Here is a 122,408-nt window from a genome sequence, read left to right as displayed (position 1 = left end):
TACAGAGTTCCATCGTGGACACTACAAAAGGAACAAGTTCTATCAAGCGGAGCACAAAGAGTAAAGGAAACAAAAGCTTATGTTTTTTCATCTCTATTTATCTTTCACGTTCTGTGAGCCTTGCACTTTTCTGATCCGAAGAAGTCTAATTTTGCATTATTAATGGTAAAAATAAACTTAACAAAAAAAAAAATCCCAAGCCCCACTTTTAGTGCTTTGTTTCTGTTTGTTCTTCTGTGCTGCTGCTCCTTTAAGAAAATCAAAACAAGTGAGATCATAGAGGGGGTGTTGGAGAATAGAGAGGTAGGCAGACAGCTGCATGCATTACTCCAGCTCATATTGTTAGCATGAACACTGGCATGGTTTTGCCCATAAGCTTTTGAGAACCAGGTTGAAGAACATGCAATTTTTTGCTCCTTTCTGTAATTTTATCTTGAGGATTATGCTCTGAGGGGGGTTGAAAGTAAACTAGTAATGAATCCCCCTTTTACTCTGGAGGGGTATTCATAGCTTACAGAGAAGCAGTGTGAGATAAGAGTATAACATTAATGTGTAAGAAAGAGCATTGTGCTGTGTAATGCCTCCTACAAAGCTCCAGAAGAAATCCCAGTCGTTAACAGAACTGGAAATAAATGAGAAAACAAAGTAAGATGTAATACTTGAAAAGCCACAAGCAGCAGCGAGAAAACCCATGAAATAACAAAAAGTGAGTGACTGGCAGATGCACCAGGTTCAAGATAAGTGATGTCCATGAATGATGTCCAGGGTTTTCTTTTTTAACCAATGTTACGTTTTTTAAATATCACATTCATGATCATGTAATTTTTCATTATTCAAGCAACACAAGCATACTGGGCACTGTAATACTGGGGTACAAACTGAATATTGATCTGGGGTGTCATCATTTTTTAAGCACATGGCACTCAGCAGAATAAAACAAAGAGACAGGCCCCTGCTTCCACGAGGCTGTAGTCTAATTCAGACAGGATTATATTACCTCACCAGTGAATTCTCAAATGAATGAGCTTTAATTTCTATTTCTTTCACTTATTACTTTGAAAAGTACCAGTCTCCCCCATAGAGGGTGAAATCCTGGCCCAACTGAGGTCAATGGTAGTAGTCACGTTGATTTCAAAGAGACCAGATTTCATGTAAAATAATACCTGGGACACTGTACGAAAAAAAAAATTAAGGGGTGGTGGGAAGAATTAAGCCCAAATGCAGATGCAGCTAGTCAGCAAGTGCACAAGGAAAAAAGAGTGAAAGAAAAGGGGGCCAAGATGTACAAGTATACCAAATACAACCTTACACTTGGCTCTGGAGACAGCGGCCTAGGGATTCTGGCCAACATGGTAAGGGAGGCCTTAGATGGGACTCCAGAACCTAGACGATCCCCCACCCCAATGCAGACCGAACCTCAGGACAATGAGCCAAGACAACCGAAGCTATCCCAGTTGCTTTGGACAGACAGGTGGAGAGACGTCCCTTAGGCAGATCTCAGGTCCGTTAGGCTGGTTCAGGGAACTTTTCTGTTACTGCCGAGCTCCACTATAATCTTCCAAAAGTCTTGCCATGTGGACACAAGCCCCAAAGGCCAACAAAATAGCCACACTCCGGAGTCTGAGCACCTCTGGCTACCCATGGCTGTTGGGACGGCTCCTGAGGCTGGCTGAACTGGTGCCAGGGCTAAACTTTGCTAGCCCTGGAATCTGGGAGCAAAGGTGACAGCTCTGTTGGACCCGTGGTCTCGCCCATGCACAGAGTGCACGCCAGCCTCCACGAAAAGCAATTCTATTTCGGTGAGATTGTGTCTCAGGATGCAGTTTACATAGATGAACAATTAATGTGGTTAAATAAACCAGTAAGGGCCCTATTCTGTCCTTGGTTGGGCTCAAGCATTAACCCCAAAGCAAGTATTACATGAATAAAGGCCGAATGTAGTCCTGACAGGATTATTGCTTCAGCTACACTGATGCCTGATAGGCCACGGACTGTTAGGGATTATAAGAGACCCAGTGGAGGGTCAAACTCCAGCTTCCCCAGTGACCCAGCGGAAGGGAAATGACTGTGGCTTTTTCACTCCTGTTAGCGCTGCCGGGGAACAGCTCTGAACAGCGGCAGAGGCACAGGTACGAGCCTGGGGGGAGCAGGGAGAAAAGCCAGCACGGACTGGTTTGTGCAGTGGCGACTGTGAAGAGGTCACACCAGATAGGAGGAGGAAAGGGGAAGCTGGGGCTTTAGTTAAAATGGGAAGTGTAGCTGGTTCAGTTCATTTCCCCAACCAGCTGCCAGCAATTAGTGAAAGGTTTGCCCTGTCGCACAGTCGGGGGGCGTTCTGAGGCGCCAGGAGCCCTTTGGACCCGCTTCACACCACCTCAGCTAATGGTACATCTACACAGGAGCTGGAAGGGGTCATTTTCAGCTTGGGGCGACATCTGGGTGCCAGCCGCCCGAGTACGTACCTGGGATCTCAGATGGGCTGGTACTCGGATGGTGAGCCTGAGTCACCATGGTAAGACTGCTATTTTTAGTGCACTAGCTAGAGCAGAACTGGCGCATATGTGTCTACTGGGGCTCCAAGCTGCAGTGTAGACGTACCCCAATAGCTCGTATTTCTGGGCACTCTGGGCCACGTCTACACTACAAGAGGCACAGTGCTGCAGCTACGCCCCCATAGCCCCGTGGCCCAGACACTTACTAGCGTGACGGAAAGGGGTCTCCTGAGAGTGTCATTTTAGCAGTGTCTACCCCAGGGCTTATGTCAACTTAACTCTGCCCCTCGGGGGGTGAATTTTTCACAGCCCCGAGTGACCTAGATAGGTGTAGACCAGGCCTGAGTAAAAATGAGATGAATGGGAGGAGAAACAGGGCTGCACTACAGAAAAGCCCAGCCAATGGAGAGGTTTGACTCAATGTGATTTTGGCTTAGCGTCTCTCCCCTCAGAAACGTTGCTAAGCACGAAGGGCCCGGATTCCCTCAGCGCACGTTTTACATGCAATGCTTCTCTGCTCAGAGAAGGCCAGTCTTGATTAAGAGTAACATTGTCAAAAGCAACTTTCAACAGGACTTTAAACTCCCAACCCACTTCGGTGCTTTTGAACATTTTCCCCTAAATGAAATGCATCATTTGGGGCCCAAAATGGGGAGAAATCGAAGTGGCAGATACCAACACAGACATCAGATACCAACCTCTTCCTCTCAGCTGTGCTGATGTGGCCAAAACGTTCTCTTCTGGCCAAAGTCACCAATGAGTTAGTAGCGTTTAATGTATTGCACCATGTGAGGCAGTGAAGGCAAAAAAATATATTTAGTCGGGTTCATACAGCTAAACAACAGCTATGTTACAGCGACATTGTACATCTCCCAAGAGCATTATGGGATACCTTGCAATAATTCTTCTGCAAGAGAAGAATAAATAATGGCTTTCATTAAAAATATCTTCTCCTGTATTGGGCATGTCAAGCCAGTTAATAGTGTTAGTGGTCCAGATTCAGGAAAAGGAGGAGTCTAAAGATATTCCAAAGAACAGGCATCCCACCTGGAGATTCTGGTCTTCTATTTTTCCCCCCACAAGTTTTTTAGCCAAAGACCCTGCAGTTTCACCCCAAGTCTCACTGCAGCATTGTTAATGTCTGCAACGCCCGTGTCAATAGCAAGATGAGCAGAGAGTGAACAGGCACGTGGGCCCTGCTGGTTTCTGTGTGGAGGTGACTGGATCGCCCGTGTCCCCGGGGCTGAGGTTCTACTGTGATGTAGCCGTTAATGATGCGAATCCGGGGAGGTGGGTCAGTGGTACTGCAAGGCAAACAGAGAAGAATCTTGGTCAGCAGTTAGTCACAAGGGTCAATGATCACCACGGACCAGGAGTCAAATTGTCACAGAAATGCCCACAGGAGGGTCCACGGGCAACTTGTGGAGTTGCCTGCAGATCTTGTGGGTTCCTGAATGAGGCCGTGAGTTTGGATCCACAAAGAAAGGGAGCCCTTCACTCTCCCCACGCTGAACCTCTCTAGCCCCACTGACAGCTGTTACTCCTGTCCCTGAGCTGGGATCTGTCTGATTAGACTCCCCTTCACTCACAGACGGGACAGTCAATCCCAGGGGAGCAGAGAGGTATTAGCAACATTCCCGAGCCCCTGCAGCCAGCTTTTCGGCTGATCAGCAACCATAGCAGATAAGCAAATCTCGCCTTGCCACAGAGAAGGCTTTGCCGACCAGCATTATTGCCACACACGTGGCACCAATTTATAGGGTTGATGCATCTGCTTTCAACGGCTGAGCCTGAGAACCCATCCAGGTTCTCCCCGGTTTGCACGTGCATGTTAGCATGAACCAAGCCTCTCTGCAGCCTCCATATAAATGATGCTCCACGTGAAAGGGCACCACTGGCAGGTGGAGAAAGCGCATAGGCCATACCTGGGACAGCGGGAGTGAGGAAAATCTAGGCATCTATTAGAAATGCTTCTCAGTCTAGAGACCGAGAAGCAAAGGCCCAAGTGAAAAGCCTGTCCCAAAGAAGAGTGTGAGCTGTGGGCACTGCTCTCTGGATAACAGGTTGGAGCCAGATTTGACCCTGAGGCTATAGGTGGACACAGCTCAAATCCCCTGGCCCAGGATTGTTAGGTGGAAACTAAAATAAATTCCAGCAAGCACACCTGCCCAACAGCACAAGCGTATTCATTTCACTTGCACCAGCGAGCTCCAGCTGCTGTGCGCTATTCCTGCTTTACGCTGGCCAAATGCATTAAGCAAAAACGCTTGGGGAATTTGAAGGCAATTAGTCTGCTTTTTGAAAACACTTACCACTCCATATCCAACAGCCCCCGCAGGCGGCTCCTACAGTAACTGGACAGAAGCCAGCTGGCAGTGCAACAAAGCAGACAGCAGATACATACAGGGGCACAGACCAGAGCAATTCAGGCCAAGCCCACTACAAGACTGTATGAAATCACTTGAGTTAGGCCTTTCATGTTTATGTGCTCACAGGAGTTAAGTTATGAATGACCCAGACCCAAGCACAACAGATTTACCCCCGGACAGAGATGGATATACAGGAGTAAGGGCTGTGACTTCCGAGATGGACTGAGTGTTTATGTCTGAAGAGCTCCTGTGAATGACTGAATTTCATCAGTGACGTGAAACAGCACCACTAGGTGGGGTAGTTAGCACAACACAAGCATGCAAAGGGGTTTGTTTGCTCTTTTCGGGAACTGTCCATCACCCAGAGATAATGTAGGATTATCTAGGGCGTAAAGTTAGTATTAATTCGCCACACATTCAAACACAGGGCAGAGACCCCTGCAATGGAAAGAATCGAACCTGAAGGGCAATGATGGGCAGATTAGTGACAGTATGGTGCATATACAGTGGCGTCCTACAGTTCTCCCTAGCTGGAAGGCACCGGGCAGATAACCAAGAAGAAATAAACATCACTCCACTTGTTTTCCCCCAGTACAGAAGGTGTTTGGGAGGCTCATCCTCTAGCCATTTACTCCCTCTGCTGCTAGGGTCACTACTAAAAATCAGACTTTGTTTCTGGTTCAAGTGATGCATTTCATGGGTGGAAAGAAAACTGCAAAGGAGCAAAAAACGAGAGATCTGGTCTCTGCCAGTCCCGAGGCCCTAAAGGCACATACAGCTGGAGTCAGGAGGGGTTGCTGACAGTAGCCACCAACAGAACTTTCTCCCTGGAGGTCTGACTAGCGCATTCCTGAAGTGGAAATTGGAGAAACAGCCCTTACCCCCCGGTTACGCTCAACTGACACTTCCTCCCATTTTACCTCAGCTGATCCTGCAAACACAGAGGAGTAGGCTTAGCACGAGTAGTTCCATTGCCTTTGGCAGGAATAGCGCATGCCTAAAGTTTAATGTGTGTGGGTGTATGAAGGGTCAGGGCCTACACTGGTAAAGGCTCTGCGTTAGCCTTTAGGACTGTCTGCCGAAGGTCAAGCTAATACCAGCTATAGCAATAAAAACCACCACCAACTATAACCAACATCAACTTTATTACCTGCAGTAAACGAAAATTAGAGCAACCTATGCAACCATATGTCATAAATAGTAGAATGATCATCTCTGCATTTAAACTCAGACAAGAACAGCCATTGCAGTTCTCCCCCAACCTGTCCCCGTAATATATCACTCAGAGGGATGGAAAAGCCAGGATATATTGATGTAATTTATCAAAGTGGTGCAGGTGCTCTGAAGTGTTCTCTACCTTGAGGCTGATGAAAAATAATGATTATGAATAATGATTCAGGGAGTCCCACTGAATTGAATTGAGAAACTTGTTCAAAATTCGTAGGGGCCGATTCTCCATTGCCCTGCCCCTTCGGCAGTCTTTTAAACAGCACACAGTGGGAGTGGAACGCTCCCAGTCCGAATGAGCACATTGCACAGGGGGATGGAGGATCAGAGCTGCATTTTATCAGATGGAAAGGAAATAAGTAAATCTACAGATGCACATTTGGGTCAGTGGCAGATGGAAGGTGCTTGAGGAACGACACACAGTTCAAAAGGCGGCTATGTGGTTATATCTTGTGGTTATATCTTGTGGTTCTTGTGGTTATATCTGTCCTAGGAGGGTCAGCTCTCTGGGTCGGGAAAACCACCTTAGTCGCCTCTTCCCCACCCCAACCTCGCCTTATTTTTGATACTAACCCAATTATGCAGACAGAACCAATTGCATTGTTAATGGTGTGTTAGGGCACTAGAGACATGAACAGGTGCCTTTTTATTATTATTTAAATCTAAATGCATAAATAAGAATTGCAGGAGATAAGAGGCCGAATTCTGCTCTTTGGATTTGCCCCAGAGGAAGTGAGCAGAGTTTAAAACACAGGGTTTGTGGTATGTTAATGAGCCGCGATAAACAGCCAATCTTAATGTAGCGGAGTGCCCTCCCTCCCCCACCGGTTGGTACCTTTCTTCAATGCGAACCCAGAGGTCGTTAAACTGGCGCAGCCTTTGCTTCTTCTGTTGCTTCTTCTTCTTCTTCTTGTATTTCCTGTCCACTTTCTCCAGCAGGTCGACACTCTCGGGCAGCAGCAGGTGGGGCAGAAGCTCCTCTTCCTCTTTCTGAGGATGCGGCGGGCGGTGCAGCTCCTGGGCGATCACATAGGGGGTGTACGCCGGTGAGGATGACGAGAAGGTTGACCAGGTTTTTTGATTCTTCCCGCTGGGAGGAAAGAAAACCAGAATGTTTGGAACGCCCTTGAGTGGAGGTCTTGGTCCAGCCCCATGGCAACCGAGATGCCATGCGGCCTCCTGATCCCCTACGTCAACAAGTATTTCCCCCTGGAAGTTCTGCTGGTTTAAATCTTATCATCTACCCATCCTCTGTTTCCCCCCCAGGTCACACCTCGGGTCAAGCAGTCTCTTCAGTTCAGAGGGCCTAAGGAAAGAGCGTCTCCGACACTGAGCAATGCCCAGGCGGAGCTCAGGAGGAAAAGATCATTCAAGGATAACATAATGCACTTGGCTGACGACACTGCCAAAACACCGCTGCTGAGAGGCGCTGAGTGCCTGCTGAAGTCAGACTGGCAGATACTCACCGTTTCTCAGAAACGGGCCAAAAAATAAGAGATTCTAAGGCCAGAAGGGACCATGATGCTCATCTGGTCTGACCTCCTCCATAGCACAGCCCTGTTATTCTTGCATCCGGCCCAGCTTGAGGTGGAATGATCGGTTAGAAAGGCAGCCGGTCTGGGGGCAGGTCGGCACTTCAAACACCGCAGCGGCACGGCTGCACTGCTGTAGTTCTTAAGGGAAAACGCTCCTACGCCAATGGGAGAGTTTCTACCCTTGGTGTAGTTAATCCACCTCCTCGAGAGGAGGGAGCTCTGTCTCCTATCGACACAGCGCTGTCTACACACTGGGTTAGGTTGGTATAACTGCATTGGTCAGAGATTTTTCACACCCCGAGCTATGTGGTCATACCGATATAGGTCCGTAGTGTAGACCTGGCCTAGGTTTAAAGGCTCCAAAGGACGGACAATTTACCACATCCCTTGGGGTAAGCTGAATTACCCTCACCGTTCCAAATCTGCATCTTGTAAACAAGCGATCTAGCGACGAAAGGCTCTATATGTCATTAGCAATCCCTGGAGCCATGCAGGTCCTCAGAAATGGGACAAACAGAAGCAGAGAATGCATTTGAGATGGTCTATAACTGGCCTTTTAATGAAGAGTTTGATACAGCTTCTGATAGAATCTTAGTTACAGGGTTAATTCACTCACGGCCATGCTGCCATTTCCACTGGGGAATCTAAACACCAGTTCTGAAGTACTCACTGGCAGCTAGGAAAGATGGTCCAGTGGTTAGGGCACGGGCTTGAGAGCTGGAAGACCAGCGTGCAGTTCCTTGCTCTCCCGGTGACCTTGGCAAGTCACTTAGTCTCTCGTTGCTCTGCTCTCCATCTGTCAAAAGAGAGACCTGCCCTGCCCTACCTCGTAGGTGTGTGCTGATGAGAAATACATGGAAGCCTGTGAGATATTCAGGCACTACAGTAAGGGGCCCCTATGGGATGGAGAGTTTTAATGGGAGATGTGGGTCAGGTCAGCCTGCCGCTTGGTAGCAGCAGATCCCATCGATTCAGGGGGGATCTAGGCCAGTGCTAGAGGCTGGAGGCCCCTAGGATAGCAAAGCTGAAACATGCTGCAGAGAGGAGACACTTGCGGGTAGGCCATGTGCTGGGGCAAGGAAGGTTCTTTCCCCTACAAGGCTGGCTCTGGGGAGCACAGGGACCACTCCCTCCTCCAAAAAGCAGTTATGGGCCTGCTGCTCTTCCTCTGAGCCTGGCTGCCATAGGCGGTGGCTATAATAGGCCAGGGCAAGCTAAGCCTCCCCGGTGTACTGCAGCCGCTGGGCACTGGTTGTGCGGTTTGCACGGGAAGTTTTTGCTTATCATTATGCCCCATGCAGGTTCCGGGGCGGCTGAGAAGGCAATATGTGCTACTCAGCTTCTCGGGTTCCTCCCTGGACTCAGGTTCTTCAAGAAGAGACAAGTTTTTCCCCACAGGGCGGCTTGGGGTCTCAGGAGGGGAGGTGCAGCGTTGGCTGGCCCAGGGGTCCTCCGGGCGGGGTTCTCCAGCCACGAGGGGACGAGGGTGACCTCGGGCAGAACAGGTGGGGCCGGGGGGCTCCACCCGCCACCCATGCTGGCGGTGGAGTAGGAGCTGGTGCAACCAGGGAAGCAATCTGCCTCATCTTCAAGCAGACACTATCTGCCTGGTGCCCCTTTTGGGGCACTGCAGCTCTGCACCATGCCTGATGCAGGGAAGTAGCTTTAAAGCTACAACCCAGTCCTTGGTGTCTATAAGAAAGGGTATTTTCCCTCAAGTGGAGCCCAAGCAAATTCCTCTTAAGCACCTGGACGATCTATCTTTTTAATGGCATTCCATTCAAAGCTGGAGCACAGCCTGAATACCTGAGTGATCTGGAGGTTAACTTATAGCATGAGGAGAAGCAGCAGACAGGCTGGAGACTGTCTTTGGCTGAAATTATTCAAGATAGTTTAAGTCCAAAGCAGACTGCGAAGAGTTACAAAACTGGGTGACTGGGCAAGGAAATGGCAGATGAAATTCAATATTTATAAACGCACAGTAATGCACATTGGAAAACACAATCCCAAGTATACATATGCAGTGATGGGGTTTACACTAGTTGTTACCACTCAAGAAAGAGATCTTGGAGTCATTCTGGACAGTTCTCTGAAAACATCTGCTCAATGTTCAGCGGCAGTCGAAAAAAGCGAACAGAACGTTGGGAACCATTAGGAAAGCGATAGATAATACGACAGATAATACAATGCCACTATATAAATCCATGATACGCCCACACCTTGAACACTGCATGCAGTTTTGGTTGCCTCATCTCAAAAAAGCGCTATTGGAATTGGAAAAAGTAGAAGGAATAGCAACAAAAATCTCCTAGAATAGGAGGAGAGATTTAAAAGCCTGGCACTGTTCCTCTTGGAAAAGAGACAACTGAAGGAGGATATGATAGAGATCAATAAAACCATGAATGGTGTGGAGAAAGTGACTAAGGAAGTTTTATTTACCCCTTCACATAACACATGAATCAGAGGTCACCCAATGAAATTAACAGGCAGCAGGTTTAAAGCAAACATAAGAATGTACTTTGTCACACAATGCACAGTCAACCTGTGGAACTCATTGCCAGGGGATGCTGTGAAGGCCAAAACTGTAACTGGGTTCAAAAAAGAACTAGATAAGTTAATGGAGGATCAGTCCATCAATGGTTATTAGCCAGGACAGTCAGGAATGCAACCCCATGCCTTGAGTGTTCCTAAACCTCTGACTGCTAGAAGCTGCGACTAGAGGAGAAGGGATGGATCACTTAATAATTGCCCTGTTTTGTTCACTCCCTCTGAAACATATGGCACTGGCCACTGTCAGAAGACAGGATACTAGGCTAGAAGGACCATTGGTCTGACCCACGATGGCTGTTCTTGTGTTCTTAAATATAAAAGGAAGAGAGTGAACAAAAAAATGTTGCTTTCACCCGCTGACCATTCCCTGGGAGTACAATGAGCATTTCCCTTCTCCTGCTGCAACGGCAGAGTCAGGCTCCCAGAGAGGAGATGGGCTGATTTCAGTGAGAGTTTGGAGTTTCCAGACTGGTCTGGTCACTGAACCTGAACTTTGTGATGGAATTTAAAGCAAGTTTCAAACAAACAGATCAAAGGCGAGAGGACGTTGAATGGAATGCGAGTCCCTGTTGGAAGGGGAGAATGAAATTAGGAGTGAATTTGCAATCATTTCCCGAAGAAAACTGAGAACTGAACTCTGAGCCAGGATGACTGAGAGGACAGAGGCAGTGCCAAGAAATGAGAAGGAGAAGGCCCTCTGAAGAAAGATCTCAGATAGAGACACTTAATACAGGGCTGGGTTTGGAATGCAAACAGATTCTGAGCTATTCTTCCCTTTTCAAGCACTACAGTGCCCTGGTTCCCTCCACCAGTCTTGTCTACCCTTCTCTCAACTTCTTATAGCATCACCGCTGGGTCCTGGGCATGCTACAAACTTGCTGAGCTCCTCCACATTTAATTCCCTCTTAAAGACCCACTGCTACTGTGCTGCCTACAGCAACCTGAGTGGACCTCTTTTGTTGTCCTTCCCCCAACCTCTGTCATCCCATCTGCCCTGAAACTGTGAGCAAGGACCGCCCCTTTGTGAGAGTTTGGAAAGCACCTAGCATTTCATGGGCACTGCCACAAACACATCACAGTGAGATTTAGGAATCCAATCCTTTGGTGAGTATAGGAGGCGCCTATTCAAATAGCACAGGGCACCTGTTCTATTCACTGTTCACACACATCATCCTCGAATTTTTAGAGTGACCCGGTTATTACAGGTTCAGATCTCAGGCCTTTGAATGGTAGCAGATCCCAGACCCAAAGGGACCCAGGGATAGTCAGAGGCCTGGAGACATGGCGCATCCCCCTCCCCTGGGGCCAGGTCGCCCCGGCAGAACTCTCCTTGAGCGCGGCAGCTGCAGAGGGGAGCGGGAGTCGCACTCATCACGGCTGTGATTGTATGATGAATATTTTATGAAATACATATTCAGCCTAAAATCAGGAATAACATTTAAAAGCTTAAAATAGAGACACCGGGAGCTTAATTAAATTCAGGGCACTATATATATATATAACTATCCTCAGTGCTCTCTGCTGTGGGGCTGGAGCAGTGTCTCTCTCCTCCTCGCCCTTTGCTAGGGCAGGAGCCCTGCCTCCCCCTCCATGCTCAAGCTCCTGCCCTTTCAACATCCTAGCCCCTCTCAGAGGTGCCCTTGCCGCAGCTGGCTCTGCCGGTTCCTCCCAGAGCTGTGAGCTCAACTCACTCGGTCTCCTGTCTGGTTCCCCATGCACAGAAAAGCGTGCACATGCACACAGAGAGCGAGCGTGCAAGTCAGGGCAATGGCCCCTGTATGTTCCCTTTGCACGACGGTGGCTCAAAGGGGACCTCAGGTTGACCTAAGAGGGAAGTTGAGGATGCTGCCACTACACAATATCACACCTCTGGAGGGCAGGCTGTTTACGTGCAGCTCTATTTATGCCCCCCCCCCTCACCTGACAGCCCTTCACTCTGCTCTGTTCCCTGAGCGGGAGATTGGCTTCCTGTCTGTTTCACTCTGAAGCGTTTGCTTCAGCCACTTGCTGTTCTTCCCCTCGTCTCTTATGTTCATCTTCCCATTTTACAATAATGTTACAAGTGACTTCAGGGCCAATGAACAGTGCCAGACTGAGATGCCAAGATACTGCCCCATACGTCTCCCCTGACCTGGGGGGATAGGACATAAAGCTAAAGGGACATTTTACTTCCCATATTCATGCAGGTCTTTTACGGTGAGACAGCCTCCTAGGATAGCGGGCATGGGAATGTGCTTACATGTCCACTGGGGCTGGGCTGAGATCATATGTCATAGATTGCCATCATCTGGGAAGGACTTTTGACCATTTACTGACCTACAGGCCTGTTAGTTTGACCTCAATTGTATGCAAGGATTCAGAACAAATTTTGAAAGAGAAAGTAGTTAAGGACGTAGAGGTTAATGGTACTTGGGATAAAATACAACATCGTTTTACAAAAGGTAGATTGTGCCAGCCCAATCTTTGAGAAGATACCTGATTTTTTTAGGCAAAGGAAATGCAGTAGATCTAATCTACCTGGACTTTAGTAAGGCATTTGATACAGGTCCACATGGGAAATTATTAAATTGGAGAAGATGGGGATTAATAGAGAACTGAAAGGTGGATAAGGAATTGGTTGAAGGGGAGACTACAACGGGACATGCTGAAAGGTGACCTGTCAGGCTGGAAGGAGATTATTGGTGGAGTTCCTCAGGGATTGGTCTTGGGACCAATCTTATTTAACGTTTTCATTAAATGCCCTTGGCACAAGAAGTGGGAGTGTGCTTATAAAATGTGCAGAGGACACAAAGTTGGGAGAGATTGCCAATATGGAGGAGGACCGGAATACAGACGCTCCCCGACCTACGCAAGCGTTCCGTTACGGAACACCTTGCGTAACTCAAATTTTGCTAAGTCAGAAACGTATACCTGACCCTTATGCAAAACAACAACAAAATAAACCCCAAAACAAACAAGAAAACCCTCCTATTTCTAGCTTACAGCATTTTTTCCGTAAGTGTGGATTTGCATAAATCGGGTTTGCATAACCCGGGGGGACATGTATCATACAAGAAGCTATGGATGACCCTGTAAACTGGAGTAATAGAAAAGGGATGAAATTTAATAGTGCACAGTGCAAGGTCATGCATTTAGGGACTAACAACAAGAGTTTTTGCTATAAGCTGGGGATGTATCAGTTGGAAGTGACAGAGCAGAGGAAAGTCCTGACTGTATTGGTTGATCACAGGATGACTGAGCCACCAATATGATGCGGCCATGAAAAAAGGCTAATGCAATCCTAGGATGCATCAGGCAAGGTATTCCCAGTAGAGACAGGGAAGTGTTAGTACCAGGATACAAGGCACTGGTGAGACCTCATCTGGAATAGTCTGTGAAGTTCTGGTCTTCCATGTTTAAAGAGAGATGAATTCCAACTGGAACAGGTTCAGAGAAAGGCTGCTCGGATGATCCGAGAAATAAAACCTACCTTATGAGAGGAGACTCAAAGAGCTTGGCTTGTTTAGCCTAACCAATAGAAGGCTGAAGGGAGATAGGATTGCTGTCTATAAATACCTCAGAGGGAGAAATACCAGGGAGAAAGAAGTTATTTAAGTTAAGCACCAATGTGGACACAAGAACAAATGGAAATAAAGTGTCCATCAACAAGTTTAGCCTTGAAATTAGACAAAGGTTTCTAACCATCAGAGGAGTGAAGTTTGGGAACAGCCTCCCAAAGGGGAGCAGTGGGGGCAAAAAACCCCAAAAAACCACCCCACTGGCTTCAAGACTGAGCTTGATACGTTTATGGAGGGGATGGTATGATGACAGTACCTACAATGGCATGTAGCCGATCTGCGACTGCTCGCAGCAAATATCTCCAATGGCCGGGGATGGGACACTAGATGGGGAGGGCTCTGAGTAACTACAGAGAATTCTTTCACAGGTGTCTGCCTGGTGGGACTTGCCCACTTGCTCAGAGTCTAAAGTCTATTTGGGGTCGGGAAGGAATTTCCCCCCAGCTCAGATTGGCAGAGACCCGGGGGGGTTTCACCTTCCTTTGCAGCATGTGGCACGGGTCATTTGCAGGTTTAAACTAGTGTAAATAGTTGCTTCTCTGCAACTTGAAGTCTTTAGATCATGATGTGAGGACGTCAGTAACTAAGCCTGAGGTCTATTACAGGAGTGGTTGGTGAGGTTCTGTGGCCTGCAATGTGCTGGAGGTCAGACTGATGGTCACTTCTGACCTTAAAGTCTATGAGTCTAAGCAGGTTCAAGCCAGTGACCGAGAGGTGAAAGCCTCTGTATCCCATTACCAGGCCTCTGAGCTATCCTGTCATGAGCCTCAAAATCATCCCAAGAGGGATTTTCCTTCCTTTGTTTTTCATTCTGTTCTAAACTCATTTCCCATCTTAACCCTGCTTTGAAATAGTCCGAGATGACCAGGGCCGGCTCCAGGGTTTTGGCCGCCCCAAGCAGCCAAAACAAAACAAAACAAAACAAACAAACAAAAAAAAGGCCGCGATCGCGATCTGCGGCGGCAATTCGGCAGGAGGTCCTTCACTCCCAGGCGGAGTAAGGGACCATCCACTGAATTGCTGCCGAATACCTGGACATGCCGCCCCTCTCCGGAGCGGCCCCCCAAGCACCTGCTTGAGAAGCTGGTGCCTGGAGCCGGCCCTGGAGATGACTATTCCGAACATTTTAACAGAGCCATTTATCTTCATTTTTTTCTCTGAATACAGGATTAATCTCTGTCTCCCTGATCACCTTCCTCGTTCAGCAGGTTTCAGCCACAGCCCCACCAAGGGCTTCATTCTCGGCTCTCTCGCTACATGATAAAATGCAGCAAGTTCTGATTTCGGGGGGAGGTTTTCGAAGGCACAAATGGCAGTTAATTAGGCACTGAACTTTCCCTGACTGTCAGTGGGAGTTAGGGGCCTGTTTCTTTGACACCCTTGCCTCCTTCGATGTATAAAATAGTATGGGCAAAACCCCGGCCCGGTTCCAAGCAAGGGGAGTTTTGCCATTGATTTCAATGGGGTCAAGATTTTACTCTGTGACTTTTCTTCAGCCTTTGTTTTTATCCCCATCTCGAGGCCACGTGAAGTGGGATTTAGGACGGCATGAGCTCTCTTTTTCTGGAGCGTAAGAAGTTGCCACGGCAGTTGTAAAGAATGATTGGCCGAAAGGCTCTCCTCAAACAGAAACCTTATTTCCCCAGGCTTTTCATCCTTCTAGGAAACGTTTTTAAACCATGCACTTTTTCTTTGAAAAAAGAAGCGATTCAAGTATTAGACGCTGATTGGCTATTATGGACGAGCATAGAGGGCTTGCCTACACAGGGAGCTACCCAGTGGTGTTCAGATACTACAGTGATGAGTGCAGGACAAGAACCTCTAGAGAACAGAATACTGCTGACAATAGGGCTATGGCAAGGCATGAAGCTGAAACCCATGCTGAGGCTGGTTTAAGGGCAAGTATAGACCATGACAAAGCATCCTCAGCACGATGTGAGAAGCCAAGGTTAAAATGTAGCCCGACAAGGAGCTTGCATCCCTTGTGGTAATAGTCGACACCAGTGAAAGGATTCAAAGAGGAAGGTGACGTGGTCAGGAGGAAAGGAAGTGACTTCATTAATATTATTTGACGTAACGTGGTGCCTAGGAGTTCCTACATTAGACCACAATAAAAAGATGGTCCCAGTCCCAGTGAGCCCCTTTAGTAGAGGTGTTTGGGAAGGAGGTATGGTGACTGTGGTGCTCAGAGAAGGAACTATGACAATAATCAAGGAAGAGGTATGTGGGGGAAGGAGATATAAAGGGAAATATTACAGTAGTCAAGGTGAAAGACGGCCAAAATGCGAACAAAGGTTTTAGCAGTGAGAATACAAGGGAACGGGCTTATTTTAGATACCAGGCCAGAACATGGGATTTAGCGAGTACCCGTATGTGCAGCAGGGCAGAGAGCAATGGAAGATGGGGGCCAAGATGGCAAGGCAAGCAGGGAGAATAATGAAATGATCAGTTGTGATGGAGAAAGGAGGCAGAGCAGGGAGATCAGAGATTTGGAGTCTGAAATATTGGCAGGAAGTCCAGAAGGAGATGGCTGAGACAGAGGGAGAGGCAAGGCTAGACTGAGGGGGAGATGGAGCAGTTCTCTGGTAACTGAAACCATGGCAGAACACCTGAGAGAGAGCACAGAGGGAGACCAAGGTGAGTTGAAAAGCAAACCTTGAAGGCTATCCATAGGTAGGAGTGAAGGCAGGATGAGGCGCCACCAGACAGGATGAGGAACGAGCACTCAGCAAGGAGAAGCAGAATAAAAAAAAGTGTCCTCGTCTAAAAAGAAGGATAAAATGGAGGAAGAGAGAGTGATCAATGGTAGTGGTGGCAGCAGACAGATTGGGAACAAGAATACAGCTTAGTAGAAAGAGGGTCATGGAGGATGCTGGTGAGGCCAGCTCCAGAGTGGAGAGGCTGGAAGTCAGATTGGAAAGGTCAAGGAGAGCGTTGCACAAGGAGTCAAGGCAGAGCAGACTCAGGGGGTTTGGAGAGAGTACAGGGGATGGGGTGACAGGTGAGACCAAGGGAAGACTTTTCAGGATAAGTGATATGTCACTGTACTTGTGTACAAGGGGAAAAGAGACAAAGGGGAGGGACTGGTTAAACACACAAGAGAGGGAAGGAATGGGAGGAGGGTCCCAGGAGCACAGGACGTGGGGGAAGATGTGCCAAGCTGGGGTTGGGGTGGGGAAAAGGGGCTATAAAACAGAAAAACCAGCAGCCCTTCCCTTTTTGTGTTGGGGCTTGCCAGCTTGCCCGCCCAAACAAGCCAGCTTGCCCGCCCAAACAGATTTAACTTGCCGTTCATAACTACCTGCTAACTCAAGCCTTTAGAAGTGATGGGAAAAACATGTCCAAGTCAATGTGAAAAAGCAACCTGGGAAGTGTCATGCAGACCACATTTCCAAATGAGCTCCCAGAAGATAAACAGAGCAAAGGAATTGTACTGGGAAATAGCAAAGAAGAGCAGTCTATGTGTAATGATCTCTATCTATTTCCACAGTATCTCTATGGTCGTCTACAGCTTATCTATCTCAATGGCTATTCAAATATGATAAAAACATGAATATATTACTTGTTGATGGGTTGTCCAGCAGGAGTGTGTTCTACCTCATACCCTTCTCTTCCCAAAACATCAATCACTGTGTTGTTGCCCATGAAATGACCTGCAGTTAAGAAAAAATATTAGAAACTTTGGAGCAAAGCAAACAAGAATAGCAGTAACCATCCTCACCCCTCCCAAAGAAAAACGCCCCTCGACAATCCACCATAGCCGCACTTCTAGGAGCAGAAGATCTGTCAGAGCAACTGGTTTCCATTTCTCTTCTATGAGGTCTTGAAAAAGTACATCATACACCAAATGATTGGAGAAGTGTCAATACCGGTGATCTGGCTGGTGCCAGAATGTTCTCATTGGGTCATTCTGAAGTTCCCTGCTGCTAATCACCACCAATATGCCACTGTGGTAAATAAATGATTCTGTCCTCCTTACATTTCTCCTGTAGATTCAACTGGATAAAGTACCCTTCACTTCCTATCCCAAACTGTTCCCAAGTGTTCCTGCACATTGGCACACAGGCAGGGATGCTGGAACAGTTTGTACAGTGCGGGTGCAGAGAGCCATTGAACCAAACTGTAAACCCTGTATATGATGGAAACCACTTCAAGCATCAGCACGTGTGTGAACAGGTACTGCCCTCTGACCTCATAACAGATGAGGTCATTCAGAGATATAACGTTACACTGGTATCAACAGGGAGCAACAGCATTTACTTCAGTGCACATAACCAAAGTGCTCTGCAAACAGAAAGGCCCTAAATAGCATATCATAAACTTTTTGTTGTGATTATTAAATTAAGAGGCACCCAACCGTGGTGAATTAAAAAGAGCTCTGGACTTGGGTCAGACACTGCTCTGGCCTGGCTAGAATTCAATCTCTCACTTCCTTTAAAATAAGCAATTAGAGACGGATATTCACCTATAACTTCAGTAAAATCCACTAAACTTTGGAGAGGATTTAGCTGGCTTTGGCGTAATTCTGCAGTGATTTATAAGTCCACTCCATTTTCAGCCAGATGTGTATGCTGCTTTGCCTGTGGACTGACATCAGAATGAATTAATTCTGACAGTCTATTATAATAAACGCTGACCAGCATGGGAAAAGAAATTCCTCCCCAGGACCTTTCTTCCTGCATGCAGACTGATTGTGACTTCAGGTTTGTTTTCATACCTCATCAGAGAGAGATTCTGGGAAGGAGACCGAGACACAGGAAGTACAGCACAGACTTTCAAAGCTCTATCCTGTTCTCTCATTTGCCGCCTGCTATTAAATAAAATTATAATTTGTAGCGAACTCCCTTCCTCCTGCAGAAGCACTTGGTATTAAAATTGTCACAAGCAGTTAAAAAAAGCATGCCAATCAAAAACACCCTCCTATATGCATAGGAATAAAACTAACCAACAGGGTCAGATTAAAAATCATGTATGGAAAAATGAGGTTTAAGGTATATCCCCCAAAATGGGGATGGGGTACTGAGACAGATGTCCAGGAGCAGGAAAGTCCCACACCCGCAGGCTCACTATGGCAGTTTACCTCCCCGCTGGGGAGAAATGGTGATATCTGTAAAGGATGGTGTGGTCTGAGCTCCGATACTTGACAGGCTGGGGTCTGAAGAGAAGTCACCAAAAGGACTTTAGGAACCAAACAGTGCGGCAAGCGGGCAAGGCGGGCCTAACGAGTGAACAAACACGAGGATGTGTTCTGACCAAGTTGCAAGCTGCCCTGCTAGATCGGGAGTGACTATAATCAAGCCTATGATCACTAAAGCACGAGTTGCTGTTGCAAGGTCAGACTGGGAAACGTAAGGCCACAGCCTGCGCGAAGTGCTCATCTGGAATAAAACAAGACCCCACATTTGTGAAGTACTCTGTCGGACACACGACTTTCCATGGAAACAGAGTGATCAAAAACCATACCAAGGTTCTTAAGTTTTATTTCATTATCAGCCATCTATGTTTTTAAAACAGTAGCACTTACCTTAGGTGTTAAAAATCTCAGGTTCTCTAGGGTTACCATATTTCAGCAAGCAAAAAAGAGGACGGGAGGAGCCCCGCCCCATCCTGCCCTAGCCCCGCCCCTGTCCCTCCCACTTCCCCCCCCTCAGAACCCCCAACCCTCCCCCCGTTCCTTGTCCCCTGACTGCCCCCTCCTGGGACCCCTGCCCCTGACTGCCCCCTCCTGGGACCCCTGCCCCTACCTAAGCCTCCCTGCCTCTTGTCCCCTGACTACCCCCTCCTGAAACCCTCCCCCCATCCTAACTGGCCCCCTAGGACTCTACCCCCTACCTGTACCCTGACTGTCCCAACCCTATCCACACCCCCACCCCCAGACAGACCCCTGGGACTCCCACGCCCCATCCAACCACTCCCCACCCCCTGACAGCCCCCCCCCAGAACTCCCGACCCATCTAAACCCCCTTGCTCCCTCTCCCCACTCCTGCCCCCTGACACACACCCCCTCCTTGTCCCCTGACTGCCCCCTCCTGGGACCCCTGCTCCTAACTGCCCTCCAGAACCCCACCCCCTACCTAAGCCTCCCTGTTCCTTGTCCCCTAACTACCCCCCCAAATGCCCCCCAGCACCCTACCCCCTACCTGTACCCTGACTGCCCAAAACCTTATCCACACCCCCATCCCCAGAAAGCCCCCCCCCGAACTCCCGACCTCTCCCCCCCCCATCTCTTGACTGCCTCCTCCAGAACCTCCCTGCCCCTTCTCCGACCCCCTGGCCCCCTTTTTGTTGGCCTTCGCCTAATGTCTCAGTGAGCTTGCTCAAGAACGGCCTGAGCCGTTCGTCCCGGCATGCTGGGCGGCAGTGGGGGAGGAGCTCCAGACTGCCGGAGGCGCTCTGCGAATGCAGGGAGGGAGGAAAGGAGGGAGGGAGGGAGAGATCTCTGCTGCAGGGAAAGCGGAGGAGGGGCTGTCTCTGGCTGTCGGAGTCCCATGTAAGTGACACCATCCGGCCGGCTGCCCTGTTAGCCGCGCGCGCTCTGCATGGGGGGGGGGAGTCCGGACATTTACAAATTCCCACCAGACGCTATTTTTAGCTCAAAAAGCCGGACATGTCCGGGGGAATCCGGACAAATGGTAACCCTAAGGTTCTCAGACATTTCAATAATAAGCTGTATTTTCTGTGTCCTAATCTATATCACATTGTCAAAATGGCAACTCCCTATCTGAGTTTTAATTATTCTTTTTCCTAACAGCAATTTAGGTTCATTGGCGCGGCAGTAAAGAAAAGGGGACCCTGATGCATATACTATGGGACCCTTTTCCCAGCCAGGCAGCTGTGGAAAGAGGTGGACACAAGAGTGAAAACAGCCCTTGGCTTCAGCAACCAATCCTCATCTGAAAATTATATCATAGGTTATGGACCGACCATGCTGGGTTTCACTCCACCACAAAGACTTTGGTTCTTGAGGGCCGCAATGATTACCAAGTGCGTGATTTGACAAAAGTGGAGGAGTAGGCTTATGCCCAGAATAGAGCAGTGGTATTCGGACCTGTCTGCGTTTGAAGCTAAAGAAAGATTAGCTTATCCACGTAGAGAGCAAGTATAGGAATTCAAAGAAATCTGATACATGATAGGTTTCATGATACATTTGACTTAAGAATGCTGAGATAGCTCAAATAATGCCAGACTTCCATTCAATTTCACCTCTCTGCTTTTTTCCCCTCCCTCTTCCCACCCTCCACCCCAGCCTTCTCCTTCCCTCTTTTTCCTATTTGTGTAAGTTTATGTCATTGTTACCCCCACCCGAACATGTTAGATCTGTGTAATATTGTCCGATTTTGTACTGCCTGGTCTTGAACCTTTGACAAGTTGTAAAGTTGCACAATTGCACACTTTTACTGGATAGCCGGTGAAATGTGCAGCGTTAGGTAACAGACAAGCTGTAAGTCATGTTCCTTTTTGTAATTTGTATTGTTTATGATAATTACAAAAAACAATAATAGTGATTTAGGCTGCCATTCAGGAAAGCAGTCACTGTTTAAATAAGCATGTGCTTGGCTTCAGTGGTAAGTCATTTCCTGAATCAGTCCTTACTCTTCTTTGTAATTTGATGGCGTGCTAAGAACATTTTTTATATTACACTGAAGTTTTCTTTTAAGAAAATGACTCAGGACCTGATCCAAAGTCTGAAGTCAATGGGAGCCTTTGCACGGACATCAATGAGCAAATGGACATGGCTCTACTGTCAGAGAAATCACGTGCTAATAAATCTCGGCAAAAGAGAAATGGAACAAAAAAAAATGTATGTGTGAAAACACAAGAGTACATGACAAATGCGGTGTCTGTGCTCACAAACATGCCCAGAATGTGATGAGGCCTTCAAAAACTCCTTTCACAACAGTGACAACCACCAGAAATCAACACCACTACCACCCAGGTGTTCATGTATCATGCATACGAGATAGTTATATGGTTTGTTTATGCAACATCCAAAAGCATGTCAGACGCTCTTCACTCCAAAGAGAACGAGAAGACCTGTGCCCCGAGGAGCCTACACACTCATTCTAGATGGGATATTGCGTGCGAAAGTAGCAAACAATAGGGCGGACGAAGGGGGAGAGGGGAGAGGGCCACAGCCATTGGATCTCATGGATATTCGGGATAGTGAGCCTCTCCCCTATTTAGAGCTACGTGAAGTTGTCATTACTAACTACTTTGTTTCTGTTCTGGGCACACATATAGTCCAAGCCCCCTCTAGAGTAAGAGCCCTGGTTATATATACCAGATCCATCTACTCACAGAAAGCAACTATAAACAACAAGAGAGGGGATTCACCCTCCCAAGGTTTAAGATCAAACAGTCGTGCTGTATGAGAGAATGAGTCCACAGAAGCATGACAGGGAGTAGGCCTCTTTCACCTGTTTTCTATTTTGGCCTAACACACTTGAATGCCCCCAAAAGAAAAGCCCCAGGCCCTTGTCCCATCAGAAAGCCTCCTCCTTTCTTTCTGTACACAGCTCTCCATTATCCTCATACCACTAGGTGAAGTGATGCATTTGAGAGGTCAATTTACTCTGGCAGGGGGTGGGGAGCCATGAATCTCTATTCTTCTGTGTTCAGACTCAAAAGGGAACTGAGGAGCTGTTGTGTGCACCAGCTCAGCCATACTCTCTACTGGAGAGTAAATAAAACCAAGCCTTTAATCTGTACTGAAAGGAAGTGGAGTGCAGGGATTGTGATGGGCAATATGCTCAAATAACAAAGCTGTCTGACCAACATGCGCTTACAAACCAGGCAAAGTATTGGCCCCTGAATTTCAAATCTTCCTAACATCCCTCTCAACTGTTCTGCATTATGTGATTCTATTGGGCAAGGGGTTTTGGTTGGGCCAGTTTCTTTATTTTTTTGTCGTATCCTAAGTGACAATTCTTCACAACATGCTCCGTTTCTCTGGTCTGCAGCCTTTCCTGCCTTGAACACACACAAAGGTGTTCTATTCTTTATAATTAAGTCAAGAATATCCATTTCATCAGGGGACTGCTGAACCCAAATTAAACCATTGTGAATTTGGGTATTTGTAAAATTCTAGCCAAGCAAATGAGGAAATGCCAGATAGTAGCGGTTTCACTGGTGTTCCAGAATTTGTCTCTTAATTATTATATGTCGCAAGAATGCATTTTGTAAATGATGCCGCTGTCAGACTTTCAGCAAAACATTCTCTCTGATGCTAATAGATCAATAATTTGATCGGCCCTTTCTTTAAAGTCCATGTAAAAAAGAAACCAAAACTTGAAGTCCATGTAATTTTGTGTGTATTTCTTTAGCAGAAATATCTCAGCACTTTTCCCTCCAACTCCCGCATAACCCATAACTTGCAAGTTGTCCCACAATAACAAACCAGCGGATATATATGGGTGAACAAAAATGTTTATCAGGAAATGCATTTTAGATCGATGCCCTCTGAGTAGTGGTAAGAGCAGCTGTAGCATGTGATTATGGTGATGCAACCACAGAGTGATGCAACTGGTCCTAATGGCTGGGATATCCTAAATCAGGATGTTTATTTCTCTGATCGGATTAGGAACATTCAGATGGCTTTTGTGGGCTAGTGATTTATGGATTGCTAAAACAAGCCATTATAAATGTCTTAGACAAACAGGCTTCTAATTTTTTTAGAATCATCTAGGAAAGGAGGGAGAATCTAAAATGCTCCTGAAATGTAAAACGTTTTAAAATAATAGGAAGTACATGCCATGACAGCTGCAGATATGCCCAGGACGAAACCTGGTTAACTGAATTAAGTTTACTTGTATGATCAAGCCTGACTCTCCTTTATCTACTTTCCACCTCACAGACTATGTCCTGTGAGAATGAAGGATAGCTCTTGGCTCCATTTTTCAAACAGCTGAGAGACAGGAAGAACAGCAACTCACCCTCTGCTTGCTTCCCTTTAGAGTTTCACTCACCCATCAAATCAATCATCAAGGCACTGATAGATGAAGAGTCCTTTCCTCCCAACAGCTGGTGAAGGTGCAAGGAAGGGCCCTGAACTGCCAGTAACCCAAAGGAACACAAACACAAGGAGAAATTCCAGGCAGACCAGGTCCATGGGGGAGATGTAGGAAGGCATCACACGGGTTAGTCCTGCAGATTGATCACCCAGCTCACAGAGCACAGGTTTTGGCACTTGTACCAGAGAGTTTGAATTTTTTAAATCCAGGAGGAGGGAGACCCCGCTGAATGACCTGGACAGTGCAAAATACAGCATTGTATTCTCTTGAGATTACTACACGAGGTGGAACCTGAACCTCTGGGCTGAGCTCTACCACAGGGCTCATGTTTTCCCAAATGACTTCCCTGCAGAGTGGGGTGCAGTGGGGAAGAAGTAATAAAAATGGAACCTAAGGGTACGTCTACACTTACCGGAGGGTCCGGCGGCAGGCAATCGATGTTCTGGGATTGATTTATCGCGTCTGGTTTAGACGCGATAAATCGATCCCGGATCGACTCCAGCTCGGCGAGAGGAGTATGCGGCATTGACGGGGGAGCCTCCCTGCCGCGTCTGGACCCGCGGTAAGTTCAGACTAGGGTACTTCGAATTCAGCTACGTTATTAACATAGCTGAATTTGCGTACCTTAGTCCGAAGTGGGGGGTTAGTGGGGACCAGGCCTAAGCATGGCCTCCTGGCCAACTGGAAGGGAGTAATCTCAAGATGCAGTTTCTAGGACCCAATGCGGAGAAGATATACACCAAAGCAAGGCAGAGGAGTTCTTCGCCAGGAGGGGATGTTGATTGTAGACAAGCATGCTTTCATGTACAGGGACTTCCAAAAGCAGAGGTTCTTCTGTCAATACCAATCTCTGTTTTTCCCTAAAAGGAGCTGAACTGGATGAAACATGATAACCTGGAGCAGGGGAAAGGGTTGTAGGAGTGTGTCCCCTGATAACATCTACCATTAACGATCTTGCAAAAAGATTGGCCACAAAACAGCTAACCATCTGGGAGGCAAGAGTGACCTGTGTGGGGTCACCTTCCTATTCTATATTGACAAAGCCTGACGAGGCATAACAAAGGCAGCCTATAGCAGAAACAATCCCTGATGTAATAAGTTTCATATGCCTTTTACCGAGCTTAACTTGGGTAGTGTCCAGCGCACACTTGGAAAAGATTTCCCATTTGTCTTGGCATCATCAGCCATTCTACCCAGACTGTCCTTTTAAACTACAGAGATGGAATCTTGCTACCCACTTGGCAGAGATGGAAGAATCAGCCTCACAAAACGAACAGGATGAAAGAAATGCTGCCACGTGACTGCGACCAGATCTGCGATGGAAGAGGGGTTTAAGCGAAGGATCCAATGGAGGGAGGACTAGCTCTGGTCCAGGTTGCCTCCAAACTGGCCTGAAGTATCACCCTGTTAGTGCAAGGAATCCCAGTGCACGGGCTTGCATGGGGCCACAGACCCACCGGTTTCCACCCAGGGGAGCTCACCAGGGTATGGTTGTGTAGAAGTTAGGATGTAGTGTGCAGAGTAATTTAACCCCCCAATTACTAAAATTATAGCCTGGAGAAACAAAGATCAGGAAAATTGAATTATTGTTCCCTGTGATACAAATTCAAGGATGTGTGAACCCACAGTCTATCAACACAGGCTCTTTTGGTGCCTAACGGGTGCCATAACTCAGCACTAAGTTATTAACCCTGCATGATTTAGTCTACAAAGAAAAGCAGCAAAAACTGGCAATAAAGGAGTTCGTGCCGTTACAGCTTCCTCTGCTGCACCTTTCCTGAGGCACACCTCCAGCAGAAGTTACAGCTCCTACAACCACCTCCTGTATTCTGCTCGCCAGGTGAGCGAAACTCAAAATTAATTATTCCCAAACTCAGAGGGTGGATCCTGTGCAATTAACCTACCTCCTAGCTTCTCCAAACAATGTACTGATGGCAAAGGGAAGTTTGGTAAAAGGAATAGGATTCATCTCCTTTTAAACTAAAACTGTGGGTTTTTTAAATAGAAAGGACGACCTGGCTAGGGCCAATGAACTTCAGAAACTGAAGAAGAGCTTCAATTCAGTTAAAGAAACTGCTCAAAGAGTATTCATGCCTTTTAATCCATCAACTTGCTTTGAACAGTGGTTTAAGACAGGCAAATGATTGAAAATTAATCATCTTAAAATTCAATCCCACGTCTCTTTTCCAGACATATGTTATCCAACTAGTCAGTGTTTAAACATCAGAAGCTGTTAATAAACCTTAAGTGACCACAACAGTTCAACAGCCAACCAAAGTCAATGACAGTGACAGAGTTAACCTAGCGTGTGGTGGTGGTGTGGCTGGGCGTGGGCACCAACATTTGCAAAGCCATGCTGGAGCTGAGGGATTGTTCCTGGCTCTTGAACTTGTTGCTGGTCTTTGCTTTATGCTGAAGTGTCTTCTGTTGGTGCAAGTTTCTCACGTCATTTTGCAGCTTCTGTCCTTTGTTGAGGAGCAAGATCCTTTCTCTAAGGCCTGGTCTACACTAACCCTCCAATTCGAACTAAGGTACGCAACTTCAGCTACGTGAATAACGTAGCTGAAGTCGACATACCTTAGTTCTAACTTACTGCGGTCCAGATGCGGCAGGCAGGCTCCCCCCTCGACTTCGCGTACTCCTCGCGCCGAGCAGGATTACCGGAGTCGACGGGGAGCACTTCTGGGTTCGATTTATCGCGTCCAGACAAGACGCGATAAATCGAACCCAGAAGTTCGATTGCCTGCCGCCGAACCAGCGCGTAAGTATAGACAAGCCCTAAGTTGTTTAAGGGCTTGTCCCCACACAAAAGTTGTAAAGGTTTAACTATACCTGTCTAGTTAAAGTGCACAGCCCCCTACCTAATACACCAGTTCTATCAGTATAAAGGTGCTTTATATACTATTTCTATTCAGGAAGGAAAATAAGTTGCCTTATACCGGTATAACTGCATCTACACTGGGGTTGTACTGGTATAACTATTCCAGTTTAAAAAAAAAAAAAAAAAAACCCACAACCCTCACTGAAAGTAATTCCAGGCCTCAATTTATAGGAGCGACTTTCGTTCTCACCCAATTTACTGAAAGCAGAGAACACACTTTCAGAGTCCAGCTGGACTCAGGTATCCGTGTTTGTCACTTCTCCATTGGCTCACTTCCTTATGGACAAGATTCAGTTGCTTCTTCAGTGAATACCTGTGTAGCAGGACTTGTGGACTCTTGCCAAAGTTGTTTATTAACCTCTATTCCTGGACGAGAAGTTCTCAGAATCTCTCTCTGAAGTTACTTTCAAAATATTTTCATGCATTCAGTCCATTTACTGAAATAGGGAAGTTCCATAAATTTATAAAAATGCTGCTTTTTCCAGTGACCAAAGCCACATTTTACAGTCAAGTCTTTTTGTTGCTTTGATCGAATACTTTCAGGGCCAGATTTTCAAGAAAGGTCTCAGTATCCAACAGCTCCCAGTTAGGCCCCTAAATGAAGGTACCCAGATTTTCAAAAGCTCAGCTCCCAGTGTTTTCAGTGGGGGAATTTGCTGTTATTTCCAACAGGTCCTGAGAGTTCTTGATATTCTGGCCCTTAAAGTTCATACCATTAAGATGCTCTTTTGAAATGTAGCTACTTCCATTCAACAACCTGCCTGGATTCTCCTGGCCTCCTCCTAAATTTGGGAAATTGATGTGCCAGCCAGCTGCAGATGCACAAGATGCCTTCAGGCAATTGGGTGAAAAGGGGAAAAAAGAAAAAGTGCAAGACAAATGAAATCTCACCAGGTCCCACACTCCTGATTTAGTTCAGCTGAGTTTGGGGCTGGGCTCTAGGCTCACGGGTCTTTTAGAACCAGAGAGGGCTACCTTCTCACAGACTGACCTGATTAATGTGTGGAGGGAGGAGGGAGGATGGACTGCCAGGAAGCACCATACTCTAGACTCTAATCCTGCCAGAAAGGAAAGACTTGGGAAGAATTCATCATAAGAAAAATACAAATCTGGCGTAACCAGCTGCAAGAGTTGTTTCCACCTTCTGGAGACAGGAAAACAAGGGCCCCAATCCAAAGCCCACTGAAGTCAATGGAAAGATTCTTTAGATTAGATATTAGAGCTGCATTTAAAGCCTTCCTTTTCCATGTTGTGATGCTTCTGCAGACGCAGACCAAGGTCACATGGCTTTTTTGCCACCATATTTCTTCTTCATCATCATCAAGGCAAATTCCAAAGGAATATATCCTCCTTGCAGATCGAGTGCCTCCTGGATTGATTTCCGCTAGACTGGGTAGGACTGAGCAACAGTGGTGTTGGACTCTGCTGGGGAGGTTAATTAGTTTTTGTTATACTCATGTTGTTGCAGGGTTATTTGATTTGATCTTGGGGTAAGTAACAGATCTGCTTATTGGGTGTCATTTTAACAGTGTATCAAAGGCATCCAAGGCAATGCATGGATTCTTGTTTATTGCAAAGTAATAAAAACCCTAATAAATAAATAAATAAATAGATGCATTCTTTATACTCTGACATCCCTACAGTATACACCTCCTATATACTTGTTTCACTGAAAGAGTTAAAGAAAACCCCAAATGTGTGGCCTGTGTTTCCTACTAGCAGGGTGAAAAAAAAATGACATTTTACTTCTTTTACATTTTCCCATGCAAACAACTAATGCATAGGCGATTGCTGGCATTCATATGGGCAGATCTGGCAGTCTTTCTATATTTACTTGGATTGTGGTTCACTTATTTGAATATGAATCTTTCTCGGAATTGTTGTGCTTAAGGCCTTGTACAATACAGAGGATGCAGTTACATATTATTTCCAAATTTGATTTAATAAAGCTGCAATTTCCCTAATCCAAAACACAGTCATAAATCATATCAAGCTGCCTTTCTACCCAGCAGTCTCTGTGGATAGATTTAGATCTCTTGGCCAATGTGTGGGTCACTTATTTCAGAACACGTCTTAAACGTTGAATGCCGGACAACTAAGTAAATCATGGCTTAAAGGAAGATTTTCCCAAGTAAAGACTGTATGATCAGGTCCCAAGTTTAATGCACAAAAGAAAATATTAGTGAGATCTCCAAGGTTTTATTTTAGATAGATAGATAACCTTTCCATTCTGGCAGCTTGCCTATCAATGGTGTATCTGCACTGGCATTTTGCTGGAAATCTCCTCGCTGCAACTGCGCCAGCCCTACCAGTGATGGAGGTATTAATGTAAACTAGCTGCTCATGCTTTTATCACCATGACTGCAAGACCGGCATCATTAGGAAACTCGGTGGTAAAAACGCCTACACCCTGTTTTGCATGAGTGTTCTCACGGTTGCTATCATTGGAGGGAGCTGTGTTGGTGGTAGCCCAGTGGTGGAAGATTTCCAGAGAAAGGGCTTTGGGGACATGTCTACACTAGCCTTTTTTAGAAACCATCTCCCACCACTACCACCAATGAGGGAACTCTAGCACAGACAAGGAGCTGTCAGCTGACCACCATCGAGATATGCTCTGAGGAGCTCTCTCTCTCTCTCTTCTAACTTACCTTATTTTGAAGATTTCACTGATGCCTTGGAAGGGGTATTTTTGCACAGTCATAACTTCAACTGTGTATATTTGTCATAGACTCCAGGCCGAGTGCCCTTCATGTGACCCCTGGGGCTTTGGAAATGGTTCCTGCTTCCACAGACTCACATCCCCGTTGGAGACTGTCATTACGATAATCCTACACTAGCTGTAGTCTCCAGAAGCTACTGAGTAAACAGACAGAAAAGCTGCCAAGTTGGATCGGCCACTCTTGGATCGGATCACGCACCTTCTGGGAATCCGCCCTTCTATTCCACTCATGGAGCTCAAAATGATCCCGCATCCCAGAAGCGGAGTAGCACAGGGGGGAATCAGGCCCTTCACATACAGGGAGAGGCAAAATTGACTTAATCTGGTTTATCGTGATCTCACTTGCCTGCTCCTCTTTGGGTTTGGTTTGGTTTTTTTTCCAAATCGCTCTTCTTTTTCAGGCCCAAGTGTGTTTCTTGAATGTCTTTCTACTTTGCATCTGTTGGCTTTTCCAGTAACTTACTGCGTAAGTTTAGCACCCTTTGCACAAAGTAGCTTTGGCTGCATTCCCTATTTACTCCTGGAGTCCCAATTCTGATTATTTAGATTGTAGGTGAGAATTTCAAAAGAGCCTGAGTAAGTTACTCTCCTAACTCCAGTTGACCTTCAAAGGGAATCAGGCTCCCAACTTGCCTAGGTACCTGAAAATCCTACCGTATGTTCCTTAGTGTTTTTTAAAACCTCCCTACAAGTACGGCAAACGTATCCTGGCTTTGAATTCATTCTTTTGTTTTACAAATATTTCTGCTAGCTCACGTCATCAATCTCCTCTGTCCCGCAGGCTGTAAACCCTGTCACAATTACGACTTTCCCTTTTAATTTAGATTCTTCAGGCTTCTTGGCCTAAATTGCATCTTTTTTTCAAAACAATAAACAAATCATAAGAACTGATACTAATTAACATTTCTATTGCAGTAATGCCTAGAGGTCAATCAGGGTGGGACCCCATTCCTCTAGGTGCTGGACAAATATACAGGACATGACAATTCCTGCCCCACAGGGCTGACCATCTAAAATTCCCATGGCATGGTAGAGAGTCTTTCACACCGATGGGTCTGCCAAGTCCCTTATGGTCATATTTAAAGCCCAGTGAAGTCAGTGGGAGCCTTTCCATTGACTCCAGTAGGCATTGGCTTAAACAGCAGCTGTCATTTCTCTTTCTAACCAAGTCCCTCTCCTATTACAACCTAGCACCTATTTACCAGTTGTGCACTTGGTCAGCGACAATCCCGTTTCTGTGATAACCTACAAACCTTCTCCCTGATCATGACTGCTCCTTTTAGTACATGTCTTAGATGGTGCTGGACTGTCTGTGAATTAATTTGAATTTAGAGCATATTAAGTCACTAAGCTGCTTGATTCATCAGGAAAACTAGTAAGACCTGGTGTTTCTGAGATGTTAAGTCTCTAAAGACTTGCTGAATTGTTAATTCAGACATTGGCTAATCAGGCTGTTCATGCCAATTCCCCTTTCTGGGCAGTCTGTAAAAACAAGAACAAAACAAAAACTTAGGGAAAGAAAATAGCATTCCCTGGAGATTTAATGTCATACAAATCTGAGTTATAGTAAGTAAACAGCTTCTTTATTTCCTTAAGTAATCGGTTGATTTTTGTTGGTAAAGGAAGAAATTTTGACCATAGCCCTTCTTTCTGTAGCCTTACTGACAGTTTGCCAACATTCAGTCTGTGTTAATAGTTTCAGAATAATATAGCCCTTGTTTTTTTCAGTAGGAACAGAGAGGAAACACCTCAGAGACAAAAAGGAATTGTCCCAGGGTTTAAAAAATTCAGTGGGCCAAACCTCTCACTGAGGTCAACTGTTGTGAGCACAAGGGAGCAGGCTGGGACCTTCTCCACCTTTTACTCACACAGGTCAGCCTTTAACTCTTATCAGCTGCCCCCCAGTGAAATCTTTCAACTGTATGGATGGCATGGACTGATGGGGGGAGCTCATTAACAGCTCCCAAAACACAGGCTTCCCCTTCTAAGTTCTGTCTTGGCAAGAGGCAAGACTTTCTGGAACGTTTCATCAAAATCTGCTCCACTAGTTTGTTTGGTGGTTTGGGTTTTTTTATTTTGTTTTGTTTTTACATTTATGTTTGTGTTAAAAAACTGGTTCTGTAACTGAACGATGAGTGAAAAATGTCTCACAAAAATATATAGGACAAGTGTTTGTTTCTCTAAACTCTCAATGAAATCTACAAAATAAGTCAGGTCTGAACATGGACTCTACTATACCTTAACTCAGAACGTGTGGCATAGCATAAGAAATTGGAGTTTACAGCCATGATTTTGTCTGGAGATCGGCTAATGTTGACCTGTGCAGAATCCATTGGACATCAGTGAAGCTGTGCAGGGTCCATCTTTACCCCCTACCCTCCGTCAAGGCTTATGCAATTAAAAGGTCAACATATTCTAACAAAGTTCCTCCTCTACCTTGGTGGGTCGCTTACTGGCGGATTTGCTCGCTTCACAGATTCATCCTGTGGGTCAGGAAACAGTCCAGAGACCTTCCCCTCTGGTAGAAGCTATAGTCCAGGTCAATTCCTCCTGTGTTTGATCAGGAGTTGGGAGGTTTGGGGGGAACCCGGGCCCGTCCTCTACTCTGGGTTCCAGCCCAGGGTTCTGTGGACTGCAGCTGTTTAGAGTGCTTCCTGGTACAGTTGCACGACACCTACAACTCCCTGTGCTACTTCCCCATGGCCTCCTCCCAACACCTTCTTTGTCCTCACCACTGGACCTTCCTCCTGATGTCTGATAACGCTTGTACTCCTCAGTCCTCCAGCAGCACACCTACTCACTCTCAGCTTCTTGCACACCTCTTGCTCCCAGTTCCTCTCACACACTTCCTCTCCCCTGGCTTTACTGGAGTGAGCCCTTTTATAGCATCAGAGGGGCCTTAATTAGAGTCAGGTGCTTAACTGCCTCACCTGACTCTTAGCAGGTTAAGTGGAGTCAGGTGGACTATTAGCCTGGAGCAGCCCCTACTCTGGTCACTCAGGGAACAGAAAACTACTTATCCAGTGGCCAGTATATCTCCCTTCTGCTACTCTGCTGTTCCCAACTGGTCTGGGTCTATCACAATATATTCATAATACAAGGTGAGATTATATTTTACGGCATGATACAGAGAGAAGAGCTAAAGCTAAGCTTTTCCTATTAACTCTGCATTTCCTCTCTTCTGACTGCTTTAGTCTCACCCGCAACATCGCACTAAATGCTAGTTTTTTGCACGAACTTCCATACTAATAAAGCATCAAACCGCATTTGAATCCACTGAAAGCCACACGGTCTATCAATTTTTTCTGGTTTGATGACGTTTTGATAAAAATACAAATACAAAGGAAAGATAGGTAAAAGAGGCGAGGTTAATAGCACCCCATCCATGCCCGAACTAAAGATTCGTTAGAAGAGAGTAGGAAATGAAAGTGTTTTTCAGCGGAGGGCAGTTAACACCAAAAAACAATGTTACGCTTTCCTTACAAAATTCTACACCTTTCTAAAAACCAAATGTTTTAAACCTCTGGAAATGAGCACTTACCCTACATCCCTCACTAGCACCCAATTTAGCTTAACTTTGGCCTCTTTGGAGATGTCTACACTGTAAGTGAAAGTGTGATTATAACAACACGGGCCAGCTTAACCTGCAGGGGTGACGTCGGTGTGTAGACATGATGGCGTGAGCTTTGGCACGAGCTGGCAACTTGAGGATGCACCCAGGCTCCCGGGTGACCCTTATTTTGTTTTGTAATAGAAATGTGCTGCTGGTGGCAGATTCTCTGCTGGTGTAAATACACTTATCCTTAGCAGCTGAGGATCTGGCCCCATTTTCATCATCCTGTTCTTTATCTCCCCTTTCCGCGCTCCCACTCCTGTATCTGTTTATGGCCCTGACTTGCGTATGCTCTTTCGTGCAGGGACTGTGCCTTGCCTTGGTCTATGAGGTGCCAAGCGCATTTCTGGGTACTTCAGCACAAGAACGGAGGAAAATACTCAAGTAATGCAAACGCTGAATTGCAACAGAGTGATCCTCTTCCCCAGCCTACTGTTATCCAAATAAACCTCCAGGAAGACACCATTTACTGCATAAGGCATTGTGGATGAGCCAAGCACTAAACTAAAGTGCAGGGCAATTATAAAAATCTACGCTGAATGCCAGACCTAGGGAATTTTAAACTACAAGCCAGAGTTACAGGACCCATGATCTGGAGCCTGTACTGCTTTCTGCATGATCTACAGGGGCGTTATTGAACTGATAAATGAGAAGAGCAAAGACATGCACCCAACTACAAAGATGGCTAAAGGCACTAGCATGTGACTTGGGAAACCTGCATTCAATTTCCTGCTCCGCCAGAGGTTTCCTTCATGCTCTTGAGCACGTCACTTATCCTCTCTCTGTACCGCAGTTCCCCAGGGGGTAAGAGCCCTGCCCTTCCTCGCTGGGGTGCAGTGAGAATACATACATTGAAAGAGTCAGAGTACTCAGATGGGGCCAGATAAATACCGCTAAAAGACATGACAATGGGATACTTTCCAAATTGGCCCCTGTACAATGTGTGTGCGTGCGTGCGTGTGTGTCTCTATCTACATTATGAAATTAGGTCAATTTTATAGAAGTCGATTTTTAGAAATTGATTTTATACAGTCGATTGCGTATGTCCACACTAAGCGCATTGAGTCGGCAGAGTGCATCCTCACTACCGTGGCTAGCATGGACTTACGGAGCGGTGCACTGTGGGTGCCTCCATGCATTAAGCTGTGCCCTATCAGTGCGGGAGGACTGCATGAGCTCGGAAATCATGGGTACAGCTTAATGCATGGAGGCATTCAGTGGCAGAGTCCAGGAAAGCATTAAGTAAGCGCGAAGAGCGGCGGCAGGACGCGATGCTGAAGCTAAAGGGGGAGCAAACGGACATGATGAAGCGTCTGGTGGAGCTGCAGGAAAGCCAACAAGAGCACAGACCCCTGCTGCATCCACTGTATAACCGCCTGCCCTCCTCCCCATGTTCCATATCCGCTCACCAGACGCCCAAGAACGCAGAGAGGGAGGCTCCAGGAACCCAGCCACTCCACTCCAGAGGATGGCCCAAGGAACAGAAAGCTGTCATTCAAACGGTTTAATTTTTAGTGTGGCTACAATAAGCAATGTGGCCTTGTCCTTCCCTCCCCCCCCATCCCACCTGGGCTACCTTGTCTGTTATCTCATTTTTTTTTTTAATTAATAAAGAAAGAATGCATGGTTTCAAAACAATAGTTACTTTATTTCGAAGTGGGGAGGGTGGCTGGCTTACAGGGAATTAAAATCAACAAAGGGGGTGGCTTTGTATCAAGGAGAAACACACACAACTGTCACACCGAAGCCTGGGCAGGCATGAAACTGGTTTTCAAAGCCTCTCTGATGTGCAGCGCACCTTGCTGAGCTCTTCTAATCGCCCTGGTGTTTGGCTGCTCAAAATCGGATGCCAGGCGATTTGCAACAACCTCCCACCCAGCCATAAACGTCTCCCCCTTACTCTCTCAGATATTATGGAGCACACAGCAAGCAGCAATAACAATGGGAATGTTGGTTGCGCTGTCCGACCAACAGCGCCAGCGAGCTTTTAAATGTCCAAAGGCACATTCTACCACCATTCTGCACTTGCTCAGCCTATAGTTGAACTGCTCCTTACTACTGTCCAGGCTTCATGAACGGATCCCCCGAGCTCGTCGCTGGGGAGCAAGAGAGCAGAGTTGCAGGGGAAGTGATGGAGCCGTACACCATGTCCTGGAGGTTGCTAGGAGCCGGGCAGGGAAGACGTTCCTAGAATTCCCGGCCAAGCTACATGTCAGACGAGGACGGTTACCAGTCCTACTGCACCGTCTGCTGCCAGCAGCACCCAGGAGGACCAGTACGGATCCCCTGAGCTTGTCGCTGGGGAGCAAGAGAGCAGAGTTGCAGCAGAAGCAGTGGAGGACGACTGTTAGCAGTCCTACTGCACCGTCTGCTGCGAAGGCCAGGAGCTGCTGCTGTGTAGCAATGCAGCTGCTGCAGGTGCCTCTGTGTCGAATGCTTGGAGGTCTGGGTAGGGCAAGGTACCTCGGCCAAGGCAAAAGAGCAAGAGCCCTGGAGCTGTTACATGTGTCAACCACAGAAGTGCTATGGGGTGTTACAGCGCCGACCGGACTGGAATGTATGGCTGCAAGACTTCTTCACCAGCGACAAAGGACAGGAATGTGATGCCCCTAAAATCTAAAAAGGCCCGCACATTTCCCAGAGTCACTACCCTTGATAACAGAACGTCAATGATTGCATTGGCTACTTGGATCACAGCAGCCCCCACGGTAGACTTGCCCACAACAGCAGTGTGACGGTGAGCTGAGCGGGCTCCATGCTTGCCGTGGTATGGTGTCTGCACGGGTAACCCAGGAAAAAGTCGCGAAAGGATTGTCTGTCGTTGCTTTCATGGAGGAAGGGGCGACTGACGACATGTACCCAAAACCACCCGCGACAATGTTTTTGCCCCATCAGGCATTGGGAGCTTAACCCAGAATTCCAATGGGCGGCAGAGACTGCGGGAACTGTGGGATAGCTACCCACAGTGCACCGCTCCGTAAGTCGATGCTAGCCACGGTAGTGAGGATGCACTCTGCCGACTTAATGCGCTTAGTGTGGACATATGCAATCGACTGTATAAAATCAATTTCTAAAAATTGGCTTCTATAAAATCAACCTATTTTGTAGTGCAGACATACCCTGGGATAGCTCCTGGAGGCCAATACCGTCGATTTGCATCCGCACTACCCCAAATTCGACCCAGCAAAGTCGATTTTAGCGCTACTCCCCTCGCCAGGGAGGAGCACAGAGGTCGATTTTAAGAGCCCTTTAGGTCGACGGAACGGGGTTGGTTGTGTGGACGCATTCATTTTTAAATCAACCTAACGCAGCTAAATTCAACCTAACCCCGTAGTGTAGACCAGGTCTGTGTGTGTGTCCCTGGGGAAGAGAAGAAACAATGCTAATGGCCTGGAGACTTCCAGCAGGTGGGACATAGAAAGTATGCTGGAAACACTGAGAAAGGTTTGATGGGTGTATGGAGAGCAAGAGGCAGCAGTGTACTTCCTGCAGCCTGCATGCAAAGCGTCTGTTGTCACCTGGAGCTCAACAGGCACAGGGCTGGATATTTCCCATTGCATCATTTCCTTGCAGAAGTACAAGAGCTCTTCCCGCATGGGTGGGGGAGAAGAGAAAGTGCAGGGGGCGGACTGGAGGAGGGAGCGTGGCAGTTGAGAAGAGAGAGCAAGGGGAACGGTGAAGTGAAGGAAGGAAGGAAGGAAGAAGAGGATGAATATCTTGGAATGGTTTTTAAGAATCTACGGCAGGTGCCAAAGAGGGAAGAGACAGAGAACTGAGCAAGCCAGAGAAGATTATCTGTGAAGACGACAGTGGCAAATATATTCAGGGGTGGTCTACATAATAAGTTGCTGCATGACAAGCCAGGGTGTGAAATGAATGTACAGCACGCCAGCTTGCCACACACTAACTGGTTGCGTGGACCCTGCTATCACGCACTAAAAGTTCTGTAGTGCACTTTGCTGTACTCCCGTTTCAAACAACCTGATGCACATTTATGTTGTAGATCAGGGGCAGGCAAACTTTTTAGCCTGAGGGCCGCATCGGGTTTTAAATTGTATGGAGGGCCGGGTAGGGGAGGGAGTTGTGACCCAGCCCCCACCTCCTATCTGTCTCCCTCCTGGGACTCCTGCCCCATCCAACCCCCCCTGTTCCCTGACAGCCACTCTGGGACCCCTGCCCCATCCACACACTCCCACTCCCTGTCCCCTGACTGCCCCCAGAACCCCTGCCCCTGACTGCCACCTGCTGCCCCATCCAACCCCCCCTCCTTCCTGACTGCCCCCCGGGACTCCTGACCCCATTCAACCCCCTGTTCCCTGCCCTCTGACCCCACCGCCCCCATCCACACCCCCGCCCCCTGACCACCACCCCAAAATCCCCTGCCCTCTATCCAACGCCCCCTGCTCCCTGGCCCCTTACTGCGCTGCCTGGAGCGCCAGTGGCTGGCGGCACTACAGCCACGCTGCCACCACCACCGCCACCACGCAGCACAGAGACCGGGTCAGGCCGGGCTCTGCAGCGGCGCTGCCCCAGGAGCTCACAGCCCCACAGCCCAGAGCATTGCGCCGGGGGCGGGGCGAGCTGAGGCTGCGGGGGAGGGGGAACAGCGGGAGAGGGGCTGGGGGCCAGGCAGGACGGTGTGGCGAGGGTTACCATATTTCCACAAGCAAAAAAGAGGACACTGGGGGGGGGGAGGAGCCCCGCTCTAGCCCCGCCCCTGCCCCACCCCCATCCACTCCCTCCCACTTCCCACCCCCTGGTTGCCCCCCTCAGAACCCCCAACGCCCCCCGCTCCTTGTCCCCTGACTGCCCCCTCCTGGGACCCCTGCCACTAACTGCCCCCTAGGACCCCACCGCTTATCTAAGCCGTCCTGCTTCTTGTCCCCTGACTGCCCCCTCCTGAGAACGCCCTATGACCCTACGTGTCCCCTGACTGCCCCGACCCTTATCCACACCCCCACCCCATATTCACACCCCCGCCCCCAGACAGACCCCCGGGGACTCCCATGCCCTCTCCAACTGCTCCCCGCCCCCGACAGGACCCCCAGAACTCCCGACCCATCCAACCCCCTCTGCTCCCTGCCTGCCTCGACCCCTCTCCACACCCCTGCCCCTGACAGACCCCCCAGAACTCCAGACCCATCTAATCCCCCTGCTCCCTGACTATCCCAACCCCTCTCCACACCCCTGCCTCCCTGACAGCCCCCCCCCCAGACCCCAGACCCATCTAACCCCCCCGCTCCCTGTCCCTGACTGACCCAACCCCTCTCCACACCCTTGCCCCCCTGACAGCCCCCCCCCCAACCTCCCAACCCATCCAACCCCCCCTCCCTATCCCCTGACCAGGGCCAGCTTTAAAGAGCCCAGGAATTAGGCTGCGCTCCAGCCGGGGTTGCGGGGCTTGGGGCCAGGCTGGAGGTGCTCGGCCGGCGCCGCTGGGGCCCGAGCCGGGCAAGGTCTGGGCCGGGGGTGCTGGGGCCCAAGCCGGGCCGGCGCCGCTGGGGCCCGAGCAGGGCCGGGTCCGGGCCGGGGGTGCTGGGGCCCGAGCCAGGCCGGGGGTGCTGGGGCCCGAGCCGGGCCGGGTCGAGGCTGGGGCCCGAGCCGGGCCGGCGCTGCTGGGGCAGCCGGGAGCCGCTCGGCCAAGGCCGCGCCTCCCCGGAGCTCTCCTCCTCGCGCCTCTGCCCCAGCTTACCTGCTGCTCCCTCCCGCCTGCCCCTGCTTCTTTTCAGACTTCCCGCGAAGATCTGATTCGTGGGAAGCAGAGGAGGGGGAGGAGCAGGGGGCGGAGCGTTCAGGGGAGGAGAGGAGGGGGAAGACATCTGCGGGCCGGACAGCATGGTAAGGCTGCAGGGGATGGGGGGAGCCAGGAAGGGGCTTTGGGTGCCCAGCGGCGCTTGGCCGCCGCTTTTCTATCTATAAATAGCTGACCAGGGGGAAATCCCGGACATTTTTAGATTTTTAAAAATCCCCCCCGGATGGCTATTTATAGACCGAAAAGCCGGACATGTCCGGGGAAATCCGGACATATGGTAGCCCTAGATGTGGCCCACAGGCTGTAGTTTGCCCACCCCTGCTGTAGAGTCACACCCTGGCGTGCTATATGTAAGTTGCTGTGTAGACAAATCTTGAGAGAGAGAAAAAATAAACTAACAATGGAAGATAGGGAAGAAAACTCAGGAATAGGTATCTTTAAATTTCTGGTTTATACCTGCCCATTTCATTGCGTGTGCTGCTGCTGGAAGGTCATTACTCCTTCCAGGACAGTGCTTCTAGGACAGGCTAGTTTCATGCTCACCGTTGCGTCCATGTGACCGTGTTTGTATTTGAAGTCGGCCATTCAGTGTTCAGTTATGACCCAATCCCTGGAGCATTACATGGCAGGGACTAGCTCTTCTTCTGTGGCTGGCATTTGTTTCCTATCTATGGTCTGTCATGCTCAATATGAACCCATCAGGGATTCACAAGCTGCTTTGACACCACAGTTCAGCCAGTGGTGTTGGCAGCTGATTTATCAAAGTCTGAACTTGGTCACCCCCCCGAATGCCCAAACCCAAGTAACCTGTGTCTGATTCACTTTTCTCCGGGGTGGAGAGCTGTATACAGCAGTGTATTAGTGCAGAAGGATGGTATGTATACAATCGTTATGCATGCTTGAACAGATACTATCAGCTACCTTTCATTACCACCCTACTCAGTGTGAGAGATCCTTGTTATGCTAAGCAGATAGCCTGTAACCAGAGCTACCTGGTGCATGTGTAGGGATTTCTCCTTACTGCAAATGCTGTTATTGCATTTAGATAAATATTTCCCTTTCCTTATCTAGACCTTCCACCCTCACTGAAGCAACATCCACTGATCAGATGAATGTGTCATGTGCATCTCATGCTTGACAGGATGCTGCTCTCCTTGAGTGTGGTTTTAGCTGCATTTCCCTTTTCAGTGGCCATTAAGGTTTAGAGACAAATTTCATTGGGCGGCAGTCGGTAGGGCACTAGACTGGGAATCAGGAGACCTGGGCTCTATTCTTGGCTGGTCCAAGTCATTTCCCCTTTCTGTGCTTCTGTCCCCGCTGCACTCCCCTCTGCCTGTCTTGTCTATTTAGATTGTCAGCTCTTCAGCACAAGGACCAGGGTGTATGAAAAGGAAGGTTTTTTTTTTTTATTTAGATCAGATTTGTATTTAATTTAAATACAGGTTGATTATTAAAAATAAACATTTAAAATTAAATTTGAAATTGACAACCTATGTTAAGGCCTACACCTCTATAATCTAATAACATCATTTACATTAAATGCAAAAATAATATTGCACTATATGTTTGCTGCCAAGTGTTAAAGAAAGTCCAACCACTGTCCTGGTGGAAGTCACTGGCTCAGCAACTGGAACCAGAGTTGGTTGAAGTGCTAAACCAGTTTTTGACAGCAGTAGCCTCCTCTGCAAATGCAGAGAGAATATTTCAGTTTATTCAACTAGTTCAGTTCAAGGACTAGTTCATTCAAAGTTAAGAAAAAGCAGGAAGGCTTGTTTTCCTCTTCCAGTTTATGAATAAAAACTAGGTGTGAAAGTATGGTCTAGTAGTTCTAAAATCTTGAAGGATGTGGTGAGCACAGTTAGTTCAACACATTACCTACAGAGAATACTTTGTTGCAATAAATCAGTTAATTTTAAATGCAAAATGTGTTTTGGTAAACTTACATAGAAACTAGTATCCAGCATCGTTAATGTAGTTTAATTCAAGTAATTTTAAAAATTGCAAATGCTGGTTTTGGGGCATTTTTAGTTGAATACCAATTTCAATCCCAATGCAGCTTGACACAAATCATGAGTAGAAAATCAATCATCTAGTAAATAAGAAAATTCACCATTTTCTAAGACAATAAAAATAAATGTGTCTAGATATACTGTATCCTCCTGGTTAGCAAAAAGAAGTATCAGATTTAGTGTCAGGGTTCTATTTAGTTGTAAATCAACATGTTTTTAATGGTTACAACCAATGAGAATCAACTGTTCCTTAGGAAAATAACTAGAAAGTACAAATGCAAAGCACAGCACAATGGGGCCCCAATCTCATTGGAAGTGTCTTGGCACTACTGATTGAACTAGATACCCATCAACCAACTAACTTTTCAGACTTAAGCTAGTATGAGACAGTAAACCAAGTATGCACCTTCAACAACCCTGCCTACCTACAGGGCAAGCTTCAAAGAGTTCACATTTATCTTTAATCTGAATAATTGTCTCTGTCTAAAGAACCAACTAAGGTAAGAGGGTTTGTTATGCCTTGAAGGGGCTGATCCTGCAGTGAGTTATGCCTGGGGATTCAGAACTGGGTCTGGGGCTTGAAAGCAGAGTTGGTAAAAATGCAGGAAGAAAGTAATCAAATTCAAGAGCTCGTCTAGCACGTACCGGCTCCAAATGCAAAGAAGAAACTCTTGTCGGGGTACTCCTCCAGCAGGTCCTTCACCCTCTTCCCCATCCTCTCATTGCGCTTGTAGATGAGCTCCTGGCGGAAATAGCTGTCTATCTCTTGGGCGGTAATGCGCTCGTTGGGTGGCAGGGTGGCGTTAATGAAATTTGGGACCTAGGCAAGAAAGAAAAATCTTTGTGGGAAATGACTTTATTTCACGGGTGTATTCCAAGGAGACGAAGATTGTCAAGGTGAGGCATTGAGGAGCCTGGCATTCCCCCTTGTCCCCCACAAAAAGCACGTATAGCAGGACAAAAACCACTCTCAGTGGCTTTTTAATAATGCTCCATTTCTCCAAGTATGTGATTTTACAACCTGTGCAACTGAATTTGTTTTAGCTTGATACAAAGAAAACAGACTTTCTGGGTTTGTCAGATGGTAGCTCTTGAATCCTGCTTGTGCGGCTAGAGGAAATCTGTATTTGTCACTGGCTATCTTTAGCTTCATAGCTTTTCCTTAAACCCCCCTTCCCGCCCCCCGAAGTGTTACAAGATTAAGATCATAGGGACAGTGTCACATGAGCCATTTGCCTGCTGTCCTGCAAGTCGCTCTGGCTGGGGGAGAATAATAACCAAGCAACTAGAGTCGGTCAAAAAAATTCAAGATTTTTCCAAAAAAGGGACAATTTTTTCATTAAAAATGTTCCCATTTTTCAACCAGCTCCATGTGCATCATTTACAAGGTGGTCCCCAGTCCCCTCACACTAGCCCCAAATCCATCTGTGGTTGCCTGCTGCAACCCACCCCCAATCCTTTGCCATCCTTTGGGACCAAGGTGCACCAGTGCCCCTGCAATGGCAGAGAAATGATGAAACGAGACATACCCAGATAACGCACCTGCACGCTGCAGAGGACGTTGAAAAACCCCTGACCTGGGGGGAAATTCCTTCCTGACCCCACCCCATATATGGTGATCAGTTTGACCCTGAGCATGCGAGCAAGAACCAGCCAGTCAAGCACTTGAGAGAGAGAATGCCACCTCAGAGCCCTGGCCCGCCCCATCCAAGTCCCATCTCCGGCTGAGGCCATCCCTGATGCTTCAGAGGAAGGAGATTAAAAAACAAAATCTCAGAGATTCAAGGGGGTAAGTGCTGTAAGAGTGAGGAGTTCCAGGAGGAAGACAATGTCTTGCTCTTTCCTCCCCATCGTTGGCTCCCACTTGGTCCCACAGAATTTGGCAGGATTTGTTTTTTGTTTGTCATTTCTCCGCCAATGGGGTGTGAGCACTTCCCAGATCATGTCCAACTCGTTGGGAATTGCTGTTTTAACAGATTTAGACTATTGGGGCCGCAGGGAGGTCACTCTTTGACCTAGCTCACATAGAATCCGTCTCTGATGGCAAGCTTTATGTGGTGGAGAAAAAGGACTCTGATGTAGGTGAAGGGCAACTTGTCCCTCAGACATGTGGCATAGTATCAACAGGGCAGTTCTCGCCTTGGGACAGGAAGCAAGGTTAATCGTCTGTAGTAATCTTATAAAATAATCGTGTCTAATCTGTATGGTCATCTGTGAGATGGGGATAATGATGCTCACCTCCTTTGTAAAGCACTCTGAGATCTGTGGAGGAAAAATGCTACATAAGAACTAGGTGTTATTTATGATCATTGCCAACAATTCACTCAGCTGCAAATGCACCTGGGGCGATGGTGAGGCATGCACAACAACAAAGAGACAGTGATACGCACACAACGCTCAGTGCCAGGAGACTGGCACAATGGACTGAACGTGACAGTCGCTCCAGTCCCGCAGCGCCCCCCACTGAACGTGCTCCGCCACAGAGGGAAGTGTCAGATCAGCAGGGCACCCCTCCCACCACCGAGCTCTCACTCAGCTCTGGTAGGCAGAACCTCACACTTAGATGTAATCAGAGGTCTAATGTCTGAGGTTATCTAGCCACCACCCTGACAAGGCCAAATGATTCCCTACAGGGCATTTTCTTGTTGTTTATAGTATCGGAGCACTGGGGCTTCCATCGCGCTGCTTGGGAGACTGTTCCCACAACGGACTCTGCGTGGCTTCATACATTTTTCCTGATATTCACTCTAACCCAATCTTTCTTTGTTTCATCCCAGTTCTCCTACGTAGGTCTTGTCTGCACTACAAAGCCGTACAGCATTAACTCAATCCCCGGAAGGTGGAGGCAGGTACGTACACACATACATATTATACCAATATAGCTCTTCCCATATGGGAAGTGGAACGGCTATACTGCTATCAAACACTTTTATACACCCATTCTAGTTGCATGCAGGATTGCACTGGGATAATTATTAACTAACAGATTACAGATTAACTAACAGTTACACCAATACACAAACTGTACACAAATCAGGCCAGGTACACCCTTCTGCCCTCCTACGTAATCCCTCCCCCCCTTACGCTTACAACGCTTCCTCTTAGACACCTCTGTGCTGCTGCAAGGCTCCCCCAAATAACTAGGCTACGAAAGGGCAGGGTTAAATGCAAAGCATGCCCCGTCCCGAGACAGGGCTCCGATACGAACACAACAGCAATAGGAATATATATATATATAAAAACTGCAGAGAAGTGCAAACAATCCAAGGAGCAAAAAGGGCTTGACAAACATGAAGTAGCCAATCCATGAGCCACCACTGTGAGGAGGTCACTGCCCTCCCCACTGCCAAGATGGGGGAAACACAGGCATTAAAATGCTTGTGATTTGTCCAGCGCTACATAGGTGCCAAAGTGAGGCTCACACACACGTGTCACTATTCGCACAAAAACCCTGTGCCTGCGCTCCAGTGGGACTAAACTGACTCTTCCCTTATACAGCCTGATGCCAGAGGGGCCTTTAAAAAATAAAAAAAGTGACCTCTCGGAGCATTGGTGCTAAAATTAAACCGTCAGACATCCTGTTTGTCTCAAAGGAAAGGCCAGGGAAGACTCCGCTGTCTACAGGCAACAAGCCAGAGTACAGGACAGAGCATGTTCCGGTCCTGGCTGGAGAGAAAAGCAGCCACTCAAGTCAGCCTGTTAGCAATCTTTACCTACATTTGCGAAGGGGCCTGTTTAAGGAAAGACAGTGTGAGCTAGCGGTTAGAGAAGCAGACAGACTGAGAGGATCTTTGTCCTGTTCCTGACTGGCATAACCAGGATCAGCATCTGGCCCAGTGTAAACTAGCTGTAATTCGAATGACATTTCTCCGGATCTACAGCAGTGTTCTCACACGCAGAATCTGGTCCTCTGCCAATGACCTGCTGTGTCATCTTGGGCAAGTGCCACAGGGCCTGATTCTCCCAGGCGCTGAGAGCCCACAAGTGCAAATCAAATCCAGGGGCGTCGGAAGTTGCTCGGCACCTTTGAAACGCAGGCCACGAATCTCTTGCTGCCTCATTCTCCCCATCTGTAGGATGGGGGTGATAATTCTGAACTCACCACCAGGAAAGATTATGGCCGGATTCTCCTCTCCACTGCACTGGTTCCACCGCCCCACTGAGAGGGCAAGCAGACCCTGTGGTTCTAGGCTGAAGGGGGCAAAGTGTTAACAGCTAAATAATTGCAACCTGGGGGAGGGAGAACTCAGCAGAATACATGGCAGTGGAGCAGCAAAGGGGTGTTCAACCGAGGCAAAGCTTTGCAGCATAAAACAAACCACCCAAGTGACAAGTTAGCATGCTAAAATTAGCAGTGTGGACATTGCAGCTTGGGCGAGAGCTCGGGCTGTCGCGCTCACCCGAGCCCCTGGGTCTGAGCTCGGGCGGCTAGACCAAGTCTCCGCCAGAACCACACTATCCACACGGCTATCTGAAGCAGACTAGCTTGCCCGGGTCTGTCTCCCTGGGCTGGGAGGGTCACTCCCAGCTGCAGTGTAGACGTACCCTCTTAAGCCTGGTCTACACCAGGAGGTTTTGCCGGCATTGTTGTGTCAGTTAGGAGGGTGAAAGAAATCACACCCCTGACCAACACAGCTAAATCCCTACAATACGTGCAGTTATACCAGCAACAATGTCTATTTGCCAGTACAGCAAATTCTGTTTGGGGAAATGGTTTATGCTCTACTGCGTGCTTTTGCCACTATAAATTGCACCTCCACCGGGGGCGACGGGGGGGCGGACCGATATTCCTATATATCCAGCCTGGCAAACCCTGTTAAGTGTACAGCCCCTCCTCAGCACACCTATGCTAGGGAAGCCAGCGTTAACCCCTTGCATGCCGGGAGCCCAGGTGTTGCTGCTGTACCCGGTCACACTAACACTAGTTTGTATGCTTGGATTGGCTGGACGCCTGAGCAAAGCATTTAAGTCTCTCATGTTGCAAGAAAAGAAAGGTTCAAACTAAGAGGAACGGAACCCTCCCCAAATCCAAATCAGGGACAGCCTGACAAGAAGGCAGGCACAATCATTTGAAACATTCCCCCCATTTCCTCCCCTTCACGTTTCTATGACACCAAACAGAACAATAAGTGGTTCCACTTATTGGTAACAATACTCGGACCTTTTTGGAGTGGAGGCAGCGCTGTCCGTTGAAGGACACTAGCAGAATCAGGGAATTCTCTGGCCGTCGGGGACAGGTGGGAAATACGAGGGGGTGCAGCGGCAAGACTCACTTGAGAAGTGTCATGGCTGAAGATGATGGAGTTGAGGTCCCCACAGTTGTAATGCTCGATAAGGTCCTCTGTCGTATAGGGGGTCTGGAGACTGCCTGCTCGGAGGCTCTCCTGCTGCAAGAGAGTCTGATTCAAAGCAAAGATCACCTGAGGGAGGGAGGAAGGAGGAAAAGACAAAGTTCCTTATAAGCGCTTAACTCACTTGTTGTGAAGATCAATATGAACAAGAACCTTCAACTCTATGCCCACTCCCAGCGTGGTAATCCACATACTTCACCCCCCACCCTTCCTGCAGAGCCATAGCTATTTACAGATCAGAAACGACAGGTCCCCGGCCTTGTGGGGGGTGGATCTATCCTGCCTCCCCTCCTGCTCACCCAAATACAGGAGGCTGTTGGGCTTAGGAGAGGAGATGCACACTGTGGCATCTCTACACATCCCTGGGGGGTGCAATAGGACGAGTGACTCAGTATCTGAAGGAGATCAGGGTCAGGGTAAGGGCTAGCACACTGAAGTGCAACCCATGGAGATAGAGCGGTAGGCAGCAAGCAGAAGGGCCAGCACTGCAGACTGAGGGACCGTTTGTTACCCAGGTATGCAACTTGGGAGGGTGGTGTCTTTCTAGATCCTGGGCTGCTCAAACAGCAGTTGAGGCCAAGAGCACCTGGTGAGAAGAGGACTACTGGGTCTTTTGGGTGCAGACCTCGCTGCAGTTACCATCCTTTACCACCTCAAGACTAGACCACACTCTCTCTGCTTCAGGCTTCTGCTTGGAGCCATTCAGAAGCAGGAGTGAGAAGTAGTATTCTGCACCAAGCAGGGCTTCACTTAAATCCCAATTTGGGAAAGCACTGAAGAATATGGCTTGAGCCCAACCCTGTTCACTGACTTTGATGGGACAGAAACATGTGCTTAGGAGTTGTCCTTAATACGGATGTTTTCCTGAATTAGGGCTGTAGAGAGCATGTAACGACAGTGCCTACAGTCTGCATTGGCTGCCTGATTGAGTTTCAGTTGGTGGTTTGGGGCTCTAGAAGCCCTAAATGGATTTGGCACCGGACAGACGCTCTATCTCAGCAGGACGGTGCTAACTGCTCTGAACACAGTGCATACACACTGGGTCAGATAAGACATTCCTCTCGTCTGGAGGTTTGCCTTTATTGTTAATACAACCAAGAAAAGGTTATCTTCAGCCTTACCTTGCTCCCAAGCTTGGTTGTTCCCTACGGTTCCCTGGACAAGATCTCTTTATCCCAGTCCCTAAATCCCTCTGCCTCAGAGACACTCAGCCCTTTACACGCCTCTGTTGTACCCAATAGGAATGATTTGAGCTGACATAAGAGCAAGTCAGCTAAAGACAAAAAGCCAGCATCCTCAGAACCTACGACGCCCCTGTAACACCCTTCCCTTCCCTTCCCTCCCGCTTCAGGGCAGCTGCTATTAGCAGAGGTACTCAAGCTGACAGGCCCCTGGTTTAAAGGGGTGAGGCCTTCTCCCACGAGGACAAATCAACTCTGGAACTGGTCCCCTTGCGGTGAGAGGGGCTAGATTTGCTAGCCTCCAGGATATTCTGCAAAGCTCATCCTCTCTGCCTTTGGAGCAGAAGACGGGTTGAAGGATGTACCTGGCTAGATATGGAGAGAATTATTCCAGCCTGGGTGGCTTTGTGCCATGTGCTTTGTGGAATTTATTCTTGCTTGTTGTTTATTTCAGGTACTGCAAAAAAGCATCTAGAGCTACTGGTTCTTTTCAAAATGAACTAAAGATATAGATATTAATATTGGGTGTTTTTATCATTTTTATTCATTTTTTTCCCCAAATAAAACAAATGTACCAAAATACCAAATTCATCAGAATACAAAGTAAGTAAAGAGGATTAGAAGAAATATTAATATTGGTAACATCAAATCTACGGGACGTGCGAGGTGGTGACGTGTAACACCACTCAGAGAAAGAGCCGCAGCACTGGGAGGTGGAAAAGTCAAGCTATGCCAAACGCGTAGGAATCAACAGAGTCCCAATTTCGTACAGTAATTCATGGCACCAGGATCCATGCAGGGCAGGGCGGATGATGCTAGAGCTAAAAATACTCACAGCATCAGGCTGTTAAAGCTGCGTGAGGGCGTTTGTTGGAGGTAGAAGGTGGCAAGTTTATCAAAGAAGCGTATATGGTTACAATGCAGTAGCGCACAGCATGGATTGCCGAAGGAAGCTAGGGTTTCATTATCTTGTAGTAGCATGTGTGCCTTTGTAAAGGCACTCCTGCATTTAGGAACAGCACCTAAAATTCAACCCACACAATTATGTTAGCGAACGGTGTCATTTCAGCTGTTTGCGATACCAGATGCTGCTTCAAACGGTGCCTCTGTTAAAAAGTTTATCTTCAGTAAACAGTCAATGATTGATAGTCCTGGGGATTTCATAGCAAGGAGAATTCCTGAGCTCATGTGCTCAAGGTGTTTAATCGGTGTGACTGACTTGGTTCAGAGTGGATAATCTTATCTAGTGTTACTACTGAAGGGCATGGCTACACTTGCGAGTTAGAGCGCATGAAATCAGCCCCGTGTGCTCTAACTCACGACACGTCCACACTGGCAAGGCACATAGAGCTCCCGGACTCTGCGGCTACAGCGCTCCTGATAATCCACCTCCATGAGAGGTATAACACTTGGTGCACCCTGGCTGGCGCGCCGCAGTGCTAGTGTGGATGCCCTGGTCTGTTAATGCGCTCTGATCGACCTCCAGAAGTGTCCCACAATGCCTGTTCTAGCCACTCTGGTCATCACTTTGAACTCTACTGCCCTGCCCTCAGGTGACCAACCGTCAGACCCACCCTTTAAATTCTCTCGGAATTTTGAAATTCCCCTTCCTGTTTGCTCAGCCAGGCATGGAGTGCTCTCAGCGAATCTGTCCAGGTGACCATGCCTCCACGTGCCAGGCAATCCCCAGTATGGAATAATAGCAAGGTGCTGGACCTCAGTGTTTGGGGGAGGAAGCTGTCCAGTCCCAGCTGCGCTCCAGCCATAGGAATTATGATACCTTCAGGCAGGTATCAAGGGACATGATGGAAAGGGGCCATGATCGAGCACACTGCAGTGCAGGGTTAAAGTGAAGGAGCTGCAGAATGCCTACCATAAAGCACAGGAGGCAAATAGCCGCTCCAGTGCTGCCCCCACGACCTGCTGTTTCTATAAAGAGCTGGACGCGATACTGGGGGGCGACCCCACCTCCACTCCGAGTACCACCATGGACACTTCAGAGCCCAGTTCAACAAGGCAGGAGGAGGAGGAGGAGGAAAGCGGGAGTGAGGGTGCTGAGGAGGAGGAAGACATCCCTGCATCTCTAGATGCATGCAGCCAGGAGCTGTTCTCAAGCCAGGAGGAAGGTAGCCAGTGGCTGGTGCTTGGGGAAGGATAAACACCAGAGGGAGGTGCCCAGTAAGCGGTTTTTATTTTGGGAAGGAAGTTATTCGGTGCGGGCTCTTGGGGCGAGCAGGGTTAGAGCTGCATGCATGCCTAGATGCGGAATAGGGCGTTGATGTGCTCTCACATCGCGGTAATCGGCCTCAGCAATCTCTTCAAAGGTCTCAGCCAGAACTTGGGCAATGCGCTTGCGCAGGTTCCTTGGGAGAGCCACTGTGCTCCTTGTCCCAGTCAGGCTAACATGTCCACGCCACTGTGCTGTGAGGGGCGGGGGGACCATTGCTGCACGCAGGCAAGCTGTATGTGGGCCAGGGCGGAAGCCGCATTGTAGTAGAAGACCCTCCCTTACTTCCCAGGTCACCCTCAGAAGCGAGATATCTTCCAGGACCAACTCCTGTGGAAAATGTGGGGACAGTGTTCAGTATTGAGGCCCCCTGCAGCTGCTGGCTCTCCCCAAGGCACAGAAACCCGGAGGACAGTACGGCCATGAAACAATCAGTCCTCCTTGCCCCTGTGCTTACTCGACATTTTGGGGCTCCTGTGGGTTATGTGTGCTCGCTTTGGGACGGGCAATTTCTGCTATTGTGTAGACTGTGCTTGTCTTTAAGTATGGGCAAATCATTGCTCTGTCTGGTGGGAACAATGCTGCCTCTGTTAAGTGTTGCATTTTGCCTTTACAGATGCAACCTTGAAATCTCAGCCGTCCTTGTTATCAACGGCTGAGAGGCTGCAAAGAATTAGGAAGAGGCCACGTAGAAGCAAAGAGGACCTGCTGCATGAAGTAATGCAGCAGTCACTTAACGAGAATCTAAAAGTGCAGAGTGGCGGGAGCGTGAAAGGAGGATCCGCCAGCAGAATGCGGAGCTCCGGCAGCAAAGCACTGAGCGGCTGATTAGCATCATGGAGCGCCAAGCGGACTCGATCCAGGCACTTGTAGCCATGCAGGTGGAGCACTACTGCGCCCGACCCCCCTGCAGCCCTTGTCCCAAAACTCTTTCCCTTGTGCCCCCATGTCACCTCCAACCCACTTTCCCCAACATCCGGGTTCTTATCGCCACCAGCTGCCTCCAACACCTGTAGCTTCACCACCCAGCCCCGAAAACTATAACCCTTACCCTCTGCACTCAACCCCCATCACCATGTATTTTAGCCAGCCTGAAATGCAGCACTCATTGCATGGCACTCCAGACAGGAAGGCTGAGTATGATAACAGGACATACACACATCTGTGATTGAACCATTCCCCACCCCGCCCCCTTGCCCTTTCTGTTTCCCAAGCAGTCATGTTTCTTTTCAATAAATGAAAATTTTCTTTTAAATAAATGGATTTTTTGGCTTTGAAAACATTCTTTATCATTGCACTAAGTAAAAGATACCTTAGCCCAGGAAAGCAACAGGCACTGCAAGTCAGTGTAGCAAGCAGAGATTCCTACTAACATTGGAACCACTGCACTTCACTCCCGTGCAGGGCACCAAACATTACTGGTGGCTTTCAGCCTCAAATTGCTCCCTCAAGGCATCCCTAATCCTTGCTGCCCCGCGCTGGGCCCCTCAAATAGCCCTGCTCTCCGGCTGTTCAAATTCAGCCTTCAGGTGTTGAACCTTCGAGTTCTATGCCTGAGTGAATCTTTCACCCTTCCCTACACAAATGTCATGGAGGGTACAGCACGTGGATATAACCACGGGGATGTTGTCATCGGCCAGGTACAGCTTCCCATACAGACAGCGCCAGCGGCCCTTTAAATGCCCAAAAGCACACTCAACTGTCATTCTGCACCAACTCAGCCTGTTGAACTGCTCCTTGCTGCTGTCAAGGCTCCCTGTGTATGGTTTCATGAGCCATGGCATGAAAGGGTAAGTCTCTAAGGATCACAATGGTCACTTCGACTTCCCCTACGGTGATCTTCTGGTCTGGGAAAAAAGTTCCTGCTTGCAGCTTCCTGAACAGGTCAGTTTTCCGAAAGATGCGTGCGTCATGCACCTTTCCGGGCCAGCCTGCGTTAATGTCAATGAAATGCCCACGGTGATCCACAAGCGCCTGGAGAACCATACAGAAATACCCCTTCTGATTTATGTACTCGGAGGATAGGTGGCCTGGTGCCAGAATTGGAATATGCGTCCCATTTATCACCCCTCTGCAGTTAGGGAAACCTATTTGTGCAAAGCCAGCCACAATGTCATGCACGTTACCCAGAGTCATGGATCTTCTGAGTAGGATGCGATTAATGGCCCTGCAAATTTGCATCAACATGATTCCAACGGTCGACTTTCCCACTCCAAACTGGTTAGCAACTGATCGGTAGCTGTCTGGAGTTGCCAGCTTCCAGACTGCAATAGCCACCCGCTTCTCCACCGGCAGGGCAGCTCTCAATCTTGTGTCCTTGCGCCGCAGGGTGGGGGTGAGCTCAGCACACAGTCCCATGAAAGTGGCTTTCCTCATCCGAAAGTTCTGCAGCCACTGCTCATCATCCCAGACTCGCATGACGATGTGATCCCACCACTCGGTGCTTGTTTCCCGAGCCCAAAAGAGGCGTTCCACAGTGGTGAGCATGTCCGTGAATGCCACAAGCAATCTCATGTCATATGTGTTACGCAAGTCGATATCATCGTCGGACTCCTCATTGTCAGTTTATAGCTTAAGGAGTAACTCGACTGCCAAATGTGACGTGCTGGCGAGAGCCATCAGCATATTCCTCAGCACTTCGGGATCTATTCCCGCAGACCGAAAGGGAAGACAGAGCGCACAAGCGTGAAACGTTAAAAGATGGTGCCAAATGTGGACGGAAGCACAGCGATTGCTGGGATGTGAACCGATGCATCATGGGGCGTTGGGACAGGACCCAGCTCCACACCTTCTGCCCCCTTCCCACAAGCCACAGCGCCAGAATGGGAAGAGGTGCTCTGTGGGATAGCTGCCCATAATGCACCACTCCCAATGCCGCTGCAAGTGCCAGAAATGTGGCCACGCCAGTGCGCTTGCAGCTGACAGTGTGGACACACGGCAGCGCTTTCCCTACTGCGCTGTCCAAGGGCTGGTTTAACTCACAGCGCTCTACATCTGCAAGTGTAGCCATGCCCTAAGAGAACATGTTAGTCCTATGACAAAGTGCTGATCTGGGAAGCCCACAGTAATTAGTCCCATCTCACTTACCAGGTATACTAAAGCAGGAATAGTTCTGCTGAGTTACACAGGGGTCAGACAAGTAAGCAACTGGAATCGGGCACCCAGTTGATCTAGAGCCTTTGAATTGGATGTTGGCACCAAGTGAAAATCCCCCTGCAGCAAGCAGGAAACTGAGCTACTGTACACTGTTAGAAAAGGGAGACGAGAATAGCAAAGAGGGAAAAGCCCGACAGAAATTTGCAACAGTAAGTTGCAAGAGACCCTTACAATTAATTCTGCATGGCTGGGGAGTGTTTAAATTAAGCCAGCTGTTTGTGTTAAGCTTGATTTTGCAAACCAATGGTACATAAGGTAAAGTTCTGTTCTCCGAGTGTCTCTTGCGTCACACTGTATTATATTAACTCAGAAATCTTCCTTGCATTGAGATCCACAGGAAATCACTCCAAGTTTATCCTTCTTTCAGAAATATTCCTTTCCCCCCCACCCCCCGCAAACACCGCTTTCCACCGCATTCACACCAGCATCAAAGCATCTCCTGAAAAGATGTATTCCGAGAACAAAAGTAACAAGTTTATTAGAAGGTTTTTCCCCCCTCCCACCTCTCATTTCCACTGAGATCTCTCTCTCTCTTCTCTCCCCCCGTCCCCCCTCTTTTTGTACTGTGGAAAAAATCGATTAAGCTCTCTGGTATATATATTGCTGCAAGTCTCTTTCTCCTCCCTGAGATTTCTTCAGCTGTCAGGAGACACTTGTCCCCTTTGCGGGCATTGTTGGAACAGCCTGCTAGGCTAAAGGGGTGGGGAAGAGGGGGTTAGAGCCCGGCAGATGCCTTTTTTGTCAAAGACAAAAGACCCCCTGCCATCCTCTCCACTTTTCAGCACTTTCATCCAGCCCAGATCAAAGCGCTGCTCTGCATATGAAAGGAACCTGGCATTATGCGACTCAAATTAGCCTATCGCCATCCCGCTAGCCTCCAAGTCTTCGCAACAAAAGCACTCACATCTGTTCGATCATTTGCCTCATCTTCTGGGGGTTTTTCTCAGCTCTCAGTTTTGAGGGCCATTCAACCCCTTGAATTATAGTTTGGGGGAGCATCTTCCTTGCTACAGGCCCGCTCAGCCAGACAATTTGCTTTTAACTGTCTTAAGGCATTGCGGCTGCTTTGGTGTCCCTTCTCAGCAACTCACGGCATTGGTTGCCATCACCCACTCAATTGAGTCCCGCGCTCCTTTCTCTCCTCCTCTTTAAGAGCTCATTTCTCTTCTCCCTCTTCACCTGAAGGGGACTGGTCCCTCTGTGCAAGTGAGCACAGCCGCCCCAAATCAAAGCGAGCCTCGAATCAAAGGCATCGTGGCAATGAAAGTCAATAATCCTCCTTTGTCATGGTAATGGTTCAAACTGAGTGCTGAGAAGAAAGCAGGGCTCCTCGCTTAGATGCAACACACTTCTTAGATGTGCTGTGGCTGCATCTCAACTCCCATTGAAGCGAAAGGCTGGGAGGGCCCTTCTCAAAGCCTGGAACCTGAACTTTCCAGCGACAGCAAGTAACCCTGCAAAAACCACTCAAGGCATGGAGACAGCAGGAGTCTGTGTAGGAGTTTCATTTAGAGAGCTACCGGAACTCTGCAGGGGGTCTGAGGATAAGCGTGCTATTAACCATCCCCTTCCAAACCATTCCCTGGCCTTATGCTGCACCTGATGTACCATGTGGGATATCGCACCAGATGGCATACACCCCGCTGCCACCCTGACAACAAAGAGAAGAGCCAAGAGAAAAGCAACACTTTCCCTTATCCAATTTGTTTTTCAGGGTTAGAATCAGATTTATTAAAGAGAGAGAGAGAGAGAGAGAGACAGACAGACAGACACCCCTTAAGGGTCTGTCCACAATACAAAATAGACTATGCCAAAGTACTGGTAAGTGTCCTGAAGTCAATTCTAGGAGCAGGTCTACACTACGGGGTTAAGTCAATCTAAGTTACGCAACTCCAGCTACATGTATAGCTGAGGTCGACTTATTGAGGTGTCTACACCATGCTGGGTCGACAGGAGAAACTCGACTTACCATATGCTTCTCATTCTGGTGGAGTACCGGAGTCGACGGGAGAGCGATCTGCAGTCAATTTAGCAGGTCTTCACTAGACCCGGCAAATCGATCCCTGGCAGCATCGATCCACAGTAAGTGTAGACTAGCCCTAAGTACACCTCATGTTAATAATTGTAATAATAATACTACTGACTTGCACAGGGCTTTGGAGCGGAGCCTGGAGCTGGAGCGTGGAGCTGCAGGTTTTTGCCTGGAGCTGGAGCAGAGCCGGAGTACACCTCCAAAGCCCTGGTCTTGCATTCATACAGTATCTTTTGTCCCAGTATCTTACAGTGCTTTACAAGCTTTAAGCTTACAACATAACTGATGGAGAAAAGAAATGACATAATTTATTTTCTCTATCAGTAAACCTTTCTCTCGCTAAATACATCTAAACAAGCGACATTAAAAGGACATGAAGCCTGCAAAGTCAATCACTCAGAAGTAAATACCAGAATTAAAAGGTTGCCCATGTGTTCTAAGCAACTGCAAACAGAGTCTCATAATGGAAAGGATCAGGCAACTGTAACTATAAGTTTCATTGTCTGTACACACACAAACACCTGAAAGCATCTCCTACTGGCACAGCTGCTGAACTGACCACACCTTTCTCCAGGTGAATGCGTCCACAACTCACGGGACACAACACTAGGACATTTAAACTCATGAAACAACCTCCATGTCGGTATTATTACTGTGATATCTTATTCCCATTTCACTGTCCCTCTTGTCCTGACTCAGAGCAAGACAGAAAAATCCCATGCTAAGCCAAGCCTCTATAGAATTAATAAACAAAAAAATCTATGGTTAAGATGTTAAGGTGGAGAGTACATGTCATCCAGCAATTTTTGGTTAAAAAAAAAAAAAAAACCACCACAAGCTGGCATATTTATCCTAAAACCAAGTATTAGAAACCCAGGAAATTCAGAGTTAAGAAATCCCAACACATTAAGGTAAGAAATGCTCAGTTAAGTGACCCAAACAACCTTAACTCTGCTCTGTAGGGAGGCCGTGCAGTAACCCCATGACTTGGAGTGGAAGCTCTTTGGGGCAGGGACTTTTTGTGCTGTGTCTGTACAGCTCCTGGCACCATAGGTACCGACTCTGTGGATGCTTCAAGGCTGGAGCACCCACGGAAAAAAATTGGTGGGTGCTCATCACCCACTGGAAGCCAACTCCCCCCCTCTCCCCCTCCCAGCGCCTCCTTCCTGACTGCCGGTTTGTTCAACTGAAGTGGTGGGCACTGTGATGAACACTGAACATGTCCCCTCAGCTCACCTGGAGCTGCTCAACTCAGACCCACAGCCCTGCCCCCAACATTTTCCAGTTTAGTATCATTTGTGGGGGGACGGAGAAATCATCCTCGTCAATTATCACCCAGTGTGTCTGGTTTGTAGCGACACATTAATTGCCATCACAGTTGCTTTTTATTTTCAGTCTTTTGAACCCTCCCTGACTCATCCAGACTCTTCAGCAATAGTTTTCAATGGTTCAGTAGCTTCATTGGCTAATTTCCTTTAAAAATGGCTTGCAAAGGCCAAAGGCCAGTAATGTATCAGTACAGTATGTTCTGCTTAACTCCCAACCACCAGGAGAGCGGCATGTAGCCCACATCAGACCATCTGAAGAGCACACTTGGTTTCTATCTTTTCCTCTTGGCTATCTCCATCGTGAGCAGCCAGCTTCCACAGTGATAATCATATGTGCTTATTTAGCACATTTTATCGGATGATGTCAAAGCGCTTTACAAACATTACGACCTGGTCTACACAGTTTTTGTACTGGGACAACTATTCAAGTTAGGGGGTGATTTTTACCAAAATAGTTATACTGGTATAACCCCTAATGTGGACTCATTTATAGCAGAATAAAGGTGCCTTATACCAATATAGCCATAAGTTATACCAGTATGAGACACCTTGATACCAGTCTAATTGCATCCTCACTACAGGGATTGTACCACGTTGGCTATCCTGGCATAGTTAATGATCATCACATAAGGTAAGTTCAAAGGTCGGACTGGGCTGAATACCCTTTTCTTAGCTTGTGTGCTGGGGAGATCCAGCTCTCGTTGGTACTTTACCATACCTTTTAAACATTCCCTTAACAGCCCTATTCTTTTTCCAGGCAAGAATGTATTGAAAGTCTTACCGAAGGCCAAGTGGATTAAGTTCATTACATCCACTTTGCCCACAGACAATCTTTTTTTTTTTTTTTTTTAAATGAACTCACACTGCTTGCATCTCACTGAGCCATATTTGTTTCCTGGTTTAATAACATGATGGTCTACCTAAGTAGAGCTGTGCAAAGAACAGATTTTTTGGTTTGCTAGCAATTTAAAAAAACTCGGGGGAAACAATTGGTATAAGAATCAAACTGAAAAGTAATGTTTTTGAAATTTTCAGCAAATCAAAACATTGAAAAAAAAAATCAGACAGAACTAAACATTTCGTTTTGACAAAACCAAAAAGTATTCTGACTTTGACTATTTTTAAACATTTTTCATTGGGTTTTTAAAAATAAAATTAAAAGGAAAATTTGAAACAAAGTCATTTTGAATCAAAAAAATCAAAAATGTTTGTTGTTACAAAAATGCTGAAACAAAAAACATTTCAATTTTTCAGATCCTTTTACGTAGGATTTTGGTTTTTTTCAAACCAGAACAATTTGGCAAAATTGACAGGAATGCAAGAAATGTCTCAATGTTACCCATTTTTTGCCAAAAGAAGTTTTGGCTGAAAAATTTCACGCAGCTCGCTATCCAAGGGCTTACAAATTGGATCCTTCCTTTTCACGATGTTGTAACCTTCTACTGAAGTCAGACTAACTGATCAGTCACTTCCTAAAAACTGTCCTTTTTACCCTGTTAAAGATTGTTACTACATTTGCTTTCGCCAACCCTCTGGGGTCTCACCTGTTTTCCGTGAATTTTCAAAAATGATGGCTAGCAGTTCCGCTGTATCCTGTGCTAGTTCCTTTAGAAGTCTTGGACGTGTGTCCTCTGGTCCTGCTGATTTAGAAATATTTAGTTTTACCAGATATTCTTTTCTCCACGGCAATAACTTTCCCTGGCTAACCAACATCAGCTCTAACCACTGCTTGATGGTTCACGCTCACGCACTTTTTATTAAAAAGCTGTTTGCTTCATCATATATTGATCATCCTTCCCATCATCCACTCATATTTGGTCCCTTTTGCGTGCTGTTCTTGCCAGGGGGTTTCTTTTCCCCCGGATATCGTTATAACACTCTTTTCCTGTCTCTTTACAAAAAGGTGTGTCTATGTTTTAGGCGTATTATTGATATTTCCAAAGCCTTAGGTGTGTTTCACAAATAAAAAGACACCCCTTGCACACAGATTTCTTCAAGATTCTGTTGCCATGAAAAAAAAAATCAAATATTTGATTATTTCCATTGTCCCACCCTACCTGGTCAGCTCTACAGAATGGTCTGCATTAGATATATGCTCCAGGTTTAGCTATTTAAATAAATAATATATTTAAACCAGTGGAAATCATAATGCAATGGACTTATAGTGGTTTAATTCTTGCTTATATTGGGTTAGCGAAAGTGCATTTACATTAAGAGTTTGCAGTGGTTTAACTAGCAATTGTTAGATCATTTTAGTGAAACCAGTGAACTTTTCCAACACAGACAAGGAAGATTTCCAAGGCACAAATGGCAGGTAGATGCCTAGCTTCTATTGACTTTCAACTGCCATTTGTAATATCAAAAATCTGCAACAAGCCTAGACCTCATCTTCTTTTACGTGTCAGTATTATTCCCCCTCATCACAATTTTCTGTTGCAGTGGAATTTCCCTTTACCTTGCCTCCATTACAATATCACTCTATGACCTTCCATCTTTCACTTCCTCTTCCTGCCTCCCTGGGATCTTGCCCAACAGAACTCTTCTTCATTTCCAAAATCTCTATTGAAATCAAGGACCTTTGACAGAAATCTTATCACGTCCTGCAGCGAAAACACCTTCCAAGAAAACACAAACTTGGGCACACCTAGAAATTCCGGCTTAGGGTTCAAATTTACATGACCCCCTCACTCCTCCCAGTATTCAAAAGCATGCACATGGGTAAGGCCATTCAGACCACATTAACTCTGCTCCCCTTGGGCTGCCCCGAGAACAGCCTGAAACTCAGACAATCTAGGAAATGCTCCTCAGCTGGTGTAGACGGTCACAGCTCCAAATGCAGCAATGACAGTTTACACCTGTTAAGGATCTGTCCTTTCCCTTTAACCATTGCACAAGTTATGTATTGACATCTGTTGTCACTAATGAGAGGAGTAAAGAATCTAGCCACTGAGTTGTTAACACAGCCCCTCACCATGGTATCTGTGCCCTTGGATGACTGGAGAAGATTGTCTCAGAATCTGATTGTGCTCACAGTGGTATTTTTGTCCTCTCCCATTGCTAACCAACTTGCAGTAACACCATGATCAACAATATTAGACAGAGGCCCTGTTTAGGGATAAGTCTACAGCTCTATTATAGGAAAATGTGCTTGTTCAATAAACGGACGAACAATAAACATACATTAAATTGTCTGATTTGCACGACATTTTGATTGTAACAGGTCTTTGTATGAACGATTAAAATTCATGTCCAAACTTTGTAGCCTTTACATTGTTTTTAATTCTTAATAGGCTATAATAATAACCATTGCATGCTGTCTTGCCAACAAAGGCCTCTTGGAGTGCTGCACAAGCAGTAAACAGGAAATACATACGTATGATATAAACTGTATGTTTCTATTGCATTCAGGCCATGGGCATGTGAGTAACCCCATTAAAATGCCTTAAATCTAGGCAGTGTTGTAGCTGTGTCGGTCCCAGGATATTAGAGAGCCAAGGTGGCTGTCTCTCTCATCGGTCCAATAAAAGACATTACCTCACCCACCTCGTCTCTCTTAAATCTAGGCACGTGTTTAAGACCCTTACAGAATATTAACTTCAATAACAAATTTAACATGTGTGTGTGTGTGTGTCACTGGATAGTAATGAGCCCAGGTAGCTTAGCAGATAAAGTGTAAACTACAAATGCTACGAGTTCTGATCAAGGCTGGGGATGGATATATTTCTATGACAAATATTTCACCTGTTATACCTAGAGTCAAACAGATCCCTGTATTTTCTACACTTTACCTTCATCCAAAAACTATTCTGCATTGAACTAAAATAACTTATTTCTTCTGCAAAGAAGAGATTAAAGGCAATCTGAGGTATTATTGCCATGAGATGTTATGTGCCTAGCTCCGGGATAAACTAGGGATTGCATTTGGTCCAACCCTCCTAGAAGCAATCACCCCACACATGGGAGGTCTAACCAAGTCAGTTACACGTGACTTACTAGGCAGCTATTCCATCATCCCCATAAGATGAGGACTACTCCCGTCCTCACCATATGGTTTCTAGGTTTTAAAAGTCTCATATAATTGCCCTTAAACCTCCTCCTATGGGAAACTAGTCTGGTCATGAACACATCTCACCATGAGCATATTGCTCCTCATGTTCAGTCTAGATTTTCTTTTCTTAATTGGGAAAAGCACCGGGGAGGAGTATAAGATTGTAAGAGAGAATCCTTTCCCAAACATGGGCCATGAAATACCAGTGTGTTACTGTAATATAACTATAAGATAATAAAAGCCCTGTAAACACCTAACCATTTTCCATCACCTCATTATATGGATGAACACTTCTTTTTCTTGGCTTTATTCACATGTGAACTCTTAGACTCAATCTATGGAATACAAGATGGAAGAGTGCCGTATGAAGGGTTTATTGACATTGGGTTGGGACAGTTACAGTCTATTACTCCTCTTTGTGAATTGCCTCCCTCAAGGGGCCCTTGATGTTGGTTGGGCCCTAGGTATCTGCACAATACAAATAACCAAAAATAATCCCTCTAGGTTGTTATACCTCTGCCCATGACTGAGTGCCTCTTTCATAGATTCCAAGGCCAGGAGGTCTGGAAGATACAGACACAGGGAATTATGGGAATGGCACTGGAGGACTGTCTAAACACAAGGCCAGGTGCCCATGCTTTTGCTGCCTCCACACTGCTAAGTGGGCGGGTCACAGTTCAACACACGTTGTCCCACATATCCTCAACGGAGCATGCCAGCTCGGGTTCACTGTGCCCCATGACAGGCATTTAAGGGCCTTGAGTATGGATGGTTGGGGGATTTGGACAACACCGCATGGGACAGCTGGGTGCACACCTCCAATGTAGACATCTCCTTGTTACCATGTGTGTCAATTTTTGCAGGCCTCCAAGGGAGAGAGCGAAAGATACAATGAATGAATTTAACACGTATGAAAATATCCCGTCTTTCAGAGCCAAGATCCCTGGGGAGCAAGGTGTGTTCAGGTGCAAAGCAGAGGATCTAGCCCTTCCAACAGCAGCAAGGCCCCGTTTCCAGCTCTGCCCTGGGCTGGCGATTTTCCAAGCAGACAAGGCTCTTTTGCCAAACAACTCCAATAAATTCCAAGGGGAGCTGAGTGGCTAGATCCGTCAGCTGACTTTGAACATCCACCTTTATGGGGTCATGGGATTGAACAGAACCCATCCTGGTAAATTTGCTGGAAAGTTGCACATTTGGGTAGGAAGTACAAGGAGAAAATGTTTTGGTTGCCGGTTGAGTTTAAAAGGGTGGCTGTTTATAGCGGCTGAGCTGCTGGCCTGACAAAGCGCTGCACTGGGGCAGAATACAGGCAAGGTGAGCAAATGGGCATGAAAAGAGACATCTATCACACAGCTCTGCAGTTTGTTAGAGAGATCACAGTTATGTGATGTGCACCCGATTACCGGTGGAGCAGGAGTGATGTCTTGCTTAAAGGTGTTTTGGGGCCAAAATAAGGCACAGGAACAATACATACATGCTTAGAGTCCCAGAATCCGAATTTCAGCTTTCATTTTTAAAAAAAAGCCTCTAGGCCATGAAGTTGTGAAGAAAAGCTTGACAATGAAGCATTGCCAACTCTCGTCCTTCTACAGAGAGTCTCGTGACATTGTGTGTGTTTCTTACAGCCCCAACTCCTGGCGTCAAAGCAACTTTCTAGCCCGCTTGGTTGCAGAGAAAAGCTTGAAAAACGTGACCTTTAAAGGATGAAACCACAGAAGATAAATCAACAGAACCCCGCATTTATGATCTTGTAATATCTCACCAGGTTTTGGAACCTGCATGCTTGGGTCTGGCAATGCTGAAAGCATGCCCGGAGAGCAGTGAGGCAGGGACGCCTGCCAAGTCTGCAGGCAGCATCCAGCGGAGGGAGGAAAAGCTAGGAGAGCCATTGAGGGAGCCACCAGCTTCCACACCTTCCACCATAGAAGTCCAGGCCTCTGCTGCTCAGGGAGGAGGTCACCCTTCCACTGATCCTGCACCTGACAGGGGGCCACCCCCCTTTGCTGGGGTAGTGACCCTGGTAGGGCCCCCACGTGGGGGTGGGCCTACAATCCCGCACTGCCTTGACCTGGAACTGCCAAGACCTTCTATTATAGTCTTCTGTTGCTGGGTGTTTATGGCTTAGTCTAACTGACACTTTGGGCTGGCATTTTCCATGCTTGGCACCTGTCTCAGTTTATGCCCTTTGGAGAAGTCCATACAAAAATGATTCAACCATTTCTGAGAAGGAAGCTAGTGGAAAATAGGTATTTGTGCCAAGGGGTCTGGTGGAGAGGAAAACAGTAAGTTCTCATGTAATTAGAGACTACCAGAAGGCATGTGCAAAAAGAAACAGAATTAAGATTGCGAAGGAGAAACTTAATTCTGGTATTTCCTAACTCTGAGGGTTTGACTTGGTTATCTATGGAAGTACTTACATGTCCCTCATCGCCCCAACATCCTAGTGACTCGCTGTAACAGTTTTAATGCACTCACATTAAATTGCCTTCTTCTGCAAGGGTTGCCTCTGAGATGACCCTCAATCTTCTATATTTAGTTTCTTCATCCAAAGGCTTCTTGACTTATTTGTCTGGGAACACTTAAGACTCCTGCACGTAGACTGTGCTCAAATGAAGTCAATGAGCTAATATTGATTGGCAGGCTGCTCAAATCTATACTCATCTTTTTTATATACTTGTTTCTTTTTATTAAAAAGTTTTAGATGCTGTTATGTTCTGCTAAGCTGAAATTGGTAGAAGAGTCTTCAGGACTCGATATTATACACTCAATAAAATAATCTTTATTGATTTAGAACAATCTAGCAGGGGAAAAATAAAGGCGGTTTGGAGAGAAACAATGTCTAAAAGAAAAATATAGCATGTTCTGAATAATTCATTTCAAATTAAATGAGCTTTGGGAGACTGCACATTCACAGTAACTTGGTTATTCTCACTACCTAACACCTGGGTTTGCAATGCTTCCATTGATCACACAGTAGGTTCATTTCACGGTTTCTCTTTCTTTGAGGACTTCCATGCAGCAGAGGCTTATAGAAGTCTGCCCTCGGTCCAGTCATCTGAGGACAACAAAAATCACAACACCTGCAAGAGGCTGAGAAAGGATTGCCACACTGTGATTGCATGAAACTATTCCAAAGAGCACCTCAGTCTGGAGCTTGGAGCAGCGGGAACTGCGGACCATTCATGCGTATAACAGGGCAGTTCTCCACTCATTCCAACAGCAGACAAAACTTTAGGAGGATGCTACTCGCAGGCCCCTCCCACTAGGCTTAAAGGGCCAGCTGAAGCCAATGGAACTACACCAATATATACCAGGCGAGGATATGCCCCATGACCCTTTTGGGGAAAAGCCCCCACACAGAAGCACATTTCCCAGGACTCAGACACCTCTCTCTTCCTCTCCAATCTTTCAGCTTGCCCATGTTCTCCCCAGATGCCATGTCTGTCTCTGCTTTTCCAGATTCCTTCATTTTCATTCTAAAAGTACATTGTAGAGAAGTCTACATGTATTTCAGAACCAGGGCACCGGCACGATTCACTAGTAAGGGAAAGCTGGTGTGTTCATCTGCCTTTCGAGCCTTGACCACAGTAGGTCAATTCACCCAATGCTGGCCACAGGTCGTAGCAACAGTGCAGCTGACCCAGAGCTGAACTTGGGTCCAATGAAAAGCCTTGCTTCTTTCCCAGAGGATTCCCACTGTTGCTAACACTTTCGGTGGCCCCAATGTTGCGATCCCTGGTGCAGGCTGCTGAAAATTGTCATTTGTAGTATCACATTGATAAGTCTTGCTGTGAGCCGGTTTAGACGACACAATGGTAAAAACACCTGCCTGTACAAGCACACGTACAGAAGAAATGGCACTACCAGGACAGTCCCTGAGAAGTGCTACCACAGATGCAGCCATAATGCAGCCAACTAACCACAGTGTGCTTGGAAAGGCAAGACTGCAAAGTGCAGCAGAGAAACACCGAGTAACCTAAATGCTACAAAACCACCTAATGCTCCTATTACAGAGAAGGGAGCAAATGGGAAGAACAGGAGGTGGCATGTGAAAGGCGAAAGAGATGGTATCAGCCAGGTACCGAGAGAGAGAAGAAAAACACATGGATGATTGTAAAGAATCAGGACTCAAGTCCCATTGAAAAGGAAGAATGGAAGGAACAAGTAACAATGTGGCTTCAGACAGGTGAGCAATGAGGTGAGGGGGGAAAACAACCTTTACTGTACAGGCAAACAAGAACATAGAGAGTGTTAGTTAACATGGAGGAGCAAAGAGCAGAAAAAACGGCTCAACCAGGGTGGGTAAAAATCAATGATTTAAAAAAAAATCAATTTTAAAATCGGATTTTTTTTATAAAAAGGTTTTTTCTTCAATAAGCAATCTAAAGATAGTTTTAATTAAGGTACATTATAGCTCAAAGATCTCTCATCATGGAATAGGGATTATAAATTCTAATTCTATAGTATGAGACAATATATTCATGTAATGTTTAAGAAAAGTTTTGTAAATGAGTTCCAATAGTTCATGGATTAGGGACCCAATCTTATGGGGCTCTGTATAGATTATTTAGGTTAATCTTTCTATCTACCCAATGGGACTCAGTGCTCAGTCTAGAAGATACCATCAGAGATACTTAGTTTTGTAGATCTCAAACTGTGGATTTGTCTCTCCAGAGATAACATACTTGTTAACAGCCAAAATGTTTTAAAATAAATAAATATATAGAGGTGAGAAGTAACAGACCTCAACCCTATTGTCCCTCTTCAAAATTGTGTACCCAGAGTCAATCCCTTATCTCTCTCTAAAAGTGCAAAGTTTCAAAAAGTACAATGAACAGAAGACTGTTGGGGGCGCAATAGATCTGGACAAGGAGAAGAAGTCTGGAGATAAATGTGAGAAGGGAGGGACAGGCAGTAGAAACAAAAGCGAAACTGTCTGAACAGCATATTCCAGAAGTCTTGAGGTCTTTCTGAGTATAGCCTTCATTGAATTGAGATCTACCATAGCATTCTCTCACTAGAAGGAAAAACCTATAATGGCAGCTAGTCATAAGAGAGACCCAGTTTGAGAATAAGAACCATTCAAGAAATATATGTTTGCTGATGATGTTTCAAAGAAAGTCACACCAGTGAACCGGTGGAAGTCACCTAAGCACTTGGATTCAGAGACTGTTGAAGTGATAATCTCACTTTTAACAGCAGTAGCTTCTTCTGCCGGTGTAGAAAGAATATTTTCTTCCTTTGGACTAATTCATTCCAAATTGAGAAATCGTTTGGGACCCATAAAAGTAGGAAAGCTTTTTTTTAACTTTTCCAGATTATAAACAAACAGGAAAATGAAGGTGAAGACAACGGAGTTAGCTGCAGAAGCCATTATTTTAAGTTTCTCGTGTTGACCTGGCTGACACAGTCGATTTAATTTTTTTTTTTTTTTTTAATATTTCATTTAACTAAAATAGTTAAAAACAATTTTAACAAAAACAAACCTGATTTAAAAAAAACTTGAATGTTTAACTAAATTAAAAAATTCATATGCTTGTTTTGTTAAAATAAAAATCCAGAATACGTAACGTTGTTGTTTTAGTTAAATAAAACAATTTAAACGTCTGTCTGGTGATGTTCTCCTCCTAATACAGCATGGCAAGAAAATCCTCCAAATATTAATGATTAGCCTGTTGAACTGGAGATAGTTCACCTCCCAATGACTTCATAAATATCTGCTTCAATTACCTTTGGTAAATGAAATAACCAAACAATCCTTCATTTTCTGAGATAGCTGTAAAACTAATCTGAAAAGCTTTCAAAATAAATCCCTTTAAAAATGTATAGTGGGTACCTTCTAAAAATGAAACCTACATCTATCTCTGAGTTGTGAAGAATATGTATTAAGGTTATAACCAACAAGAATGCACTTTTATGTAAAAATCCATGATTAAATTGAGTCTTCTGACTAGTTATTTAAATCACGATTTAAATCAAATCCACCACGAGTTCAACTCAGTTAAAAAGGAATAAGAAGGATTTTACCTGTGTAATACAGCAGCAGACCTTGAGAAACACGACAGGCCCACTAATAACTAAGCTGGGCCATGAAATACCAGTGGGGATTCCAGAATGGCCAGGAAAATGATCTGCTGATTTAAAATCTGTTTCCAAAACGAGACAAAAAAGGGGGACAATAGAGGGTGCTTTTGGGCCTTTCAGAGTGTGCTACACAACACTCCCCACCCGGCAGAATGGAAACAAGGGCCAGGGTTAAATTCTGGTAGATAGATTTCAAATACTGTTAACAGGTCCTGTGCATATAAACTTGCTGCATGTGTATGTTCTTTAGGCCACTGAAGAGCGACATCAGCATGTCTTATTTTCCCAAGAATCACAGAAGTTCTAAGGATATGGGAAAGAAAAGCAGAGAGAGAAGGATAAGCAGAGAGATCTGTGCCACAATACTTCTATGAACACCCAACACTGCAGAAAGATACTCAGATTCGCTTCCCATATCACAACCTCCTTTCGTTCAATAAAAGAGAAAAATTAAACTTTGTTTCTTCTTGTACAGACTTGACTTACAGAGCAATTCATAGTCGGGAAGTATCTTTCAGAGGAGCTGGTGGCATTCTAACTGGTTACATAGGTCCTTAAGGGAAACATGCTCAGTACAACAGGTGGGTTTCATAACTTTAACCAAATAACGGATCAAAGGTGCAGGGGAAGGAGGTCAGATGCCCCAGGCACTGGGAAGCTGAAGCCTTTGAAATAGTGCGCAAGTTTTTAGGAAGATTACAGAAAACTAATCCTTATTATTGGACATGACTGAGACAGCTGGAGTTACTCTTCTGCAATGCCAAGGAAAGGTTTAAAAGGTGAACCACAAGACAAAATTGAGAACAGTTGGGCACAGATTTCTGGCCCGAATCCTCCTACCCCCACAGTCAGCATTCAGCACAGAAATAAGTTTAACCATCTCTCTGTAAATTGTAGTTAGAGTTTTCAGAGGTAGTTGCCTACAGTTAGTCTACCTCCAGCTGTCGGCTTCCGGATAGAGGTGGCCTGCTCTTCAGAAGTTCTGAGCACCCCAAATCCCCTTAAAGTCACTGGGTGCTACTGAGCTCTAAATACCTTTGAGAAAAACAATCCGGCCACTAACTTCATGGTATGCACCCACGTCTGAAAACACTGGTCTGCATTCTCTCTGGGAAGCCCTCTGGGTACTGCCTAGCTTAGCTCCAGAGCAGGGGTAGGCAACCTATGGCGCGTGCCAAAGGCGGCACGTGAGCTGATTTTCAGTGGCACTCACACTGCTGGGTCCTGGCCACCGGGCCGGGGGGCTCTGCCTTTTAATTTAATTTTAAATGAAGTTCTTAAACATTTTAAAAACCTTATTTACTTTACATAGAACAATAGTTTAGTTATATACACTTATAGAAAGAGACTTTCTAAAAACGTTAAAATGTATTACTGGCACGCGAAACCTTAAATTAGAGTGAAAAAAGGTTGCTGACCCCTGCTCTAGAGATCTGGACTCTAGTCCTGAGTCTGCCACTGACTGTGTGATATGGGACACGTCTCTCAACATGCCTGTGTTTCAGTTTCCATCTCTGTTAACAGAGATGACAACATGCCTGCTTCCCCCCACTTTAGTAGAGCGCTTTGAGACCTATGGATGGCTACTGTGTGCTATATAACTGCTAGGTGGGCACAGTGGACAGACAATATCCCAGCATGCAGCATCACGAATGCCAGAGATCTCATTGCAATTCACGGTATTTGTGATGTCACAGACTTTACACATTCTCAGGTCCCAATCCTGCAAGCACTTCTGCATATACACCTGAGCGGTGTCACCGAGAGAAACAGGACTATGTGGACACGTAAACCTATGCACATGCAGGATTGGGAACTCAGTTTGTACACTCCATGGCCTTGTCTTGACTACAATTCAACCGGCGAGATTAAACTACAGGCTGTTACCCAGCATCTGCACTGGGGAAAAAGTTTAGGACAACCTCAGCTAGCATGTATTCGCTAACCCTGACCTAGACTCAGACACTTTCATAGTCAAGGGAAAGTCCACAGGGTATAGATCATGTGAATACAGTCTCTAGCACAATAGGTCCCAGACTGGATTGGAACATTTAGGTGTTACTGCAATATAAACGTTTCCAGCAAACAAGGAGGTACAAAAAAAACTTTACAGCAAAAACCAAGAGTTTTTAAAGCTTAGATGAGGCTTATTTCTGAGCTGACCTTCTCCTCCCCCATTCCACCCCACCCCAAACCTAGTTAGACGGGGGCCTTTCAGTCCCAAATTATGTGGTCAGCTCAATTTTTAGCACTGCTTTGCAGTTTACCTTCATAGAAAGGAACTTTGATGTGCATAGGGCCCAAAACTAACTTCCCTAAAAGGTGGTGTTCTTGTTGAAATGGAGAGAACATTGACACAAGAGCAGATGGGGAATGGTTTAATGAAGTGTTTAGGGGGAGGGGTGTTTGGTCAGAAAATGCCAATTTGTCAAAACTGAAAATATTTATACAGTAAGAGGTTGCTTTCAACAAACTTCCAGTTTCGAAAACATTTGGAAAAGTTTCAAAATGGGAAATGGAAAAAGTTCCTTTTTTCAGGTTGAAATGAATTTTTGTCTAGAAATTAAAGTTAATTTATCGTAAAAATAAATTTTTGATTAACCCCTTATGAAATTATTTTCAGACTTTCTGTTTGGAAAAATGTGCCTGCCACATTTCAATTTTTTGTTCCCATTCAGGAGGGGAAAATTTTTTCAAAATCTCAAAAATTCTCCCAGGATGGGAAAACCATTTCCCATGCAGCTCTAACTCAGACCTTTGTAAGGCATGGCTGGGGAGATATTATGCCATAGTATGGAATATACAGGCAAGCCTGCACACCCTCCAAGATAGAGAGGGACTAAATTAGGATTGCCAGGGTGTCCAGTTTCAACTGGAAAGTCCGGTCAGTACTGCTGACCGGACACCAAAAGTCCGGTTACCACAGTAACCGGTCTCCATTGCCAGGAGGGCGGGAAGAGCAACTGCTGCTGGAGAAGCTCGGCTGATGGAGAGAAGCTTAATCTGAGGAACAGCGGTGAGATAGGTACTGGTGCTGCCAAGGGGAGGGATCCTGACTGCGCGCAGCATTTGAGGAGCGGGGCTGGCGGCCGGGCTCACTGCCCAGGATGGCCTGGCGGGGCTTCTCATGGCGCTCTCTCCGGCCCTTAGGTCCAGGGATTGACACCCTTCCTCCGGTCCTCCATGCCCGATTGGGCAGGCAGGCTCCTCAACGGCTCCCCCCAGCCCGGCTCTGCGGGTGGCAGGTGAGTCCTGGGGGAGGGGAGAGTGTCGTCGGCCGTGTGGGGATCTGTAGTGTCCAGTTTTGAAAAATTGGGAAGTTGCAATCCCTAGATTAGATGTCAGGTGCACCGGAGGAAGTGGGTCAGTGATGCTGGCAGAGAATACAGCAAAGAAGGTAAGAAACCAGCCAAACTGCAAAGCTCAATTATTTGGCTTCTCTCCTCCATTTTGACTCCTCTCTTGTTTTATTTCCTTTAGGATTAAGCTCTTTTCCTGCAGTTCTGCACAAGGTTTGGATAGGAACATACAATGTGGGGGCCATGGATACAAGGTGTACAACAGTACAAGCCGCACCCGGAGTTTGGTTTTGCAGATGCTGTGCTTTCAAGTACCCATCAAAGATAGGTTTCAGGGTAGCAGCCGTGTTAGTCTGTATCCTCAAAAAGAACAGGAGTACTTGTGGCACCTTAGAGACTAACAAATTTATTAGAGCATAAGCTTTCGTGGGCTACAACCCACTTCTTCGGATGTATGCATCCGAAGAAGTGGGTTGTAGCCCATGAAAGCTTATGCTCTAATAAATTTTTTAGTCTCTAAGGTGCCATCAAAGACAGTCGAGTTGGAAAATACTTGCATGTATCCAGCTGTGTCCAGCCTGCCCTCCCTTTCATGAACGTACCCCACTGACAGTGTATTTGGCAATCTTGTAACTCAGAGCATAAGAACTTGTACTTCGAGTAGCTAACAATCGCACTGAAACCTTTCAGTCACGTGCTTCTTAAAATAGTATGACAACTCAGAAAACACCGAGATATTCCTCCCCCCTACACGCCCATAAGCCAGATGTGTTGGATTGTATTGATATAGCAGGTAAAATCAGTCACATACAGCTTCTCCTGCTGCGACAGGCGTGACATGTCGGTCACAACATGAGCAGAGTGGCTGTAACAGGAGGAGTCAGGCACAAAGTTTTCCTGCTAGCTGTTTGATTCACAAGCAACAACTTAAATACTACCTTTTTAAAGTAGTGATATATAGGTCACTGGGTCTATAGCCCAGATAGTCCCAACGGGGAAAGATTTTCAGAAGAGGCTAGGAGATTTAGGCGCACAAGTCTCATTGATGTCGATGGGACCTGTGCTCCTAAAACCCTGCGTACTTTTGGAAGTCTCTCCCAGCCAGTGCGTAGCTGCATGAAGTGCAGCAGTGTTCACAAGCACCCAGCGTGGCAGAAAAGGATGCACACGGCCAAGTTCTGTAACAAGCCTACGAACCATCTGGAAAACTTTAAACGTGCACAAAAAGGGCCTGGAGTGAATTCTGAAATGTTGGATCTGAGCCTTGGCAGCTGCAAACTGGTTCCCCAAGCGGGTGTTCTGCAGACGTTGTGAAGTGGCTGTCACTTCTACTTTGCTTCTGCCATGGCACCTGCAGGTACTTCAGCCTCCTCTCAGCCTGTCGGGGCTCTGCTCATTACAATTAGCACAAAGAAATCCAGCATTAGCCTTGCCTGGAAATAAAAGTTACCTTGACTTAATCCTACTCTCCTTTAACCACCGTAAATGACCACTTACCACTTCGGAGTATTCACCAATAAATTGGCTGATGTTTGGGCATCTCTCCTTTCCTAAACTGATGTAAACGGACACTTTTCCTGCTAATCTGTTTAGAATCAGCCTGCTGGAGACAAAATGCCAATCGCTTCCCCAATTTCCAGAACCGTTTCATTTACTGCGGCTGTTAGCCCAGTGCCCTTTCACAGAGAAATGAAAAATACCCTCTCGACAGCAGGATTTATTCCAAGACGCATGCAGAGAGCTATTCTGCTACAGATTTATGCTCTGAACTAACAGAGCGTTAGATGAGAGAACCTTAGTCAAATGTGGCGATCGAATTCCTGTTGGAGAAACGGCATTTATCTGGAGAAGTAATAAATAATTATCATCCTTTTATTTCAAAAGCCAGGTCTTGGGAAGCACTGTCAATCCTGCGGAAAGTGTTTCTAAAAATACACCAATCCAACATGAATTATCAGAACCCTCCTTCGCTAAACAGTAAGGGGGAAAAGAAAAGAACATCATCCATTACTGAAAATTTAAAGCAATCTTTCACTCTTTTCCTTTTCTTTCTTTTATAGGAAATAAGCACACTCATTCCTTTTCTTCTAGATCATTTATTTATTAATATTTAGGGAAACAAGGTATTAAAGTTTGAATAACATAGTAAATTCATAGTGATTTTTGGATGAGGTAGAATCCCAATCGCCTTTATTAAGAAATGCCAACATCTGTTTTAATCCCTTAATTTTTTTCTTTTCTCATTTGAAAATAAAGGTTGCTTTAGCCTGAGCAATAAGACATTTTTAAATTGCTTTCTGCTCTAAGCTTCGCATCTGAGAAAAGGCCAGGTGTTCACTGGAATTACACGAGGGAGAAATGTACTCCTAGTGATTCACACTTAGGCCTAGTAGCACATATTCTCAGCCTACTTCATTCGAACAACCCTACTGCTAATTCTGCTGAGAGGCCACAAACTCAGTGAGCTCCTGGCCAGCAAATGGAAGTCTCCACTTGGGGTCTACATTGAATGAGTCAAGATTATGGTCCGCCCCTCACCACCTCTTACCAAAGTAGTGATTGGCTGGGTCTAGGTCACATGGGCTGACCGGGCTGACCCCAGCAAACTTGCAGAAGTGGCTGCAAGAATTTGTAAAGCTCATTTTCTTACTCTCTCTATTATTGGCCCTGCTTAGTCAACAGCATTCCATGCACTGGTTGGCCCTCACTTCACCCCCCTGCAAGTTCCCTAATGCTGCCACAACTAAGTTCCTGACCCAGTGTGAACCTCCAGGATGACTTCTATGGCCAGTCCTACAGAAGAGAAGCTGTGATGACACCACAGCAGCAATAACTGTGGTATTTCAAAGTTGTGAAATAGATCACAGGTAACAATACCTACCTGACATTCATTATTACTAATGCATTAAAACAACTTGTAGAGCAGCACGACATCCAGCACTGCCATTGGTGACTAGCAGGGCTGGAGAGGCAGTTTCACGCTAAGACCCTGTCTACTTTCCAGAGAAGGTGATGTGTACTCAAAGGCTAGGGGCATAGCAGAATTACCTTGTCTATCTAGATAAGGTGCTTATTTAGTGTCCATCACTGTGCTATCTGAGTGCCGCACAATCTTTCATGGAGTTATCCTCAAAAAAAACCAACCCGTAAGATAGGGCAGTGCTATTCATCCCATTCTACAGATGGGGAACTGAGGCACAAACAGACTAAATGACTGTCCCAGCTTGCCCACAGCCAAAGCTCACAAGTGAAACGCCATCGGTCCCTTCTGTTAACTACCTGGAATTGCATCCATTCTTGACCTTGTCTTCAACGCTCTGCTTTGAAGACACATGGTAAGAGACACGTGGACTCGATTTCCTTTCGTTTTTAGCCAGTGGGAGCTACGTGGTGCATGTCAGAACTAATCGCCCCCAAAGAAGTGAAAATAAGACGAGAGCAACTTCAGCAGAAACAAAGCAACTTTTAGTTCGAACAACTAGAATACACGGTTTGAGTAACTGGCCTCCCCCTCTCTGGAAAGCAGGGGCAGCTACTTGAGTCCCTTTCTCCGCTTTCGAAGGGAAAATGTGCATTGTATAGGCCAGGACCGTTGGGAGAATTTATCAAACATGCTGCTTAGCTGTAACGTGCGGCCAAAAACCAGGGATATTTACAACAACATTGACACCGCTGTTCTTCTGAGCGTATGGGGAGGAGGCACGGCAGGCTGCACAGACATATTTGTTACTCGTTGTTTTGCATCAGTACAATGATTTAGTGTCAAGATTAGCCCCCTTTCTATCCAATTGGAAGGAAAGAATTTCACTTATTGCACTGCATGCACCACGGCTGTGTTGCCAACGCTCCCAGGGTTATTGGGTAAAGTCCCAAGTTCTGGAGTAATGGGACGGCATCAGCAGCCCAGTTTTCATTTTAAAAATAAGTTTCTTGCCTTCATGACTGCAGATCAAAGCTTGGAAACGGGATCAAAAACCAGAAGGCAAGTAAAAAGAAGCCAATATCTATTTTTCAAAAAATCTCACGATTGTTAAGCCAGTCTCGTGATAGTGGTGGCCTGACTCATGAGCTTTGAACACTTCGAGTTGGCAGTACTGTCAATCATGTGGCTTTTGTAGCTAACTCAGCCTTAGAACAGCTAATGAATTCACAGGACAACTATTCAAAAGCACTTTAAATGAAGGCAATCAATCAACTTGAAACTCAGGGCATTAGGAAAGAGGTTATCCATGATTCTCAGGTCTTACACCTGTCCTGGATCCCCGTGCCAACATGCTGTGTTAGCATCACATTTTCCTCTCCCAGGAAAGACCCACACAACCAGAGGAAACTGATTACAGGTTCAATTCACCATTGCCCTAAACTGTGCGTAGTCAGCCCATCACACTAGTGCAAAATGGGTGTTTAACGCTAAGAAATCAGTAGGTCAGTGTTTTACATGCGTGTCAATGGCTGCAGAAGGTGCAGGGCGAAGAGAAAGGGGCCTGACTACACCCAAGGCAAACAAGCTGAGAAAGAGAATTAAGTTCTCTGACCACCCTTGCAGGGCCGGCTCCAGTGTTTTTGCCGCCCCAAGTAGCGCAAAAAAAGAAAGCCGCGAGCACGAGCACAATCTGCGACGGCAATTCGGCGGGAGGTCCTTCGCTCCGAGCGGGAGTGAGGGACCATCCGCCGAATAGCTGGACGTGCCGCCCCGCTCCGAAGTGACCGCCCCAAGCACCTGCTTGGCAAGCTGGTGCCTGGAGCCGGCCCTGTTCCCTTGGCACACAATGTTCTTAGGTCCCTGACCCTGGGGTCCCCATGCCAATTACGTACGGCTTAATTTTACACAAGTCCGTAGTGCCACTGAAGTCAGTGGAGCTACTCACACATGTGAAGTTATACATATTATTAACTATTTGCAGGGTCGGGGCTTTTGGTGTCACATGTACAGTTAAAACACACAGAGCAGTGATGTTTCAGTGGGCAGTGGCTCTTTAAAACTAAGGGTTTTACTTCAAAACCGGGTGTCTTCATTTTAAATACTGCTCAGCAGCTGTTACTCCGGACACTGATGAATTATAGGAGAGACACTTGTAAGGTTATACCGTGCTATATGGGTTCAAACGTTTACAGGACTGAGACCTTATTTTTATAGCACTTAGTAGGCAAGCTGTAGCTCAAAATGGCTTTACTTAGGGTTTGTCGTCAGTGCTATAAAGGGGTGGGGGATTACAGCAAGATAACTAACATGCAATAGTTATCTTGCTGTAAAACTGTAGGTTTTGTCATAGAATATCAGGGTTGGAAGGGACCTCAGGAGGTCATCTAGTCCAACCCCCTTCTCAAAGCAGGACCAATACCAATTAAATCATCCCAGCCAGGGCTTTGTCAAGCCTGACCTTAAGCCTTTCATCTGGCCATAGTTTATAAAGTCATAATTGGCCATCAGCGCCAAGCAGTTAGAGGTCCAGAACTGTAGTCCAGCCGAGAAGACCTCTGACCCATAAGGTCCAATGTCTTACCCTCCCTGTCTGCCAAGGTGGAGCACTGGTGTTGTTTCATCTACTCTGACTCAGCCTGTATCACCAAGGCGTTAGGTGGAGGGTATGAAAATAGAAATTCTGCCCCCTTGGGGGGGGACGTAGTATCTTCTCTTGGCCCATCTTTTCTCGGCCCCCATTCGGGGTCAGGGTGCATATGGTCAAGGTATGCCACGTGGCGCGTACCAGTTAAAGAATGGCCTCATTGATTGGTAGAGCCACCCTTGCCAGTACTGATGCGTGCAAAATGTCTAGTAGCTAATGCTGACTGTCCTGCACTTCTTCTAGTAGGATCGAGAGCATTGGCTATCCTCTGTATCAGCTCTTGAAACCGTCAGTCGTCTCGTGGCGAGGAAGGTGTCGATGACATGGCAACATTTGGAGACGACCAAGGGAATCTCTCCAGATCCGCCGGTACCATAAGAATCAGGCTAATCGGTGCATCCTCTAACCCCATGTCCGAACGTCTAACTGGACGAAGGTTGTAGGAATGAGATGGGGAATCCTCCCAAGTTGAACGGGACCGCTCTCACGGTGAATACTGAGGCCATGAGCTCCAATATGACCAACCCCGGTCGATCCTGCTGCTATTGTAGTACCCAGCTCTTTGAGAACAGGCTCCTCTGTGGGTAAGGCAAAGTGGGGAACTGTCCCGGTCCATCGGAATCCTTCAGCAGTCATGCTTCTGGAACAGAAGTGGTGGGCCACGCCAAATGTTTGTATCCTCAGAACTGAAGACTTCTACAAATGGCGGTGACGATGGAGCTGTCAGAATGGGGTGTGTCAGAATGGTACGAGAAGCAGGTGGCAGAAGTTTCATGCTTCGAGCACCATTCCAGAGGACATGCTTCCATGCTGATGATGCTCGTTAAACAAATGTGTTAATTAAATCTGTGACTGAACTCCTTGGGGGACAATTATAGGTCTCCTGCTTTTACCCACATTCTGCCATATATTTCTCTACTTCCACAGCAGTCTTGGTTGACAACCCATCATATGTTGTTCGATTTAAGAATGGTTTTATTGCATATTTGACAAAATGCAAAGAAGGTACCAGAATGAGATTTCTAAAGAGAGCTACAGTACTGGACCCAAGGTTTAAGAATCTGAAATGCCTTCCAAAAGGGATGAGGTGTGGGGCATGTTGTCAAAAGTCTTACAAGAGCAACACTCCGATTTGGAAACTACAGAACCCAAACCACCTAAAAAGAAAATCAACCTTCTATTGGTGGCATCTGACTCAGATGATGGAAATGAATGTGCATTTGGATCATTATTGAATAGAACCCATCATCAGCATGGAAGCATGTTCTCTAGAATGGTGGTGGAAGCATGAAGGGTCGTACAAATATTTAGCATATCTGGCACATAAATACCTTGCAATGCCAGCTACAACAGGGCCATGTGAACACCTGTTCTCCATTTCAAGTGACATTGTAAATAAGAAGCAGCAATATTATCTTCTGTAAATGTAAACAAACGTATTTGTCTTGGCGACTGGCTGAACAAGAAGTAGGACTGAGTGAATCTGTGGGCTGTAAAGTTTTACCCTGTTTTATTTTTGAGTGTAGCTATGTAGAAGAAAAATTAAAAAATTCTACATTTGTAAGTTGCACTTTCACGATATAGAGCACTACAGTACTCATATGAGGTGAACAGAAAAATACTACTTCTTTTGTTTGTCTTTTTACAGTGCAAATATTTGTAAGGAAAAATAATATCAAATGGGCACTGTACACGATGTATTCTGTGTTGTAATTGAAATCAATATATTTGAAAACATAGAAAACACCAAAAAATATTTAAAAATCAATATTCTATTATTGTTTAACGGTGAGATTAAAACTGCAATTAATTGCAATTATTTTTTAATCTCACGATTAATCGCAATTAATTTTGTTAATCATTTGACAGCCTTAATGAAAAGCATTTTGGTGTCATAGCGGAGAAGTAACGCAACATGAAATTTCAGTGCAATACTGTGGCAAAGAGGACCAATGAGATTCTTGGATGTATAAACAGTGAGTAGGAGCGAGGAGGTGATTTTACCTCTGTAGACGGCGCTGGTGAGACAGATACTGGAAAACCGTGTTTAGTGCTGGTACCCACATTTTTAAAAGGATGCTGAAAATTTGAAGAGGGCACAGAGATGAATCACAAATGATTCAAGGGCTGGAAAAAATGCCTTAGTGTGAGAGACTAACAGAGCTCAGTTGCTTAGCTTGTCAAAGAGAAGATCTAGAGGTGACTTAACTACAGTGTATAAGTATCTTCATGGGAAGAAAATACTGGGTACCAAAGGACCGTTTAATCTACCAGGGGCAGGCATAACAAGAACCAATAGCTATAAGTTAACGCCAGCCAAATTCAAATTAGAATTAAAGCACACATTTTTAACAGGGTGATTGGAACAGACTACCAAGGAAAGCGGTGAATTCTCTATCTCTTGAAGTCTTTAGGTCACGACTGGATGACTTTCTGGAAGATATGCTTTAGTCAAACCCAAATTATAGGCAAATGAAATGTAATGTGGATAAGTGTAAAGTAATGCACATTGGAAAAAATAACCCCAACTATACATACAATATGATGGGGGCTAATTTAGCTACAACTAATCAGGAAAGAGATCTTGGAGTCATCGTGGATAGTTCTCTGAAGACGTCCACACAGTGTGCAGAGGCGGTCAAAAAAGCAAACAGGATGTTAGGAATCATTAAAAAGGGGATAGAGAATAAGACGGAGAATATCCTATTGTCCTTATATAAATCCATGGTATGCCCACATCTTGAATACTGTGTACAGATGTGGTCTCCTCATCTCAAAAATGATATACTGGCACTAGAAAAGGTTCAGAGGACAACTAAAATGATTAGGGGTTTGGAACGGGTCCCATATGAGGAGAGATTAAAGAGGCTAGGACTTTTCAGCTTGGAAAGAGGAGACTAAGGGGGTATATGATAGAGGTCTATAAAATCATGAGTGATGTGGAGAAAGTGAATAAGGAAAAGTTATTTACTTGTTACCATAATATAAGAACTAGGGGCCACCAAATGAAATTAATGGGCAGCAGGTTTAAAACAAATAAAAGGAAGTTCTTCTTCACACAGCGCAGAGTCAACTTGTGGAACTCCTTGCCTGAGGAGGTTGTGAAGGCTAGGACTATAACAGCGTTTAAAAGAAAACTGGATAAATTCATGGAGGTTAAGTCCATTAATGGCTATTAGCCAGGACGGGTAAGGAATGGTGTCCCTAGCCTCTGTTTGTCAGAGGGTGGAGATGGATGGCAGGAGAGATATCACTTGACCATTACCTGTTAGGTTCACTCCCTCTGGGGCACCTGGCATTGGTCACCGTTGGTAGACAGGATACTGGGCTGGATGGACCTTTGATCTGACCCAGTATGGCCGTTCTTATGTTCTTATGTTCACAGCAGAACCCTGCTCTCTGGAAGAAACTCCGGGGAGAGAGTGAGGGGGGAGAAACCCCAGTGCCCTGACCGTCATCACCCAGACCCCCACTGCAGCCTGGGACTGGAGGAGCTCTCACTCCCTGCTGCGCCCCAGGGCCATGGTGTGGGGACAGAGCTTCTCCGGTCTTGGGGCCGCAGAGGGGGGGAAAGGAGGAAAAGGGGTTGCAGGGCTGCAGTGGAGGAGGAGAATGAGGGGACCCTTGGGTGGAACAGGGGTGGGCCCCAGGGAAGGAGCAGAAAGAGGTGGGGCTGTGGGCATGGCCACAGGCAGAAGGGGTGGAGTGGGGAGCCCCCCCACACACACACACAGTTGCTCTGGCCCCAGGAAACCTTAATCCGCCTCTGGTTATAGGGATTACTACAGAGGTAACTAAGTGAAATTCCCTGGCCTGTGTTGTGCAGGAGGTCAGAGAAGATCTAACGGTCCCTTCTGCCTTAAACTCTATGAATAAAGGCAGTTTCATGAAGGAGAACATGTATAGCTCTCTACAAGTTTAGAAGTGAGAAATGGAGACCTCTATATCCTGTTGTTTTGCATTTTCCCATTACTAACAAGGAACTGGGCTGAAAGGCGAGTCAGTTTATATTAATAGTTATTTCACATACAAGTCAGTCTCTCCCTTAGCTCAGGTGTTGGAGCCATATCGACAGCACTCTTGCCACGGCAGTTGACCAGTGTTGGATCTGCACCATGACTAAGCAATGAAGAGCAGACTTCTACACGATTCTTGGAAGGGGGTAAACTGCCAGAGATCCATAGCATTAACACAGCTGCACCCACAGTCAGCAGCAGGTGTTTTCTGACCAGGCTGTTGTGTCTCTCCCTGGACAGCCAGAACACAGTTCTATGGCTCTGGTTCACAGAGACCATCTGACATAAGCCAGTTAGCAGGCAGATGCCATAGGGCGGTAATGCATCCATACAGTACGGCAGGCGGCAGGCTAAGTAAGGGAATTCTAGTCTGTGAATTGGTCTGGGTGGAGCATTGGGCAAGGCCAACGCTGCCTTCTTCCGTGTGTTAGGACATGTGATCTGAACAGGCCAGGTGACTGACCTCTAACTGGCTGAATACTTTGGAACACTGCACTGTAAATTAAATAGCAATAGGACAGAAGCACTTGGAGGCTTTGTGCAGATTGGAGCCTCTAACGTTCCGGGCCCTGAGGAGACCCAGGGACCGCACTGGCAAACCTACAGTCGGAAAAGAGGAGCGAGTGAGTGCTGCAGGGCCAGGCGCGGAAAGATCAGAGTCATGTTTAAACACCCAGGCACCCTCTCCAGATAGAGCTTCTTTGTCTCCAGCTTCACATGCATTTCCTGCCATGCAGCTTTGCAATCAGTAAATCCAAATCAAGAACTACACAGGGTGCCAGGCAGCTCCCCACTATGTCCCATCCCAGTTCCCTACCACCACAACCCTAGGACTTCTCGCCAGCACATCCTTCTTAAGGCAATGAGCCTACAGCGGCTCAGCTGCACTTCATTAGCTCAGCTGGTAGAGCTGCCTCAGATGGGGATTCAGCCCTGGAACTGCTTTCGGCCAGCGGGGCAAAGCCCCCCTCATAGGCACAGAGGGGAATGAGGCTTGGGATCCCCTCCAGGAGGTGCCAGAAGACTTGGACACCTTATAACACTGAGAAATATATGAAGGGTGAGGGAGACAGTCAAATAAATATACATTCGACAGGCATTTCTCACCCACCCTTCAATTGTAGAACTACATAAAGGTTTGATTAAATAGAGTGATTAAATGACATGCCCAAGGTTGCATAGTGAATCAGTGGCAGGGCTAGGAGAGTGAACTCTGCCTAAAGTAAGCTGGTGCCACCCCCATACAAGTCCCCGGGCCAAAGCCAGGGCTAACACATTAGGGAGGCGGAGAGAAGGGACTGACATGTTATTTACAAGTTTGTCAAGAACTAGGAGCAAGTATGCATTGCAAAGTAACATAACTTGCACCAATCTGGCTCCAGTGGACATGCCAAGTGAATGTAACTTACACATCGAGGGGGCGTGACAGGAAAAGCAATGAGGATGTGGATGGAAGCAGCTCACCCACATCCACTTTACCTCACACTCTCCTGTTTATGTCCCTGTGGAATTTGTTTTCCCAAGTCCCAGCTCCTATTTCCCTGCTCCAAACACTTTACAATGCCCCCTCTCCATTGTAGCTGCTACTGGATGGCTTTGAAGCCTGCTTGAGCGATCCTCGACAAGAAAAGCCTTTCCAGCCCGACCCATGTCCGGACGGATCTCTTCCCCATCTTAATTCTACTCAAAAATCACACGACTGAAAATAAGAGGAGCCGCTCTGAGTTTGCTGACACACATAAATGTGCTGGCTTCAGAGACCACCATCTGAGACTCAGAGGGGCTTTAACTGGTTTTTATTCCTGTCAGTGGCTTGGCAATAGGAAGACACTTTATTTCCCCCTGCCACTCTTATCAGAAACTGTAGCAAATAAGGTATGGGACCGCTTTTATATATATAAATCAGGCTGAAGCAAGTGCAATTCACCACCCCCACTAAAAACAGCCCTGCTTTCAGGAAGGGGTATTTCCAACAGCATTAACTATAATCTTCAACTCAGCTATGAGAGCCGGTCAATAAAAATCTCTGCTGGAATGTTCGGTTGCCAAGATAAAGAAGGTGTTATCTGCGGCTAATCTCCACTTACGTTGCTCCCGAGACTGTGGTGCACGAGAGGAAGGAGGAACTATTAGCCAGGGCAAATGCAATTTGGAAACTGACCAAGTTATGTACAGGATGTTAAAACCACCGCATAATACTCATAGCACTTAAGGGGAAGACTGAAAGGATGATGAGTCTCCAGGTTTCCATTACCCAGATCTGTGGCTAGATCTTAGATGATGAATTGGCTGGCCTCAAGAGACGGATGAGGATTAAGGGGCAACGGAAATAGAAAATAAACCAGAATTTGAGCAGACAAGCACCAGTGAAATAATTGTGAACACAGCAGCAGGCATTCTTGCTTGGCTGGTGTTGAATGAAACCTGCGGCACAGATTTCGATCCCAACTTCCCAGCAAATGGTTTCAAAGCTCGGTGACGTTAGGACTCCCCTTTGAATTGGTGAGAAAGTGAGAGGAAAAACAAGAGAGGTGCTGAAGATGCAAAGAAAGTCTTTAAAAACAGCGATGAGAATGGAGGATTTGCTATTGCCCTCTGTGGTGGAAATGAGAACTGGGATGGATTCTGGCCTATCTGCAAAATCCCACAGAAAGGTAGAATGGCCACGGGAACTAGAAATCCTGGCCCTTCCAGCTGCGTGGGGGATTGGTATATACACCTCTACCCCGATATAACGCTGTCCTAGGGAGCCAAAAAATCTTACCGCGTTATAGGTGAAACCGCATTATATCGAACTTGCTTTGATCCACCCCGAGCACTGCTTTACCATGTTATATCGGGGTAGAGGTGTATTAAAACGGCAACAACAGTGTTGATGTGAGCCTGTGTTCTGACCTGGTCATGCCCCATCCTCAGCCGCCCCACTACACGGCAGATTATCCCGGCCAGAGGCAAAAGCAATCTCTTAGACTATGTCTACCCTGCTGTTAAACTCCCGCGGTTGGCCCATGTCAGCTGACTTGGACTCGCGGGGCTCAGGCTGCGGGGCTGTAAAACTGTGGTGTAGACATGCAGGCTCGGGCTGGAGCCCAGGCTCTGGGACCCTCCCCGCTGGCGAGCCCTTGATCCTAGCTCTATCCTGGACTGCCCCCTCCACAGCTCTGGCTGTGGCAGATGGGCAGAGAATGTGGAGATTTGAAGGAGCGGGGATGCAGTTTTGCACTGTAAGTCTCTTCCTAGCTACGACTTCCCCTAGTGACAGGAATTTGTCCCGGTTCTCCTTCTTCAAACTCTCATCGCTACTGCACATTAAAACGACTGCCCATTGGAGATGTAGTGCAGATTGTGTTATGGACAGGTGAACGTCCCTTTCATTCAACTCTTCACCTTTCCCCTCATGCTTTGCATGTTATTGTGGCGGATACCAAAGTTAAGCTCTAACATATGCCGGCTGAATGCTGGCTCTGTCCTCTTAAAAGATTTGTGGAGCTCTAGCAGGAAGTGCATGCATGCCGGCCCTAGGACTGCCATTCACATGAAGCAGAAGGCGAAGATCTTGTGCCTTAGGGGTCCTACATGTTCACTTGTTGGTATTTGCCTTTGGATTTAAAAAAAAAACAAACTGTGGAGAAACTAAAGTTCTTGCTTAGCGCTATTTCCCAGGAACCCCAGACTGGTTTCACGAGGACAGTCGGTGCTGTAAATAAATGTGTCTACATATTCCATGTTTCAGAGTAGCAGCCGTGTTAGTCTGTATCCGCAAAAAGAACAGGAGTACTTGTGGCACCTTAGAGACTAACCAATTTATTAGCGCATAAGCTTTCGTGGACTACAGCCCACTTCATCGGATGCATCTAATAAATTTGTTAGTCTCTAAGGTGCCACAAGTACTCCTGTTCTTTTTACATATTCCATGCAAATGAACTAGCATCAATGCAACATTCAAGCTGAGAAATCAAGCCAGGAATGCAGAGTTAACCTGAAAACTCAGCTCTGATTCTGCCCCCTTGTGCTTAATCAAAAAAAGGGCATGAGCCCAACATATATAAAACCCTGCAGCTCACCTTTCATGGGAACTGTATTTTAGATCTAAACAAGATGATAATGTCCCTTTAATACACTTGCTACTTGAGAGACACACTTTTCAACCAAATACAACATGGGGTAGTGTAGGGAGGAATAAATGGCCAGTAGTTGAAGGATCTGAATTGATCTACTTGATCAGCAAAGATTTCGAATCTGGATAATTTCCATAGAACACCCATGTTGTTCAATTTCCTGGGGTTTATTTGGAATCCCTCCAGCATCTTGCTGACACCTGTAAATGTCAGGAGATGATTTGCAGGACAAGAGTAGAATCGGATCCTGAAGGGACAAACATGCCATACCCAATAGGGTGTTTGAAGAGTCTAGAAAGGAGCCACCAGCCTGGGAGTTGTCTGCCACGGAAAGAAGGCTAGGATCAAAGCCCTGGACTTGGGACCAGCCCTGCTTGCATTTCCCCGCATCCTCTCGGGACTGTTGCGATAAATACGATAAAGAGAGTGCACAATGACACTTCTGCCGATATGTCAGCAGACTGCACTAGACGGCATTCGTTTTACATCTAAAAAATTGAGGAAAAAGTGAAGGTAGCATTTTAAAGGACTTTTTCAAGTGCTAGAGAGCCAAGGCTTAACTCTTTAGACAGTTCTTCTAAAAGGAGCAACTAAGGTGTAGGTCCATCAGTGGAATACTTGCTGCCACAGCTTGTCATCTGGCAGACAGAAAAATAGCGTCAAGACATCTCTAATAGCTATAAACCAGCGGTGCTAAGCAACTCGCCTTTTAGGGCTAGTTCTGGCCCACCTGATCTACTTATCCAGCCTGAACTGCACATTCAGATGCAGCCTCTCATTTAAAAGCAAAGACCCAGGTCCCCAGTTGGTTTCAATTGAAAGCAACGGAGCTATGCAGATTTGACCCAGCATTTCGGTTTCTAAGATACGTGAAGACAGCTCGCTGCATGTGAGCCAGTGTCGACAGCCTGGAACAGGGGGAAAAGGAACCCTGTCTCCATTTCACTGGGCTGAACAGAAATACACGGAGGTCTGACTTTCATCAGGGGCAGCTGATCAATACAAAGATATTGTTAAATTGGGAGCAGTGAGGTCAGGACAACTGAGCTGACAATAAATGGAGCAGAGAGCTTTAGATAGGAGAAGAGAGAGACAAAACTGGGATTATGGGGTAAAAAAGCAGAGCTCCCTTGAGATCAGAGGAGCTTCACCGATTCTAAGGCCAAATCAGACTGGAAACGCCTCTGGCCCGGGACGATAGATTTGCACGGCCTCTGATCCTGACTGGGTGCTACTGTAATATAAGGTATGTTTTCAAGTGCAAAATGCTACAATCCAGAATACTGAACAGCATCTTCCTATCACAATAAATGTACCTCTCAACCCGCTCAAACAATTAAAACCGCATTTTAGAGTCAGATATTATGAAGGTTTAGCAACACTTACTGCCACTGGCTCTTTAAGAGAGATTTTAAAGTGGCAAAAATGAGCCCTTTACCTGGTCCCAACCCTTTAGACTTGGGAATCAAGCTAGTCTGATCCCTGTATGAAGCCACTGCTATTATTAAGGCCAGTTCCAAATAGGACCTTTCTGGAGTCGGCTAGCTGGGCACATTTTGAAAGCTAACAAGAAGGGCCGGCTGTACCTATATGCACAAGGGAATCTAAGGGATAATTACAACGTAGTTTCTTTCCATCAGGGCCTAAAATGTCCATATATTTGTAACAGTCACTCAATAATTACAGGGTTCTTACTGTGGCATTAGCCCATACACCACTGCCTTCTCCTGATGTGCATTAGAAGCTGTGAGCATCCGCATGGTTGGTCTGAAGCACCTTTCTCCTCAGATAGCCACTTCGGTTCACCAACGTCAACAGGCTAGTTCTTCAGCTGCAGCTGAGAAGGGGTGGGAGATGCAAAGGTAGCTCCAAATCCCAGTCCTGCAGCAGGCCCCCCCACCCTAATTTAGAGCAGCTTGGGGACTGCTCTAAATTCTGCTTAGCTGCCCACGCCCCCAAGGGGCTATTCTAGCAGCCAAGAACTGCCAGAGCACAGCAGTGCTATTCCTACACCCCCTTTTTCCAGGTCAACCCCCGACACAGTGGTCTGGGAGGGGATGGTGTGGGGTCACTACAGTGCCATCTGGCGAATCCCCTTACTTAGGGGGAATCCTGGGTGGACTGTTAAGCCAGTTTTCCAGCCCCTTTGCACAGCCGAAGCACACAGAGAGGTCAGGGTCTGGTCCAACATCCTCATGGGAGATTATCCAGCATGTACGTTTTGTATCAGACTAGTCAATAAAATCAAGCAGATTGCTACAATCCTGGGCACTAATGACTGGCAGACAACAGCAAGTTGGACTTTCTAGAACCAGGAACACTGGACTGTCTCAGATAAGAACCTGCCTTATTTAAATGTGGGTACGTTTCGTTTCAAACACGATCATGAGTCAGGCACTCCCGTTAGAGAGAAGAGTCTCGAGCAATGGATGTGCAGGCTGGTTACTTTCAGAGAGACCCCCTCTCTAGCCACTGGTTCCATTTACTTTCTCACTAGCGTGGCTCATGCACCTCTTTTTAAAGCAACGTGACTACAACCATCCCCCAAACTCCGAAGCGGCGCTAGGGCGACTGGCCTCCAAACCATCACAGGATCCCGAGATGTCAAAATGTGTAATCCCTGCAAGTATCCGAAGCCGGAGGAGCGGTTGTGGGTGCTCACATGCTATGACTAATGGCAGCGACGAGACGAAAAAATGCCTTTATCAGGGAGCCCATAGCAAGCTCATAATTACTGGAAGTTATGAAAACATTACACTCCAGCTAGCACAAACTATAGGCTACTTTTTTGATGGCACGTCTTCACTAATCCAAACCGAAAGGGACCCCGTCGGATTCAAAGCAGCCTTTTCAGAATCCAAGTGGCTCTGAAACCTTACCAGAGTTCAAACGGCCTTGGCAGGCAGGGCTGGCTGCTGGATTGCTGAGTTGTCCCTGGTTCACTCTTCATCCAGAACCTGGGGGAAATTTCCCTCCCCAACCGCAGTGCTGGGCTGGCATTTTGAAAGCTGTCTTGTCATCACAGTAACAAGCTCAACATCCTGGTTTGATCCAACTGGCCAGGATTCAGTGCAGACTGAAGAATCCAGCCTGGAAATTGTAGCTCTTCACGTCAAGCGGGACTGTCCTTAATGACAGCTGAGTTTTAGAGAGAGAGAGAGAGAATTGGACTATGGTCTTCCAGTGCCTTCCCACAATTCCCCCTGAAGGACGGACAAGCTCTCCTGGCTGCAACTGACTAAGAAAGCATTCTGGTGCATCTCAGCACAAAGAACCATGGGCTACACTCCCAGACATGCTGTGCGGATGCTTGCCTCCGGGTTAGGCTAACCCAGACCTGGGGTCAATCATGTAGTAGTAAAACCATGACCTAAAAGTGCCCCCACCTCTACTATTTTTTCCTCTCTGAGACTAGTCCTGAACACCTGACTCAGGTTTTGCTTGAGTAGGCAGGGAGGCACAGGCTGTTAGCAGGAATGCACAGGTAGGCAAAGATCTGCAAACTGCTCCTAGAACATGCTTTGCCCAGAAAAAGGTAACAGCGTTACACGTGAGCTCAGAGTGCATCACACCACCAGTGAACTCCTCCAATTCCTTACTACATGGTGTTTGCTAACAAAGGGTACGTTTTCACTGCAGGGATAACTTGGGTGATCGGCACGCAGGTCTGAGCACCCACGTTAGCCTAGCCTGGGTGCGAGCTGACACACTGCAAAGCCCTGCCCACATCACTTTGTCCTCACTGTCACTGCGCTCCTCTGTGGATGTTGCTCGGACTTCTGGGGGTACATCCCACAGTCTTTGTGCTGCAGTAAGCGGATTCTTTCCCAGTGAATTGTGGGAGACCTTGTCTATCTATCTGGGCACAAGGGTGGGAAGGGGATTGTGGGAAGGCTTTGGAAAAGAGTCAGCATCCAAGTGATTTACGTCTATCCTCACTGCAAAGCAGCCGGGTTACCCACCTGAGTTAAAGAGGCACCCAGACTCCAGCCCACACCCCCAGGATACAACCGTTACCTCAGGCTGAAAGCACCACTAAACTTGGGTGAAAGAGTTGCGTGTGTAGATGGGAAGGAGGTGAAAAGCAACACCCAGGTAAGAACCTAATCCAACACTCACAAAGGCCAGACAGGCTCAAGTCAGTGGGAGTTTCACCTGCACTAAAGATGCAGGATTGGGCCCAGACATCAGTTAAAAAGGTTTTCATCAGCATGTTGTGTAGAAAATTCTGATGTGTTCAGTGGTGCATTTGTACAGGATGATGGTTGTCTTTTAGTTCATAGAGCTTCTCACGTAAACAAGGAAAAACAGGAAAATACCATCAGTCCTCACTTAAAGTCCAGATATGAACGATTCCTTGAGGGCTAGGCCAAACTCTTCGAAATGCAAGTGAGGAGCTCAGTGGAAGAGCATGGAACAGAACGGACAGAAAGTGCTGCATTCCCTTACGCACATGCTAACAACACCGCAGAGATTTGTATCCCATGCCGAACACAGCCCTGAACTTGCCTGTTTGCTCAGCTGAACCAAATAGGCTTTGAAACGTGTCTGCTTAAAAGGAGTTCAGAACACCTAGCACTGCCGAATGCTGCATTCCTCATTCCAGCGAGTTTACAGGCCAGCGACGAAGCAATGCATGGGCTCTGAAGAACTCCGGGTTCTCCTCAGCAGGGACGAATGATACACTGCTCCCACCATGAACCATAGCCATCAACAGCGTCTGTCTCTGCAATTCTGAGACCCTTGAGTTATGAAACCTCATCCCAGAGGACACCAAACAAGGACCGCGATCATCTCAGCAAAAACAGAACAGTTGGCTGTGCATGAGGAAGGGTTAAAATAAGAAGGTTTGCTGGTAGCAAAGAATTTTGTTTGACAAAATCAGTCGGATTCAATGCAAAATGTCTACAGTTGGGGCACCAGCAGGTTTAAACGTCTGCAGCTCTTATGGCATGCAAAGATGTGCCAACATTTTTCGCATTCATTCTTTTAGGGCACTTTGAAGAAAGAAGTGCAAATGACATAGACGAGGATCAAACAGGATGAAAATCAGCCACGTAACAGCGAGTGTACTGAGAGTACAGATTCTGTGAAAAACAGACATGGGGAACCCTCCAAAAAAACCCAAAACAGGTTAACAGAGAAATACACAAAAGCTGCCCAAACAAAGTTCTTCACTGGAATGTTCCCTTAATGCCTTTAGCAGATGCCCTACATAAACCAAACCTGAAGCAGTAGGTTTTCAGCCAAGAATTAATTCAAGTTCTGGCCAAATGTAGCAATCCTGCTAATCCTATTAGAACAGTGTAACCAGATTGTGAGAAATTTACAAGGCCGGCTACATAAATCTGCCCTAACACGGTTATATGACAGGATTGTGATTACAATAAATCTCAAACCTAAACATCGTTATACACTTGGCTGTCGTTGACGGGACTGGATTTAAGTGGCGTGGATTGCCTCGCCAGCCTCTCACTGGTTTCAAATTGCATTGTCAACTGGAGAAAGCTGCTCCCAAATACTTGTCTGTTCACATTTGACCTTTGTACGCTTGGCAAAGATAACGCTATGCCTCATGCAAAGGGAGGGGGAGTTCGGAAAGTTCTAATTGGGATATTGTCTAACACAGGCTTAGATCAACTGCCATGCTCCTCATCGGATTCTAAGCTCCACTCTCATTTACCCAGTGGGTAAACTGAGTCAGGAAGCTACCTGATGCCTCAGTGTTTATATTCCTAGTTTTATGTAGTCTACAAGTCAGCTGCGGGCTTGTGCTTGCACCATTTTGTCTGCCACTCAGAAGTTATTCTTTTGAAAATGGCACCAAAGTTACCTAGAAGCTATCTGTGCCATTCAGCTCAGAGCACTTCAGTGAAATATCAAAGCGGCCCAACTGTTTTCCTACTAAGCACATCACGTCTGAGTACAGGAGCCCAGGAGAGAAGGCAGATGGGACACACACAGACACACTCACAGGCAGTACAGCATGGTACAGTGTGTAAAATCCCATTTAAAACCATCCCAGGGCCAAGACGGTGATGCCATGGGAGTCCGGATCCCAAGGTCGTTCTGTGAGACAGCAGGAGCTGGGAGCACGGTCAAATCTCGGAGGAGAAGAAAGGCCCTTACGCCACTCTCGCGATGCCCTCTGGTGCACACAAGGAATGCCCTGGGGAGGCTCCAGAAAGAGCAGCATTTTGCTGGAGGGAAGGTGGCTGTAGTGTTTGGTCCTCGCGGCACTGAGGTCCCATGGGGAGCAGAGATCCAGATTCCCACTCCACTCTGGAGTTCCTCTCTGTTCTGGGAAAGACCCTTTCTTTTCTAAGCAATGGTCAGTCACAACCCAACTTCCTCCTGCTTCCCGCTGGCACAGAACCAACAGCCTCAGCTGACATTCCCTCCCCCGCACGTACACACAGAATCACTGGCCACAAGCGGCCTGACAGGTGGTACCTCAGGCTGGACTCAAAGGCGGCTCTGCATCCAGCGGCCCAGGACCAGCAACACCTGCATCTACTGCAGATCAGGGCACGGGACAGTGTGCACTTGGCTATGCATCGGCATGAACTAGACTCCCAGCAGCAGGCAGACAATACCCGAGTCTAGATCACCTTCACCGCACACAAACAGCACCGCCTCCCAGCTCTCCGAGGGCCGGGGGGAGATCTGCCCCCAGAGGGTGAGCACCTGGCTGAGGCTGCATGCTGGGAAGGTGGAGTTGATGCTGAGAGGGGAGAGGAAAGTGCTTTAAAGCACTCGCCGCATATATAACGCCCCCCTCTATTGCGGGTGTCTGCCCTCAGGTTGTCAGGGCAGTCAGTTTGCAGCCTTGGTGCCCCTGCTGCTGGACACCCAACCAGCCAGGCCCTCAAACACTCCTGTTATTCCCCACCTCTGGGTGGCTAGGAACTACTGCTCTGTGGGTAGGATTCGGTTGCAGCCACAGTGACTTCCAGGACTGATTACTGCAATTCTATGCACCTAAGTAGGAGAGCGCGGATCTTAAAAAGCCCTCCATTTGGTTCAGGACACATCATCCACTGCCCAGCACTGCCGGCTGCCAGAAGCACTTTGCCTCTATGCTCCGCTCCTATCACTTGCGCCCTTTAATTAACAGGTCAGGTCTGAAGTTCCAGCCCTCGCCTTCAGAACTGTCTGTGGAATAGGCCTAAATTACCCCAGGGACCGTGTCACCTTGTACCATCATCCCCCCCCCCCCCCCCCCCCCCCCCACACACACACACACCAGCCACTGGCTCTGTGCATTCCCTGGGGTACTATCAATCCCAAGGCAAGGCTTGTAAACGGAGCAGACAGAGCTTTCCCACTGACTGGCCCATCAGCCTGGAACTCATTGCCAGAAGAGATCAGAATGACCCAAATGTCAGTGTCTGCAGAGCAACATGCCTGAGCCATGTCGTCTCTGACCGAACATTCCCCGTGGTGTCTCCGCTGACAAAACCCCCCCAGCCCTGATGACAGAGAAGAAAGAGAAAACCGTATCTTGATCTGCTCCTACAGTCTCATTGGGAGTTGGTCAGATGAGACAGTGATGGGTGCTCTGTGGGAATGTAAGGGGTAGATAGAGAGAGACACAGACACACAATCATTGTCTCACATGTTCTGAAAACTGTGTTTCCACTAGGCAAGTGTTTGGTGTGCCAAGTTAATTATTAATTTTAATCAGGAAATAAAGTCCATCAGAAACTAGTTTCTTAACTGAACACGTACAAATGTCATCCTGGCAGCTTTAGATGTGAACAGTTCAAATTTGCATAAGAGCAAAATGTGCAGAGTTGGTCATTTTAGTCTTTCCACAGAATCCAAGCTCTCATTTAAAACAAACGAAGCGTCTAGCCCTTCTGAATGCAGAGACTGCAAATCAGTGACTGCATTCCTCTTACGCTGAGGCAGCGGTGCAAACTGTCAAATTTAGTTAATAATGTCTTACCTGAAGTCTAAGTATGACAACATAAATACAAACACTTAACCATTTCCCTGCTGAGACACCCAGATAATGCCCTGTCTTCTGTGTCTAGACATACAGGCTACGGGCTTATCTACACACCACAACCAAAATAACTGAATCTGTGTCACAGACATGCACTGAAATAATCACAGGTGTAAATTAAACCAGTTCAGTTACTTCAGTTCCAGGCTGTGTGCAGAGAAGCCCTACTTCCTGATGTTCCAATCAGATCAAGGAGGAATTGTTGTTAAAATACATGCACCTCCAAGCCACACCCGAGGTGCGGAACACTACAACATCCCATTCCAAATAAATAGTGTCCTGTTTAACCTGTTCTCAAGTCTCCGTAGTGAAGGGGCCTCTATCAGCAGCCTTGGGAGATTATTCCACCAGCCAATTTCTCTTAATGTCAAGACCATTCCCTTAACATCTAACCTAAACTATTCCTTCCTTATCTTCAGGCCATGCATGGCTCCTTGATCTAGCCTTTTCTGAGATCCTTTGTTTGAATTGTTATCTCCAAAGGTAAGTTTGCATTGTCATCTTGTACAGTGGGAACTGACAAGAGTTGAACTTGCCACCTTGGAAATTAAAGGCAAATGTTTTATTAATAAAATACCACTTTGGAGCCAGTGGATAAAAAGCATTTTCTTCTGGCTTGGTATTGTAGATTTTGGATGGATGGATCCAAAACAAACAAAAAAAACTGACACCCAACACTGATTGACACCTCAAAGTTTAACCGTCTGGATCCAAATCATTTCTCACCCCAATGCAGGCCCCGATTCTGCAATGACTGCAGTTTGCATCCTTACAGGGGATTGCACCAAGACCCACAAAGGGGAACTTTTAAACAAATGAGGTTAGAAATGGCATGAAGGGTCAAGGCCAAAAAAATAAAGGAGACAGACCAAGCGTGGTGACTGTTTCAGTCTTTTCACACTTCCAGAAGTTACACAGCGCTCAGAAAAGGCAAAAGGAATAAAAAAAAAAAAGACAGTACACCACCGCAAGGCTAAAAGCGCTATCAGAGCATGTTCAAGCCAAAAGTATCATTTCAAAGCAGGAAAGGCAGCCCAAGTTAGTAAAGAACAGACGCCTTTGGCAAATACAGTATGACCGAGCCATAAAAATAACGATTAAGAGGAAGTAGGAAGAACAACCACAGCCAAAGAGCAAAACCTCTCGGAGAGCGAGGGCTAAATGATTTCTTTGCACCCCAAGGTTTTCTCTTTGCAGTTCGTGAAGGTGATGCAATGTCAGAGATCGAGGTCTCAGAGGACAACAACCCCAGACGTTCAATTACAATACCAAGCCAGTACCTAGGGGAAGGGTTCATCTGAGACTTCTGTGAATACTGAAGAGCATAGGACCCAGTGACTAGAAATGTACAATTCATATCAGGAATCCCCCCCATCCCCGATTCTAGGCCCAATCTGCCACTCCAAAAAGAATGTAGCAGGAAGGGAGGGTATTGAAACGCTGGCATTAACTGGATGGGAGCTGAAGGAGGCCGGGGAAGGGAGCTATGGGGGGAAATAGGAGGAAGCAGCCAAACCTAGTACATAGACTACTGGGAAGAAGAGAGATGATGTGGCGAGGGGGAGGCTGGAGGATTAGGGGAGGGAAGCTGAATTGGAGTTGGTGGGCTCTTAGCAGAAGCCCCATCAACAAGCCAGCCAGCACTGCATCATCAAAGGGTTGGTGTGCTTCCAGAGTGCCACAACAACAGTGCGGAAACACGCAGGACTAAACACAACTCCCTCTGGCACAAGAGGCTAACACCGTACCGCTCCTTCAGCAAGGTGCTAAGGGTGACCCAGGGAGTTATAATTACAGGGTCGTACAAACAGCAATAAAAATAGTAGAGAACAGCAACGGGGGTTATAAAACACAGACTGCACAGGAGCGTAATACAATATGAACAAACTAGCAAGGCTTCTGTGTGGGTAAATCATGTCTCTCTGACCTGCCTGAATTCCAGTAAAGTAATAAAAATCACCTGCAAAGAAAAAAAGTGGGGGTGGGCCCTTATTTGCTTTTCTGTCATGTATAAAGATGTGGTGGTGGTGGTGGGTTTTTCTTTTTCTCCTGGAAGACTATATGGATAACTGCAGCACTAATAGGATCATAATACCTCCGTCCCCATTCAAGTGACACATGATTAGAGGAGGAGTGATTTCTAGTCAGCCTGTTAAAACCAAGATTTGTAATTAACACACAATTAACACAGCTGCCTGAACAAACAGTCAGAACAAAGCTCTTGTGCTAAAGATTTACAGTATCACTAAAGCCCAAGGGTCCAAAAATCATCAGGCCCCTCCAAAAATACATATCTATCTATCAAGAGACTGGCTTAAAAAACATGAGGTGGTTTTATTTTTTAAATAATATATTTGGGTTTCTTTTTCTTTGTCTTCTGGCATCTGAGCCGTCACGGCACATTTATGTCACATTTTCAAGCTTTTCTCTGCAACCACCAGGATAGAAATACACTGTGTTTGTCTAAGAAAAACTGAGGTTCTCATGGAATCACTTGATTCTAGCAGCTGGGGCTTGAAGAAATATCATGAGATCCATGATGAAATCATGAGACCTGGCAATACTGGATTTCACATCTCTGCCCAGAGAGAGCACCTACTCCGCATGGCTGGACCCTCCAAGAAAAACCTCCCACAAAACAGGAAAGACTGTGTGTTTATGGTATGTTTGAGAACACACAAAAAAACAAGCAAAAACATACTTTCTTTGGAGGGTGGATATACTCAGGGTGAAATCCTTGTCCCACTGAAGTCAATGGTGAAATGCCCATTGACTTCACCCCCAAACTTTTCAGCCTTCTTCGTTCACCATAAAGTGGCAAAGAAAGGGCACAAACTGATTTTACCCCATTGCACGTCACCTTGACCAGTGCAGTGCATAGAGGAGAGACAAAGGATGCAATCAGACAAAGTCCCCATCTCTGGGGCCATAGGTGAAGTCCTATCGTGAATTGAATATTGCTCAGAGATTAGACTAAATGGCCAGTTCTCAGCAAGGAAGGGGTTAATAGTGTGGTGCCTACGGGGTATGCATCAAGCGATTTAGAGCCTCCTTGTGCCCAGCCCTGGAGGTGGGGGGGGGGGGGGAGAAAGAAGTTGCCAGGAGCCCTCACCTCCATGCTCCAAGGAGGGACAGGATGGGAGTTTTTCACCCACATTGGTACTAGGCTCCCCGATACGTGCAGGGAGGGGACAGGACGAGTCCCACACAGGGACCCTGGGAAGAGAAGGCAAGGAATATCATAGTAACTGCACTGGCTGGAGCATGTGTCTGCCTGGCCACTCCCTCCCCTCTACCATGGCCCCAGTTGAGCGCTGCACCGCCCAGATCTGTGTTCACAGGTTCTCCAGTAGAGAGACCCTGTATTCAAATATTTGTCCTTATTAGACAGCCTCAGAGTCAGTCACTCCACATCAAACACCATTTTCCTCTTACCTGGGAAAAATTCAGCCCATTCAGTGGATGGCATTGTTCCTCCACTTTCTCCACAGCCCCGGTCTGCTTCCTCAGGCGCTCGGCTTCCTGGGCCAGGTAGAGATCCAGGACAGGGACGCCACGTGACTTAATGTCCACCTCAGTCAGAGAATTCACCATCAACATCACCCAGACAGGTCTCTTCCGCTCCCAGTTCCCAGCGATGGCGTTGAAGAGATAGTCAGCATAGAGCCCTTTGCCCCGCTGGTCTGGAGTCATCCATGAAGGCATCATGAGCTTGACGTACTCCAGGTGGCGCTTGAGCCGGCGGTAGATGTCCCGGGGGAGCACGTCCTGGAGGTTCTCGCCCTGCGGCAGCAGCTGGCAGCTGGTGAGTGCGGAGATGGTGTAGGGGTCCGTGAGGTCCAGTTCAAAGTAAACAATGTGGCTGTGCTGGAAGGCCTTCTTGGAGTTCTCGGGGATGAAATCCCAGACCCGGGTGTACGGGACATGGATGGTGCCAAAAAAGTAAGATGGGGGGTCTCTCTTTATAGTCCACAGGAAAGAGTTAAGCTCGCTTTGCTGAAGGGGAGAGAAACACAGCCGAGTAAACGAACAATGGCCTGCAGGCTGGAGGGGAGGGGAGAGGGGCATGGGGAGCAAATCACACAGCGGGGGAGAGGAGGGAAATATCCACGTCAAGTGACATATGCTATAAATAGTTACATTGTTTTAATAGGATCTGGCAAGTCTGTACCCTGAATACAATGGGCACATGACATTGCTGGCCGGTAGAGTTACTCTCGGTGCCCACAGGAATGGTCTCTCTTTAAAGGAAGGCAGTGTTGCCTGGTGCATAGAGCATAGGGGCGGGGACTTAGGAGACCTGGGTTCTATTCCTGGCTCTGCCCAGCTGGGGGGAGTCACCTCACCGCTCCATGCCTCAGTTTCCCTGTCTGTTAAATGAGGATGATGAGACAGACCTCCTTTGCGAAGTGCTTTGAGACCTACTGATGATCAGAGCTAGGCACTATTAACAACAGGGGACCTGCAATGCTTTTGGGACCATGGTTGTTTTTTCAGCTTGTGAGACTCCTTTGGTAGTAAAATCCCCCCCCCCCCCATCTTACTGGGATTTTCTCTCTTTTTTTTAAACACGAACCCCATTTTCATTATTTTTTAAAAATAAAACTAGTGGCTCTGGCATCTCCATCTCACAGAAAAACCCAAGCAACGGAGACTTCAGCCCTGCCCTTGATGACATCACTGCCTGCAGATACCGGACAGGGAGGGGAATCGAAGTTAGCCAACCTCCATGGAAGGCACTTGCACCCCAGCCGTGGAGTGGGGCAAATGCGGCCATTGTTTTGGTGAAGTCGATTCGCTGCCACTATCTCCACCCTTCAACCTCTCCACCAGGAAAAGCCCGTGGTTTTAGCGGCCATGGATTATTTCTGAGGCCCTCCAGGAAAAAGGAAACATGCCTGGAGACTGACAACTTTCATCCAGGAAACAGCCTGGACACAGCTTTTTGTGATGCAAATATGTTTGGTGAGGGAATGCGCTTGCCAAGCTGCACATCCTTGGAGAGCCTCTGAGTCAGCATGTAACATGAAAAGTAACAGGCAGGTGGATAGGGAACAGACTCAGATAATAATTTGGAAACACAGGCCGCACAGGTGGCTGATGCCCGTTCCCGACCCCTCGGCGTAACCTACCTCAGCACAGCTTTGGGAGAAAAAGGCAATTACTTTAGAAGACAAAAGAGGAAGCTAGAATGCTGCTTGAGAGCCAGACCTGGCCCACAGTTCCAAGAAATGTTTTTTGAAATAGAGAAAAATGTTTATATTTCTTTTTTCTTTTTTAATGTTGTTTTCAAATGCCTTCAAAGTCCTAACAGCACAGCTTTGTTACTTTAGTAGCAACAAACCTTAGAACTAGTTCTGAAAAGATCCTGCCCTGTGGTGGCTTAGATTTCAGTGTCTGGCTCTCAGACTTCACGGTTTGTTTGTTTTAATAGAGAATGATTTAAAGTGTTCCCCTGGAACTGACCAGAACATCTCAAAGAATCCTAGAGGGTAATGTTGTATCAAGCCTTTGAGTGGTCTATGGCAGGACAATAAATATATATGAAGTTACCACATCTTCAACGGCTTCACTCAAAGAAACTACACCAGTTCACACCCACTGATGAGCGGGCCCAGGTAATCTACAATCAGAGTACACAATGGGGTCAGCGCTGCTGTAAGAGGCAATCTGCAGGCAGAGCGGCTGCTCCTGACGGCCCACAAGCAGGGAAGCACAACACATCTGGGATCTGCACCCCATCCCTGCCCGGCAGGAAGATCTGGCTATCGAATGTCTGGCTCCAACAGGGGCATCCAGACACTCAGTTCAAACATACGGTCAGCTTTCAGCCAAAAGATTGCCCCAGAGCTGGGGTTAGATTTAAGTGTGCTTGGATGTTGAGCTTAGATGCCTTGCTCTGGCTGGTAAATGCAGAACAGGCTCCTTAGAAGACTTATTGGAAACACATTGCCTATGCCTTTCTAGTGGAAACCTAGGGCCAGAAGGGTTAATCTGAAAGATAATTCCACAGTGGCTCATCCCAGACAATGTTTTCTGAGAGTGTTCTCTATCAAACACAGCTCCAGATCACACAGCACTCCTCAGCTGAAAACTCCAGCAAGTCCACTTTACTGTCACCCAGAGACTGGGTCTCCAAATCAAGTGAGGACTGCAGCGTCTGAGGCAAAGTTACATGCATGCCGAAGAAGTGAAAGGTGCCTCCCACAGCAGGCATGGCACATTGGAATATGTTACTGACACACATGCCATAAAACCCACTCTTTATCACTGAATTAGCATTTTCTGTCATGTTGGGATTTCTCTATCCTCCACTCCCTCATCCTGCAGGAAGCTAAACAAGAGCAAAAGGGTCCTACTGGCCTGAAAGTAGAGGCTAGAAAAATACAACAGACCATGCGATGCTAGATGGGAAAAAGAGGAAGGAGAGGGCAGGGACATGAAAAGAATGTGAGGAAGTGACTATGGAAAAAGAAAGTGGAAAAGAGCATGAATGAGGAAAAAGCAAGCAGAGAAAGTAGAGGTGGGAAGATGGAGAGGATGATTTAATAAATAGAGACAGGAGAGTTGGTGTTGGTCCTGCTTTGAGCAGGGGGTTGGACTAGATGACCTCCTGAGGTCTCTTCCAACTCTGATATTCTATGAGAGGTTTGACATAGGGAAGGGACAGAAATATGTAAAGTAATAACTAACAGAAGAGTGAAAACAGACATGAAGCAAAGCCCAATTTAGCACTTGCCCTGACTTTAGTAGGCACATGTCCATGACCCCTTCCTGAATAGTGAAGTTTTTTTGAATCCATGTGCTTAAGGTCCAACGACTTTAATGAAATTTAAGGCTGGTCCACACTAACCCCCCAGTTCGAACTAAGATACGCAACTTCAGCTACGTGAATAACGTAGCTGAAGTCGAAGTACCTTAGTTCGAACTACAAGGTACTTACCCCGGGTCCACACGCGGCAGGCAGGCTCCCCCGTCGACTCCGCGTACTCCTCTCGTGGAGCAGGAGTACCGGCATCGACGGCGAGCACTTCCGGGATCGATTTATCGCGTCTAGACAAGACGCGATAAATCGATCCCAGAAGATCGATTGCTTACCGCCAAACCCGGAGATAAGTATAGATGTACCCTTAAGCACAGGCTTTAAATTAAGCACATGGGTTAGTGCTTTGCTGAATTAGGATGGTTTGATGAATTGAGACCTAAGTGAGGTAAGTGCCATGACTAGAAAGGGGAGGTAAAGAAGATTGGGCTTAGGAAGAGAAACTTAACGCTAACGGCAATTAAACAGAGAAAACAAAACAGACAAAGAAAAGAGAAAGTTGAGCAAAGCTGGAGGAAAAGCTGCACCAGGAGACAGAAAGGAACTAAGGACATTAGTAAGGGAGGTCATTTTAAAATGAATCTGAGGGAAGTTTGATGGCACAAGCACTGAATTTTCCTTTACACTAAGTCTCTCCCACTGTAAGGTCTCTCTGTGTTTCCAGAGCAGGCTTTAGTGCGAGGAGAATCTAGCCCCAAATGTTTAAATATCAGGAGAGAGAACTGTGTAGAAGTAAGCCTGGAAGACCAACAAGGAGATTTTCAAAAGCACAAATGGCAGTTGGGCACCAAACTTCCACGCTCTTTCCATGGAGACAGGCACCTAACTGCTATCGGTGCCTTAGAAGATCTTCCCCATCCCCCAAATGGTTACGGGAGACCTTCCTGGGCAAAAAGAACAGGAGTACTTCATGAAAAAACTCGTACAGATACAGACAGACATCATCTTCCTCCATCAACTTCCTGGGCAAGGGAATGTGATTCTGTAGCAGGGGAGGTTTGGCTTGGAGTAAGTGTTGACTGGGTGTTTGCTGCACTGCTGATGCTTCATTTCCCAGGGCTTTTACAGTCATTTTGATTTATTTTATTTTTGACTTAATGAGAATCCACTCATCCAGGATATGAAATCTTTACAAATGGGCTACTCACCTGTGGTAAGGACAGAGGCTTTCCCCGGGCAGAGCGTCATCAACTTCTGCACAGTCTTAACCTTCATTAAGAATAGGACACTCTGGGTGCGACTTGCCAGAGCGCTCATTGTTGATTTAACCCTTCTCCCACTGAAGTCTATGAGAGTTTTTACTGTTGACTTCAGAGGTAGGGGGATTTTCCAAAGCACGCACCATGGGCCTAAACTTCGAGGGCAAGATTTTTTTTTTTTTTAAATGGGTGCCTACATTTAGGCATTAAATACATGGCCTGATTTTCCAGAGCGCAGAACACCAGCCACTCCCATGAAAATCAATGTGATTTTCAAGTTGACGAGGTCTCTTTAAAGAGTGTAAGATCCTTTTATTTACCAGCATTTTAAATTTATAGGTGACTAAACCAGTTATTAGGGAAAATGCAAGGGAGACGTTAATGTGGCAAGAAAACAAATGGAGACAAATGGAAGCCAGAGAGGAGGAGTGACAAGTGGTGTCACTTACTAGCCGCAAGCAAACAAAACGACGGGAGAGCAGCCCTCGCTATGGATGGAGTTGAAAGGGCATCCTTTGCTTTAAACAGGTCTGAGCATGTATGTGACAGGCAATGTACAGGCGGAGCCAAAGCTAAAAGGAATCTTAGGGAACGAGTTGCCCCTGGCTAGCTTAAAATTTCATTGGCTCAACTGATTTACCGAACAAAAGCTGCTGGAAGTTCTAAAGCCAACAGGCAGAGAGCCGAGCTTTATCTGGCTGGAACATAAAGGGTGACAGTGAGGTTCAGCCAGGATCATAAACAAACTCATCAGAAGAATAATTGCCATAATACTCACATACTCTGGGCAGTCCTTTAGAAAGCAATCAGATAGATACTGAAAGTACATTTATTATTATTATTATTATCAAAGAATTATTTTGCAGTAGCATCTACAGGCCAAACAGATCAGGGCCCCACCATGCTAGGCTCTGTACAAACATAGAGCGAATGACAGTCTCTGCCCCAAAGAGCTTGCAATCTGTAAGTACAGCGTACTGTGTTGGAGAAGACAGCCCAGGTTACGCACTCAGCAATGACTCTCACCCAGTCTCAGATGGGATCTCGGTGCCTAAAGAGTACTTGGATGTTATTACAGACATTTCTGTGCACTAAACAGCAGCAAGAATCATTACTAATGAGGGCAGGCTGGGCCTCCGCACTTCTCTCTGAAAACTATTATGGGATCTTTAATTCCCACAGGAACAGGCATTAGCCCTGGGCAGAATGGGCCTCCATTTACCATCTCTTTGGAAGGACGGCATATCTGGCGGGAAAGCACACCCTTAGTACTGCACAACAGAGTCAGCTGTGGACAGGAGCCCAACTCTTGAACATAATCGATCCCGCTGGCCAAAGCAGAGTTGTAGAGGTAGCTGCAGGAAGTTGTATCTTCTGCCAGCAGGTGGTGCCGGGGTTCAAAGCATTTGACACCCCCACTCTCCTAGGAAAGCAGGGGTTATTACTTATGCCCATTTCCCCAGCAGCATCCCCCTTTCCAGCCACTGAAGGTGTTCAGGGGAGGTTGGGCAGCTCACCAAAGGAACTGCCTCTGGAGATCCCTCATGTTTCTTCCACCCACTCTTCCCGCCCCCAAATCTACAGCTTTGTTATAGGCCTCTGGTTAGTAGGTGTCCAGTAAGGTAGGGACAGTTCCTTAATTGTGCCAGGACTCTACTCAGCACAGATTGAGAGAACGAGGTGGCAGTGATGCGAGAGGAAGGAGAGACTAGTGGTTAAAGCACCAGCCTGAGATGGGGGAGACCTTGGCTCAGTTCCCTGCTGTGCCACAGGCTTCCTGTGAGACCTTAGGCATGTCACTTAGTCCCCATGCACCTCAGCTCCCCATCTGTACAATGGGGATAACAGCCCTGGCCTGCCCCCCAGATGCTGAGAGAGTAAACACATTCCAGAGTGTGAGGTGCTCAGCCACCCAAGCACCTGAGATGATAATTGTGGGTGAGACTTTCAAATGCATTCTGCATTGGCCTGATTCTACTGCCCTGGACTTGGAGGAGCACACAGCCAAACCGAGTGCCTTTGAAAACTCCACCCTGTGCGTATCACGCACTGATCCTAACTTGCCCTTGTGCAGCTCTTCTATTGTTAGGTATTTTTTCCATGTAGTTTAGAGATAAAAGCAAGCAAGCAAACAGCCCCCCTTCCCCCCCGCCCCCCGCCAGTAAAAGGGGAGCAGTTCGACAAAGTGCTAAGTGGCTGTGAGATAACACAGGAACAGTGGTGACTCTTGCTCACCCTCCCAGCGCTATGCAATAGTTGGCAGCCTCTCTCTCTCACCTCATTTCAAGAACATTTAGTAGATAAAGCCACTGGGTCTGATTCCACTAAGGTCATTTTACACTGCTCCAGCAGCAGAAAGGGGCCTTAAAGTGGGCATTGCACTTTACGTCCCTTTGACACTGCCAGAGAGATGCAAAGCGGGTCATGCAACTCTGCTAATTTCAATGTATTTTACTCAATTTATTATGTATATTGTGACCGTGCCTAGATGCCAGAAGGAGAAGAGGAAGGATGGTCCAGTGGTCAGGACACAAGCCTAGGATCTGGGAGATCTAGGTTGCTCAGTTTGCAGGCTGCCTAAGTTTCCATCAGTAAAATGGGCATAGTAACACTACCCTGCCTCGGAGGGTTGTTGTGCGGATACTTTAAAGACTGTGAGGTGCTCGGATACGACAGTGGTGAGGGCCAGATAAAGACCATAGCTTGATAGGCCCCAGCAGAGATCAGAACCCTACTGTCCTAGGCACTGCACACATATCGTAGGAGATAATATGTCCCAACCGCAAAGAGCCCAAAAAGACAGAAAAGCGTTTGAGGGAAATGGGGAGGCAAAGTGACTTGCTTAAGGCCAAATCACAGTCGCTAGCACGACTAGGAACAGAATCCTGTGCCCTCACCACTAGGCCAAGCTGTCTCCCCAAATTTGCTGATCCAGTTACCTTTAGACAATTTTACAATCCTGTGTGCACCTGGACTTCCTTTTATTTGTTTTAGCAGCACAGAGGTGCCAAATGCTCTTGCTAAGGGGTGTTTCCAACAGCTTTTTCATGGATTTATTTTTGAGACATCATGAAATAGACCAACCCCCAGATTCAAGCTATTTTAAACCGACAGCGAAAGGTTTTGCTGCAATTGCCGGCATGCTTTTCCAGGAGGCCACAAGCAGCATTTACGGGACCGTAACAGGACATAACATTCAGTCCCCAACTATACACCTCCTACTTCATTTGTCAGTTGACATATATCGTTTCATGTGCTGACAAAGATCCGTTGGTAGATCAGAGCGAAAACCTGCCAAACAGGAAGGTTTATATGACATCCACACAAAGTATTTTATTGTAACACATCTATCAGGGATACTGTAATTTCCCTCCCCAACAGTTATTTCAAAACCGTTGGAACCTTGTATTGGTTGCAGTAAAACACTACAAAGATACAGAAAATAAATAATGCAACTAAGCAAGGGGAAGAAACAAAGATCTCCAGTGGAATTACACTGGGCACCTGGTTACCAGAAAGCTGGTGACAAACGAGCGAGAATATAGAAAATCAACAAGGAAAGGATTCGTCACTGGCAGTGTGGTGCAGTGGGTACAGAACTGAACTGGGGATCAAAAGTGCTGAGTTCTAGTCACAACTCTGTTTGTGACCTGCTGTGTGACCTTTGGCAAGCCACATCACCTCTGTTCTTCCCCCACACTCTGTGTCTGTCTCGCATATTTAGACTGTACATTCTTCAGGGCAGGGAATGTCACTATGTGAACCTACAGTGGCTCTAGTCTTAGTTAGGGCCTCTGTCACCATAATAATTCAGAGCCAGAAACAGAATCCAGGTCATCTGCGTCCCAGTCCAGTGGCCAATCTGCTGCACCACACGGCCTCTTTGAATTTACTGCCATAGTCTTGCTTTTTTTTTTTTCTTTTTTTTAAGTGCTGTAATACAAAACTAGGAATACATCCCTCAAGCAGCCCCAAAATCTTACTCTGCATGTGATTTTTGCACTCCTTCTATCCCCTTTGTCTGCTGCTTATCTCTTTCAGTGTCCCATCTTGTCCCATTCCACTTAGCTTGTAGCTATTTAGTTGGGAATTGGTCCTGCTTTGAGTAGGGGGTTGGACTAGATGACCTCTTGAGGTCCCGTCCAACCCTGAGATTCTATGATTCTATTCAAAGCCGGGATTGTGGCTCTGATCCTCAAAAGGTATTTAGGCGCCTAACGACTTTTGAGGATCGGGGCCTATGTCTTTATACAGGTTTCAGAGTAGCAGCCGTGTTAGTCTGTATCCGCAAAAAGAACAGGAGTACTTGTGGCACCTTAGAGACTAGTGAATGAAGTGCCCCATGCACCTATATGCAAATGTTAAATACATTATTAATAATATTCTCTTAATTTTCCCTCCTTTAAATTACTGACATACTTAATATCCTAAATCTAGTTTAATGGTGTTTGCCTGGGGAAAAGGACTGCATTGCATACAACTATTAAAAGAATCCAAATTCAGTATCTTTTTTCACCAGAGAGGAAAAATAAAAATCAGTTTTCAAACGAAAAGCCAGAATTTACAGCAGACGGACGAGAGAACATAAAGGGACAAACTGCGTATGCTCTTTTGAAGCAAATATAATGGGGAAAAGTTAGCCATTTAGATTAATTGGCCCATTTATCATGAACAATGCTCCATACACTAGTAAAAAGTTACAACTGCTAATCCCTGGGTGCTGGCATTAAACACATAAACGTGCATCAACATTTAGCAAAATACACTACCAGATCAAAAGAGTTCGTTCGTGAATGAGGAAAACCCTAAATGTTCACAAAAGACACTCTTGCAAATTAATTCTTTTAAAAGCTTTTCCCCCCCAGGAAAACAGAATGGTTTCTACTGTGCCAAAAATTCAGGATTTGGGGAGAATTATTGGCTGCAGTTTTAGCTATAACATGGAGCTTTGACAAGAAAGCTCTCTGAAGAATTATTTCAGAGTGGTAACCGTGTTAGTTTTCCACAAGGACTCCTTGTTGTTTTTTTGAAGAATTATTGTTTGCCAATTCCCTCAAACAGCAACTTATCTCTTTCCGACACTGAATACACACACTTGCATCAGGATGGAAGGTTTGGGAGTCACAGAGGAAGGCAGGTGTAAAAGCAATTTAGGGAGGTAAGAAAAAGCACGTCCCATAATTTGAGGAACTGGAATTTAAAAAAAAAACCTTTATCCTCTTCAGGCACAATGGGGAATGTTGTTAAAAAAAAAAAAGAGATGGAGTTAGAAGTGTTCGTGTGGCATTTCAAGAGTGTTTTTCCTTTATACACAACACCCCTTTGAAAATAGCTTGATACTCCTATTTATACGACCTGAAAATAAAATCTATCATTGAATAGTGTCATTTCTCCCACTGTCCTAATGACCTGAGGAAGCAGACTGCCAATATGGAAAACTACAGGCGGTCTCACATTTTAATGGCATAGTAATCAGGAGATAATGAGACATCATTAACACATTTCACCTCAGGTTTTCTTGACAAAGGGTAAAAGTCTTGTTGCATCAACTGCTGGTGAAAACACGTTGGGGTTTTCAACCGGAGGTTTGCGGTTTTCCATAAATACAATTTTTTCTGCCAAAGTTTACAAATGCCCCAAAACTTTTTTGTTTTTTTTAAAGTCCTTGCTACAAATTCACACAAGCCCCTGGCTTCTACGCCCCACGCTCTGAAGGGAGCCGAGCCCGGTCTGGCACCTGCTCTCCAGACATGACCCAGTTTTATGAGGGTGCCGCCACTGATTACACTGAAATCTGGTTTACATCCTGGCTCCAGTAATAAATTGACTGGCTGGCTGGCAAACCGCCTTCCACCTTGGCAGGGGTTGAGCGCCGTCTGTGCTAGGCCCGCTCTGGCATCTCCGATAAGCTGCCTGTAGCGTGACACACAGTCACGTCTGTGGTGCTCCAAAGCCCCGATTCCTGATTGATTCCGACTGGGAAAGCCCCAGACTCAACTGCTGCCTGGTGTATGGACAGTTCAGTAGGAGGCAGTAGGAGACAGGTGGGCTGCAGGTAGGTGTCCCTGCGGCCAGTGCGTGGGAGAGAAGCTCACAAGTGGATAGAGCAATAAAAAGTTATCCCTGGTCTTCTTCTCCCAGCTACCAAACCTTCACACAGCTCCTGATAACAAGGGTCTCCAACCTGATCCCACTGGTCAGCTGCTAAATCCTCCCACAGGATCCCTAAATCATTGTAAAACCAAGGGTGTATTGTGCACAGAGATGAGCCAATTGTGGATTTGTCACCTCCACAAGTATAGGAGCCCTGCACTTCGATGGATCCTAGCTCCTTTCAGGTCTGCTCTACACTATGACATTTTTTGTGTCTGAACATGGTTGGCTGCAATCATGTTAGCTAACGCAGGGCTAAACATTAAGAGTGAGCCTAGATGGGGCAAACCATGTTGAGCATCTTCTCAGGTTGCCTCTAAGCCACGCACCGAATCCAACACACTGCAACACTTCTTAATGAACTAGAGAAAGAATGGCTAAGGTTTCCGAAAGTGACCAGTGATTTTGGGTGCCTTCATTTTTTGGATGCCGAACTTGAGACACCTTAAAAGCATCTGATTTTCGGAGGGTGGGTACTCAGCACTTTCGGAAAGTCAGGCCCCTTTGAAGTGCTTCAAATTGGGTACCCAAAAACTGAGGCGTCCAAAAATCACTAGTCACTTCTGAAAATCTTGGCCTTATACTTTTCTTCATCATGTTTTGTCCTCATCCTCACTTGCTGCTTAATCATGCTCACCATGGATCAGCTAATATGACTGGGAACAATCATGTTCAGACAGTCAAATTCAATCGTGTAGAGATGGCCTCAAACAGGTCAATAATAACAAAAGTGTATGCTACTAGCTTGCTAATTAGCATGGTTGTCAACCGTCCAGCTTGGGGGTTGAGCGATACGCCAAAAATCTATCCTCATAAAAAATAAAAAGTAACAACCAGATAGCAATTCTGGCAAACAGCGTGCCAAAGTAACGGACCGCCTTGGCAGAAGTGACAAGTCTTGGCGAAAGCCAGCAGGAAGCCACGACACTGAGAAGTTCTTTACTAAAGGTAAAACAAACTATGAAAGTAGATTCAGATTCAGGTGGTGCTTGGCGCATAAGCATAGTTTGACTTCTATATTTGGGAGGCGGGGGCAGCTGCAGTTAAGCCAACAGAGCTGTGCGTGGGGGGAAAGGAGGGCAAATTCTATGCCTGACCAAGACTTGCAGTGGGGGGGGGGGGGGGGGAAATCAATGCACCCCCAGCCCGCCTCAAAACTACACCCACAGCTTGGAGCTAAGCTGCGTTGTAGGACACTAATAACTCCAGACACGAAGAAGAGCTCTGTGGAGCTTGAAAGCTTGTCTCCCTCAACCACAGAAGCTGGTCTAATAAAGGATATTACCTCACCTACCTTGTCTCTCTTATACCCTGGGACCAGCACAGCTACAACAACACTGCAAACTAGAAACTCCCATCTGTTTCACGGGAGTGACTTGCCGCCTGAAGCAGGAGAACAGTCCCATTTCTCCCAAGTCTACGCTCACCCTTTTCTTGTGCCTGACTCGTGTGTGCCAACAAGCACTGTGGATGTGAAGTTTGGGATTTGTGCATGCCCATTCCTAGGGGCACATCCCTGATTTGCACACACAACAGGCACTTCACACGTGGGGCACATACCCTTGCAGAAAGCTGGGCCACTCTGTGGGTTGGAGCAAGTCACTTTAATCTCTCTCATTCTCCCCATCCATAAAATGGGCATAATATTCCATAGCTACCTCCCCTGGGTATGGATTCATTTTTTAATGTTCGTATGGTCTTTGACCATGTAACACACTATATAAGTGCCAAGTCGTACTATTAGTTTGTCTCCAGGCAACCATCCTAGCAAGGCTTAACTATACCATACCAGGCAGGCCCAGATTGAGGTCATCCTTCATTAATTAAACTAAAAAGTGTATTATGTCCATTACCATCAATTCTCTGTTTGCACATGATGTTCACAGTAGGCATTTAATCCTTCCGTGCTCTGATTTCACCTTTCTTCTATATTACGAGCTGCTCTCGCCAGAACTCTTTCCGAGTGCTAAGAAAAAACTGCTGGTGGCTACTTTATGAGAAACTGGTTTTAGTTACACATTTCTTGCAGCAGTTCTTATTAAAAGAGAGCACCACAGCAAGATTTCCATGAGGGAATATTACATTATGGGTACCTTAATAAAACTTGGTATGCCATGCCTAAGAGGACTGGAAACAGACAAAAGAACAAGTCTTCTGTAAATTTTCCGTACTGTCAAAGGATCTATGGAAAACTGAATCACATGGTCATTTAAAAAACCAGTCAGATATTCTGAAGCAATAAATGTGAGGCGCAAGGTTTGACTCTTGGTTTGGATCTATGGTCTGTTACCATTTCCAAGTTAAAAGGTTCCATCTTCAAGTTAAGCTAAAAGGGTCATCTACAGAGCAGGCTTAGGACAGTTTGCAACATGTTCACACTTCGCTCTGCTAGTGAGGCGATTTGCCTGCCTTTTGCACCCTTTCATTCCAACTTTAAAAGTCCAGCCCAGTCTATAGACCTCGCTAGATGAATTTGCAGGATTTCACAAAAGGAGCTGAAGTGGAGATCGAAGGAGACAGTTTAATTCAAATCAGGTTGTGCAGAGAGAGCAAACACTGGTGGCGTTACCGGGATCAGGAGCTAGAACAAACAGGGTCATGTTTGGAGAACACTTCGGATCACCGGCAGGCTGCAAAGGGAGGGGTGGGCTGGAATTGGAGTGATTGGCAAAGGGAATCAGAACTGCAGAAAGTAAACACGGCAGGACCCACACAAACACCAGCCTGGCGCTCTTCACTCCTCCTTATCTCCCCTGGCTGGGTCTCATTACGGACACTGGAAATCCCATCACTTCACTATTTACTCCTCATCGTGCCCGGCTCCTTCCCCCCCCCCCCCATCTCTGGGAGGATGTTCTCCCCTGCTCCGGCGTGTCTCCGAGCCCAAGAGCTGAGCTGGAAGGGGGGGGACCCCACAGATCCCCGAAGGCAGGGCAGGGAAAGCCGGGGGGGGGGGGCAGCCAGGACTTCCCTTCTCCCTGCGCTGGGCGCGGGCAAAGCCCCCAACTGCATCCCACAAACCAGCCGGGGAGGGAGGCAAGCGGCACAGGCGGCTGCCTGCCGCTCTCCCACATGGGGAGATGTCCCACGCCGGGCGGCTACCAGGGGAGCAGGGCGGGTCCCCGCCACGCCTGGACTCTCCCAGCCGCGGGCAGCCCGGGGTTCGCGGTCGGGCAGGGGAAAGTCCCCCCAGCCCTGCCCTGCCCTGCCCTGCCCTGCAGCCGGGGCTTGCCCCAGGACGGAGCCGTGCCGGGCACTTACTTTCCGGTGGAGCTCGCAGCTGGCGGCAGGGTCCCGGCTGGAGGGGCTCCGGCTCGGGCGGGCTCGGGCCCGGGCCAGCAGGAAGAGGCAGCTTTGCACCAGGCAAGCCCAGGCGAGCTGCACCATCGTCGCTCCGAGCCCGGGGACTGGCGAGCCGCGAGCGGTGGCCGGAGGGGAGCGGAGTCACCCCCGCGCCAAGCCGCCCAGCCCCTGCCCCCTCCCCTTAAAGGGTCCCCGTGCCGCGCGGGCGGGGGGGCTCGCCATGCCGGGGGGGAGCGGGGCTCTGAGCCGCGGGGAGCCCTCCGGAGGGACCGGCCGCTCCGCTCCTCTCCGCCCCCGCAGGAGGCCGGGCTCCGCGCTGTAGTTCCTGCCGCAGCCCCTGGATGGAGGCACGAAGTCACCCGCTCCGTGCGATTGGCCGCAGGAGGTGCCTAACCCTAAACTTCCCCCCACGCCCCCAGCCCGACCCCGGGGGAAGGACACGGCTTCCCGGGGCGCGAGCTGCTCCCCTGGCTGCACCACGCCGGGCAGGGCTGGGGGGTCTAATCACCCCCTCGCTCTCCTCTGGCCTTTCCCCCTGCAGGGCCCAGGGGCGTTGGGACTTTCGGCTAGGGAGTGAGGCCAGGCACGTCCTCGACATCGCAGGAGTCAGGCTCAGGCAGCAGGAATAATAATCATTAAAAGAAAGAGGGGCGGGGGGAGTAAATTCGTAGATTTGAATGCAAGCCAGAGACCCTCACCCAGCAGTTTCTGTAGCAAGCCCAGCCCGTCTGTCTGAGCTACAGCTTCTCAGGAGGGCTTTCAGGTCTAGGGCAAGTACATCAAACTGAAATGCCAGGAAGGGAAATGACAAGGGAAGAGGTGGGGGAATAAAAACAGATGGAAGCGAAAGCAGCGACAGGTTGGTTTGGATTTGATTTCAGTTGACACAGGCTGCTGGAGAACTCAGGGCTGGATCCTGCAAAATCTAAGGCAGGCGTAGGCAACCTATGGCCCGCGTGCCAAACGCGGCACACGAGCTGATTTTCAGTGGCACTCACACTGCCTGGGTCCTGGCCACCGGTCCGGGGGGCTCTGCATTTTAATTTAATTTTAAACGAAGCTTCTTAAACATTTTAAAAACCTTGTTTACTTTACATACAACAATAGTTTAGTTATATATTATAGACTTATAGAAAGAGACCTTCTAAAAACGTTAAAATTACTGGCACATGAAACCTTAAATCAGAGTGAATAAATGAAGACTCGGCACACCATTCCTGAAAGGTTGCCGACCCCTGGTCTAACGCATGTGCTTAATTTTATACACCGTGATCAACTTTTATGGACTTCATCTGTCCCTGCAGGACTGGGACCTAAACACTAAAATAAATTACACCTGACCTGAGCTACAGGTGAGCGTTAGAAGAGTTATACGTTAAAAGTGCAATTCATTTGCAAAGAACATTCTGAGTTATTCAAACCAAAACATAAAGTGCAAATACAGAACACATATTAGAAGGGTTTAACTCTCCCTGTGTTATGCAGTACTGGACAGGGGCTGGGAAAACAGGGTGCAATAAAAGACTGACTCTTTTTGCAAAATTGGCAGTGATCTTGCAGAGGATGGGAGTGACACCTCTCCAACGCTGGGTGTGGTACCTGCATTAGATGGGCAAGAGAGAGAAACTAAATGCATAAAGGGTCTTGTGGTGTATTATTCATATGCAGTATAAATTCAACTAATTTGGATAAAAATAAACATAATGGGGGGACTTCAAGAGTTGCCAGCTCAACAGAGAGAAAAAAGGACCCAAGCCACACTTTTAATCTGACAACAGCAAGGAAATTACAAATTAATGCTGCTCCTAACCCATGCAATTGAACTCTGGTACAGCAGCACAGATGGATGTCAAAGAGTGCGCTATCCAACAACCGTGCTTTTCATTACTTTTATCTGCAGGAGCTCAAAGCACTAGATGCTAACACTAGGTAGTGGGTAGGTTAGAACCCTGAGATGAACATCTATGGAATTGTGTGGGATTACAGGGGGCTAATTTGTGTTCCCCAACAGCACACAGCTCCTCTTGTTGTGAGCAGGCATCTTCAAACCATAGAATCATAGAAAATTAGGGTTGGAAGAGACCTCAGGAGATCATCTAGTCCAACCCCCTGCTCAAAGCAGGACCAATTCCCAGCTAAATCATCCCAGCCAGGGCTTTGTCAAGCCGGGCCAAACCTCTAAGGAAGGAGATTCCACCACCTCCCTAGATAACCCATTCCAGTGCTTCACCACCCTCCTAGTGAAAAAGTTTTTCCTAATATCCAACCTGGACCTCCCCCACTGCAACTTGAGACCACTGCTCCTTGTTCTGTCATCTGCCACCACTGAGAACAGCTGAGCTCCATCCTCTTTGGAACTCCCCACCCCCCCCCAAATCAGGTAGTTGAAGGCTACTATCAAATCCCCCCTCACTCTTCTCTTCTGCAGACTAAATAACCCCAGTTCCCGCAGCCTCTCCTCATAAGTCATGTGCCCCAGCCCTCTGATCATTTTCGTTGCCCTCCGCTGGAGTCTCTCCAATTTTTCCACATGCCTTCTGTAGTGGGGGGACCAAAACTGGATGCATATATATGTACCAGCCAACTTCCAGACATAAATACCACCCAAAAGGCCATGGGCTAGGGAGAGCCATGTGGCTTAGTTAGTGCATTGGACTGTAACTCAGCAGACCTTGTTTTTATTCCTGGCTCTGCTGTTGGCCTGCTGGGTGACCTTGGGCAACTCACTTCACCATGCTGTGCCTCAGTCTCCTCATCTATAAAATGGAGATCATGATAATGATCTCCTTTGTAAAGTGCATTGAGATCTACTAATGAAACACACTAGATATTATTATTACTGCCAAGTTATCCTCCAGTGACCGAACCTGTCACCTGAAGAGGAATTCAGCCAGGGCTGACATAAGGGGAACAGAGGGTTCACTGTGAATTTCCCTAGGTTCAAAGGTTGGGGGGATTTTATTTTAAATTTTTACTTAGAATGTCCTGTTTTCTAATGTTTAAGTTTTTAAACCAAAGTGTGCTTCCAGCTTTTTCCTTTAAATTACAGGATACTTTGTCAGCTGTAACAAATATCAATTGGTTTGTCTGGGAATGTTAAGAGATTTAATATACAATTTTATTGGTTGTTGCTAGTAGAAGTCCCTAATTCACTGACATAACATTGGATTTGCAGGTTGTCTGAAGCGGTTTCCATATAAATGGAACTTGATGAGTCTTCCATTGTCTTTTCTCCACTCAACCATTTTTGGCCTGGGATACAGCATAAAGGAAGCCATTACATTGGACTCACTCTTGCCCTAAAGAGTCCAGATTATTGCAGTATGAAACCAACCTCTGTCATCATGTTGTGATTTAGAAATACTATGCACACGGACAAGTTTTTCCATTGGCCATGACAGTCCAGTAATCTTCATCTGAACAATGTGATCCTTTCAAAAAGCTTTACATGGAAGAACCTATTGCAATGTTTTAGTTGTCAAAGTTCAACCATATTTGCTCTGACACTGATCAAAAGCATTTAAAATCTCAACATTTTACACTGTCTGTAATCTCTGGTTAAAAACATTGCACTAAAGGTAAGAAGAGCCTGTGTGCCAGGCTCCAGCCAGAGGTGAATTAAAATGGCCAAGTGTCACATCCCTCAACAAGCTTAATAATAGGAACTAATTATATTGGTGTTGCTATAATTCCTATACAACAAAACTGTTGTGACTTAAGCAAATAAAGGAGAAATCTAAATATATTTATTTAAAGCTTGGACACCAGCTCACTCCACAATATGCCTTAGCGTGTGAACCTATTGTTGGGTAGAGGTGATTGGTGTTTTTTCTTGTTTTATTAGAGACCAAAAAAACGGAGAGAAACCAGTCTCTCTTGCAGGAGTGAATAAGTCAGTCACATTGGGGGGAGGGATAGCTCAATGGTTTGAGCATTGGCCTGCTAAACCCAGCGTTGTGAGTTCAGCCCTTGAGGGGGCCACTAATGGATCTAGGGAAAAATCAGTACTTGGTCCTGCTAGTGAAGGCAGGGGGCTGGACTCCATGACTTTTCAAGGTCCCTTCCAGTTCTCTGAGATAGGTATATCTCCATATAATAAAGCTCCATCCACAAACCAAGTTCCACCCTCCAAGACAACAAAATGCAGTGCCATTCTTAGCAGATGGCACAGACCTTCATAATCTCTTGCTTCATTTTTGCATGCCCTGATCAGTAATGAATTAACAATGTGGACATTTCAAATGAGGGTTATTAGGCTTTGAAGTTAATACCCACTTGCGATGAATAGGGGCTGCCACACTTCTCTGATTGCTACTGGGTCTGACTCTGTGATGCCCTGTGCCTGGCACAGTCATTTACACTAGTGCAAAAGTGGGTCTAGAATGCTGCCGTTCTGATTTGGCAGCATTTTAAACCCACCTCCCACTGATCTATAGTATGCGCAGGGCTGGCTGGAGACTCAGGCAGACATCACTGTATTAATGACGCTCTGTTCACATTTTTAAGTTCATCGGTACAACAGTAAGAGACGGAGATTTGGGGTGAAATCCTGACCCAACTGAGGTCAAAGGCAAAACACCCCTTGACTTCAACAGGGTTACAATTTCATCCTTTATTTTTGCAATGAATGCTTAGCTCTTGGAGTACCAGGTGGAGGTCTCCAAAAAAAGGACCAGCTCAACCAGCTGCCACAAGCTTGCCCAATTCAGATCTCGAGTTAAGTACACCTCTACCCCGATATAACGCGACCTGATAGAACATGAATTTGGATAGAACGCGGTAAAGCAGTGCTGGGAGGGGGGAAGGGGCTGTGCACTCCGGTGGATCAAAGCAAGTTGATAGAACGCGGTTTCACCTATAACACGGTAAGATTTTTTGGCTCCCAAGGACAGCGTTATATCGAGGTAGAGGTGTATGTATTAACTTTTTCTGTTGTCATTTCCTCCTGAGCTTTGTGGAAGCGTGCATGTGATAAAAATAACTATGTGCATAGGCAATATATAAAATGCATATTACTCTTTCAACAGATCATGCTAACCATTAAAAAAAAAATCAATGTGTTCTTCTGGCAAAAAGCCTTGGTTTTGACGAGGGATATAACTTACATGCAATATATAAAGTAATCTCTTCAACAGATCTTATTTTAAAGAACTACTCTTTGGAAGATAACTGGGCATTCCTAGACCCACGAAGAAGAACCAGAGATGTGACATTGGTTAGGCAATTAGGATTTCAAATACTGTGGCTGTAAACCAATCACTGCTAAGTAAACAGTGTTTCAAACTCATCATCAGCGTTAGCAGCCAGGTGCTAAATACTGTGACAACATTTACCTACCATGGTAGTGTCCTCATTAACAATGCCCTCATAGAGGATGGGTGGAAAGTCAAGTGTTTAGTAAGCCAGCTCCACATCTGATCTACATGACTGGGTTTGGGAGCAACATGACTGTCACATGCCAAACTGATGAAACTGTACATTGCAAGAATGTCTTGCATGGTGCAGTCTTGCTACTGAATTGGTTAAATAGCTTCAGTCAATTGTGAGTATAAAGTGACAAGATAAAATAACCAACAGTACTTACTGGAGCACATGTAACTCACTGGAACACGGGCAAAACAGATCAAAATGCCACTTGCCGTATCATTTGAATGGATGTATATTCCAAAGCAATTGATCTACGGTGAATTGCCTGGTGGAAAATAGGACAAGAGTTGGGCAAAGGAAATGTGTTAAAGGTACTTTCAAACTGTACAACTGTGTCGTATTTCAGTTAAAAGCCAGAGTTTACTGTCATTAATGGAAACACAGAGGGAAAACCAAAGTTGCTACGGTTCTGTCTATCCAGGGTTTGTTTATTCTTTTTGTCCCTGTATAGCTACCTCCATGACTTCAATGGGACTTAAGCATGTGCTTAAGGGCTTTGCTGAACAAGGATGAATTTAAGCACATGCTTAACAACTTTCCTGAATTGGGGCCTTAACTTCCCCCTCGGTGCAAACTGAGAATGTGTCTACGCTATGTTTTTAACTGGAATTGACTGACTGGCAGTTACCTCGAGGTTACTAACACATCTGTGTACTTGGCAGTCTAGACATCACAAATGTGTGTGTCCTGGAACAGACATTGATGGGGTGCCCAGTTTGTCATGTACAAACATCTTAGCTAACTTGTGTTAACTGGCTATCACTTAAGTCATGTTAAAAACCCCTCTTGTATACACAAACCCTGGGAGCACTGGCATGGAGAGGCTGTGGCAAAGGGCATCTGCACTGATGTCTAGGTATTATATTCAAATCATAGTTATCAGGCTCCACAGGCTACGATACAGTCAAAATCAAACACAACTAGATTCACAGTGCTGCTTGCATGGCCCGGAAAGCTAAATTTGCTGATTTTTCTATTAAAATCATGAGAGAGATATCATAAAACAGGCACTAAAGGAGGCAAAAGAGCTTTTCTCATTGGGTTGAGAAAGAGTACTCTACTTTATCTGCATTTGAAAGGAAGTTTGCTTAGAAGGATTGATGTGGACTTCAGAGACTCAGAAACACACAGCCCCAATTATGCCTCCAGATAAAAAGGGTTAGTGAACTTTGTAGTATGTTACTGTATGAAAGTGTTAGGTCAGCTGGAAGGGAAATATGGGGAATATATTACAAAGTGAAGTGGTTACATGTAATTATCACGCGTAGTCAGCCAGAAGCTCAAAATAAAGAGGAAAGAGTGGAATGCTGTACTCTAAACACATCTTAATAATAGTAATCTCAATTTGAATGGAGAAGGAAAGCTAAACAAAAATAAATCTCTTAGGCGCTGAAAGGACATGAAGAGAGAGTACATGACCAGAACAGGGAGCACTGAATTGCGTTAACCCCGGCTCTCTAGAAATAACAAAAACGACAGGCGCATTTGGAAGTTCAGGCCGTAAAGAGTTAAAAGTTTTACATTCCCCTCCCCATCTGAAAATAACACCAAAGGGATTTAATCAAACAACAATTGTTTAGAAAATGAGAGCGAGGAACCAGTGAAACGCCAAGCCTGATAAAAATGGAGTGAAATATTCAAGTATTAATTTTTATTGTAAAAACAAAAACAAAAAAAGATTAAATTAAAGGGCCACTGTCAAAACATACATCCCAAAGACTTAACTCACTATTATTAATAATAATAAATGAGTAACAAAGCACTTATATAACACTTTTCATCTGTAGATCTCAAAGCACTCTACAAAGGAGCTTGGTATCATTATCCCCATTGTACAGATGGAGAAACTGAGGCACAGAGAGGCAAAGTGAGTTGCCCACGGTCACCCAGCAGGCCGATGGCAGAGCTGGGAATAGAACCGAGGTCTCTGTGCATTATTCACAGAGGATAGTTACATTATTATCCTCTGTGAAGAACTCTGGCGATCCACTGGTTTTGGGAGATGAATACCCTTTCTGCAACAGGAGGGATGACTACACATCCTGTTCTCTGCACCTCCTCCCTCAACTCCCCGCCACACTGGAAAAATGTATAGGAAACTCTGTGTGGAAACTCAGGGAGTTTCCTGTCCCCTAGATGGGAGTAGTCCATGAAGGGGACAACACGGTTCCAGGTGAGTAATTATAAATATTTTAATGACAGATTCTGAGATCCTTGCTCAGTTTTCACTCAGGCAAACTCCTGAAGACCTCCAAGAAATTCCAGAAGCATTTGCCTGGGAAAGAATTGAGGAAAAAACTAGAGCAGCTGGAAATTTTCCTAATTTCAATCTTTCACTGAAAAAAGAAAGAGACAAATTTTTCAGAAAATGTCACAGAAAAATTCATCCTGATTTTTTGACTAAACAGCCAGCCAGCAGGACAGTTTTGAAATTCACAACACTGACAACAAAGAAGGAATGAGTTTTTCATTAAGAACGTTTGCATAACGTTTTCCTCATTTTTTGACCAACTGTAGCCAAAACTGAGCAAAGATCTCAGGACTTGGCCCGAGATAGTAAAAAACAATGGTATCATTTGTAGGTGTACTGTAATTAGACAGTACAGATTGTAATCTCAGGAACGTCTCTTCTGGGTGAATGGTAAACGCAAACCATCGACACCTGACTCCCTCTATATACATTATACCTTGGGTGAAATCCTGGATCCAGCGAAGTCAATGGTAATGGCTGATGAGTCACAGTATCCATGGGATTAGTAAAGGAGCCCGCGTGTTCAATCAAAACCACTTTGAATGTCCCGAACTCATTCCGATCCCCCTCTTTTTTAGATCCAAAGTAACAGGTGACCTCATCTGTGGTTTTTAAATTCATGGGGTGCCCTATCCGATTGCATTGCAGTCATAGTGGTATCCCATTTGATTTCTTTTAAAACAGGGCTATCATCCACTTTCACCTAGAGGCAGGCCTGAGCTACAAATTTCAGGGCTGGCTTTAGATCCGGATCCAAACAAAAATTGGGGACTATGTGAATCTGGGATCTTGGTGTAACCCAGTCTATTCTCATTTGTTTGTATTGTCAGAGCATTGAGATGTCCCAGTCAGGGATTGGGCCCCGTTATGTTAGGTGCTGTACACACATAACAACATGACTGTCCCTGCCCCAAAGACTGTACCATCGACCGCCCAGCTCCTGCGAAGATTCACGCACATGCTTAACTTTATGCGCGGTGAGTTGTCCAACTGACATCAGAGAGGAGTCTGCTGTAAAGTTTCCATCTGGGTTGGGATTAGGATCTGGTTCAAGGTGTTTGGAGTGGGATTTTGGTTTGAGCCTTTCAATAGTCTGCATGTGCCAGACTGCCATGACAGAGGGATGCTGTTTACTACTACAGCATATTGATGGCAACAACAGTATAGAAATGCTTCCATGCTAACCCTTATTTTCAGCAGCGCATACTGTAATTTTCTTTGAAATATTCCTTTAGACTCAGTCAGCACCTGCTTTGCTTTCAGCCCAATAGGGCTTTTTTTTTTTTCTCCCCACCAAAGATTGCAGAAGATGGGTGGACATTTTGCAGTTTGTCATCAGGATAAAACTGACCAATACATTTACTTTCCACTTGTTCAGAGACACTCTACAAATCCAGTTTGGCATAACACCTCCTGCATTTCTAATACTGAATGTATTGCCCTGAAGTTGTTCCGTTTTTTTAAACCTCAGATTATTACATGTAATTTTACAGAAAATAAAACAACCTATTTTTTCTCAAGTTAGGGTATCCAAGATGCAAGGAGCAGCAGTTCAGAAGCCTGGAGGGCATTTGACTGTTACCCCCAAACTTTCTTACCGAGCTGATCAGTGGCTGCTGTGTAGGCACCACTGATACAAATCCTCTTCTTTTGTTCCTGTCGTTTCATTCAGGGTCTGAATCTTCACCATTAGAGTCAATAAGAGCTTTGCTATTGACATCAGTGGGGCTAAGGATCAGATCATCAAACTCAAAACATCTCACAGAAATGGACTTTAGACCGTCTCTCCATCACTCCCTGCTCCCATTGCTCATAGGGTCTAGAGTGTTGTGGTGTTGCTAAGCAGTGCAAGTCGATGACATAAACCAAGTTGTTGCATCATCAGTGATATCTTTAAAATAAATGAGCTCCCAGGGACGGAATAATTTTATGCTCTGATCCAGCAAAGAACTTAAGCACATGCTTAGCTTTTAGCAGGGGAGCAGTGCCACTGAACTCAATCCCTACCTCCAGTAAGTCAGATACTCTGGATCGCAACAAGAAACATGAGAAGAAGAAGAAGAAGAAGAAGAAGAAAGCGGAACCAGCCAGAGCTCTGGGTAATTAATGCTGAATAGCTGTAAAAGGATTTAGTGAGAAGTTCTTGGGGAGCCATTTATTCCTCAAGGAGCCGTCCTGTGATCTCTCTTCAAGGGTGTAAATGAGGGTGATCTGGCACCCCATTCACGGCAGCATTGTTCTATTTATCAGCAAACTTATCTGCCTTTTGCCTGTCCTATGGCCACAAGACCAACTCTCTCAGTTCCATGACCATCCAGTTTCTACTTTGCCACGATAAGCAGGCAGTTCTATGCCTGACAGCGGCAGGGAACCTCACCAGATGCAGTGGGGTATCTTCAAGTACGCTAAATGCTACTTGGACACTTAGTTTATTCAAACATACTTACGGCCTTTCTTCTTGGAGGCCACCTATGCAATAATGCTGGGAGGTTTCAAACTATGAGTTTGAGTTATCCGCAGGAAAATACTTCTGAACGGGTGTTTTTTTTAAACTTGTGGGATAAAAACCTTGGATAACTTTAAAAGGACCAAGTAGAATTTTACCAAATTTCCCAGACCCACTCCCTTTTAGGCTGAGAACATGCTGGAGTAATTACAGGCAAAGGGTGATTATTCTGAAATAGTATAAGCACCTGAAAATGGAGGCACGTGTCTCTTTAACTACTAGTAACACGACTGACACAGCTCCCAAGTGCATGCAGGCTGCTTCACAGACGGTGAAGGAAATAGGCCTTCACCCCGAAGAGCTCCCAGTCAAAGGCCTGATCCTGCCATTACTACTAGTGTGGCTCATCCTCACTCACACAGAAGGTTGAGCCTCCTCTTAGTGAGGTCACTAGGAGTTTGGCTACTGACGTCAGCAGGAGGACCATGACTAATGCCGTTGAAGTCAATGAAACTACCTGCCTGGGTGAGGGGTCCTCAGCTGCCTGAGGCTTTGCAGGGTCCACCCTTAAGCAGACCACAAACCGACAAAGCCCGGGTGTGGGGAAGGAAATTTAGGGTGGGATTTTGAAAAGCACTCGGAGTCGGGCTACCTCTGCTCTCACTGAAGACAGCAGCAAAGCTCCCACTGGCCTAGCTCTGCTCCCACGAAAGGCAACGGTAGAAGTCCCACAATGAAAGCAGAGCTAAGCCCACACTGAGGGCTTTTGAAAACCCTGCCCTCAATCTATGTATTTAGCCCCATGCTGCTCCTCTTTACTGTTTCTTAACCCTTTACCTGGGGTTTCCACTGTTCTGTTTTAACCCCTGGCCTAGTCTCATGCTTTGATTTAACCCAATAACGTCCCTCTTTCCTCCTCCGTGCCTCTGCCTTGGGACCCTTCAGAACGGACTCAGCAGGATGGGGTGAAGTGAGTATGTTTGGACTAATGGGGTTACAAAATCTTCAGAGCAGCAACTCCAGTCTTCTCAGGTGAGAGGAGGCATCCAGTCCTGGCCCAATAGCAATGCCTTCTGATTGGGCAATGGTGCCCGGAGAGGATGGCCAGCCCTTTTGGAGAGCGCATCTCTGGGGAGCACTTGGCAGCTTACTCAGCGTGGGATGCAGCATCGTCCTCACTATAAAACTGGCATCATCAGCATTGCCAGAATGGTTGCCACCAGCAGCTGGAACGCAAGGATTTACCATCACACCTGCGGCCTCCCTTCCAATCCTTAGTGATGTTTTGGCCAGAGCAGATAAGGAGATGGAGCAAGAGGACATCACGGTCCTGAGCAATGTCTGAGAGATGAACCAAAACTCCCCTTCTCCTTTATTCCTTCTAACTTTCCCTTTTTGCCTCCCGTCTAATGGGAGTCAGGCCACATTGGCAGGCTAAGAACCATGATGAGCAGCCTGGTCTTTATTAAAGGCCATATCCTTACCCCCCTTCCTGGTCCCCCTAGCCGGCCGGTCAGCTAGCAGCATCACAGAACAAAGCTGGAACCTCACGTAGACTTTGCAGAAAACACGCAGGCCTTGAAAGCTAGTAGCATGCGCTCAGCCCCACACTCGGCCAGCTCTGATGGCTTGTAGAGAGGGCGGTTGGGCCACGGAGGAAAAGCCATTGAAAACAACTGGCTAACACTCTGTATGTAGGATAAGGGGCAATCTTGCATTGTCAGATAGATGGAGAAAAGGGTTTTTCTGTCTCTAATTTCCTGGTTCTGTGATGACTACCAGCCAACAGAGTACAGGGGCATTCGTATTTTAAATCCTTCTAAAGAGCATTTCCTCTCCTTGCTTTGCTCTATTTCTGCCACCCTCACACATGATCCAAGGGCAACACAAGAGGGATCAGTGTGCAGTGTGCATTATGCTGTCCATCTCCAGACTTTTATGACAATGGAATGAATTTTCATTTGTGCAACTAGTGCATTCAAGTATATGGAAAACACTTACACTACCAAAACTCACCATGACCCCATGGATTCTGCAGCCAACAACGAGTTTCAGAGGGACAATAGCATTTCATCACTGCCTCAGAATTTAATGAAACGTGCCAAAATCCTTTACTTTGTGATGCCGAAACTGCCTTTATAACGCCACCCAACACCAGAAGTCTTTTTAAAAGGCGAAGCCATGGAAAACTACAACATAGTCTGCTGTTGACGGATATTGAGGATTAGCATCTTCTGTCATCATCTCCCACAGCAGGGAACATTACTGGTTTGGATCACTTTTTCCAGAGACACAAAAGAAACGTTTTGGTTTCTTCTCCTCAGACAGCAGGGAAGCATTTGTGGTTTGCTTTGCCTGAATGCCAAGGCTTGGAAGATACATCATGGTATTATTTATTGAAAACACCAGATAGGGAGGGAGAGATGTCCTGATTTACATACATGTTTGACTGTGTGAATAGCTTGTTGGGGCAAATTCTCATTTAGACTAAAGACCCCCGGTTATGGGGTGTGGCTGGCCCATTGCGCCCCATGCTGGCTGAGCATGGCACTGCAGACACCTCCTCCCTCAGTTTCCTCCTCCCCTGGATTTTCTGTCTCTCCTAGGGTTCACATGGCGCAGCCCTCTGGCAGGGTCACTCCGAGTTCAGTCCCCCTTTCAGGGTAACAAATCCAAACAAAAGAGTCCCAAATAAATAAAAAGGTTCCTCTGCACTCCAGGGCTTCTCTTCAATCTACCCTCTGGCCCTGTTCCTAGCCCTTTCTGGGCTACCTTCGAGAGTCTTTCTGACTCTGCAATACAGCACTGGGCCCCCGCTTTCTCCCCTGGAGTACTGTTTCAGCCCCTGCTGGGTTCTCTTCTTGGCATGCTTCCCTGCTCGGAGATAGAGCACTGGGCCCCAGGCCGGGTCCCCTGGAGTCCCCAACCCTCTGCAGGCACAGGGACTTCCACAAGAACCTACCTGCTCTCTACGGTTCCACTCTCCGAACAAAGCGTTATCGGCTCTCTTAATGGACACCTGGGCCTTATAACTATCACCTGGCCCTCCTCAGTCCCACTCTCTCAGGCTGGGAAGCAGGTAATTCATTATAGCCCAGGTGTGGCTGGGGCAGCCACCCGGTGACACTCCCCTATACAGAACTCTGGCAGTAACCTTTATTTTTAATCAGTACTCATTACAGTCATCACCACAATACAGGAATTGTATTTTAAAATAGTTTTTATGCCTGTAAGTAAGTAGCTTATATACATTAGCTTGTATATATGTTAGTCTTCCCTCTACCTGCTACTTACTGTCTTGAATCTCAACCGCAGTAGAAAGTTTAAATCTAACATGCCCACTTTCAAAACACACCGCGAAATGTAAATATTTCTTAAACGCAAAACAGGACAGCCCAGGACTCGCCAGAGCTGCCCTCCCCTTTTGCCCTCTGCACAAGGCTCGCCAGACCTGTCCTCCCCATGCCACCTGCAGCTGACCCGCTGATCCCCGCGCCGCCCACGGCGTGGGCTGTCCCCCGAGTCCGATGCTGCCCACAGCTGGGGTTAACCCCCCCAGGCTTTGTGCTGCCCTGGGGGGCGAGGGGATCAGCTCTGAAGGCAGTGCTGCCCACCACCAGCAAATTTCTCCTCTCTCCTGCTGGTGGGCAGCACTGCCTTCAGCTGACCCTGGG

General features: G+C 46.7%; 1 protein-coding gene across 2 annotated transcripts; it reads right to left on the bottom strand.

The window, feature by feature from the left end:
* Positions 1–3,284: 3,284 nt before the first annotated feature.
* Positions 3,285–109,105, bottom strand: TRABD2A (TraB domain containing 2A). 2 transcript variants are annotated; one of them, XM_005278890.5, is made up of 7 exons: positions 108,569–109,091; positions 94,568–95,128; positions 45,988–46,134; positions 41,360–41,534; positions 17,293–17,383; positions 6,924–7,178; positions 3,285–3,796 (listed from the first exon to the last, which is right to left on the bottom strand). In XM_005278890.5, the coding sequence occupies exons 1-7, from the start codon at positions 108,692–108,694 to the stop codon at positions 3,613–3,615; spliced, it is 1,539 nt and encodes a 512-aa protein (XP_005278947.2). In that variant the 5' UTR covers positions 108,695–109,091; the 3' UTR covers positions 3,285–3,612. The 2 variants fall into 2 exon arrangements, with proteins under 2 accessions (XP_005278947.2, XP_008170884.2); XM_008172662.4 differs by lacking the exon at positions 45,988–46,134 and having other exon boundaries at positions 108,569–109,105.
* Between the last annotated feature and the right edge of the window lie 13,303 nt (positions 109,106–122,408).

Source organism: Chrysemys picta, chromosome 6 (assembly GCF_011386835.1).
Source record: "Chrysemys picta bellii isolate R12L10 chromosome 6, ASM1138683v2, whole genome shotgun sequence".
NCBI classification, from domain to species: Eukaryota; Metazoa; Chordata; order Testudines; family Emydidae; genus Chrysemys; species Chrysemys picta.
The sequence above is the reverse complement of the archived record's forward strand: the minus strand, read 5'-3'. Positions and strand labels throughout refer to the sequence as shown.

What these genes read in the sequence shown, in the direction of transcription:
- TRABD2A (XM_005278890.5), bottom strand. Translation starts at nt 108,694, where the DNA reads ATGGTGCAGCTCGCCTGGGCTTGCCTGGTGCAAAGCTGCCTCTTCCTG. An exon ending in GCTGCGAGCTCCACCGGAAA is followed by an intron (nt 95,129 to 108,568) that starts GTAAGTGCCCGG and finishes TCTCCCCTTCAG; the next exon opens with CAAAGCGAGCTTAACTCTTT. An exon ending in TGGGTTCGCATTGAAGAAAG is followed by an intron (nt 3,797 to 6,923) that starts GTACCAACCGGT and finishes TTTGCCTTGCAG; the next exon opens with TACCACTGACCCACCTCCCC.